We start from the raw sequence: 143,063 nt of genomic DNA, 5'->3' as shown, positions 1-143,063 counted from the left end.
AAAAAAAAAAAAAAAAAAAAAAAAAAAGAAAAGATCATTATCTTTCCAGTCATCCAGGTTAAAAAAGTCATCCTTGACCGTTCTTACCTCTGTATATCCCTTCAATTCCCAACTCTTGTCCATTCTACCTCCATGATAATTCCTTGCATCCAAATCCAAAACCTTCTCTTCCCTGACTAATTTGGTTCAGGTACTAATCATCACTTCATAGAATTACTGAAATAGCCTCCTAATTGTTTACTCTGTGTTACCAGTCTCTCCATTCAGTCAATAAATATTTATCAAGTACTTACTATATACCAGGCACTACACTGGAGATTCAAATAGGGATAAAAGATAAATCCTGCCCTCGAAGAGCTCAAAATCTATGGGGGGAGACAATAAGCAAATACATATGTACAAAGAAGTGATAATCCAGATAAATGGGAAAAAATTAAGGGTAAGGTTCTAGAATTAACAAGGGCTGGGAAAGGCCTCCTTTACATCAAAATCAAATTGACGTTCCTAAAGCATAGAACATAGGTGGCTTAGTGGATAAATACAGGACCTGGAGTCAGGAATTCAAATCCATACTTACTTGCTATATGATGTTAACCTCTTCCGACCTCAGTTTTCTCATCTGGAAAATAGAGATAACACCTCCCAGATCTGTTGTGAGGATCAAATTAGATAATATTCATAAAGTGCTTAATATAGTGCCTGGAAGAGAGTGAGTGTGTGATAAATAGTTATTGATTCAATTTAATGTTAATTCAACTTAATGTCTCGAATGTACTACCTCCTTACCTCTTCCTCATAGAATCCCTAACTTCCTCCAGCCCAGTTCAGATGCCATTCCTTTCTTCATGCTTCCTTGTTTTCAGTCATTTCCATCTCTTGAAATTCCTTTGTATTTATTTCTCTCTATGTAGCACCTGGAGTCACTCTCCAATAAGGAACTCCCAGGTTTGAAGTTTTTGATGAATCTATATGACTCAAAGTTCTTTATGAGTCCATATGATTCAAACAGCTTACCAGGGCCCCATCAATATATTTACCTTTATTACTCAAGGGATATAAATATTTCAAAACAAAGATAGTGAATGAAATAGCATAGAAAGAAAAGTAGCCATATATATTTCCCAAATAAACCCTTCCACAAATATCATCATGAGTAGGAAGTATGGGCCTACCAAGGGAAAATTTTTAGAGCGGCACATGTGTAGGGAAATTTGTGACAAAGGTACACATAAAGAAGAGAAACTTAAAAAAAATTAATGAACAAAAATCCATCTTCTCTCCTCCTACCCACTGTCCTCTCATTGAAAAAGAAAAATGAAAGCTTTGTAGTAGTTAGGCACAATTAAATAATTCACATTTTCTCATTGGTCATGTCCCCAAAATAGCAAGAACATACATGAAAGGAACATGTGTGCCTGGGACACACATCTGAAGGGACAACTCTTATGATTATACTACTGAACCCAATGGCTTCTAGTGATAAATTGTACTGACACTGTTGGTTCTTGTCCTACCTTCCCTCAACTTGGGTCTCACAAGGTGTAGCCTCTCTGTTGAGTATTGCTCCCTACTGGTCTTGTGTAGCTATTGCTCAATATTGGTCCTAGTAAATCTTGTGATAACAGCTAGCTAGGCTCAGTTCATTCCTTAGTTCCCAGTTTTTATCTCTAGCCAGAATCCTTAGCTGAGGTGCTATCCTTTCTTTGTTTAACAAAAAAAAAAGAGTGGGAATCTGCCATGCTCTTTTAATTTAAATCCCTGAGGCTTTCTATAGAGGTTTTTTTCCCCCTAAAATAAAGCAGAAACTTTAATGGATCTACTTAAACTAGGTGTCAAATCTATCTAGGGAGTATAATTCTATCTCTGGGGTACTCCCCAGTTTTATTTACATCTGGTCTCCAGGAAGTAAACTAAAATTGACTGTCTAATTATAGGCAAGAGAAGAAAAAGAAATGATAATTTTTCTTCAGTAGATTCCTACAGAGTAGGGCATCCAAAAATAAGAATGGTTTTTAGATCCTTTCTTTGGTAGGATCTAAGAAGTGCACAGGGAATCCAATATATCCTGAATGAAGCACTGCAATAAAATGCAGGATATTTTGGTGCAGAATAATGCATCTTCTGGTATACTTCCCCAATTTGAAATCATACTCTCTGGTTGGGTCCCCAGAGGGGTGGCTACTCTTAGATCCTAGGGACTTACCCTATGAGTGTCTTATATTTTATTTTTTTCTTTTGAGGCAATGAAGTAGCGCAGTAGATGGAGAGTTGGACCTGAAGTCGAGAAAACCCAAGTTCAAATTTAGCCTCAGATATTTACTAATTATGGGATTCTATGCAAGTCACCTAATTTTTGTCTGCTTCAGTTTCCTCAACTATAAAATGCCACCTACCTCCCAGGATTATTGTGAGGATCAAATGAGATAATATTTGCAGTGTTTAGTAGTAGGTAATTAATAAATATTTGTTTCTTTCTTACTCCATTTTCCACTAGAGTAGCTCACAAGCCTTAATTAGTTTGCTTCCTACTCATATTCAGCTAAATTCACTATTAGCAGAAATCTTCCGGAGGTAATATAAGAACCTTTGGTACACAACATTTCCTCCAAAGCCTATGGCACACTATCCCACAAATGCACATAGTATTCATTGGTGAGATCAAACCTAAAAAGCATTGGTAGTGAAGCAAAATACCCATGTGGCAAAGGGTACCTCATCTCATCTCCAAGAACTTCATGACCCAAAAGGAAGTTCTTTCTCTCTTCATAGATCTCTCAAGTAGATCCCTCTGAGTGAAGCTTCTTTGCTTGGTTAGCCACTCAGCTGAGGTCTTTTCTTAAGCCCACTGATACCATCCTTCTCTGTTGTTAGCTAATAAGCATTTAGATTTAGAGCAAGCAATTTAGATTGCCATTGGATTTAAGTGAGAATTGTACAAAGTCTCCACTCTCTCTCCTCCAGAGTCAACTGAGTCCAGCGACAAGACATAGGTCTGGACAACTAGAAATGCAGTGGGAGATCTTGGTCTTTTTAAGCTAAGGTCTTTCCCGGGTCTCAGTTTGTCTGAGGCAATACTGTTCCCTAATTAAAGGTTAGGTAAAAACAGAGGCAATGGCCTAGTTTGCCTTCACAAAAGAATCAGTCTGAGAAAGGAAGTTTCTCCATAAAGGGTTGGAGATATAAAGGAAGGCAAAAGGTAGTGTTGCAAAAATTTCTCCACCGAAAAGGGTCTCCAATGGAAAAAGTTTAAGAAGTCCTGGCTCACCTTTGATTGAGCAGTGTATCCCAAAGAAATCATAAAAGAGGGGAAAGGACCCACATGTAACAGCTCTTTTTGTGGTAGTAAAGAATTAGAAACTGAGTAGATGCTTATCAACTGGGGAATGACTGAATAAACTGTGGTGAGGATTTGGCACATTATTGTTCTACAAAAATGATGAACAGGCTGATTTTAGAAAGGTCTAGAAATATTTATATGAACTGATGCTGGGGGAAGCAAATAGAACCAGAAAAACATTGTACACAGCAACAGCAGGATTGTGTAATGATCAACTATGATAGACTTGGCTCTTTTCAATGGTTCAGTGATTCAAGGCAATCCCAATCAACTTTGGATGGAAAATGCCATCTGCATCCAGAGGGAAAACTATTGAGACTGAATGTAGATCAACACATACTATTTTCACTTTTTTTTCTTCTCTTGTTTTTTTACCCTCGTGTTTTTTTCCCTGTTGTTCTGATTTTTCTCTCTTAATGTGATCTATTCAGAAATATGTAAAAAATGAACCTACAACCAAAAAAACCTTTTTTACATGTAACTGGGGAAAATTAAAATAATTCAAAGTGGAAAAAACAAAAGAAGCCCCTAGAAGATGGGATTTTAACTGGGAGTTATAGAAAGAGATGAAGAAAGAATTTTATACATTATTGAACAGCCAAGTCTGGAGATAGAGTGTGATGGTGAGGAAGGGCAAGGGAGCCAGTATCATTGGCTCCCAGATTACATGGAATTAGAGGAGAAAAATAATATGTAAAAAACCAGAGTGGGGGGGGGGGGGCAGGTTATGGTGAGTAGTTGACATTCCTTGAACCAATCTTTTCCTCAGGTGAGTGTCTCTTCACATCCCTGCCTAACCTTAGTTCTCTGCTCCTAGCTAGATACATGGTCTCCTATCGAGCTAAGATTTCTGATGACATGATTTATGTGTCTCTTTCCCTAGTCTCCCCAACAAAGTGCTCCTGAACCTGGACTCTTCAACTTAGTAACTGGAATTACTGGAGTCCAAGCCCCAACAGGTGTGATTAACTTGTTTATGTCTAGGTTGTTTGTTCAGCCAATAGATCTGCTCTCTGCTTGACTCAATTAAAAATGTTTACACCTCATAAAGGGGTCACTAAGTTTAGGTCCATCTTCTTTTATTCATTAAAACCTCATTCCAAGTGACTACATTCAGAGATTACACCAGCCCAGTTTGGGGAGGGGAAAAATCCTCCCTTGCTTTTTTTTTTTCCATGAGGAATAGGGTATTTGTTTCTCTCAAAGCCTTAGAAGAGGCCCACTTTCTGAGAGAGACCTGGCCCCAGGTGGCAAGTTCTCTGAAACTGGAGAGACACTCCCATCTAGCTGAAGCCCCAAAGCTTAACTCTACTTTTTTTTTTTTTTTTTTTTTTTTTTTTAAACTGTTTTTCCTGGACACTGATACTTAGAACTTTCTTGCCTAGAGCTACTCTCTGAGAGCTTACTTAATGCTGGTAAATCTATGTGGCTACATTTAATTTCCATTAGCTAAAACTACTAACTATATAGGTTACTCTTCCCACAAACTGACTAGACCGTTGGAATTCAGGAGCTCCAAATTTCTTAATTCAACAATTCTTTTTCTCTCTTAAACAAATGATTGGGAAGAAACTCACATGCTTTTTACCTAGTTTTTACATATGAACTTTTTTTTTTCCCCCAGTAGAATATAAAGCTCTATGAGGGAACAGGGTGTTTTTTCCTTTTTTGTTGTTACATGAAATTTATTTTTGTTGTGTTGTTTCAGTCATTTTCTTGATAAAGGATACTGGAGTGGTTTGCCATTTCCTTCTCTAGCTTGTTTTGCAGATGAGAAACTGAAGCAAATAGAGTTAAATGGCATGCCCTGGTTATAGCTAGTAAATGTCTGAGACTAGATTTGAACTCATGAAGATGTCTTCCTGATTCTAAACCCAATGTTCTATCTACTGTACCATCTATACACAAAGCATTTTAACAAATAGTCAGGAGTGAATCATGAGATCATAGGATCTTAGGGATCCTCAGAGATGTGAGGGACCTTAAAGATTCATCTGACTCAACCCCCTCATTTCATAGATAAGGAACCTGAAAATCCAGAGAGGTACTTATTTACCCAAGATTATACAGATTGCACATTGCCTTCTCCATTTTCTTTCTCATGATATAATGGCTGTATTTTCAAAATTTTATTTTTTAGAGCCATTATTTCCTTTTGGAATTTTTGGCCATGAGATCATATAATTTTATATTGTTTTAAAGTTTACAAAGTGTTTTCCTTACAACCCTGTCAGGTGGATGGATTGTAGAAGAATTCTCTTATATTCCCCTTGTAAGAGTTCTAGAAATGAGGGACAGGTGGGTTGCATAGTAGATAGAGTACTGGATGGAGTGGATAAAGAGTTAGGGGGCCCTGAGTTCAGATCTATCCTTCATTACTTGATACTTACTAGCTGTGTGAACCTGGGCAAGTCACTTAACCCTGATTGCCTCGAAATAAACAAATACATTTTAAAAAATAAGAAATGAAAGGCTCACAAGAAATTATTTGACTTTGGTCATAGCACTGTTAGTTTCAGAATGAGGGCTATCTTTCAAGGAATTCTATGATTTCTTTTCTCTGAATTGTTTGAAATATACTTTCGCAAAGTCAATGTCACACCTAACTAAGTCTTTTCTACCTTCACAATTATAAATTCTTAGATAACAGCATCACTTTTTCCCTGTTTTTTTCTCTTCTTTTCCAATCAGTTTCTTTCTGTATAGATTTAAATTTAAAATAGAAAGTTCTCTTCATTATTTCTTGCATCTTCTGAGAGATTAAATTACTAACAAAGCAAATATCTTAAATATGACATATATTGAATTTCTATTGGGAGAGGGTTCTAAAGTTGCGTTTCATTGGTTAAAGGACTTTTTGTTAAGGGTACTTTTTTCACTAGTAAAGATTGCAATTCTGGGATTTATGGTTTTAGAGAGATGATGGGGACAGTAAGAAATTATGTCAATAAAATGTATTAAGCACTTACTATGTGCTAATAAGCACATTGCTAAGTGACTGAGGATACAGAGGATGTCCCCAAGGAGTTTATAATCTATTGGGGGAGACAATGTGCAAACGCCTACATACAAACTATATAATGGATAAATTGAAATAATCAACAGAGGAAATGGCATTAAAATTAAAGAGGATAAGGAAAGGCTTGTTGTAGAAGATGGGCTTTTACCTGAGACATGAATGAAACCAGGGAAATCAGGAGGCAGAGATGAAGAGAGAGCATTTCATGCATGAGGAAAAAACAGTCAATGAACAGACTTGTGACTTGTTTGTGTTCCCATGGCTAGTGTGTCAGCACTTCAATAGGTCTTTTTGACTAGATGGTCCTCAATTATCTTACCTGCTGTTTCTTGTTAAACATTTTAGATAATGAAATTAAGATTACTTGGAATCACTTGGAATCACTAAGGGTATGTTAACAGGAAGTTTTTATATATACATATATATAAAAGTTGGTATGAAATTAAGAATGACTGAGAAAATCAGGAATATTTTCCTTCGAGTAGAGCACTGTTTTAAGACTGAAGAAACTGAGGACTTTTATCTGGAATTTGCTCTCTTGGGTAACATGATAATATAGCACATACTGAAGAACTTAAGTTTCCAGTGACTAGCCAAGAATTTCAAACTTGCCCCTGGTAAGAAATAGTGCCAGATACCTTTTCACAATTTACAAATTTATGTTAATAAAGCTACCATTGCTCCCGAGAGAAAGAAGTCTTTTGGGAATATGATTATCAGGGAGCATAGGGCCTCTGCTTCAACTGTCCCCCAAGGGGTAGAAGGACTCTCTGTGAGGAAGAGGAAGCTCAGAGCAGAAGCACTAACATTACAGGTGTATTCCCCCTGGGTGTATGAATGCCCCGGATCTCTGCACTGAAGACTCCTGTGGCCTTGGATAGCTACAATCTGTGACAATCACAGATGTCATCCTCCTTGGGGAAAACAGACTCAGACCCCCTGGCTATCCCTTGAAGTTGACCAAACTCTCCAGGGAGGCACAATAAGTACCCCCATGAGAATCAGGAAACTCAGACTTTCCAAAGATACTGTGGTGGCTTTTAATAACTAAAAAAAGAGAAAAGTGAAAAAAGGATTCTGCTCATTTTCTTACTCCACTCTTTCTAATGTACTAAGCTTATTTTCTTAACAGTAGATGACTATTGTCTGGTTCTCTGTTATATGCCCAAATCCTGATCTAAGACCTCTTCTGTCTCTGCCTCTATGAACCCCTTTCTGGGAGGCTACAAACAAATTATGCTTCTTTGGGCCACTGACCCATCCATAATGAGAGTATGTTAAGATAAATTTGTTGCAGTTTGATTCATCAATAAAAAATAAATAAAAGTCATATTCACTGATTTGCATTTCTGTTTTTTGTTATCAATTATCAATGGCATCTGAATTAAATTTAAAAGTAGCTAACTTCAATAAGTTAGTTGTCACAATGGACAAAACACTGGGCTTGGAGTGGGAAAGATACACCTAATAGCTGTGTGACTCTGGGCAAGTCACTTAAGCTTTGTTTTCCTTAATTCCTCATCTGTAAAATGGAAAAGGAAATGGCAATCCAAGAAAAACCTGTGGATAAAGTCCATAGGGTCACATAGAGTCATATGTAATTCAACAAAAATAACAGCTTCAATGAACAAATTGTCTCACACAGGAAAAACAGTCACTGCCCAGCAGAGAGATGTTTCTTAGATTACAGTCATACTTCAAGGGCCCCAAAAATTTCAAGTGGCTGAAGTATGAAGACCACACTCTTATGCTTTAAAAGTCTGTTGTTTAAATAGTGTGTATGGGGAATATAGTATTTGGAGTCTGAATGACCCCAGATTCCAATCCCAGTTCAGCTACTTCTTGATACTTGTGTGACTCATGGCAAGATTTTTTTCATTTCTTATTCAGATCCTGCATTTCCTCAATTACAAAATAAAAGTGTTGATAATCTCTAAAGCTATGTCCAGCTCTAAGTGTATGATTTTTGTCTGGATGACCCTCTGAGGTCTCTTTAGCCTTAAATCAACATTTCTGGTTATAATTTCATGCTGGTAGAGATCCTGCAAGGCAGCTAGGTGGCACCATATGGCACAGAGCACCAGGTCTTGACTCAGGAAAACATGTTCCTGAGTTCAAATCTGACCTCTGACACTTATTAGCTGTGTGATTCTGTACAAGTTCCTTAAGCCTGTTTACTTCAGTTATCTCCCTGAAATCCTACCTATCATTTGAGATGCAGTTCTAATGCTGCCTTCTTTGAGACTATCAAACTGTGCTACTCTTTGATCCAGCAATGTCCCTACTAGAGCTGTATCCCAGAGATCATAAAAAAGGGAAAAGGACCCACATTTGCAAAAGTGTTTGTGGCAGCCCTTTTTTGTAATGGCAAGGAATTAGAGTGGATGCCCATCAGCTGGAGAATGGCTGAATAGGTTATGGTATATGAATGTTATGGAATATTATTGTTCTGTAAGAAATGATTAGCAGAATGATTTCAGAGAGGCCTGGAGAGACTTACGTGAACTAATGCTAAGTAAAGTGAGAAGAACTGAGAGAACATTGTACACAACAACAAGATTATATGATGATCAATTCGGATGGACATGGCTCTTTTCAACAGTGAGGTGATTCAAGCCAATTCCAAGACTTGTGATGGAGAGAACCATCTACATCCAGAAAGAGAACTGTCAGAATTCAATATGGATCCCAACATATTTTTTTTTAAATCGTATTTGTTGTTGTTTGCTTGCTTTTTTGTTTTCTTTCTCACTTTTTTCTTTTTGATCTGATTTTTGTTGTGCAGCATGTTAGTTGTGGACATATGTATAAAAGAATTGCACATGTTTAACATATATTGGATTACTTGCCATCTAAGGGAGAGGAGGAAGTGGGGGAGGGAGGGAGAAAAAATTTGGAACACAAGGTTTTTCAAGCATGAATGATGAAAACTATGCATATGTTTTAAAAATAAAAAAGCTAAAAAAAAGAAGAAAAAAGCATTCCTTGAACCCATAGTTGCAAATAAGTTCTCCCTCTTCTTAGCTTTCATAATGTAATCTATACTTATAATGCATTTGTAATATTAATATTTTTAGTATTTTTGGATATGACTTAGTTCACTTGCTATCATTTATGTAGCCCCTTATGTTCAGGGACCTGACCTCAAACATCTCTGCACTTTCTTTCAGAATTTAGATCTGATACATATGTGTCTTGTAATTTTTTATTGAGTTACTTTAGTTGTGTCCAACTTTCCAGAATTCCACATGGGGTTTTCTTGGCAGAGATAATGGAGTGATTTGCCATCTCCTTCTCTAGTTCATTTTATAGATGAGGAAACTGAGGCAAACAGTTAAGTGATTTGCCCGGGGTCACATAGCTAGCAAGTTATCTGAGATTAGGTTTGAACTCAGGAAGATAAATCTTCCTGCTTCCAACTCAGTGCTTTTATCCACCATACCACCTAGTTGCACTTATCATATGATTTATAAAGGTTAAATGAGTTTTTGAGTTCTGGACCCTAGTTTCTGGTTTGCAACAAAACATTAGCAAATACATGAAGTCAAAAGAATTGGTACAGAGTAACCTATGGAAATAGAGGGAGAAGAATTAATATGTAGCAGGATTTGAGTGATGATTAGAACAGATGCAATGCAGAATCCTGATGAGGATTAAAGACAACTAACCAGTGAGCTTAGTAAATGTGACCTTGCCTTAGGAATGGAGAGAAGTTAGCTATTGAAGGGAACAGAACCTCTGCAAACTAGATCCTAACAGTTGAGAGGAATGTTATGACATTCTTACTTTGTTACTTCATTTCCCTACTTTTCGTCATGACTTGGCTGTGGAAAATAACACATTTAACTGAGATATAAAATGTGCCTGGCAAAATCTTTGAGTTCTGAAAGAAGCCTGTTTACCTACTGATTTAATTGGAACATTTTCCTTTGAGATGTTTCCCTTCGTTATTTTTTAAAGCAGTGTCAAATGATTTTTGCCAATGTCCTTCTGCCTCCAAAAAACATAGCCAGAGTAGTCTCTTTGCCCTTTTGGTTTAGTCTTGGTGCAACAAGGCTCCTCAAGAAAATGTGGAAGAGGGTCATACATGATGAACTTAATGCAAATCAGGACATTTTGTTGCAAATCACTGTGTGAAAGCATTACCAAAATGGGACACTATCCCTATATTTGGAAAACATGTAGCAATGGAAGACTACTGGCTGTAAAGCTCAGGCCCTGATTCCATATCCAAGGCTCTAGTATTTATGACCTGCACTACCTAGGGGAAAACATTTAATCTTTGTAGGCTTCTCTTTTCTTATCTATAAGAGGGTTAGACTAGACCTCAGTTTCTTAAACTGTGGTTCATAGTCCATCATGGAGACTTAAAATTGAATGTGGTGGAAGTTATGAAATTGATTTATTATCAGTAAATTTTTGGTTTTTATACCTATTTTATATATCTGTACATTCAGAGTCATGTAAAAATTTCTCAGGCAAAAAGAGGTCACGCGTGGGAAAAGTTTAACAGATCCTGGACTAGATAGACTCTAAGGTTCTATGAAATTCATCATTAGATGTCATACTTTTTTTTTTCATTTATTTATCTCCTTCCTCTATCAGTTTTTCTCCCTATTCTAAATGCAAAATTCATTGTTTTTTTTAAAAGAAGTTTAAACATTCCTACCTTAAGTTAAGAATAAATTTGAAAGACTCATTTTGAGACTTTTCAAAAATAAATCTATAACAATAAAATTAAAGGCTATATAATTATAATAACCAAACCTGATCCTAGAAGAGATAATAAAATGTATCCCTTTCCATTTGTTAGAAAAATGGAGGCCTATGGGTGTAGAATATAGCATATGCTGTCAGATTCTGTTGATTGGTTTTACTGAATTATTTAAAAGATTTTTTCTTATTTAAGGAATTACTTTCCTTAAGGAAAAAGACCTTAACTTTTCTTAGGGAAAAAAACTCCATAGGTAAGGGTGAAGGGAAATGTGATGTAAAAACCAAAAGGAATCAATAAACAAAGACAAAACCAAATCCATATAGTCATCATTTTTCTAGTAGAAGAATATATTCCATAAAATTTTATTGAAAATATTTCTATTTTTAAAAATAAAAATATTGTTTTGATATATCTGTTTAATATAGAAATATAAGGCCTGGATAGTTCAAAACAGAATACAAATGTTAATTTAAACATATTAAAAGAAGATTTTAAATATATTTAAAATACCTTGTTTTATTTCCTTGTGGTTATTTTGGGCAAATAAATGAGGACAGAATATGAGTTTGGCAAACAGCATTTGCTGAGAAGATCTGATTCTGAATGAATTTCCAGGCAGCATGTTTTAGTCATGCCTCATTCTTGTAGAAAAGGATTCTGCAAGGTTCTTAACAAACATGATGAATACTTCACTTCTATTTGTGGATTTATTTTCTTCTTTTAAAAAATTCCTTTCTATAGATAGATTTATTCAGTAGCAAGTCAACAATTAGGGTCCCAAATCTCAAAATCCAAAAACACCTCAAAAAAGGTTTAAAAATATAGAACAAAAAGGTAAATACTTATGAATTCTTCAGTTCAATTTAACAAATGTCAGTGCCAATTATATTCAAGACATTGTATTGACACACTAAGTGCATAAAGTGACCTACTTCCTAACCTTTAGGAATTTACAATCTAATCTTGCCTCCTACTAATAAAATAAAGCAAAATATACCTCACCAAAATCACAAATTCCAGGAGTGAAAGATCTATCTTGTCTCACTTTTATGTTTCCACATACCTTCTAGCACATTGATCTATATGAAGTAGACAAAAGAAATATTTAAGATCATAAGCATTTATTAAGTACTTACTACACACATGCCAGACACTATGTTGAGAACTAGTTAAGCAAAATAAATACATCAAGTTCAACTATATGTGCTGTATTAGAACTTCACAGTCCCTCACTTCTGCAAAGAAAAGGGACTCCAGTCCCTTCTTCAAGGTTAAGCAATAATGCAGGATCCGTTTCAATTTTTGTTATCCTTTCCATTTATGTTTTTGTAGTTTTAGTGAATATCATTTCCTGCTTTTGTTTACTTTGTATTAGTTTATGTAAGTCTTCATATACTTCCCTACAATATTCATTTTCATGTTTCATGATACAATATCCCATTTCATTAATTTTGCTCAACAGATTTTTTTTTTTTCTCTTCCTTCTTTTTTATTTGTTATGATATTCTCTAAAGGAAAACAGGGGAAGGGAGATACATTGGGAAATGAAGGTAATGTAAAACCCGAAAGATAAAACTAAAAATACTAATTGAATGAGGGAAAAGAATTTTAAAACCCTCTATCCAAAAAGGGAAAATAGCACATCTTTCCAAACATAATGTTTTTATACTTTGACTACTAACTAATGCAAAGATTTCCTCTTAGACCTAGATACACTATATTTGTAGGTAATTTTTTTTTTAGCATTGTAGGAAGACCACCTGAGAATTTAGCACAGCCTTCTGGGAGCTAACTTTGCACCCAGAAACAGATAAGAACTAAATGAGGCCTACAAATGGTTCACAGCTGAATTCTAAATTGGCTGGGCTGTCTAGATAAGAGGTTAAAAGATCTCTGCTGCCTCTGAACTATGAAGGTTCTATTAAAATCTACATTGGATTGATTAATGAATGGATAAACAAACTGTAGGATATAAATGTAAAGGGAAGTATTACTTTTCTATAAGAGATGAGGAATATGATGAATATGAGGAACATAGGAAAATTTACACAAAGTGAAGCAGAGCCAAGAAAACAACATACACAATAACTACAACATTAATAGATTTAAATACAAAATAATTGAAAATGAATGTTGAAAAACTTTAAAGCAAGTTTAGCTTAAAGAAGAAAAGTAGTATCTTTTCACTAATGGAGGCTCCATATCTTTGAAAGATTGCACAAAATATTATCTATTTTTCCCATTTATTGATCAATTTTGCTAAATTTTTTCATTTTGCTTTAAAAAATCTTTGATTCACTTTCTTCCTTTTTTTCCCTCGTGGTTTTTCCCTTTTGTTTTGATTTTTCTCTCCCAACATGATTCATAAGGAAATGTATATTTAAAAAGTCAATCATGTATAACCAGAAAAAAAAAATAGAAAAAAATCTTTGTTACAGAAGATTTCTTTCTAGGAGGGGGAAAGGTGAGATATACAAGAGGGAAATCTAGGTGAGATTAAAAAAAAGATATTGATAAATATTTTTTATAAAATATATTAAAAATAAAATAATAAATCCGAATGGAAGTTTGCTATGAAAACCATTCATTGTCAGAATACCTTTTTCAAATTTTCTATCGAGATGAAAGCTTAGTTTTGACTTTCCAAACCCTAATTTTCACCTTTGGAATGTGGAACAAAAATCTATTCTCATTTCTCCTTAAATAGAGGGGAGGGGAGGCAGCAAGGTGTGGTCCATAGAGTCCCAGCTTTAGAATCAGGAGGACCTGAATTCTAATGTGACCTCAGACACTTGACACTAGCTGTATGACCAGGGGCAAGTCACCCCCCAAAAAAAGAACCACATAAACAGGGGCAGAAGGTCAATGAGGTTAATAAGCGATTAAGTTTTGCTTATTTGAGTATATAAATGGCTTCCTTTGAGGGGCAGCCATGAGCATTTATTAAGTGCCTACTATATACCAGACTTTGTGGTAGGCTGATATACAATGAAAGTCAAAAACTTGTCCCTGCTGATGGAATAATACGTAGTAGAATGAAGTTCATTATTGGAGGCGACCAGAGTAAGAATTTGTTCTGCTGGATTTTACTTGCTCCTTAATTTTTTTTTTCTTCCTTGCCTCATCTTCCTCCCCAGTGGGAGGAGGGGGTTAAGAATCAGGATAAAAATATCTGACTCAAGAAAAATTATGTATTTTTAAAGTAAAATAGATAACCTCTAAATTCCCTTCCAGCGGTAAAAGTATCACTTTACGGATCCTACCATGGGAAAGGGGAGGTGATTGGGGGAGAAATAGATTTTTAACTTAAAAAAAAATAAAATTTTTAAAGTAAAGAGCTGAACACAACCTCTAAATTCCTCTGCAGCCCAAAACTATGAATGTACGGATCATCCCGTGAGATTCCTGCGAGAGGGCTCTCCTAGAAACTGACTGCTTTATTTGGGGGGAAAGGAGACGACCCCCCCCCTTTGCTTCATCCTTTCAGCATTTAGCAAAGCCTAGATCTACCTGTAGATTAAATCGAGCGTAGAAACATTTGTTTATTAAACTATTAATTACTATGTCACGGGCCCGGAGCTCGGTGCCTGACCCACAATCGCGAAGCCTCCGGTTCGAATCCCGACTCCGACTCGAGTGAAGGCTTCCTTCCCCCTCCCCCCGCGCCCTTCCTTCTCCTCAGACTCTCTCCGGGAAAATGAAGTCACTAAATGCTAGTCTCCGTTTCCCAGTCCGGGAAACAGGGGAGCTTCTCCGTGGAAGCTGCGAAGGGATTATGTAAGGCGCCGGCGAGCCGCGGTGAGCTTTTATTGTTTATTGTTACTCGGGCACAATCCAAAGGCGAGCTTGGATCGCCGCTCGGACGCCGGCGGCGGGCATTTAATGGCTGGGGGAGGGGTGCGCGGCCGCGGCCCCCCCAGCCCGCCGGACGCCGCCCGCAGGACGCGCCCCTCGCTTGGCCCGCTCGCCTCGCAGGCAGCCAGTCGCCCCGGGGTGCGCGGGTGGGGGATGGGGAGCGGGCACCTCCGGGCTGGAAGCAGCGAGGGCAGCAGCTCGGCCGCCCAAACACGGGGGTGCCTTCCTCCGGCCACAAGCAGGCGGCCCCGCTACCAGGAAGCATCAGGTCGGTGGTCGCCCCAATTTTCAGCCCCCACCGGGGAGGGGGGCGAGCGAACTCCCGCGCCCCCGCCTTGCCTAGATCAGCGCCCCTTTTGGGGGGCGCGCCCCGTCCCCCCCATGCGTCTCAGCGAGGGGCTCCGAGCCCGCCGTGCCTGCCCGGCAGCCCCACGTCCCGGCTCCAGAGCTCCGGTACCCACTGTCGCCGGTCCGGCCCCCGGTCCCGCTGAGTTAGGGGCTCCTGCCCCCCAGTTTTCCTTCAGCGAGGACTCGGGCCCTGGTAGATGGGGTGGCGGCGGCGCAGGAGCCGGCCCCGGCCCCGGCCCGAGCTCTCGCCATCTTGAGGGGAGGAGGAGCCGCGGCCGCCGCCATGCGGGGAGGCAGGGAAAGAGGGAGGGCGGCAGCGAGCGAGCGAGGGAGGGGGCGCGGCGGCGGAGTTGGCTCGGCCCGGTCGGCGGCTTCGGCGGCGCCATGAGAGCGGGGAGCGGCGGAGGTAGGCCGGGCGCAGCCGGGGCGCCGGGCGGGAGGGCTGGCGAGCGCGCCGGGGCGGAGCGTGGGGCCGCGGCCCTAGGGGACGCAGCTGAGGGGGCCCTAGGGACCCCGGGGCTGGACTGGGCCGGGCCGAGTCGGGCCGGGGAGGGCAGGGCCGGGGGGCGGGCGGGCGGAGGGTTTCGGGGAGGAAGGAGCCGCCGCCATCTTGGGAGCTTCGAGTCAACAATAAAGGAGCCGGGAAGCCGGGCGGCGGCGGCCTCGACGCCGTGACACAGGCCCCTGCCGCGGCTATTGGGGTGAGGCGCCGGGCTCGGCCGCTGGCGATACGCCGGGGCTGCGGGAAGCGGGCCGGGCCCGTGAGGGGGAGGGGGCGCTCTGGGGCGGAGGCCTGAAGCCGGGCCGGGGCCTCGGGGGCAGCCTAGGAGGCGCTGGGGGCTCTGAGGAGCAGAATACGGGGCCTAGAGAGGGTCCCGGGACAGGGGGCCGAGGAGGTCGACGAGCGGGCCCGCGCCGGTGACAGCTTTATAGACACTGGGGGATGTGGGGGCCGCAGGGCCAGGGACGTGGCGCCCCCCCTACTGGGGTGGCGGGGTGGGGGGGGAGCGGACTGCGGCTCACTGTGGACAGCCCCATCACCCTCTCCCAGTGCGCGGACAGCCGGGGGGGCTGGAGTGCCCCCCGTAGGTTATTGGGGGGGAAGGGGCTTGTTCGAACGGGGGGGGGGGAGACTCTTTGGGGCCCCGAGGGGGAGGGGGAATCCCCATTGTTTCCCGCTGGCTGAGCTGGCGGGGCCGCGGCTGCTCCGCCTGTGTTGCGCAGATCCCATTGCAGGGCCCCAGCCTCTTTTGTTTTTAAGGCCAAAGGAAGCGGCTTTGGGATGGAAAATAACCGAGAAATTACCGACATACGGGTGGAGGGGTGTCCCCAAGTCGTTGTGCACTTTTCCCTTCGACTTGTCCTCCTATTTCTTCTGTCTATCCTCCCTCAGAATTAAAGCCCCCTCCCCAAATCTTCCCCCTGAGCTTTAGGGGGAACTGCGCTGCACTTGCAAACAAAAGCTCGTGGTGGTGAGGAGTTTTGGGGTGTGAAACTGTCATTTGCGAGCTCTAATCTAGGAAATGCTGTAATTAACTCAGCCTGGGGAGCCTCCTTACTTGTCTGAATTTCGATCTTATTTTTGAAAATGCAGGCAGCCATAAAACTTTAAGACGGAAATGGGGTTGCTGAGGAAAAGGTGGGAGGAATATTTTCTCCTGTGAAACTGCCGTGTAGGTTCTTTCTCTTAAGTGTGGTAGTGGTTCCAAGGTCTCAAATGGGTGGCACAGTTTGGCTATAGGGAAAAATGTGGTGCAAGTGTGAGCTGGAGTGTCACATTATTAACAGCAACAACTCTTTAACCATATAGGTTGCCCTTTTCATCCTCTCAGCACTTTGCTAACATTAATTAATCCTCACTGTCTACTTGTGTGAAGGAGGCGGTAATGTTGCTCATCATAGTATAAACCTGTCAAAACAGGAAGCTGTTTATTGCAAAAATGGTATCAAAATTGAGTGGCTCTGAACCATGGTCTGCTTAGGTGACTGGAGCCAGAAAAGGGTTTAACATTTTCTTTTCAGCTTATTTAGCAAAATTCTGACTTTTTAATGAGCAAACCAGGGTTCAATGAAAACGAAACAGCATTCCCTTTCTAAACGATGAGTTTGAGAGTTAAGGAACATTTTTCTAATAAATTTCATTGTACCATCCAAATTTCAGAAACTGCCTTGAATATATAAATCATCTTTGTTTTTCATTACACATTTCCTTTTGTTTGCAAGAAATGTAGCAGAGTAAAGCTATATGAGCCTTTGCATTGTTTGGTGAACCAATGACTTAGCCTTTTTAATAGAAACCTTGGTTTTAGGAAGATAGCATGGTTTGGATTTTTTTTCCTGACACATTTTTAAAGTTTACATGCTTAGTATTTCATAGAACCACAATTTGGAGTTGTTGGTTTTTTTGTTTTGTTTTGTTTTGTTTTGGGTTTTTTGGTAAATGGGAAGTAATTTTCTATGTACTTTTTGTTTACTGTAATATGTGCAATGTTAACTTGAAAATGGCACTTTTAAATAAATGTTAAGCTTTCTTTGCATTAAAATTTAAATTATTTTGAGATTTTTCATTTTCTGATCAGTTTCCTAGCAAGTCTGCGTTTTAAATTTTCAAAGACATTCCAATTGACATTTGGCTTCTAGTGCTACTTAAAAGGACAACTCCCTGCAAAAGAAATTCCTTTTCATAAAATAGGAATCCTAAGTAGTAAAGTTCATATGGTCATGAAGTGGTTTTTTTTTTTGTTTGTTTGTTTGTTTTTTGCCAGATATTGTTGAATTGAAATCTGAAGCTAATTTAACTTTTCAATACTCAGTTTAGTTTATCTGAAATAGAACACAAAATGAGTTGTCCAGCCATGTTGGTAGATGAGTTTCTGTCATGTAACTTGTTAAAATATATTTTGGAGATGTAAAACAGTTTTTAGATAAAAATAATACTGATTCAATGACTGATTTGCTTTTCTTTTTTTCCTTTTTTTTTTTTTTTTTTTTTTGTTGTTGTTGTTGTTGAGGCAATTGGGGTTAAGTGACTTGCCCAGGGTCACACAGCTAGACCGTGTTTAGTGAAGTCAAATTTGAACTGAAGTCCTCTTGACTTCAGGGCTGGGTACTCTATCGACTGCGCCACCTAGCTGCCTCCAATCGCTGATTTTCTAACAAACACTATTAATAGCTAGCATTTATACAGCTTGAAACCTTAAGGTTTTCGAAGTACTTTGCAAGTATTCTCTTTTTATCTTACCAAAAGTTGGGAGAGGTGCTTTTATTATCTCCATTTTACAAATGAAGAAATTGAGACGGGTTAAATGACTTGCCCAGGATCACACAGTAAGATTTGAACTCATTCTCAGTTTCAGCAATAATACTCTATTCCTATGAGTTTAATTTGTACTTAAGAGACTTGAATTCAACATTTACCTGTTTTGCCTGAGTGTTAACTTTGGTTTGTGGACACTATGTTGTCTTCACAATTGTTTTCTTTGCCTTGGATGAAGATTAGAGCTAAATTTAAGTTTATATTTGCTTTTTAAATGTTAAAAACTGGAAATCATGGTTTAGGGAGTCCCTTAAGAGGATTTGATTTAAAAGAAAAATCTTACTGCTGTTCGATTCCAAATAATTGATTTTTTTTTTCTTCATTTCAGATTGAAGTGATTAAATTCAAATATAACTAAACTTTGTTAGAGGGCTTTTTTAAAAAAAAAAAAAAAGTTGTTTCAGTGCATCAGAGCAAGTTACTACTGCTTTACCGTTCAGAGACTTACAGGTGCTTGCCTGCATTGCAATAAAGGACTCATATATTGAGCAAGACTTATATTTATCTCTTCGTTTTGGAGAGTCTAATAAACTGTTATTACAGTTTCTCTACTGACTTTCAAAAGTTTTGAAGTCTAAAAGAGACACCTTTACAAATAACAAAGCATGAGCACGGCCAGAACAGAAAACCCTGTTATAATGGGTCTATCCAGTCAAAATGGGCAGCTGAGGGGCCCTGTGAAGCCCAGTGGTGGCCCTGGAGGAGGGGGCACACAAACGCAGCAACAGATGAACCAGCTGAAAAATACCAACACAATCAATAATGGCACTCAACAGCAAGCACAGAGTATGACCACCACTATTAAGTAAGTATTAATAATAAAACTTTAAGGATCATAGATATTCTATTATTTTAATGTTGACTTGTTTTGTATATGTTGGGTTTTCTTTTTTATGATTAATACTTTGAGCTACAAATGGAGGACACAGGAAAGATATGTCACCCCAAATACTTCCCTCCCCCACAACATATGTATACATTTTTTTCCCCCCTCTGGTTAATGTAGATTTAGTAAGTAATGAAGCCAGTCAGAGATACCAAACTTGTTTGCTATGGTATCAATATATTTAAAACAACCAAAATGTACTACTTCTGACTTTCATAAATAGTACAAATTGGAACAGAAGGTCAGTAATAGGACAGTGAGTTCCTTTACTAAATATCCTTGAAACTACCATGGTCTCATCTTGGTTTTTCTAGTGTAACATTTTGTTTAGCCTTGTAACTCTATTTTAGTTTATGCATCAAAACTTAATATTTCAAGTTTTTGATTTTAAAGTCAGTTGTGTCTAATTTCCTATGACATATTGACATCACCCATTGAAGTATTAAGTTCCATAATTTCAGCAGCTCTTTCAAAAAAACTAATTTTTGTCAATAGGTTACTTTTACATTGCTTAAATCTTTCTTTGTATCTCATCCCTCCCTCTCAGCTATCCCTTATAACAAAGATCCTTTTTTTAAAAATTTTAATAAAAATGAAAAATCAGCAATTCCAATCATGTGACAAAATTAGCAGTGTTTTAAACCCAAGGAGTCCCCTTTTTCTCATCCTTATTTTTCCCTCTCCAATTCTCCTCTTCTTTACAAAAGAACAAAAAGGAGGTATTTTCTCATATCTTTTCTTTGGGGCCAAACTCATTCTTTGTACCTTTGCAACATTAACTTTTGATTGTTTTGTGATAATTGTTCGTTCCTTTTATAGTAATCATTGTATATATTGTTTTCTTGGCTTTTGGGGGGCATCAGTTCATGTAAATCCCTGCTTCTTGTCAACATTCCTTCTTGCAATATGAATAAATAAGGACAAAAAAAATGTCATGAATAGTTTAGTTTTCTGAATTCTTAAGGGAAAAAATGGATTTCAAACATTACTAATTTTCTGTTGGCAGGTTAGATGGTACAGTGGATAGAGCCTAGGATAGATCCTAAGAGTCAGGAAGACCTTAGTTCAAATCCAATTGGAGATACTCATTAGCTGTTTTACTCTGACAAGTCATGCCTGTCTCCGTTTACTTATCTGCAAAATGGGGATAATAGCACTTGCCTTCCAGAGTTGTGAATATAAATGAGCGATTTGTAATAGGCTTTTCTGCTCTTAAAGTACTGTATAAATGCTATCAAGTTCCAAATTCTAGAAATTTGACTTACAGAAAGACTCTTAAAAAAAAGTTTCTTAAAGATGGTGGTGATATTTGCCATTTAAAGGCCTATACTTAGTGAAAGTATTTCAGATCATGAACTCTGATGTCTCTTCATCTAAGTGACCCTTATTTTTTGGAGAAGCAATGTGGTATAGTGAATAGAGTACTGGATTTGGTGTCAGAAAAGCCTGAGTTTAAATCCCCACCTCTGACGCTCAGCTTTGTGCAATAGACAAATTACATCACTTCTCTGAACCTTAGTTTCTTCATCTGTAAAATGGAAATAATATTATCTGTAATAGCTACTTCATGGGATTATTGTAAAGATCAAATGAGCTAATGTATTTTAAAGTACTTTAGTTTCAATTTTTATTATCATCATTGTTTGAAGGTTACAGCAACAGAATTTGAGCTATGGCTTATCCTGCCAACCTTAACAGGTGGCCAAGAATAGACCCGGCCTAAATAGTAAATGTGAAAAGGCCCATCATTCTGAGCCTGACCATTTACATTGTCTACATGGATTTAGGGGAGGACCACACCAGTCAGATCACAAGTTCTTAAAAGTATTAAAATGGTGACTCTCGGTCTGATGAAGACTGTGATATGACTATTAAATAAAAATCAAAAGCCTCTTAAACCCAATGTTGGTTTCTACTGTTGTAATTGGATTCATCTGACAGAAGTTCCCCCCCCCCCCCCCCCCCCCCCCCCCCCCCCAAGATAAGGCTTTGGTATACATTGCTTGATATTTGTTCTGTAGGGTCCAGTTCTTTTTGTTTCAGAAGCACTGTCAGAGATATGGTGACCCTTTAGAAAGTTAACATTACCAGGTCTTATATGATGAACTTTACAACCTATAAAAAATTGGAAGTTTCTTCCAAAGTCAAGTCACTCATGGAGAGTCATCTAGTCAAAAGGAAATTTTAGGTGAATTTATACTCTTTGACTTTTCCCAAATATAAATTTATTTTGCTCCCAGTATGCTTCTTGGGAGTATGATAGATTACCAAAAGCAAAGACTAATAAGTTTTTAATGCTTTTTTCAAAAATTTTAGAAATATCCTTGTGTGTATACACCATACATTTTAGGCATATAAGGTCTTTGAAGATGTGTAAATAATAACTTATATTACTGTAGTACTTTACAAAATGTTTTCCCAACAATAGCTTTGTAAGGTAGATAGTATAAGTAGTAACAACCTTGTCTTATAGATGAGGAAATTCATTCTCCCACTTAGAACTTGACACTTACTACCTGTTAGCATTAGCTAAGTAGGGTCTAGAACTCAGGTCTACTGATTCCAAGTTCACTGTTCTTTTTATTCTGCTGTTCTGACTAAACGTTGACCAAGTTTTCTAAAAGAAATTAGATTATGTGAATGAAACAAATAATTAATAAAGTTGAGTATTATAACTTCTGTAAGTCCCATTTGTTCCATGAAGTCTTTCCAGATGACAAGGACAAATTTGTCCTTCTGAATTCATTTTGTACTTACTGCTACTTTTTTGACACTGTGATCTTATTTAATGGCTTATGTGTTTTGCTTTTTCCCAGATTGTGAACTCCTTATGAAGATAAATTGTCTTTTGTTTCTTTTCTTTTCTTTTCTTTTCAATCATGACCACAATGCCTTACCTGGTGCTATGTAATCAGTAGATGTTTGAGGATTTTTTAAATTTGAATATATGGTCCTGGTGTCCTGCTATATTATTTACATTGGGATTTTTTCTCAGAATCTATGGGGTTACTGGATGAAGTGAACATTTTGTGGACCACTTGAAATTAGTATGGAAAAAAATAGAGATTGAGTTGTATGTGTTAACAATAGTTTTGGTTATTCAGTATTAAGATGTGTGGAGCCTTTTTTTATAAAGAATATCAGAGAGATCATAAGTGCAGTGGATTGAAGTAAGCAAAACATCATTTCTCATAAATAGAATTTGGAATTATAATATTCTTGGTCTTTTTTCCTCTTTACTATACATTTGTATTACTCTTTTTTTTTTTTCCCCTTAGTTGTAAGCAAGTTGAGGTAATTAAAGGGAATGTTAATGTTATCTTCCTCTGACTGTTGGGTTGTAGTACTTTCATTAGGGGAACATTTTTATCAATTCACTTAGCTCTTTGACACTGCTGAACAATCAGGTAGCAATCTATTCCTAAAACCTACCTAAGAGAATGGAAAAGAGGGATTGGGATAATTGTTTAAAGTTTATTTATGTAATAAACTTTTGCTCTTTGATATGCTGCTGAATAGTATTGTTACAAAAGCATTTCTAGCTCTTAAATTTCTTTTGTTTTCTCTTTAGACCTGGTGATGACTGGAAAAAGACTTTAAAACTCCCTCCAAAGGATCTAAGAATCAAAACTTCGGTGAGTTTCTTTTAAACACAAATAGAAAAATGGTAAGAAACTAATAGCGGAGGTATTATAAATTTATGTTAATGAAGTAAAAGAGCTAGTTTTTTGTGTTTGTTTTGCTAAGGCAGTTGGGGTTAAGTGACTTGCCCAGGGTCACACAGCTAGGAAGTGAGATTTGGGTTGGAGGCAAGGATGACTTGATAAAATCAAAATTGATTGGTGGGCTTATAGATTTAGATTTAGAACTGGAAGAGATGCTAAAGATCATTTAATCCATATCCTCTCATTTTACAGATGATGTAATAATTGACACTCAAAAAGAGTATGATGTGCCTTTGATTGCAAGAATTATTTAATTTCATAACACTAGTATCTGAAGTAATGTATTTTGGGTATTAGATACAATGCCATTAGATGGTAAATTCATATGTAAACTTCAAGGACCATTGGGCTGATAAGTTGGTATAGAGGTAGGCTGTTTGGATTTATGTTTGAAATGTAGAAAACTAAGGGTTTTTGGTAGTTTAGTGGTTATGACTCTGAGCTTGCATAAACTTGGCTTATTCTTCTTCACTAGGATGTGACCTCCACAAAAGGAAATGAGTTTGAAGATTACTGTTTGAAAAGGGAGTTACTGATGGGAATTTTTGAAATGGGCTGGGAAAAACCATCTCCTATTCAGGTATGTTTGAAAACATGAATATTCTGTCTTTTTCTTCACTCTTTGTATGTTTTTTAGAGTTGAGTTCTTAGACTTATCTATTAGAAGGTCATATAAAGATTTTTTTTAATTCTGGTGATAAAAGTTAGGGAATAGAGTTTCCTTCTGTTAATTCTGTAATAGAGAGTCAGTCAGATGTTTTAGAATTGTTCTTCCAAATTTGAGCAGGCCTTGAATACCTAAGTTCCTAGCCTTAAAAATCATATTAATATATGAGAAATTATAAGAGGGTATATGATAGCACAAAACTAGATATAGAAAAGGTAACTAGAAGCCATCTAGTCCATCCCACATCTAATGAATAATCTCAACTCCAGCATCCTAATTAGTGGTTGTTTAACCCTCTGCTGGAAGGTGTCCAATGAGAGAAATTACTATCTTCTGAGGGTACCCCATTGTTGTTAAGTTTTTCCTTATATTAAGCCTAAATCTTAGCCTATTTATGATTTCTGTTCATTGCTTTTAGTTCCACCTTCAAGGGACAAGCAAAATAAATCTAATCCCTCTTTCATATGACAACATTTCAAATCCTTGAAGATAATAATCTTGTCCTACTAATTCTTCTATTCTCTAGGTAAACCACTCAGGTTCCTTCAATTGACTCTCATGTGACATGATCTTGAGGCTCTTCAGCCATCCTGATTGCCCTTCTTTAGACACATTCTAGTTTGTCATTCTTAAAGTGTTGCGTCTAGAACTGAATATTATACTCCAAATGTAATCTGACCATGGGCAAAGTATAGCAGTACTATTTTAGTCTTTGATATTATGTTTTAGATACTATGTCTCATATCTTAAATATTCCATTCCATTCACTTTTTTGATTGCCAAATCACTGTGGTGAGTATTATTAAGCTTATAGTACATTCATCCATGCTTCCTCACATTTGTCTCTGCAGTTAATTTCTTGAACCCCAATATAAGAGTTTGCATTCGTCCTTATTGAATTTCATCTTAATAAATTTAGGCCAATATCCTAGTTTGTTGAGATTTTTTTTTAGATATTGCTTCTTTCAGCCTGTTTCCTGTTCTTCTTACCTTTGTGTCGCTTGTAAATTGCATATGTATCCCTTCTATATCTTTATCCAAGTCATTGGAGGGGAAAATTAAATAACACAAGGCGAAGAACAGTTTCTTAGGGCCATTCAATGATCAATATTAGATATATTCTCTCCAAGTTAATATCTAACCATTAATGATAACTCTTTGAATCCAGTCATTCAATCAGTTTTGAATCCATTTAACTGCATACTTAGTTCATTAGTCCATACCCTTCCATCTTGTCCACCAGGGATAACACAAAAGAAATACTTTTCTCATATCTGCAGTATTCCTCTGGGCTACCAAACCCTTTCCAAAAAAGAAAGAAAGAAAGGTTAGTATAGCATGACCTGTTCTTGATGAACTTGTACTTGTTTTACATACCCCTTTTCCTTTCCTAAATATACAAACCATCCCATTAATCATGTGTTTTAGAGTATTGCCAAGAGCCTACATTAAGCTCACTGGTTTTTAGTTTTTAGACTACATTTTCTTCTCTTTTTTTGAAAATTGGACAAGGTTTGCCTTTTTCCAGATCTGTAGCACCTTTCTTATTCTCAACAGTATTTCAGTTACTAACAATCGCTTAGTAATTATATTTGCTTAATTTTTTATACCATAATTTGGAATTGTTCTAGGCTTATTGACTGAAACTACATGCCTATTTTGGATTTTAGCTCATCAATCACTTCTGTTTTGCCTTTTCTAAACATTTTTTTCAGTAGAGATAACAAGCAAAATAAGAGTTGAGGAATTTTCCTTCCTTTCTGTTGTCTGTTATATCGCTCTATTTCCTCAGTTCTCCTTTCCCCAAGTGGTGTTCCTTTTCTTTTTGTGATTTCTTTTTCCCAGTATTAACTTTTTTTGAAAAAACTATTTTGTTTTTCTTAGCAGTCTGAGTTTAAATACTCCTTACACTATTCTTACAAGACTGTTTCACTTCTTTATTCACCTCCCATTATTTACCTTTTAAAAATACTGAGATTAGTGAATTTCTAAGATTTTGGGAGTTCTAGACTGCCGTTAAGTCAAATACCAATATGTTGAATATCAAGGAATGGAAGGCCACTGAACTAAAGAGAAGTGAACCAACTCAGGTGAAAAAACTGAAGCATGTTAGAGCTTCTCTGCTAATTGAAATCAGGGCAGGGAATCAGGCCCAGGAGTGGTCTCTGTTCTTTTAGTTTAGGTAAGATAGGAAGACACTCAATTCTATCTAAATTATCTAGTTTTAGATGGGGGAGGGGGGGTAAGGGAAGTGAGTATGTGTGCACATATGTCTATATGAGACCTTGTCTCATCTGTGTATCTAGATGTAGATTTTTGTTGATGGTGTGATATATTTAGATGTAAATCTAAGTAATATAGCTCTATCCATGTATATTAAAGTTATATAAAGCAAAACTTTTTAAACTGGGTTGTGACCCCATATGGGATCTCATAACTGAATAAGGGGGTCACACAATTATGATTTATTATTATGATTGTGATTGTGATTTGATTTGAATACCTTTTAAATATATCTATATACCTGAGGTCGCATAAAAATTTCTCAAGCGAAAAGGAGTCAAAAGGGGAAAACGTTTAAGAAGCCCTAATAATGAAGTATATAGATATCTTAATATGTTGATTAGAGATGTCATAGATACAGATACGTGAGCTTTATTGTTGTTTTCAGTGATGTCCTACTCTTTATGACCCTATTTGGGGTTTTCTTGGCAAAGATATTGGAGTGGTTTGATAATTCCTTTTCTAACAAATTTTACAGATGAAGAAACTGAGGCAAACAGAGTTGTCCAGGCTCACATAGTTAGATTCGAAATCAGGTCTTCCTAGTGGCAGATCTGGTGATCTGCTTCATGATACCTAGGGTAGGTGGGTGTATATCTTTGCTTGTTGTATATGTTTGGAGAGAGATCTGAGTACTCTTTGTAGCCATATCAATTTCTTTAGGCATTTTCCTCTCTTCTTTTTCCCCCTGAATTTCCAGAATGCTCTATTTTTGCCCTGCAAGTGGAGCCAGTAACCCCTCTTTCAGCTCCCTTTACACTCCATTAGAGTGTAAGTTCCTCTGCCAAGACTTTGTTTTTGCTTGTATTTGTATTCCCAGTTCTTAGCATAGTGCTTGGTACACAATAAGTGCTTAATAAATGTCTTATTTGTTTTTTAATTTTCTTCAAAACTGGGTTGTTGGAAAGTGGGTTTGATTCTTCAGGATTTCATTCTTCTCCTAGGTTGAAGTCAGTTGATTCTAACTTTCATTTATCTGATATAAGGCAGTTTATGATCAGGTGCTAAAATGTATTGAGACAGGAAATGGGAATTTTAAAAAGGAGAGATTCCTTGGAACTTGGAACCCTTAGAGAAGGGTTGATAATAACTCAACCTTGAAGGATTTAGGTAGTTCTGGAGGAAGGCTGAGTCTTCTCAATTGAATGCACAGAAGAGTGAGTGTTGGGTACAAAAAATAGTGAAGACTCAGCCTATCTAGAATAGAATAGAATAGAGGCTATTTATTGGGAATCAACAGGTGACTGTGTCACTCTTTGCTCTACTCTTAATAGTTTCCAGTTGCCTCAAGGAACAAATACAAAATGCTTTGTTTGGCCTTCAAAGCCCTTTGTAACCTTCTACCACCCTACCTTTCCAGTCTTCTTATACTTTACTCTCTAGTATATATTCTTCCATCCAGTAACTTTGGCCTCTTGCCTTTTTCTCTGAACAAGACACTCCAGCTCTTGGTTTCCCAGGCTTTTTCTTGGGTCATGCTGCATGACCGGAATGCTTTCCCTCCTCTATTCTAACCACTGACCTTCTTGGCTTCCTTTGAGTACCAGTTAAAATCCTACCTTCTACAAGAAGCTTTCCCTGACCCCCTCTTAATTCAAGTGCCTTCCCTCTATTAATTTTTTCCTACTTATTTTATATATAGCTCACTTTGTATATCTATTTGATTGCATGTTGTCTCCTTTGTTAGAGTGTAAGCTCCCTAAGGGCCAGAACTGTTTTTTGCCTCTTTGTATTCCCAGAACTTAGCACGATGCCTGGCACATATTAGGTGCTTAATAAAATGTTTATTAATTATTAATATCAGTCCATTAATCACCACTTTTTGATTTGGGCATAGTTTTTGTACATACTATGGATATACTTAACCATGGGTGTTCCTTAAGGGGTAGTCCTAGGCTTTTTTCTCTTTCTTCTTTGTCCTCTCAAACTTGATATCAATGAACTCAATGAATTCAGTATCATCTTTATCCAGACTCTCCTGAGCTCTAAGGTATGCACTATTGGACATTTCAAACTGAATGACATCTGAAACTAAGTGTGTCTATGTAGAGAGCTAGAACTTTGGAGAAGTATACTTGAAACAAGGATACTTAACAACAAGGTGTTAACTCGGTGGAATTGATGAGATAATGGTTCTGTGGTATACATATACTTCATACTTAGCATGGTGATGTAATGGTTCTCTAGTTCATACATAATCAATATGCTGTAATGATGTAATAGGGTATTTAAGGGCTGAGAAAAACTGGAAATGAGTCATTCCATTTTTGACCATACTCCTGGTGGCTATCCTGTCTTCTGCACTCCTTCATATTAAGATCAAGTCTTGGCCAGAATAAAGACTCTAAACTCTATTCCTGACCATAGTCATGGTGTCTATCCTGCTGAGACCAAGGCCAGTCTGAAGGACCTCCAGAAAACTAGCCCGAACATGTCCATAGCTGAACTCAATAGCTTTCTTTCTTCCCAAATCTACCTCTTCTCAGGGCTAAGGTTTTACAACCTCACTGCCATCTTTGATTCCTTATTTGTATTCACTCCATATATCCACTCAGTTGCTAAATATCGTCATTTCTTTTTCTACAACATTTCTTCTCATACTCTACCTTCTGTCCATTCACGTCATTTATTAATTTCAGCCCTTATTACTTTTCACCTGAACTATTAGACTAGATTTCTATTAATTCAGGTGAAAAGTAATAAGGGATCTTATGCCCAAATCTATTTGATCTCTCTGTCCAAGTCTTTCCTCCTTCTAAATCATCCTCCACACAGCTGCCAAAATGATTTTCCTTGAATGCAGGATTGATCATGTCATATGTCTCTCCTGCTTTTTGCTTTTGAGATCAGATATAAACTTAATTTATATCTTACATATCACTCTTTTTCTATATATCCTCCATGGTTTTGTTATGCCAGCCTTTACACTCCATCTCCTTTCTCAGAGTCTTAGCACTGGTGTTTTCCATGGTAAGAATGTATTCATTTCTTATATCGATCTTTTGGAATCTTTGCTTTCTTAATACCACCTTTTGAAGGAGGCCTTCTCTGTTCCTGTTAGCTATTAGTACCTTTACCTCTGAGGTTACATTTGCATTCTTCCCTGTAAGTATCTTACATATGCTTATGTAGATGATATGTTATTCTATATTCCAGTGTAAGTCCCTTAAGGGCAAGGACTAGTTGTTTGTATCTCTTAGTACCACACCTAGCAAATACTGAGTCCTTTATAAATGTTTGTTTATTGATTAATTGGACTGTTCTGTTAACCAGTGTATTAGATAAAAAGTTTCTCAGATATTTTAAGTTGATGTCTATAACATGTTTCATTTGTTGGTGATTTCTTTTTAAATGTTCACAAACTCTTTAATAATATAATCTAAACTTGTATTTTAATCTTAAATTTATTAATTTATCATTTCCAGGAGCTTTTTTTTTTTTTTTTTTTTTTTTTTGGGTCTTTCTTGAGAATCAGGCATTAGCCTGACAATCATTTGCCATTTTTTTATCACCTGTTTTTGTTCTTCATCAGTTTTCCTAAAATTCTTATAATAGTTCTGATATTTGTATACTTTTTAAGTGTCCTAGGATAAAATTCTCCTGGTTTTAGAGATGTCAACTTTATTGAAAAGCAACTATATGATTTTTTTTCTTAACTCTCTCCTTAATGGAAGAGGGGAAAAAAAGCAAAATAGCATTTGGATAGTTCTGTTCGGTCATCTCTTGATAGAATTTAATGGTTTGTTAACTTTTATGGATGTTTTTCCCTGTGCTAGAAACTAGGGGGAAAGAAAAATAAGTAAAACTAAGTCCCTGACTACTTGGCCTTTACCATTCTATCATTGTGGTTACACAAGAGTAGAAAGTAGAAAGAAAGTGCTTAGGAAAAGTGCTTTGCTCATATTAAATACTTATTAAACAGTTCAGTAAATAGTTGTTGAACATGTACAGATCAGATCCAAGGAAGGAAAAATGTTTACCTTTAGGGGAAAGCATCAGAGATGACATAATAAAGGGACATAATGAGCAGGCTTAACCCTTTTCTTTATATCAGTCCCCTTGGGATTGGGCAATATAACCCATTTCCTAAAAGATGTTGGATATCTACTTTCAGTAAGATACTGACACCTTCCTCTCATCCATACGGTTTCCTTCTATGTGAAATAATAATATTTGTATTACCGAGCTAAAGAGACTATTTTAGGGAAAGTGTTAGTTTTAATAAATAGAAATAAATGATTTAGCATTATTATGACAAAGTTCAGTGTAGGCACAATTATCCCCTTTTTATTGCTGAGAAAACTGAACCTCAAAGAGATTAAATGAATTGATTACACTAGTCACATAAATAGTAAGTAGCACATGTGGAACACGAACCTAGATTTTCTAACTCCCAAGTACAACATTTTTTCTTCGTTGTATATTGCCTACCTATAGGAATTGAATATAGAGCTTTTAAAGGGTTTGAGACAGATACATTTCAAGATCAAAACTATAAGGATTTTTGGGTTATTGGATTATTGACTAAGTGTAGTTTTCATATCTTGTTTTGAGGAGGAAGAAATTCACTTTGAATTCTTTAAGTTATTTATCACAAAGAAAGGGGAAGAATAGCTGAGCTTCAAGACAGTTGAGATGAACTGTATGTTGGCATCAAGGAAAAAGATCTCTTAATCTTATCTCATTCCTCTTGAGATTTTGTCTTCAATAAATCTATTCTACCCAAGCAGTAAAGATTTAGTAGTTTTCACTATTGTCTATTCTGTCTTGCCCCGCAGTTTTGACAGAATAGCATGTAAGAACCTAATAAAAACAGGAGGCAGACCAGACTGCAACTACATGCTCACCACCATACTGCCACCTCCATTTCTCTGTACTAAATACTCAGAACAAAACTGAGACTTTTACAATAGATAACTCTTTAGATAGAACTACTCTCAAGTCTGACAGTGTAATAAAAAGAATGGAATTTTATTGGTCTTTTGTCATTGTCAGAAAGATACTTGTGGCTTTATACTTTAATGAAGAGCAAGCAAGAACACAACTATTCTTGAATTTTGAGTTAGCTTAGTAGAGAAAGACCTTTGTAAAACTGTGGGCTCTAATTCATGCTCAGGAAACCTTTTCTGTTTTCCTTAGGTTGACATGATCTCCCTTTCTTCCCCCAACCCCCACACACATTGGAAGAGCTTGTGGCACATTTAAATGGAACTGAATCATGTAAAGTGCTATACTTGATATTAAATAGGTATTATAGTACTAATCCATCATCACCATCAAGACATTTTTTAAGGTTATTTTGTAAAAGTTGCTAGAAAAAAATTAAGAGATTTTTCCATTTTTATCAAGAGGAAAAAGATGTGAAATTTTAAAAATGTTACAAATCTAAAGTCACTTTGTTTAGGAACATTAAAAATGTATTTAACATTTTGGTTTGCTCATGACATAAGTAAACAAAGGCATGCATTTAGTTCTTAAGAATACAAATTTCTGCTTTTTTACTTTTCCATGAGTCTTTATTAATCCCAGTGCTAGAAGATTCTTGTTTCTAATCCTTTACATAACAAATGTATGCTACTTTGAATGTATATTACATTCCTAGACCTTTTTTGAGGCACAACATAGTAGGGCAGGAATATATTTACCAAAGTCTAGATTTAAAACTCCAACAAAATGCCTGCAAGCAAACCACTGATCCTGTCTTTTCTTGTGAAAATAGCAGTGCCCCCTGGAGGCAGAATTGAATTTTGCTTGTTCATTGAAGAATTGTACTACTGCTTGAGATTGCCTAGAGATTTTTATGATCTGTAAGATCATGAAATTAACAATAGCTTTGTATAAAGAAATTCCTATGACATATTTTTAAATAAATAATTTGGAGGGATTAGAATCTGGGCAACAATATATAAAATAACTGCTTTGTTCATATTTTGTTAAAAACTACTTTTTTTTTTTTTTTTTTTTTTTTAAGTCACTTTTTAAGGATGGAAATATACTTAGAAGAACTTGTGCCCCACCTTCCCACCCCTAAACTTTTAATGTTCCACACCTCCTTTCCTTTTTACTTGTTTTTGTAATGGTAATGGGTTACACTGAATTTTTAACTTGGAGGTCTACTCGAGGCCTGAATATCTAAAATATTCAGACCTCGAGTAGACCTGAGTATCTAAAATGCCAGTTTACATTGATTGACATGTATTTGGCCATAAAATGGCTCTTCTCGGTTCAAAGCTAAAAAGTTCACGTAGCTATCTAGAGTTTCATTAATACTATTCTCTAATGGTCTGAATTATTTAACTTTACTCTGTAAAGTATGAAAATTGTTCTTTCAATCCCAGTAATGTGATCATTTTAGAGGTGTGCTATAGCAACTGTGGAGTAGCTGCACAGTTTTGAATAGGAAATAAACAAACTGAGACTGAATATAGGAAGGTAGGGTGTAATTTTTGGACTCCAGAACTAGCCTAGTAATCTCAGAATTGGAAAAGGATCTTTTGTAGTCCCTATAATCCAATTTATATATGTGCAATGATATCCTCTATAACTTTCTCCAATGAGTGGTTGTCTAGGTTTTATTTGAAGATCTGTAATGAGGGCTGTTACTTCTAAATCTACCCTGCAACTTCCAATGCATTGCCCTTTGGGGTCAAGCAGAACCACAGGGCCGGGTTTTACCTCTGTTTTTTTTCTGCTGCTCATTTGCCAAGTAGTTGTATCTCTTTGAATCTTTAATTTCTTCTCTTATAAAATAAAGGGATTGAACTGGATGATCTTTTTGGTCTCTTCCAAATCGAACGTTCTAAATCTATTTTAACATTCAATCAAGGTATCAGATATTACACAAAGGAACTTTATTGACTGAAGTTTGATTGCTACCTAGGCTTTTTTTTTTTTTTTTAAGCTCTGCATTGCAAAAAAAACCTATTTTCTGGCCAAATACAAGATGCTTATTTAGATAATCATCTTATTTCCTCATGCCTTTGGCGGGGAATCCTGTGATAACTTTTTGAAGTTTTGTTGGGTTGGGGTCTTGTCTAATATTTTTCAGGATAACCATTATAATGTTGCTGAAGACCTTGTTAGGATTTAGACTAATAAAACTATGATGATTCTTGGTCACCAGAGCACCTGCCCCATGAGTATTTCCTCAATATAAGAGTTGCTGTTTTGATCTAAAATAATTTATTCAGCTCTGTCAGTTGAATGGATATCCTCTTTATCCTTTGTACTTTATCTTCCTTTAATTATTTAATAAGTGGATCTAATTCTATATAACCTGTTATGAATCTTGCTTTTTCTAAGAGAATTATTCCCATCACCTATCTTCTGAAAAGCCTGACCAGTAGAATGTCAGTTAGCTGTAATCTGGAAAAGAGAATTAGTTTTAATAGTGTGACTACATCAATCAAGTTGTAATGGACTTAGAACTGATAAAAAAGGGGGGGAGGGGTAGTTTAATATACACAAGCATATTGTTTGTGGTGGATTTGATTTAATGTGGAAAGTAGGGAGAGAATTTATATACTAATCTCAGGTGGACAAGTCCAACCTACCATCTCGTCTGTTAATATGTGATACAAAAATAAACTTGTCCTCCACTAAGGTTCTATTTTGTTGCCTCATTTTGGCATAGAAGGAACTTTACTGATATTCTCTTTACAATCTGAAAAGGCTTTGAGAATGACCTGGTGATGGACTGATCTGTCACCCATGACCAGTGTGATTCATTTTGGTTAGATCCGTCACTAGATCATTTGCCAGAAGGCGATAAACTGGTACCTTATGAAACCTGCTGTGGAGTGGAAGTAGTTGTGAAAGGTGTCGTGTGCACACAGATGAAAATACAGATTATTGAAATATTGAAGATCATGGATGCAAAATCTAGGTACTTCTGGCTTTACTTTAGCCAATTTGATTTAGCTGTCTCAGTGATTGTGCAGCATGCATTACTCCCCTTACACCTTTTCTCTATAATTCCCTTTTTTGGAACTTCTTTCATCATCTTTTCTACTTCCCTAAATTCTATACAATTCACTTCAATCCCATCTTTTCTGAACGTGTTAGCAGACAGTGCTCTTCTTCCTCACCTGCTGTAGTATCTTTACTGTCTTTAGCCAAATGAATTTGGCATTTGGCATATGCTGCCTTGTATTTGTTTTATGTTTTGATGTATACAATCTATTTCTTCAACTAGTTTGTAAGTTTCATTAAATAAAGAAATCCAAACTTTTATAATTTTGTATCTTCAGTACATGTTATAAGGACTCACTGAATTCCTATTTGGTGATCTGTTTTGTCTTTTACACTGGATTTTAAGCTACTATAATGTCATGTAGTTCTGTGGCAACCAGGAAAATAATGGTCAGTGATGATACTTTAAGTGTGTCCTATTGATGTATCTGATCTTCACATATTTATGTGTGGTGTCAGACACTTGAAAGGGTACTACATTTATCCATGTCAAAAATGAATCAGGTTGTCAATATACTAGAGTGAAATAGGCTCATATGCTGTTTTAACATAATTTTGCATTGTCTTGTCTATTTTTTAGGAGGAGAGCATTCCCATTGCTTTATCTGGTAGGGATATCTTAGCTAGGGCTAAAAATGGAACTGGCAAGAGTGGTGCCTACCTCATTCCCTTACTTGAACGGCTAGACCTGAAGAAGGACAATATACAAGGTCAGTTGGAAAGAGTTTCCCATGGGAACATCAGAAAGCCCTACTATAGAAATTATGTAGATTTTTTTTCCTTCCTAAACTATCTTGGTAATCTGAAAAGCAATGGTGATTTGTATAGAGTTTGGTTTAAAAAAAAAAAAAAAATGAGTATATAAAATATTTTAGAAAATTAACCTTAAACTTGTCATTCTAATCTAGCTTTGCAAATAGACATGTCTGTTTGCTCACCTGGATATAGGATATTTCGTATGTTTATAAAATGCCAGAATTTACTTTATTTGTGTTTCGAAGATGCTAATAGTTATAGTATCTTTATGCTCAAGGAAGCCACTAGTCTAGAATTGAGGAGTAAGAGATTAATTCCTTCACTGTAAAAAGTACATAAGAGAAACTTTTAAAAAATCTAAGAGAAACCTTGCTCAGGGAGTTTTCTAAGTATTCTTAATCTACAAAGGAATTTATTTTTCTTTCCTTAACCTATAGGTAAGTAGTTTGAAAACCTCATAACTTTAAGTCCCCAAGCAATGTTAGGTACCATTATGAGGCCACATGATGATATAAGAGAAAAAAGTATTGGACTAATAACCACTCATGATTTATTACCTTAAGTAAGTCACTTAATCTCAGTTTCCATATCTATAAATTCAGAGTATTGATACTTGCTCCTCCTACCTGTCTGCCTTAAAGAATTGGTATGAAGATCAAATAAGATAATAAAACATTTAAATTGTGAAATGTTATATGCTGATGAGGATGTTATATTATGATTATAATGTCAAGTAGATATAGAATAAGTGGAAGGTATTAATTCCTGAACCATAGTATTAATTTAGGAAGTACAAAGTAAATATATGGTAGTAATACTTGGGAAAAACTGAGTCCTGAATACTTGTTTCTTTCTTTGGGGCAGATTTTGAGGACTCATTTGAGGAGTCATAAAGACTCATTATATAATGACTATATTTCCATTAGTATATTGAAGGTACTCAGTTTCTGAAGTGTTCATGCTAAGAGTTAATTCAATCTTATGTTAGGTCTAAGAACTTGAGTTCAGAAGGACAATTTTCTTACAGCTTTTTTTAATCCTTTTGAGGTAGTAATTTATCATAGGAGGTAATGTACTCTTTTTTTTTTTTCTTTCTTTCTTTTTTTTGAATTTCTCCAGCAATGGTGATTGTTCCTACTAGAGAACTAGCCCTACAGGTCAGTCAAATTTGCATCCAGGTCAGCAAACACATGGGAGGGGCCAAAGTGATGGCAACCACAGGAGGAACCAACTTACGTGATGACATAATGAGGCTTGATGACACAGGTAGGAAATTAAAATAGAATAAATTACTAATATCTTTTTACTTTCAGTGAAAACTGCTCTCCCTTTTAGAATTTTTCTTGCTTTCTTTCAAAAGAAGAATTTATAGGTTAAGCTAAAGGAATCAAATCATATTTTATGTGATGTTATCTAGCATTATTGTAATGATAGATTCCTCAGTGAACAAATTTCCTGGAAATAAATTTTCTATTAACAGACTTTGGGCTTAGAATTAGGGGAAATCCTAAGAAATACCTTAGAGCTGAATTAGAAGCAATAGTGGTGCTTCCACAGGTGTAAACTTTTTGAGGATAGACCAAGGCCTAGTTAAGGGGAGGGTTCCAATGCCTTGGTTATTCAGTATTAGGGAAAATATTACATAATCTGTGGCTATATTTGATCTCCATTACCTTTCAGAGATCTCTCTGAAGGAATTGCCTATCTTCCTTCATTCACCCTCTGAAGGAAATTAGAAGGTTTATTCTCTGAGAAAGTTAGGGAAGAAATTGTTCCAGTAAGTTGAGAGAAACCAATACTTAAGTGACCTTTTCATTAATAGAATTATTTTACTCTGCTTACACAAGAGTTGATATAAGTAATATATGTATTTGGTGTTTTAAATTTTTATTTGTTTTAAATTTAAATATAAAATAGTAAAAGGAAAAACTCCCAGCAAAACATGATAGTTTTCAAAATATAAAGCAAATCTTCATTTCAAGAAATTCTGTGTATTAAATACTATACATTTTTCTCAGAGCAGTCCATCTTTTCTTTGCTTCTCTATAGATTTTCTTTTGTTCTCTTCTGCACTTTATTCTTTTTTTTTTTTTTTTTTTCTTCTTCCTCCATCTCCTCCAAGGCTACAATTAATTGTGTGTGCGCTCATGTAAGCATTGGTTCATACATATACTTATCCTCATACACATAGATGTATATATTCATATGCATCCATGCAAGAGCGTTTCATTTGTTTGTCCTCTGTTTCTCCTAAGGTGGATAAGGTCTTCCTTTATAAATCCAAGTCTTTTCATATTTTTCTAATTCCACCAACTCATCTATTTCCTACACTATAGCAAAATTTCAAGTTTATTCTTTCTAGTTATTTTAAATATTCTAAAACTGCATTGATTAGTGTGACTGATATATAGTGTAGTTTCCTTATTTTTCTGATAAGTATTTTTAAATTTGTATGCAGTACATGTGGTGATCGCTACCCCTGGAAGAATTCTGGATCTCATCAAGAAAGGCGTAGCAAAGGTTGATCATGTCCAGATGATAGTATTGGATGAGGTAATGTTTCTTATTTGGGGAAAAATACTATTTCAACAACAGTAATAATAGGTGACTTTTATATAGCTCCTTAAGGTTTATAAAAACATCTCATTTGATCCATTCACTGCTAATGAATGGAACAACAGTTACCCATATTTCTCTGTGCTATCATACACCCTCCCCTGGTGTAAATCAGGACCTTATTTGCTTGTAAAACTTACTTACTCTTAGAGAGCAGTGGTTGGTAAAATTTAAGCTTTGTTTATTTTTCAGGAGTGCTAGTAGTTTAGTATTGTTATTTTCCTAGCAATACAACAAGGTTGAAAGGAATCCTTGTCTTATAGGGTAACCTCTTCATTAAAAAAAGTATTTATTACTATGTTAACACCAAGCAATTGTTGATCACTTTTATCACCTTTTCCAATGAAGTATTTGTGAAAAAATTCAAGACATGGTTATCTTTCTCAAAAGGATAAACTTGAAGTTCAGGAATTTTTTCCTATTGTATTTGATGCCATTGGATATTAGTTGTGATATGTATTTGTACTCTAGAAGTAGGGGAATTGTAAAGATGTTCCATATCAACTAAGTCTAGAAATTGCTATGGGTTTATTACTATTTTTTTAATTGTCCATTTCTATTACAGGCAGATAAGTTGCTGTCACAGGATTTTGTGCAGATAATGGAAGACATTATTCTCACGTTACCTAAAAACAGGCAGATTTTATTATATTCAGCCACTTTCCCTCTTAGTGTTCAGAAGTTCATGGTAAGTATAAGTTAGTTTAATTGGAAACACGGCCATGTCTAATATCCTTTTGCCTATGTGGGGAGACTTTTTTCTTTCTCCCTCTCAGGGAGACATTTCTTTTGTCATTTTCTCTGTGTGTTATGTCAGTACACAGTATTCATTATTTTTCACATCTAAGACTTTGACATCTTTGTTAATCTAGTATGTTCAGTGAATAAGATTGTTTGCTTTAACATTAGATAGGCAAAACAAATAATTGACAAAAATTTCTAGGTTTTATTTTGTCCTTTGGCTTCTTGTAGACATAACTTTAAGTGTAGGATTTACATAATAAGTGGCACATTTGTGTCTACATCTTTAAAATGTTTGTAACTTTTTTTCCCCTGAAACAATTGGGGTAGTGACTTGCCCAGGTTCACACAGCCAGGAAGTGTTAAGTGTCTGAGACCAGATTTGAACTCAGGTCCTTCTGACTTCAGGGCTGGTGCTCTATCCACTGCGCGGCCTAGCTGCCCCATGTTTATAACTTTTTGGCATATACTCTTGAGGTGATGGAAGTGAGTGACTTGCCCAGGGTCACACAATTGGTTTTCATGCTACACTATCTTATTGCTCTAAAGACTGTCTTTAGTTTATAAACTGGAACATTTTTGTTTTGTTGATAAATAATATCCCTGTTATAAAGATCATGGTAATTTCTAATGAAGGTTTTTTTTTTTTTAAATCTCATAATATATAGTTTTATGTTTATTGTTTATGCTCTGCTTTTATTCATTCCACTGAGTCTTCTCATTTTCTTCTCAGAATTCCCATTTGCAAAAACCCTATGAGATTAACCTAATGGAGGAGCTAACTCTGAAGGGAGTAACCCAGTACTACGCATATGTAACTGAGCGCCAGAAAGTACACTGCCTCAACACGCTTTTCTCAAGGGTAAGGAATATGCTTTAACTGCTAGATGTGAAGGGCTGAAACTCTTGAATTCATGCGCTGAGGTCAGACAACCGACTAAGACACTTAAGGCTAACTACCAATTGGACAATACTCTATGAACATATGCTTGGAAAATGGCCCTTCCCACTATTCTGTGCTGGTTTGATCTGTTGGTGTATACAGAGAATTGGAGGAGGGTGGAGTAAGACAAGCCAGAATTACTTTTGGGTGGGAGACAAAGAAGAGAGGTGTGGAGATTCCTGTGTCCATTCCTCTCATTTCGACCAAGAATAAAGACCAAGGACTTTTGCTTATCCTGACTCTGGCTGATTCTAAAGTATCCAGGGTGTTAACTCTGCCTTCACAACTAAATACCATAATTCACTAAATTCCAACAATATAATGTAGATGGTTTGTATCAATTGGCAATCATTTTTACATACCTTCACTGTATCAAGTTTCTTTGCTTTCCTGGGTTCTGGTGTTTATAAAGGTGTAGTCTGGGTTACTGATTTGAACTTGATACAATGTTATTTAATGATTCTAAACACTTGATTCAAAAACAAAATGGCCTTATTTTGCCTCAGGCCCAGTAGATCATTTGTGGCAGTTATAAAAATTAATCAGATACTAAAATAAAATTCTGAAAGGAAATGTGAATTTTTCTTTGATTTAAATTCTTTTCTGCCCACTATAAAATAAAGAAAAAAACACCTATGTAATTGTTTAGAATTATTGGACTTTTGTGCATTTTGTGGAGGCAAGTTTCAGATAATGTGCAATGGAAAGATTTCCTGTTTTCTAGTCAAGAACTCAAAGCTCTAGCAAGTTGAATAAAGATCTTTGCCTTTCTTGCTAATGTTTCTTTCCTGTGCTTAGCTCCAGATAAACCAGTCTATAATTTTCTGCAACTCCTCTCAACGTGTTGAACTATTAGCTAAGAAGATTTCTCAACTGGGCTATTCTTGCTTCTATATCCATGCTAAGATGAGGCAGGTGAGTGTGAAGCTATGACATTGAAGCTCACAGTAGTTATTTCTTAATTATGTGATTTTTATTGTAACTTTGTAAGTTATTATTTTGGGATTCCCTTCTAATGGACTCACAAGGGTTTTTTTTTCCCCTCTCTATATTTCCTCCCAGGTCAGTTGGTAATGTGTTTTCCCAGTTTTTCTTTCTAGAACTCATTACCAAAAGGATCCAATCTGGACTTCCTTAAGTTCTTCCTTATAACAGAAAATTACATCTAAAACTTTTTATATTGCAATTCCTTTGCTTACTACACCATTCCCAAAGTTCATATGGTACAATTTTTATTCCACTTTGTTGCAGTTCTTGCATACGAACTGGGATTGAGTACTCAAGAGATTTAAACCCCTTTGGGCATTTGGAAAAATGTCCACATCACCTGTCACATTTCATTTTACCATGAGACAAACATTAGAAATTCTCACTGGAAATATATATATCTTAATTTGGACACATGTATTTCCTAATGGGAAGCAAGATGGTCCAGAAGCAGTTCATAAGGATAACATTGTTTTTGAATGTTATTTGTCCTTTAAGAATTAAAAGTGTCATGAAAATACACTGTCTTAGAGTGTTCTCCAGAGGGTCATAGGTTTCAAGTTGATAGAGAACATAAAGTTCATCTGCTCCTCATGAGAGATGAGAAGACATTATTTGCCTAAATACTATCCATTTAGTGAATAGCAAAGCTCAAATTTTTGAGCCAACTCTAAATCTAGCACTCTTTGTTGCACCACACTTTCTCACATTTATAAGCTTACTTACATTCACTGAATGCAAGTGAGAACTTAAAACATTTAAAACTGAAAATTCAGAATATGAGATTTTAATGATAACATTGGTTCTTTCACATACTCTACCTTCATATTAAGGGATTATACCAAAACTTGAGTAACCAACAAGAATAGTGTAGTAGGTGTTTAACAAATACTTGTTTATTATACATGTAAAATGATTATAAATTATTAGCTTAACTACATTGAGAATTGCATTATGGAGTAGTGGATAGACAATTGGCTTTGAAGCAGAAAAACTTGAATTCCAATTTCAGCTTCTGACAATACTGGTTCTCTCGTCTGGGCAAGTCACTTTACCTCTCACTTGTATGGGCCAGTAGGTTGGGAAGAAGATGGCAGCCCGGATTCATAGAGGGAGTTTTCTTATTTTGGAATTATTTATACAAATTAGTTCCTACCTTCTTTCTGGTGGATTAAATGGCAAAGGTTATCAAGCTGCATTTAGAATTTTAGCCTGTAGATTAAAAAAAAAAAAAAAAAAAAAGTAAATTATAAGAAATTCAAGGTTTGAACAAAATTTAAAATGTAAGAAACTTTGTGTGAAAACCAAAGTTTTCAGAGTTGGGGAGAAAAAAATCTCAAGTTTTGTTTAAAATGCTTAGTTATATAACTAAAGTAAAATACTCTGAATCTACTTTCTTGGCCTTTTATTATTTCTTTCTTTTTGCTTTCATATTTGTAATGTTGCTTATGATTCTCTTACGTACAGAAGAGGTATGAGTTGGTAGTAATTATTTGGGGAGAATTCTGTATCTTGTGTTGCTTAATTTAATTTTTTAAAACAAATTGACTCTTATTTGTGTTTCTAGGAACACCGAAATCGTGTATTCCATGATTTCCGAAATGGCTTATGCCGTAATCTTGTTTGCACTGGTAAGAATTTTATATCCTCCTTGTTCTTTATTTGTCCTGTTCTACTTTGATTCATTTTGACTGTCCTTGTCCCTTCCATCACCACCAGAAAAATAACATTGAGGTCAAATACCATCAACTCTTTAAAATTGTGTTGTTACCTGAAATTGCAGGAATATTGTTCTAGCATATTCAAACCTAATTTGTTAGAAAAATTGTGTGGCTGAGTTTTGGGGGGAGTTGGGGGTGGTTTGTTTTTGTTTGTCTTTCCTAAATTGAATTAGCATAAGGAAAGATGCCAACAAATTGAATTGTATTAGTGATCCACCTGTATTTTTGAAATTTTGTTGTTGATTTCTTTTTCTTACAAAACCACATCAGACTATTTTATTTCTTAGATTTTGTACAAAAATCTCAGAGGGGAAAGTATAGTATTTCTTTATTTCTATAAGATTAATGATCAGAACTAGATTTGTCAGGTAGAGAAGAAAATTTAGGTTTTTAAAAAAATGCTGATTTGTATATTAGTGTGGTACAATAGAAAAAGCACTGATTTTGGAGAGACAGAAGCTGGATTCAAAATCTAAACCTGCTTCTAATCTTTGTTAATTATGTGACCTTAATCAGGGCACTAAGAGATCCTGGTCTTCATTTTCCTGATTTCTAAAGTGCTGGCTTGAATTAGATCAGTTCTTCACAAGGGGATCCTCTTTTTTTTTTTTTTTTTTTTTTTTTTTTTTTTTTTCTAATTTAAATTTTGATATCTAGTTCAATATAAATGGTTTATGTATTTTAAAACCTTATTTTGTGTAAGGATCCATAGGTAGGCTTACTACACTGCCCAAGGAGGTCCATGACACTCAAAAAGTTAAAAAACTCCTGGACTAGATGGACTCCTGAGAAGTTTCTTCCAGCTTTCAAATCGGTGATTCTATAATTTCAGAAACTACTCTTCATAATTCTAGTAGAGTACTTAAATCAATTCACTTGTAGGAGTCATCTGTCAATAAGGCTATTAAATGCTTATTGTTAAACGTTTTGTGTCTTTCATCTTGCTTCCTAATGTAATTTTATTTTAGTTCTGAGTTACCAGCTTTGATTTACTTGTTTAAGTAGCTTTCACTTTTAAATATCAAAGAAGAGAAGACTGAAATATAAAATATAACTTGATGCCTGTTATGGGTTAATCCTTACCTTTTTCTCTGTTTGGGGACAGCAAATGCAAAAAAAAAAAAAAAAAAGACTTTCTCATTCTTCATATTTCTTGGTTTTTATACCATTTGGCAGTTAATAACCCTCTCCTGTGTACTGTGTCTTATGGATTTTTTGTTACTGTTTTTTTCTTGGTTCTTTTATGTTTCTGAATCTCCTTTGCTAGATCATCATCCATGTCCTGCCACCTTACTTACACTACAAAGTTTTGTGCTTGGCCCATATTGTTTCACTTGATACACTCTTATTTGGTGTCCTCATCAATTTTCATGAATTTAATTTCTATAAATTATATATGATGATATATAAATGATTCCCAGATCTGTAGATCAAGTTCTTGCCTTTTCTGAGCTTCAGTTAATTTTTCATTAGCTGCCTGTTGGACATCTTAAATTGGATCTTCCTGAAGGCATCTCAATCTGATCAGCTCCAAAATCGGACTAGTGATCTTTTCCTCCAAATCTTGTCTTCTTAATTTCCCTAATATTATTAAACATCACCATTCCTCTAATCTCTCAGGTTCACAATCTCAGTGTCATTTTTATTGCCTTCCTCTCAGTGTATATGGTCAGTTGACTAATTTTATCAATCTTGTAGCCATATCCAGTACATACATCCCACTCTCTCTACTCTTATGATCACCCTTAGCACTTGACCTCATATTTGTTTCCCTGCTTTGACTTTATTCACTTAAATCTGTTCTCCACATGGAGATTTTCCTAAATGTTATTTAGGATTAAATGTGAATTGTTTCACTTTTAAAGCTCTTGGCAGTTTTACTCTTCCCTTCCAACCTTATTATACATTAATATTTTCTCTACATTCTATAATTCTGCTTCAGTGGCTCACTTGCTGTCACATAGAGTACTCCATCATGAGGAGATGATCCAAACCAGTTTCAATTGTTCAGTGATGAGAGTCAGCTACACCCAGAGAGAACTGTGGGAAATGAGGGTGGATCTCAGCATAGCGTTTCCACTCTTTTATCGTTTGCTTGCATATTTGTTTTCCTTTTCAGGTTTTTTCCCTTTCTTTCTAAATCTGATTTTTCTTGTGCAGCAAGATAACTGTATAAATGTGTGTGTATGTAGGATTTAACATTTTAACATGTATAGGATTACCTGCCATCTAAGAGAGATGGTGGGGGGGAAGGAGGGGAAAAGTTGGAACAGAAGGTTTTGCAAGGGTCGGTGGTGAAAAATTACCCATGCATATGTTTTGTAAATAAAATATTAAAAAAAAAAAATCTCCCCCCCCCAAAAAAAAAAAAAAAAAAAAACCAGTATTCTATCTCCTAGATCTGTACTTTTGCATTGGTGAAGAGGATTTGGAATGCCCTCCTTTTTTACTTCTGCTTCTGGAAATCCCTAGTTTCCTTCATGACTCAAGTTTAAATGCCAGCTTCATTATTGGTCTTTCGGTGATCTCCTTGGCTGCTAGAGCCTTCCTCTCCAAGATTATTCTGTATCTTCTTTGTTTTTATCATATATCTATCTGTACATGGCATGTTGTCTCATCAGAATATAAGTTCTTTGAGAGCAAGAATTATTCACTTCTTTATTTGTATTTTTAACATCCAAGCAGGACAACCTGTTGAGGGCCCTTAGCAAATTGTTATTGGTTAGTTGAATTCAATTTAATTAACATTTGCTCAGTGCCTGCTATGCATATGACTGTGCTAGAAGCTGGTGATAAAAAAGAAAAACAGATTAAGGAATATAAAGTACTTCTAATTGAAAGGGGAGAGGGGGGGGGGGGGGGGGGGGTGGAAGGTGGTACATGAATTGAGCATTGAAAGGAACTAGGGATTCTAAGAATTAGAATTAAGGAGAGATTGTATTCTAGGCTTAGATACAGGTTGTACAAAGCCACAAAAGCAGAGTATGAAATGTCACAGAGTATAGCAGAGTGTAGCTGGAGTAATTTCGAGCACGACAAAAAATAAAGTGAAATAATTCTACAAAGGCAGCTAGAAATTCTAAAAACTTCTAGTTAGAAACCTAACTAGGCTGTACTAAGTATCTCTGATACTTTGGTATTAGAGATATCAAAGGGTTTGACTTTCAGTATATAGACAACAAATAGGCAGCTAGATGTGCAGTGGATAGATCACTGGTTTTGAAGTCAGGAGGTACTTAGTACAGTCTAGTTAGTCATAATCTCGTGAAAAGCTGACTCATGATATAAGGAAGTAATTAAGAGTCAAATGAATGAATGGTACAGAGAATTCCTAGTATTATTCCATAGGTATAACAACTCATAGGTATCAAACCTATGAGTTGTGGTCTGGAGAGGTTTCACCGAGAATGGAACTTGAAGTCTTTAACAGATGGATAGAATTTGAATATGTGTTGAGAAGAAAAAATGTTTCGGGCAATAGGAACAAAACAACAAGCAAAGGATTTAAAGGTTGTCCTGTAAAGGCAGATGTGTTTGGGTGAGAGACTGGTGTTGTAGAGCAAAAGGTTTATGTGAGAAAACTGTAAGCTGTAAGATAGAGAAAGGTAATTTGAGATCAAGCTTTAGAGCACCTTGAATGCCTAGCTATGAAATTGGACCTTTTATCTAATAGGCAGTAAAAAATAATTAAAGCTTTTTTTTTTTTTTTTTTTTTTTTTTTCCCCCTTAGTAGGAGAGGAACAAAATTTTAGGAAGCTTGGTCTGATGGTGATGTACATAATGTGATATTTAGAGGAAAGTATGAGAAGAGTGATGTAGAATTCAGTTAGGAAGTACTGCATTGGACCGTATATGAGGTATTAACATTTTTCACACAGAGATAGATTTAAACAATTGGAGAAATATTAATTGCTCATGAATAGACTGAGCTAATATAATAAAAATGATACTTTTGCCTAATTTATTTATTTCCATACCAGACTACCAAAGAATTATTTTATTCAGCTAGAAAAAGTTGTGGATCAGATGAATAGATTCGGTACCTAGTACATAGTAGTAAAGTAATCATACTAATCTTTAATATTTGATAAATGTAAGAGATCTAAGCTTTTGGCATAAAAGTTTGCCGTTTGACCAGAATTCCTAGGAAAACTGGAAAGACATAAACCAACATCTTACACCATACACACACACCCCAGGATAAGGTGGAATGGATAAATAATTTAAACATAAAGGGTGATATTGTAAGTAAATTAGGGGAACATGAAAAATTTTGCCTGTCAGATATGATAAGAAAAAGTATGGAAGTAAAATGACTAATTTACTTAAAGTTAAAAAACTTTTGCACCAACAACTAAATTTGTAAAGTACAAGCTATTCCTCACTTGACAAATGGTCAGGAGAATTATGAACAAGCAATTTTCAGAAGGAAGAAATCAAAGCCATTAATAAATCACATGAAAAATACTCTGAATAAATTAAAACATTCCTGACCATTCTCTCACTTATCAGATTGATTAACATGATATAAAAGGAAAATGATGAATGTTAGAGGGAATGTGGAAAAATAGGGACACTAATGCTCTATTGATAGAGTTGTGAAGTGATTCACAGTTCTCTACAATAATTTGGAACTGTGTATATGAACTGCAAAATTGTGCTTATTTGGCCCAGCATTATCACTGATCTTTTAAATCAAGGAAGCATGTGGCTAATTGTGAGACAGTGGGAAACTTAATTAAGATTCAGAAAAATCTGTAATTGATTCAATTCCTGGCATTTTATACCAAACAGGATTAAGTTATAGCCAATTATTTTTGAACACTTTTCCCTCCCACTTTTCAGGTCACCTTTATATGTTCAAAAGAATCAGAAATTAAAGAAAAGGGAAAGTGGACCTATTTGTATAAAAATATTTATAGCAGCTCTTTTGGAGTATCAAAAAATTGGAAATAAGAGCAAATAGGATGATTTCAGAAAAACTGGGAAGACATAGATTTACATTAGTAAATACAAAGTGAAGTGAACAGAAACAGAATCACAGTAATGGCAGTATTGTAAAGATGATCAGTTTGTGAAAGACTTAGCTATATTGATCAAGATAATCATTTAAGAAAATCCCAGAGAATCCATGATCAAAAATGCTATCCACCTCCAAAGAAAATTGATAAACTTATCAAAGTTGAGTGCATATTGAAGCATGCTTTTTAAACTTTGTGTGTGTGTGTCTTCTTTTGCAACATGAGTGATTAATTATGTTTTATGACATAACATGTAAATTTGATATGTTGCCTACTTTCTCAAGGGGTGTGGGATGAGGAGAAAGGAAAGAGAAAATTTTGGGGAAAAGATTAATGTTAAAATTTTCACACATAATTGGAAAATATTTCATGAAATAAAATATTGAAAAAAGGAATGTATAGATGACAGATTGTGAAGGAAAAAAAAATAGGACATAATGGTTAATATATTTTGGAGGAAGCAGCAGAAGTCAGAAATAATGCAAATTTTAAACCCTTTTGTGTCTGGGAGAGTGCTGATATTATTCCTATGAGAAATAGAGCAGTCTTTCAGGGAGAGTGTTTTGAGAGAAAGCAGTGGACCAAAAATTGAAGGAACATTCAGATTTAGGGATCAAGAAGAGAAGAAGCCAGCAAAGGAGAAAGAGGAGAACCTATGAGGTAGAGGGGAAACCAGGATAGTACAATATCAAGAAGGGAAAGTAGGAGGTAATTTTAAGAAGATGGAGGTGATCACCAGTATCTACTGTCCCAGAATAGAAATATAAGAATGACTGAGGGGGAAAAAGTAAATGTTATAATGAGGCATCTTTAATAATAGCATTGTATATATATAGTTACAATTATAAATTTAATCACTTTTCATTTTTTTGCTCACATTCGCCAATCCTTATATTGCTCATATTTTTACAGTTATCTTAAACCATTATCTTTCTGCTTGTTTTCAAAGGGCTGGAAAGTGAAATAATGTATAAACAGTAGATTATTCCTGTTAGATACATGCTAGCCTTGAGCAATGTTATTTTTGTTCAGGTGTATTCGAGTAAATTTAAAAGAGATATGATCACATAAAGATATTAGAGTGGTGGTACAAAAAGTCATACTTGAATTAGATAGCTTAAGAAAACTATCTTTATTTTCAGATCTGTTTACCCGAGGTATTGATATACAAGCTGTGAATGTGGTGATAAATTTCGACTTTCCAAAGTTGGCAGAGACCTATCTCCATCGTATTGGCAGATCAGGTAAGGAAATGTAAGAAGGATATTTCAGTGAAGTTGAATTTATCTCTGTAAGTGTATGTGAATTTCTGGTTCTTTTGAACATTTAAAGGTGACCTGAGGAATGGGAGGGGAAAATGTTAAACTTTTAACTTTGGAAAAAATAATTGGATATAACTTAATACTGTTTGGATTTCAATCAAGTTTTTAACTGCTGTCTTAAATTGATAAAAATTTTAACTATGAGAAACATGAATTCTGAGCAGATTATCTCTCTGGTTGTACCAAATAAAGCTATGTATTTGGTATTTTTACTTGAGCATCTGTCTTGTCATATCAAGTATTTAAAACAGAATTTAGTTTAAGATATGAAACCTGAAATTTTAGAAGGACATCCTTTAAGAAAGCCAACAAGAAGTAGTTTCACACACTGAAAATGTTGTTTCATATTCATATTGCTGATCTTGTTGTTTGAGACTTGAAGTTGTAATTTAATACCTTTATATTAGTTTTTAATTTCTTTTTTCTCTTGATAGGTCGCTTTGGTCATCTTGGTTTGGCCATCAATTTGATCACATATGATGATCGATTCAATCTAAAAAGTATTGAGGAGCAACTGGGAACTGAAATTAAACCCATCCCAAGCAACATTGACAAAAGCCTATATGTGGCAGAATACCACAGTGAGCCTGTAGAAGATGAGAAACCTTAACAAGCATGTGCGTATTTGACTTGACTTCTGAATCAGAATAGTTGTAGAAATAGAAAGAAGACAACATTACCCTTTCATTTTTATCCCCTGGGAAAGTCTTTTGTCCCATTCATGATGTATAATAAAGCAAAGAAATGAACCTCCAGTAGTAAACTTCCTGAGTGGTAAAGGTTCATTCAGCAAGACACATATATTTCTAATGATTGATACTGATCTCGTTAGCGATTGGTGAACTCAAGGCTAAATGCAGCTTGCTCAGTGCAGCAACAGTTTGTATCAAAATGAAGTTGTGCATTGGGTGGGACAGGTATTTTAAAATAATACCCAATAAACATAATCATATGAAATATCTTTAGAGTTTGTCATGACAGAACTAAATTTATACTTTTCTAAATATGTACTTGTGAGAAGATGCATTTTTAAAATATGTATTCCCTAATAATGAAGGAAAAATACAGTGCTTACATTCTACAATCTCCTTTTTTACTTCATTGTTGCTACTAGCATTTACTTTCTGGCTGTTGGTGTTTGCATTAACAAAGGATACAATAATATCACAAGAAAATTAAATTGAGTAATCAGGAGCTTACCTGTTGCTTCTTTCATGTTCTCTCTTTGAATTTTAAATAGCTTAATTGTTTAAAAAAAAAAAAAAAACTTTTTCCTAAATTAACTGTCATAATTTTAAAATTTTATCCTTCCTACTGTATAATTGTAAGTAGGCCCAATTCAGATTTACAAGATATCTTTTTCCTGGTTCAATTGCTATCAGTTGCCCTTCATATTAAGAAAGATCTTTGGAAAATGTTGCCAAATAGGATAAGTACAATATTCAAGTTTCTTTTTGGGGTGCCTAGTAGAAACTCCTTATTCTAAAAAAAAAAAACAGATTGCTCTAAAGGAACAAAAATTCATTGAGAGATGCTAGAGAAAGCATATTGCGTGGATCATAAATCATTAGAACCTGAGGCTGTTCTATTTAAAAGGATAGATTTTTTTTTTTTAATAGTCCTAGTTTATATTTCTTTTGGGAGTATTAATTTCCTGTTTCTTCCCATTCCTTAGGCTTTGACAAACTACAGAAGCCCATCTGGATCTGTGACACATCGTTTCTTTGGGAATGCTCTTCTCTTTGTGGGTTTTTCGTCTTCTTTTCGTTTTGGAACTATGAAGACTTAAAAAGAGCTCAGACTTTTTTTTTCTTTTTAATCTGGCGGAGAGGAGAAAAAAGCTGAAAAGAAGGAATATACCTTTTTTTTGTTCCACTTGTTTGCACTGTGTGCTGACTGAACATTAGTTGCACTAACTGCTGGTTTTAAAAAATTTCTTCTGGGAGGCAGGGGAAGGAGGGGGAAAAAAAGGAAGAGGAGGGGAGAAACCCTGAAAAGAGAAGAATCTTGATAAACACAAGCTTGTCTACTATTTCAAAATTCTCCAACAGTTGACTAGGAGTGCATTTCAACTTCTCCCTGGTTCTCATCCGTTTTTAAGCCTAAAGAGCTTGTTACTTATTTGTGCGAAGTGCCTTATGCTATGAGACCATTCAGAATATCATCTTTCAGACACAGCCCAAGGAATCAACAATGGCAATTCTTTCTTTTTTTTTCCCTCTTCCCATCCCTTTTTGGTTTCAGGTCAGTCTCCTTCCCTTCCCCTCCTCATTCACCCAAATACTCAAGCCCAGGGCTGGGAAATGAAACATATTGGTAATGTTAAACACTTGTTTTTTGTTTGATTTTTCATCGGAGGAGTTGATATGCAACAGCAGTTCACCCGCACTGTAAATACATGTATTTAAAAAAAACCCAAGTAAAAAATTCTGGGCTGAGTAGGTGCAACATCATCGCTCCCGAAGGAAAGAGCAGTCTATCATTGCAGGAGCCATATGACAAGCCTTTGTGCTCTTTAGCAGAACACTAAAGACTGATTTACATAAGCCTCCATTAGTAGTTATGGCACTTGATGTGTAGACATGTCAGAGCCTTGACCCTCTTTCCTCTGTGGCAAAGCGTATCCCATAGAAAATTGGATGTGTATACTTGTATAAACTTTGTAAATATGTTTTTTTCTGGGTTCATATATAACTTTTTTTTTATGAAGGTTGCTGGGATTAAGGGGATTAGATTGATTATGGGAGCAGCTATAGATGAGAGGGGCTCAGTTTTTCGCAACACTAAACTCTAAAAAGTGCTCCAGCCTCTTACTGTAGAAAGCAGGCCTCTATGGGGGAATCCCAGAGTTGAGAAAGGGGGACCCTAGGATGGGTGATGAGGGGTATTCACTGATACTTGTTGCCACACTGCTCTACCTAATACTATGGAGGAGTCCTACAGAGAGAACAAGGAAGCTTCAAAAATGTATAGCTCAAGATGTTTTTGAGATGCTTTCTGACATTCCTCCCTCCCCCTCTTTAAAAAAAAAAAAAAACCTAAAAACAAAAAATCTCATAAACTACATTTTCTGAAAAAGGGGGGGTAAAGACAAATCTACCTTGCAGTGTAACTATTCTAGCAGGTGGTAGTATTTTTGAGCAGTATATATAAAGCACAGATTTGAGTTTCAGAATATTAGAAAATACCAGTTTATATAAACTGACAATTCTGGAGCTTTTTTCTGTGGATCATTTCTTGTAGTATACACATTTGTTGCCCCAAAACACCTTGATACACAAATTTTGCGCAGGGATGGGCAGACCCTGAGACCTGTTAACTTCAAAGCTACAGAAAGCTGCTTGCCATCCTTTATGTTTTGGCATGAGTTGCTATCTGTCATTCTGCATTGTATATTGCTGGCAAACGCTTTATGGTCAATAGTGTTGCTTTAAATTGTGCCCCTCCCAACATGCTTGATGTTTGGCCTGATCTCCAGGCAAAAGGAGTGAGATGAATCAAAACCAGTAAACTTTTTCTTTTGTTTTTTTTGTTGTTGTTGGGGGGGGGGGGGGGGGGTTTTTTTTTTTTTTGTTTTTGGGTGTCTTTTTTTTTTGTTTGTTTTTGTTTTTTTTGTTTTTGTTTTTAATTCCCTTTTTAACCCAATGTACTGTAGTCTGTCAGGAGGCATTTTCAAACCACCTCACGCTTTCCCCACACCTAAGGCAGTTTTTCTGAATCCATTGTTTTTCCAAAACTTTAATGTTACAATCAGATCCTATATACTCTTCCATGTTTATCACCAGAACAAAATAATTGGTCTTATGGGGTTATGGTTTTGTTTTTTTGGTTGTTTTGTTTTTGTTTTTTTACTCTGCCCTTATTTACTTTATTCTAAACAAAGTTGTTTATAATCCTATCAGAAACCTGACCCATGCCTCCTGCAGACTTAACAATGATTCTTTTCCAACTGTAGCAAGAGCTGCATTGCACAGTACAAACTCAGACAATAATTAGAGCTGTATGAGCCACATGCTGTCTATCCAACCATTGTTAGGTACTAAATGTAAACGATAATTTAGGAAATAACTTTTTTGGGGGGGAGGGAGTTTATAGGTAACAGATTTTGACCAAATTTGAAATTCTTGCCCTTGTACTGAAGCAGCTCATTTTTTTTTTTCTTCTGGCGAGACAAGAGGGATCATTTAAAACAACAAAGATGGAGAACCAAATGTAAATATAATTTTGTATCTCGCAACAGTTTGTGGTTGAGTGAACAAGCAGGACAGTCCCAGTGCCAGCCATGGACTGCTCTGTCTAGTCCAGGATAGGTAAGCCTGATGCCATGCTCCATGGGATCCCTCTTGAAGCACAGACTTAAAATTGAAAGTATTACTAAAGCTCAGCCTCTGATGAGGAGTGGCACTTAAAATATCTGGAGCGCCATTATTGGACAGCTTTCTGTCAAGGCTGTTGTCCAATTCTGGTTCTTGATTCTTGAATAGGAATTGCAAATGGAAAGATGCTCTAAAGAGCTAGGTAAAAACCTGGTCTTTTGTTTTGTTTTTTGTTTTTATTTTAATCCCCTTGCAATAAGGACCATTGTAACTTTTGGGGGATGTTCTCAGATTCCAATTTTGGGGTATTTTGTTTTGGAGGTTTTAATTAATGTCAGCATTTTCCATTGGTTCATTTGGGTTAGAACAAATCCTTATTTTTAATAGTCAAACCACAGGTCCGGCATGTGGTTTGGCCTTAGGTGGTGCAGTTGGTGTAACAAAATATAACACTTAAAACACTGTGCTGCCTCTCAGCCCATATTTTCCCCTCACTCCCTTCCAAATCCCCATTTAAAAAAAAAAAAAAAAAAAAGTAATCTTTTGAAATGGAATAAATTTTGTCTAAATTGATCTTCCTGGGGAGGGAGAAGAAAGGGACAGAGAAACCTAGACTTGTTTCTCAATTACTTCCAATTTGGTTCCAAGTTCAATATGGGTTGGCCCCAATGGGTTAGTGGGTGGGTTGGTCATCAATATTTGTGTTCAGAATGAGATGAGAGCATCTTTCCTTTGCTGTATGCTTTGTGCATGTTACCATCAAGCTTGGGTAAGAACCAGATTGCTCAGCACAAAGCTCTTGGTATAACTGTTGGTATCAAAACATCTCATTCTGGTCACTTTTTTTTTTGTTTGGTTTTTGTTTGTTTTAATAGGGGTTGGGAGGGAGGGTGTCTGCATTAAGGATTTAGAAACACTTCAGATGCTTGTAGCCTCATCAACTTTCTCAACCACACTGTTGACCTCACAGATGAGTAGTAGCACAAAGGTGAAATGATTAAATTTTTCTTGTGATTTGAATCTTGTTAGTTTAATTTGCCATTTTTCATCATCATTAATGTCTCTTCCTTTCTTTATTGTTGCATATTAACTTTCTGGCAGTCTCTGGCCAGCAGTGAATTCAACCAGCAACCAACCAGCTCCACAGGCCAGTTCATGGGAGCTAAACCAACTTTGTTTAGTAAAATTAGAATTAAAGGCTCATCTGTTAGATTGAGTGTGTGTGTATGAAGAAGTGATTCATGAGGTTAGAACATGTCTGTCACCTGAAGTCCACTTCATCTGTAGCTAGCAGATCCTAGAAGAAGTGTATCTAAATCCATTTGTGGACAATATGGGGGGGGAAGGTGGGAGGGGAGGGCTAGGGTTATTAAGATACAGGCTACTGTATTTTAACCAATGATTGTGGGGGAGGGGTATCTGGAGAAAACAGTCACTATTCCCTTTATTAAAAACAAAACTGGAACATAATTTTTTTTTCTAAAAAAATTAAAAAGCAATTTTTTTTGTTCACTTCAAATGGGAAACAAATCCAGTGTCCCTAGTCACAAGGGACCAGTTCCACTGAAAAATAAACAGTGGGGACTCAAATTTGAAAACATTTGGGTGAGGGGAGAATTGGCTTTCTGTTAATTGGCTAATAGTCCAGTGGGGCTGTGTTTTTGTTGGGATGTGTGATGTATTGTATGTACATGAATGTGGAGCTGAGAGTCTCCACTCAGTTCAGAAAGTTCAGAAAAGATGGTTGGCAAAATCTTGATTTTGTTCATTTATCTCAATAAAAGCCCACTGGAACTCCAGCCTTGTATGTAGTATTCATTCAGTGTTGAGCTTTGATACTTAACCAAGATAGACCATGTTTTTACAGAAATCTTATAACTTCCTAAAAATGAATGCAGTACTTAAGACACCATGTCTTCATTTCTCTGAAGGAAAAAAATTGTGTTTCTCCCATTGACTCCCTTCCTACTCAATTTTATTCTGCTTCAGTCTTCACAACCAAAGGGAAGAATCAAAATAATGATTTAAGGTAAGGGAACCCAAATCCAAATTACAAACAAGGAACTTTGCAGTCTTCCATTTCATCTGTTGAATGATTGCCCTCAAACCTTCCAATAAAGTCTTTTTGAAACAAGCTTTCAAAGATTTGTCAGTAAGCATTTGTTGAACATTTATTATATAAAGGTCTTATACTGTGCATAAGTAGAATCTTAGAAAAATGATCATCCTCAAAATTCTCACTTTACAGGCAAAGAAATGGGACCCTAGAGGTTGAAATGGATTATATATACTCCATAGCTTTTTAGCAACAAGAGTCTTAGGAGAAGTTATAGATCATAGATTTAGAACTGATAGGTACTTTAAAGTTAATCCAGTCTAGCTTTTAGGAGGTTTTCTATAATCTGCCTGAAAGATTAACCTTTATCTTTACACAAGGTTAACATCGAGTGATCTTGTTAATTGCATTGGTTAAAATTAAGTCCTACCAAGTCTTTAGCATTTCCCTGATGTACCCATCTAACAATCCCATCAAAATTAAATTTCTGCATGGTTCTTGGTGAATCCATGCTGGTCTTTGAGATAGCTCTCTCCCAAGATATGTGCAAATTATTTAACAAAAATTTCACAAGTTATAAGCAATGTAAGAGGGAAGGCACTAGCATTTATTGATTTACTTATCATTCAGGAAAGTAAAGTGCACTCCCAGTTTAGACATGGTTTTATCGGGTTGTTGTTTGTTCCTTAGTCTTGAAAAGGATCATGACTTCAGGTAGGTGATGCCATGACATAAAAGGGAGTTGGATTTGAGTGAGGGAGAACTGTGAAAGGTCACCAACATCACTTTCTCCTCCAGTGTCTTCTGGGTCCAGTGGTCAGATATATGTCAGAGCTACAGGAGATGGGCTAGGTTTGAGCCAAAAGAGGTCAAGAATAACAAATCAAAGATGCTATTTCAACACTGTTGAGAATTTTTTTTTTTTTTTAAACAAGACAGTGAAGACACTAATGCTATAGGTTCCCACAACATTTCCTATTAGGTATACTGCTTTGAGAGACTCCTTTTCCATCGTGCTTTTCTTCAGGAAACTCATCATTGGGAAATCTCATCATAAAAGACTGCATCTAATGATACTTGTACATCATTAGTATCCTCTGGTCCTTTGATTAAATTCTCTAAAGGAAGAGTCATGGGATACAGGATGGGGCTCAGCCTCTCTTCTCCACAGTTACACCAGTTACACAGCCTTTGGACTATTTTGGACTTTTCCATCAACTCTCCACCCACTATCTCTTCCTTCCTCCTCTCCCCCACTGCTTTTCAGTTTCTTTTTGTGTGTGTTGTCTTCTCATTAGATTGTAAGCTCCTTGAAGTCAGGGACTGTCAGGTTGTTGTTGCCTTTTTTTTTCACCTATATTTGTATCCCCAGAACTTAGCACAGTGCCTAATACATAGTAAATGATTAATAAATGTGGGGGAGGGGGAGAAGGGGAGAGAAGTCTACTGACTGGCAGCACCAACTGTTTCCTAGTACCACATTTGAAATTGCAGTATAGTATGGTAAGGTCCCACATGTTACATAGGTTTTCTCTCCATACATTTTATGGAGGTGTGATTGTGTGGCTTGAACAGTCAGAACAATTAACCTCTTCTTTCTCCATTCTTCTCCAAAAGAGACTTTAATTGCTTACAAGAAGGGAAGCAGGACACTGGGGAGGCCACTATACTCTGAGAGACACAGGGTATGAGACTAGAATTTTACCTATCTGCTTCCTTAAATCTTATCTAGGGGATGTGAATTTAATATCCAAGCTAATTTCTGATCACTTTTTGATTGTTGGAGGAGTCAGGAGGATGCCAAACTTTATATGCAACACTTGTCAGCCTTCCTACTAAATACTAGTTACATGATGAGCACATTTAGAGCAGTTAGGCAAGATACTCATTTGTCCAAATGGGTAGCATAAGAGAAAATATATATAGGAAGATACATACCCAACAATACAGAATGAAGGTCTCCCAATGGAAGCAAGGTAATTAGGTTCAACTTAGAAAGTTCTCCCCAAAGTCTCTACTGTAGCAAGTTGGGAACAGGAACATGAGAGACTGCCGGACCCTTTCATGTCTTCCCAGATCTTTTCCTTCACTACAGCCCTCTTTCTTAAAACTAGAAGCCAGAAGTGCCCACAGTGACTCCTGGCTTAAAAAAGCTTTTCTTTCTCTTACCACTGCCTAATCCTTCACACGGGAGCAGCGCATTGATCTCTACCACTAAGGAGAGAGTCCCACGCAATGGGCTTTGGGTTACACAAGTAATGGACTCTATGAGATCACCCCAGCCTCTGCCATTCTCCTCTGCCTCAGCACGCCACCTGCAAGTACCACATTCTCCCCCAGTCTCATTGCCCTTCACCCAGTAGTTGTTCCTCCCACCCATCACGGAGGAGGGCTGGCTCAGGACTCATTAGCTGCCATCCGCTGGCAGAAGTCCCAGGCTCTCTGCCACCCTGTGTCCCCATCACTCCCACTTTGGGCTCCGCTGCTTCCACGTTGGTGGCTCCGGCTGCAGACGACGATAAATGCACAACTGGCTGCTCTTCCACCTCTCTGCAAAGCAACAGCTCACTAGCCAGTAGTTAGTGTGTCAGCAGGTAACTGCAAGGATAACGGTCTGCCAGCGGGACCCCTTCAGCTCCATCAGGGCCACTCAGCACTGCAACTGGAACTATCGCTTCCCGAGTTCAAGGGCTTTCAACTAGTAAATAATTAGTACTCACTTTGGTTTTTCATTTGGGGCATCTCCCCACCCCCACTAATTATGTGGCCATTTTGTGTCTGACCTGGGAAGGGGAAGAGGGAGAGGAGACCCATGAATGAGACATTTGCCAAAAGGGGTTTGTTAAAGGATGTTCTTTATACCAGCTGGAGACGGGAGTGAAACATAACTGGCCTCCATATTTGTGTCCATACAGGGCCAGAGTTAGGGCAGCATCCCAGACCAGGATGGGGATGTGGCAGCTCTGAGGATGCCTTCTCAGCTTTCCCTTTATAAACAGGAGAGGTCCCATCTGAAACATGTGCTTCAGATGCTACCTTTTTTTCCAGGAATTTTAGGATGACAATTGGTGGGGAACAGGGTGTCATTTCCTATCTCTGCTTCCAGTTGTAGGCTTTGAATAAAATAATTAGCTGAGGGGAATGAAAGTATGAAAATGGGACTTTTTTGGTTTGTTTTACTCATGGATAGCTAATGAGGAGATGAAGGATTAGGTGGGAGGCAGGACAATATGAGGGCAGGTATCCTTGAGCTATTCCCTCAAGTCAGGAATCAAAGGTCTTATAGATGTGTTTAAGGCTTTCTTCTGGATATCGCAAATAAGGGAAAAACTAAATCTGTGATTTCATCTGTACAAGGAACTCCCAGATGAATAAACTCTCTCAGCCTCTTCAAGATGATACCTTCTCTCCCAGTGAGTTTTAGTATTAATTATAATTCTTTGGGATTTAGCTCAGGATTACATAGCCAATGTATGTCAAATATGAGACTTCTTGGATCCAAAACTAATTCTTTAGCCACTATACCACCTGCTTCTTAGGATTCTAAATACAAATGTGAGGGGAATACAAATTCCCCCTCTTTATAGGAGAGGGGGAATAAACTTATAGTATGCTTCCAGTAAAGATCTGAATGGGGAGACTAGCCCTTAAGTTACAGCCAAGCTACAGATGCATAAAATAACAGTCTGCCTAAGCAGGATGGGGAAGGGCAGCTAGGTGATAAACTTCCTATGGAGGGAGGTGACCCTTGATTAGTGGGGAGAATGCTGAGATCTCTTTTGCTTAAGGACACAAGAGACTTACTGAGTTGATTCCAGATAGTCTTCAAAGAGAGACATGTGCATCAAGTACGTTCCAGGGAAAAGAGAAACACTCTTGAAACAGAGGAAGCTAGCTTCAATTTGTCTCTCACTGATTTTCAATTTATTTCCCTAGAGACATCTGGGAAGATCTTTCCCTTAGCTGAGATTTTACTCTCTCTCATGGTTTGAGTTGAGAAAACTCAACTCAAGAAATAACATCTCTTATTCCCAAATGAAGAATTCAATCAATCTTTCTGATATATTCCTAATCTGCATGTTTCCAATTTCTATTTACTTCTTTGCTTGATATTTGGTTTTGTGACAGTCTTTGGGTAGCTAGATGGCATAGTGGGTTATCATAAAGATGAGCTCAAATCTGGCTTCAGAGACTTCCTTGCTGTGTAACCCTGGGCAACTAATTTAATCTCAGTTTCCTTAACTGTAAAATGATCATAATAGCACCTTCCTCACAGGGTTGTTATGAGGATCACATAAAATAATGTTTGTCCAGTGACTGGCACATAGTAGGTACCATATAAATGCTAGCTGTTTCATTATCCTGAACTTTACAGTGGACAGATGTGTGTCAGATAGATACAACTCTGATGCCCCTCTCAGAAACCCACCCCATCCTTCACTGTGTTCTAATGATTCAGGTACTTCCTTTGGCTCAGCTCTCCTCCAAAAGGCAATGCAGTCTCAAATCATAACTATCCTTGCCTTGTACCTTTAAGAAATCCATTAATACATACCTCTTACACCAGCATTTATATTCATTAGCTTGAGGAAGTAAAAATCTCTGAAATAGACCAATTAACTAGTATTTATAAAAGCACGTACTATGTACCAGATACTGTGGGCGTGAATCCTGAAACTGTCCTCCTTGACTTTTGGGGTGAGCTCTGAAACTCTCCTCTGACAGAGACCCACCCTTGGGGCAGGAAAATGGTTTCATTAAGATTAGCCCAGGACCACTTCCTACTTAGCTGGAACTTAAGTGGTCTCATTCAGCTGGAGATCTGGGCCTGGGGGCAGTGACAATATTGAAGGAATCTCATTCAATCGAAGCCCCAGCCTCGGATTTCTTATAAAAAGACAATTTTAAATTCCAAATCTTTACAAAAGTCCAAAGTAGGAGGATGCTTTGCCAAGGGACCTCTCCTCTTGGCACAGCTGCCTGCCAGGACTCCTGCCCGCTAAGAAGACATTCTCTTCTCAGTGATAATTTCTATTTCTCTGCTAGGACCTCTTGCCACTAAGGATATGTCTTTCTAACAAAGTTGCCTTCTCAGCTAATAATAAACTTCCCTTTTGTCATTCAGACTTTTCGGATTCGTGAATTCTTTTCATGTTGGACCTTCATTGACCAGAAGGAATTCCCACAACTTTCTGCACTGCTTCAATTTTATGTAAACTATGTATCAATTGAGGAATGGTTCTTATTCTTTTGTATATTTGAATCTGTTTCTTACATATCTTAAATCTTTATCAGAGAAAGTTGCTGGAAGATTTTTTTCCCCCAGTCATTTCCCTTTTAAAGTTAGTTTTACTGCGTTTGTTTGTGCAAAATTTTTGTAATCAAAATTAACAATTTTATCTTCTATAATCCTATCTAATCCTGGTTTGATCGTGATCTTTTCTTCTATCCTTAGATCTGATGGACATTTTTCCACATTTTCTAAATTGTTTGTGATGTTTGTTTATATATGTTATATATTCACTTAGAATTTATTTTGATATGAATCTATTATCTTCCATACTGCTATCCAACTTTCCTGGCAGTTTTTGTCCAATAATGAATCATTATCCCAGTAGTAGCTGGGATGTTTATGTTAAATGAATGCCAAAGTTCTAAATACATTTGCTTCTTTATGCTGTGCATCTAAACTGTTCCACTGATTGTTTCTTGATTTTTTTAACCAGTAACAAGTTGTTTTGAGAAATGATGCTTAATCCTGCCATCTAGGGGAGGGGGTGGGGGGTAAGAGGTGAAAAATTGGAACAAGAGGTTTGGCAATTATTAATGCTGTAAAGTTACCCATGCATATAACCTGTAAATAAAAGGTTATTAAATTAAAAAAAAAAAAAGAGAAATGATGCTTAGTAGTATAGTTTAAGATTTGGTGCTATGAGGCTCTCTTAGTTTTCACTTCATTATGTCCCTTGAGAGTCTTGATCTTTTTTTTGCCTCCAAATAAAAATTTTTTATTATTTTTTCTATGAAACAATTCTTTTTTTTTTAATAGCTTTTTATTTAGAAGTTATATGCATGGGTAATTTTATAGCATTGACAATTGAGAAACCTTTTGTTCCAATTTTTCCCCTCCTACCCCTCACCCCGTCCCCCAGATGGCAGGTTGACCAATACATGTTAAATATGTTAAAGTATAAATTAAATACAAAATAAATATACATGTCCAACAGTTATTTTGCTGTACAAAAAGAATCAGATTCTGAAATAGTGTACAATTAGCCTGTGAAGGAAATCAAAAATGCAGGCGGACAAAAATAGAGGGATTGGGAATTCTATGTCATCTCCCAGAGTTCTTTCTCTGGGCGTAGCTGGTTCAATTCATTCCTGCTTTATTGGAACTGATTTGGTTCATCTGATTGTTGAAGAGAGCCACATCCATCAGAATTGATCATCATATAGTATTGTTGTTGAAGTATATAATGATCTCCTGGTCCTACTCATTTCACTCAGCATCAGTTCGTGTAAGTCTCTCCAGGCCTTTCTGAAATCCTCCTGCTGGTAATTTCTTACCAAACAATAATATTCCATAATATTCATATTCCACAATTGACTCAACCATTCTCCAATTGATGGGCATCCACTCAGTTTCCAGTTTCCAGCCACAACAAAGAGACCTGCCACAAACATTTGTGCACATACTGGTCCCTTTCCCTTCTTTATGATCTCTTTGGGGTATAAGCGCAGTAGTAACACTGCTGGATCAAAGGGTATGCACAGTTTGATAACTTTTTGAGCATAGTTCCAAACTATTCTCCAGAATGTCTGGATGTGTTCACAATTCCACCAACAATGTATCAGTGTCCCTGTTTTCCCACATCCCCTCCAACATTCTGCATTATCTTTCCCTATCATTCTAACTAGTCTGACAGGTGTGTAGTGGTATCTCAGAGTTGTCTTAATTTACATTTCTCTGATTAATAGTGACTTGGAGTATCTTTTCATATGGCTAGAAATAGTTTCAATTTCTTCAGCTGAGAATTGTCCATATCCTTTGAGCATTTATTGATTGGAGAATGGCTTGATTTATTATAAAGTAGAGTCAATTCTCTACATATTTTGGAAATGAGGCCTTTATCAGAACCTTTGACTGTAAAAATGTTTTCCCAACTTATTGCTTCCCTTCTAATCTTGTCTGCATTAGTTTTGTTTGTACAAAAACTTCAATTTTATATAATCAAAATTTTCTATTTTGTGATCAGTAATGATCTCTAGTTCTTCTTTGGTCATAAATTCCTTCCTCTTCTACAGGTCTGAGAGGTAAACTATCCTGTGTTCCTCTAATTTATTTATAATCTCATTCTTTATATTTAAGTCATGAACCCATTTTGACCTTATCTTGTAGGGTGTTAAGTGTGGGTCAAGGTGTAGTTTCTCTAATGCAGACAAGATTAGAAGGGAAGCAATAAACTGGGAAAATATTTTTACAGTCAAAGGTTCTGATAAAGGCCTCATTTCCAAAATATATAGAGAATTAACTCTAATTTATAAAAAATCAAGCCATTCTCCAATTGAAAAATGGTCAAAGGATATGAACAGACAATTCTCAGATGAAGAAATTGAAACTATTTCTAGTCATATGAAAAGATGCTCCAAGTCATTATTAATCAGAGAAATGCAAATTAAGACAACTCTAAGATACCACTACACACCTGTCAGATTGGCTAAGATGACAGGAAAAAATAATGATGATTGTTGGAGGGGATGTGGGAAAACTGGGACATTGATTCATTGTTGGTGGAGTTGTGAACAAATCCAACCATTTTGGAGAGTAGTTTGGAACTATGCTCAAAAAGTTATCAAACTGTGCATACCCTTTGATCCAGCAGTGTTACTACTGGGATTATATCCCAAAGAGATTATAAAGAAGGAAAGGGACCTGTATGTGCACGAATGTTTGTGGCAGCCCTTTTGTAGTGGCTAGAAACTGGCAAACTGAATGGATGTCCATCAGTTGGAGAATGGCTGAATAAATGGTGGTATATGAAAATTATGGAATATTACTGTTCTGTAAGAAATGACCAACAGGATGATTTCAGAAAGGCCTGGAGAGACTTACACGAACTGATGCTGAGTGAAATGAGCAGGACCAGGAGATCATTATATACTTCAACAACAATACTAGATGATGACCAGTCCTGATGGATCAGGCCATCCTCAGCAAATTGAGATCAACCAAATTCATTTCTAATGGAGCAGTAATGAACTGAACTAGCTATACCCGAAAAAGAACTCTGGGAGATGACTAAAAACCATTACATTGAATTCCCAATCCCTATATTTATGCACACCTGCATTTTTGATTTCCTTCACAAGCTAATTGTACAATAATTCAGAGTCTGATTCTTTTTGTACAGCAAAATAATGTTTTGGTCATGTATACTTATTATGTATCTAAGTTATATTTTAATATATTTAACTTCTACTGGTCATCCTGCCATTTAGGGGGGGGTGGGGGGGTAAGAGGTGAAAAATTGGAACAAGAGGTTTGGCAATTGTTAATGCTGTAAAGTTACCCATGTATATATCCTGTAAATAAAAGGCTATTAAATTAAAAAAAAAAAAAAAAAAAGGTGTAGTTTCTGTCATACTAGTTTCCAATTTTCCTAGCAATCTTTGTCAAACAATGAGTTATGAAACAATTCTTTGACAGTTTGGTATGGCATTGTATAAGTAAATTAAGTTGGGTAATACTGTCACTATCATTATATTGATTTATTCTACCCATGAGCAATTAACATTTTTACAATTATTTATGTTTATCTTTATTTTTGTAAAGAATGATTTACTGTATTTATTTAGTTCTTATATATATATATATATATATATATATATATCTTGATAGACTCTCAAATATTTTATACAATCTGTAGTTATTTTAAATGGAATTTTTTTCTATCTTTTCCTGTTAGGTATTCATTAGTATTATGTAAATATATTTATATTTGTGTATAGTTACTTTATATCTTTCAAATTCGCCAAAATTATTGTTTCAATTCATTTTTAGTTGACTCTAGAATTTTTAAAGTACTATTGGAATACATGGGAGCCACCTGACAGTGACTGCTGAAGATACAACCCAGACCTGCAGAATGGATCTCCTCTTGTGAGAGGATGATACAAGGAGACTGAGAGGCAATTGCTGTTCTCTGACCTCTCTGATTGAGAGACTGTTGTGTTATCTGACCTCTCTCCTCTTTCCTCTGCCTCCAATTTATCTCATTCCTAGTCCGCAACACCTATGTTGGCAAAGGGTGCCCTGCAATCCCTTCAGATGCAATGATTCACAGCTATGGAGGCTCTCAGAGAATTGACCTGTCCCTTAACAAAGTATACCATCATATTATCTTGAAAAAGTGAAAATCTTGCTTCCCCTTCATTTATATTTATTCCCTCAATTTCTTTTTTTTGTCTTATTACTAAAGCCAGCATTTCTTGTATCTTGCCAAATAGAAGTGACATCCTTGTTTTATTTTTGATTTTCTTGGAAAGAATTCTCATTTAGCTTTATTACCTATAATGCTGTCCTTTAAATTTAGATATATATTATAGCTCTGAGTATAGATATGGATACGGATATAAATATCATTTTGATGATTTGGTTTTTGATCTACCAATTTTTTAGGAGTAAGTTTTTTAGTCTTCAGTTGATTTTTAATACTTTTTTTTAGTAGCTCTATAATTTTTATTGTCTCATAGTTGGTTAGGGGTGTGCATAATATTTCTACTTTTCTACATTTGTTTTTGACATGTTTATATCCTATGACATGATCAGTTTTTGTAAAGGCATTATATATATATGTGTGTGTGTGTGTATGTGTATATATATATGTAGATGTGTGTGTGTTCCTATTCAATAATCGTCAGAGATCTATCATATCTAATTTTTTTTTTCCAAATTCTATTTGAGTCTTTAACTTGTTTTCTATTTCTTTTTTTGTTTGAATTTATCTATGGACAATAGAGATAAATTGAGGTTCGCCCACCATTATGGTTTTAAATCCTGTTTCTCCCCTATAATTATTTAGTTTTCTCTTAAGTATTTAGAAGATATGCTATTCAGAGCTAGCTGTTGCTTCCAGACAACTATCTGACTTGGTGTGAGAAAATTTAATTTAATGCCTATTAAACCTCTGGTCCTGAGTCTTTGTCCTTGAAATTCATTTCAGGGACTGCACCTAAAAGAAATGATCATTAACAGTCAATGATTTGAGGATGTTCAAATTTCCCTCTTTTTTCTTTTATCCTTATTTCAAGACCTCAGTCTCTGAAGATTGAGCTAACCTCTTTTGCCCAAACCCCACCTAGATGGTACAGCCTTTGTACTCTGCAGGTTTGGAGGGACATAAATTCTTTGAATAGATTGCCCAAGGTTGGGGGTAACTTAGAATTAAATGACTTAATCAAAGTTCAGGTCCAGCCCCTCACTGTAATATTAATTCTCTCATTAATTGTTAGTCAATCAGACTTCATTGGGGGGAAGGAAACACCCCTCTTTCAATGGGCACATAAGCCTGAGTGTGCTTCCATGATTGTCTTTGATCTACAAGAGAGATAGACAGATCATCATCCTTTTATCAAAATACTGACATTATTAGTAATAAAATAACTAAGTCACCCAGAATTATATATCTCAAACCTTTTTAAATTCTACATGCCCCCCCAAAAACCACAGGTACTAGGAAACAAGGCCTCCTCCTTTCCACTCTCTTCTTGGATTTACATGCAAAATTAAGGAGGGAAAGGAACAAAAATTGGCCGGGCCATGACTCTCTACTCCTGCTCCTTATTTCTATCTTATTATGAATATCTATCAGCAATAGAAGTACTAACCCCGCTGATCTCTCTCTAAGTGGAAAGCACCCTTTCCTCATCTTCAAGTCTTGAAATCCTCAGCTTCCTCCAATTTCTGCTCTGTGGGCCTCCAAACTAGGGTTTAACCTCTTCAGACTGATGGGAATGAATCCTGACACTGTCCTCTGACAGAGACCCACCCTTCAGGGCAGTTAAGTGGTCTCATTCAGAGATCTGGCCAGAGATGTGGTCACACCCTCTATTGAGTTGAAGATTAGCCTGGGACCACTCCCAGTAACTCAAACTTCTAAGATAAGTGATCTCTTTTCTATTAGAGATCTAAGCCTGGAGATTGTCAATAATTGAAGAATTCTCATTCAATTTTGAATGGAAGCCCGAGCCTCAGAGGGCTAATAAAAGACAACTCTGAACCCCCATATCTTTGCATAAATCCTAGACAGGATTATGTTTGCCAAGGAAGCTCTCTTCTTGGCAAAGCTGCCTGCCAGGACTCTTGCCCACTGTGAAGAGATTCTCTTCTCAGTGTTAACCTTTGTCATTTCCCTAACAGGACCTTAGCCCCTGAGAAGTCTGTCTTCCTAGCAAAGCTGGCTTCTCAGTGCTGATAAAAATCTCTTTTGTCATTCAGACTTTTTAGGTTTTCGAATTCTTTTACGTTGGACCTGGAGGGGATTCCCCACCCCAATTCTCAAACTACCATTTACCTGTCAGGACCACCTTGTATCTCCCTACTTATCTGTATATATCTGTATACAAGTCAAACACTACCCACCACTCCTCTCCAGAAGAATGTAAGCTTCTTGAAAGCAAGCTTCTTTGAGTCATTAATGCCTAGTACAGAGACTGGCTTAGAGGAGGTGATTAATAAATGCTTATTGAAATCGAATTATATTGGATTGAATTAAAAAGTCTGGTCACCTGAACTACCTCACTAACTAAACCTTGATGAAGGGAAGGGGAGAGAAGAGAAGAGAGGACAGGAAAAGTAACAGAGAATAATTATAGTACTTTTCTGTTTAACAGTGTTCTTCTTTCTCATAATAACCTTTAATAAGCAACCTACTGCTCTCAGTATAAAAACTGATATTTGCATTTTGCAGGTGTAGAAATGAGGGTTAGAAAATTTAACAACTTGCCTAACTCAACCCATGTGACTAGTAAATAAAAGAGCTGAGTCTCTGAAATTAGTGTTTTCCCCCCAGCATTCCTGTTGCCTCTTAGACGCCCCTGATTTGATCTGAATTTTCCTGAATAATCCAGAGGACCTTAAAAACGCTCTCTCTCAAGTGCTCAGCTTCAGCAGTGTTAAAAGGAATGATGAGGCTGGGATGGTCATCCCACAGTGCTGCTCTTTGTTGGCCTTTGGGGCTGGACAGGTAGTGGGGTGGGCAGCTGACAGGCAGATTCTGGAGAAGGCAGCAGAACAGACAGATGCTCCTGCTCTCAGAAGCCCTCTCTCGATCCACCCACAGCCCAGTGGCAGGTGGCAACTGCTGATAAATGTTTATTAAACTTGCAAACTTCTAAGAGGCCGGAGGTATAAGCCTGTATCTCTGAGTTCACACAGGCCGAGCTTGGCCCCCTCAGCTTTCAATTCTCTCTGTAAGGAGCTACAAAAGAGGCGTGGGAGGGCAGAAGGAAGGCAAGATGCTATAGATAAACACCTGTCAGGTGAGTATGAGGTTTAGAGGACAACAGACATATGTAATAAAAGAAGAAGGGGCAGAAAACTGAATTCCGAGTCACCAGGTAATATTTTCTGCTCAATAAATGATGATCTTCATTCATGGAAAGCTTTACTTCCAAACATTTCAGTATCACATTCCACTCCCCAATCTTCAATACAGACTGATTCCCCAATGATTGGGAGAAAAACAAAACAAAACAAAACAAAAAAACAACAGGGCTAGAGTATGAGGCCAGGTGATAGGGAGCTAAGATGAAGAGAGACCTCAATGAAATTCCACATCTACCTCTCAGAATGATTCACAAGAACAAAGACAGTGCTCCTCCCCCCAAATGCTAACCTCTTCCTGTCATCGCCTTCCCCCCTCCCAAAGTTTCCTGTCCTTTACTTCAATTGCTACTGAGCTCTACCTACCTGAGCTCAGTAGATTGGTAGAGTGGACCAGTGGAACTAGTAGAAAGGACTTTGACAAGCTGGAGCATATCCAGAAAAGGGCAAGCAAAATGGTGGGGGACTTTACCATACAAGTGTAGTACAGTAGTAGCAAGGCACTTCACCCATGGCCATAAAAGCTGGCAACCTGTGTCAACTGTGCTTCTTACCTTGGCTTTGTTGCACTTGGGTTTCAGAACTTTTCACCAGGAGAGAGAGAGAGAGAGACAGAGAGACAGAGGGAGGGAGAAAGGAAGGGAGGAAAGAAAAAGAGAGGAGAAGCAGACTCTAATTCTCATATTCATTGACCCTTCATCCCTCATCCTGGCTACTCCGAGGAACTTTGCTGCTTGCAGAGTTGCTAATTATGGAAAAGATTTGTGGGTTCTAAGTCTAAAGATTCTCTCCAACAAAGATGAAAGAAATGAAGGGAGCCCAGTATAGAAATATGAATCATGTATGAGACGGGTAATTTATTCCCACACAGAAAAGGAAATCCAAAGCAACGCAGATTATGAATTAAAACACCATCCAGTAACTTATTTTTACTAGTACAATCAACTGGGAGATGAACATTCAAGCCTCATTGAGATAGTCGCCATCTTTTTGGTAAGGCTGCATGTTCTAAAGGGAAGAGTAATAGGAGAACACGTAATAAAGAACCTGAGGGTGTGTAACTTGGGGAGAAGACTTTTGGGAGAGTAAGGAACTACCTGCAGGCTTTTTCTGAAGGGCTGTCATACAGGAGAGAATCCAGGATCTTTTTTACTTGGTCCCAGAGGGCAAGGATAAGGAACAATAGATGGAAATTACCAAGAGGCAGGTTTTGGTTCCATCTAAGGAAAAACCTCCCAACAATTAGAGATGTCCCTGAGTAGCCTGGGCCAGTTCTGGAGATCGCTGGTGGAAGTCTCCTCACAAGTAGCTTTCAAGGCAAGACTGGAAAACCCCTTGTCGGGGCAGCGAGGCGGTACAGGGGCTAGGGCATGGGCCCTGCCTTGGGAGACTTCAAGTCTGTCTCAGATACTTGGTAGTCACTTAGCTGTAGGTAACCCTGATTGCCTCACCAAAAAAAGTAAAGAAAATCACTTCTCCAGGATGGTCTAAGGGAGTTCCTGTTCAGGTACCAGTTGTCCTCTAGTACCCGAGCTCTACAAGGGGGCACTGAGTCCTGAGACTGATAGGGAGGGGTCTAGCCTCTTCCCAGGACATCCTTCTTTGTTCTGCCCTGGCTGCTCCAAGCTTTTTTCTTTTACATCTTCTGCCCTTCGAGTCAGTTTCCCTGACCGTAGAGCTGTTGGGGATGCTCAGACCAGCTTTATGTCCAAGATAGCCATAGATGTCCGCAGGCAGAGAAAGGCACGGGAAGAGTCTGCCAGGGACAGACCAAGTAATGCGGTGGTAGAAGGTAGAAATAGTGAGGAAAGAGAGCCACCAAGGACCACTTAGGAGAGCGTTTGTTTGGAGCAGAGACGAGGCTGGAGGAGCCATTGCATGGAACATGGTCAGAGGTGACTTTCTTGGCTCTAGCTGACTTTGTAGGAGCTTGGGGATTCATGTGTGATCCCCTCTTTTCCTGCCCCTCATGTACACACATGAAGCATCCTCTGAATGAGATGGGGGACTAAATGCATCTCCTCTACTTATTTTTTCCTTTCCTGAATAGGTACTTTGAATATGGTTCTGACAGTGAATTGGAGGTGACTTTGGGAGTTCTGGAGATATAAAGGTCCTGAGTCCCATCAACTCAGAGATGACTGAGGAGCAAGGAGTACCCAGCAGCTACTTCAGGATTCTCCAAGATGAAAACTCCCAACAAGAGACCTGGCCCAAGCCTGGCGGTTTTCCAGGACATGACCTAAGAGTTATTTGGACAGTGTAAAACCAAGGTGAAATTTGAAATATCTAATTAGCAGTATTGACAACTGCTTTATATTTTGATAAAGTTTAAGCCTCTCATCAGATTGTTGAGATTTTATGTGCTCCTGTAGAGTTGATGATTTACTAACAATAGTTATTAGTTGTTATTGAATCATATTTTAATTTGTTTTATTAATGCATGAGTCTTTCATGTGTGTATATATATATGTCCCTATAAAAGATTATATGGGACCATGGAAAGGAAGAATAAAAGGTTAGGGTGAGTCAGGTTTTCAGGTCCAACTCTACTAGTAGGGACTTGCTAGAAATAGATGTCCTGACTCACCCAATTCCTGTGATATCCTTTTTATCTGGACTTTGACAGCAGATTAAGGAGCAGGGAGGGACTCTGTCCTTACCAATACTTGGCACTGAAAATCTGCCAGTTCAGTGCCCAACCATGCAGGGAATAAACAGGTTGTTTCAACTGGGCCTCCTGCTGGGACTGGAGCTGGGGCTGGAGGGGGCCTTGCCTCCACCCTGTGACAGGTACTGGGCCTGGGTTCCAGGCTTTGGGGTTGGGGAGGAGAGCGGAAGGAAGGGAGGAAGGAAACCCAAGAACCTAAAGGCCTGTGAACCCGGGCAGTTAGAAGGAGGCCGAAGTCTTTCTTCTCTGTGCCTCCTCCTAGAACACCTTTTGTAGTCCTTTGCATGCCTTTTGTACATGTTTAAAAATATTTTAATGCCCGCTTGAGAGAAGGAGGAATCTGTCAGCTTACTAGTCCTGTGTGAAACCAGGACTGTTGTTTCCTGGAGACGCAAGAAGAAAGCTCTCCTTGAGTCGTGGCAGCTCTGAGCATCTTGCCCCACTCTTAATGGGAACCCACATTACTGGGGATGAGAAGGTGAATGGTTGAAGTTAGGGTGAAAAAGAAACACAGTTCATAAGTTACCACACACACCCCATTTCTCCAACCCCCCTTTGTGACTTCCTTTTCCCTTGATTTTATCTTTCACCTAAGCTCACCTTGATCCAAACTATGGGGGCGGGTGGGGGCTGCTGGTGGGGACCACTATTTGCTGATGTCTCTCCCCCCAGTCAGATTTACTGTACAGGGGAGCTCCTCCGGCAGGTGCAGATGGCCAAGCTCTACGAGGATGATAAGCACTTTGTCGACATGCCTCTGACCAAAGCTCCAGGTGAGCCCAGCGTACTGTGATTGGGGAAGGGGTGACGCCAGCCCACTCTCTCAGCCTCCCAGTGGTCCTGGCTAAGAGTCAGTTTCTTAAATGAGCTCGGGAGGCTGGTCACCGGGTCCTAGAACCATGGGCCCCTTAGGCTTAAGGGTGAAAGCAGGGATGGGCTCCAGTCCAAATTTCTGAATGGTTGCCCGAAAAGAGGGATTAAATTTGTTCTGTTGACTCTAAAGGGCAAATCTGGGACCCAACGATGGGTGTTGCAGGGAGACAGACTCTGAAATCTGTGTGAGGAACTACTTTGTAGAAGAGGCAGCAGCTTACAAGAGAAAGAGTACAGGATTTGCCACCGGATCCCCTGGGTTTTCATCTCAGCTACTGTGGAGACTCCCTGGGTGATTACAGACTTTAGGTCCCTTAAAGTTTTGGAACACTGGCTTTTGGGATGAGAAAAACCCACACTCTTACATGACATGACATGCTGAGAACCGCAAGGGCTTCTAGAAATCTTTAAGGACCTTTCTCTTGGTCTGTGACCTCCTTAGCATGTATCTGGTGCTCCCAGTCGAGCAGATTTTACCAATCTGGAAAGACTTTGAGTATATGACAAGTTAGCTTGCATGCTAACCCTGGGTTAGCCTTGCTAAGCTCTGAGAGGCTCATTAGCAGATGAGGCACAGCAGGACACATAATTCAGACCAAGATCATCTACTAAATTACTCATCAATTAACACGCACTTACTAAACACCTGCTGTGTACAATGGGCGAGTCCCCAGAGATGTAAGGACAATGATTGAAACAACAGTGACCTGTATTGGTGGGTAGAGGCTTGAAGCCAGATGATCAATCTGTTGCAACCATTTCTTAAGCATCTTCTGGGTGTCACGTACTGGGGAGACAAAGTCCAAAAACGAGAGTCCCCTGCTCTCAGGAAGCTTAGTTCCTCATAGTGTTGAAGGAATAGTTTCCCAAATAGAAAGAATTTCTTTATTTTTTTTTAAAATTCTGAATCTAGCAAATACCAAAAAACAGAACAAATAAACAAACAAAAAAAACCCCTTTACATAAGCATTTTCATTTGTAGAGCAAAGCAAGAAGAATATATATGAAAATGAGGATCTCAATTACATATCACTTGCTTTTTTTTAAATAAAAAGATAAAATAAATTCAACCCATCACTTTTAAATTTGCCTTTCTTCTCTGTGCCTCCTTCTGGATCACCTTTTATAGTCCTTTGCACTCCTTTTGTACATGTTTAAAAATATTTTGATACCCCTCTTCTTTGTGTGTGTGAGGCATTTTCGGTTAAGTGATTTGCCTAGCTTTATACAGCTAGTAAGCGTTTGAGGCTGGATTTGAATTCAGGTCTTCCTAATTCCAGGGTCGTGTTTTATCCACGTCCCACCTAGCTGCCCCATCCCTCTTTTTTTTTTTTTTTTTTTTTTTTCTTTACACCACCCACCATCTACCTTCTCAATCTAAAAATAAACTTAAATTTTTTTTTGGATAACAAGTTAGCACAGTCAAGCAAAATAAATTCATACTGTGGCCATGTCCAAAACCTAAAATACAAAGTTATAAGGAAACTTTGCTATTTACCTCTATTTAGGCAACCATTTTGACTGGCAATTGGATGAGTTTCTTCATAAGGTGGGAGTTCTTCATTGAAGGTCTTTAAATAGAGGCCACGTGACCAGTCTTTAGGGATTCGCGTTTCAGGTGGAGGTTGGACTGGTCAGATCCCTTGCGTTCTAAAATTGTGTTGTTTTAGATGGCAGAAGCCATTCAGCAGGGTTCAGGTTGCTTACTCCCCTTTTCCATTACCCCCCAGACCAAGTTCTAAAAGCTTTTGATGAGCTGCAGAAATCCAGTGGAGGCAACCTTTCTCGGGACCAGCTGAAAACCTTTGTTAGTGAACACTTCACAGACCCGGGGCAGGAAATGCAGACCTGGATTCCGGAGGACTGGAAGGACAGGTACACTGTGTCTGGGGTGATGCTCCAGGTGAAGGCCGGGCAGTCCAGACTGAGGTCACAAGTCACTAACACTGGGATTGTTGTTTTCTAGTCCCAAATTCTTACAGAACATTTCAGACACCAGACTCCGGGCCTGGGCAGCAGATCTGCACAATCTTTGGAAGAAGCTGGGAAGGAAGGTACTGGATGAAATACTTGGGATGGGATGAGGAAGCAGGCTAAAGAGAGGGACTTTTCTAATGGACAAGGTACTCTCTCCTTTGATGGTGAGGATATTGAAATTACAGGCAATTGACTTGTTCTGTGCCTTTGACTAGACACAGAGTCCTTACCTAAAGACAGCTTGGAACTTGCCACAAACCATCTTGACTGGCACACATCCCTAGCTCCCTTCTCTTCAGGGGTATGATCAAAGTCTCTACCCTTCAGTGACTTTTTCTTACTCTACAATCTAGTCTGGACTCTGACTATGGTTTCTCTCATGTCTATGGGGCTTTACTTGCCATTGCTAATGTCCCTAGAGTTTGTGGACCTCAGACACATACTCTCTGAGGGATGAAGAAAGATCTTCATTTCTTTCTGGTTTGAAGACTTACCTCTCTACCCCCTAGTCCCTATTTTCTGTCTGAGGAAATTCTTTCAAGCTGTCATTTTCAGAGCAGAGATGATAGATATGGGTTTGGGGGGCTGGGGAAAATTATTTATTATTTATTTTTATTTTCTCCAGTTACTATAAAACTTTTTATTATATATATATATATATATATATACACACACATTCATTTTTATATAAATTTTTCTATGAACTATGTTGGGAGAGAAAAATCAGAACAAAAGGAAAAAAAAACACTAGGAAAAAAAGAGAAAGTAAAAAAAAAGTGAACATAGCATGTATTGATTCACATTCAGTCCTTATAATTCTCTCTATGTACATGGCGTTTTGTATCCAAAGTTTATTGGGATTGTCTTGGATCACTGAACCACTGAGAAGAACCAAACCTATCACAGTTGATCATCACGCAATCTTATTGCAATATACAATGTTTTCCTGGTTCTGCTTGTTTCACTCAGCATCAGTTCGTGTAAATATTTCCAGGTGTTTCTAAAATCAGTCTGTTAATCATTTTTATAAAACAATAATATTCCATTACTTCATATATTTATATAAGTAAGTATATTATATACTTATATATAAATATATTTTCATATACTTATTCAGCCATTCTCCAATTGATGGACATCTACTCATTTTCCAATTCTTTGCTCTCACAATTGGATCCTTTTCCCCAGCAGATAGGTTCTAAATCCAACTGCTGGTCAACTCATTCCTGGGTTAGGTTATATACATATAGAAACTATAAGAGCATTTCCTTCACCTCCCCTACTACCACCCTCAAAGAGGTTCATTCTCTCCCAGGGAGGTCCAGGGATGCTCTTCTCTTCCTCCCTACAGATAAAACCTGAGGTCTTGAAACAGCCTGACCAATACTCTCTAATCTATTCAGCCCACCCCTTCATTGTGCCTGGTGGACGCTTTATTGAATTCTACTATTGGTGAGAGACTAGAAACACACTTCCTTGGGAAGGAAGGGAAGGACCCCTGGGTCCTGGGAGCATCTAGGGAACCCTAAAAGGGTGGCGGGTGGTAGAGAGTGGATGTCCCCGGATTACACAGCACTCTTGGGTAAGGGGAGATTTGGCATCTCAATATGCCCCTACTCCAACATAATCTCTTTGTGGCACAAGATGGCATGAAATAGGAAAAGGGGAAGGGCAGAGCTGGGGCTCAGAGAGCAGCATGGATGCTGCTCCTTTTTCTCCATTCTGAGGGAGATAATGCGGTTTAATGAAAAATGAAATAACAAAACAAAACCCTGGACCAGGGGAACACAACGTAGCTGAGCCACTGCCATGTTCTGTGACCCCGAGGAAATCATTTCAGCAGTTCTGATCTCTTGTCCCTCATTTATGGAATGAAGAGGTTGGACCAAATGGTACTAAGGTCCTTTCCATCTCAGACTTCTTTCTCTCCCTCATGTTCATAGGGATTCCTACTGGGTGATGGAGGGGCTGCTTTTGTCAGAGATGTCTAAAACAGTTAAGGGCATGCTGCAGAACTTCCTGGACATGGTGAAACAGTAAGAATATGAGTGGGGGACACAGAGGAAAAACTGTGGAAGGACTTATAGCCGAGGATGGACTTAGCTCCTTTGCCCCAGGAGCCAGGCTGGACTCGGGGAGGAGGGGAAGCTTCCTTCCTTGAGGGCAGCAAATATCTCAGCAGGAATTCTCCCCATCAGCTACGGGCACATCCCCAATGGCGGTCGGGTATACTACCAGCAACGGAGCCAGCCCCCGCTCTTGACCCTCATGATGGACCGGTACTTGAAGTATACCAATGACTTGGACTTCCTCAGGTGGGTACCACCTGCTCGTACAGCCCATGGAGAATCCCAGATCACGTCTGTCCAGGATTGTCAGCCAGGCAGCCTTCTCTCCTCACAACACCCTGTGAGCTGGTAGGAAAAGTATCGCTGTTCCCATTTTATAAATGAGGAAACTGAGCTTCGGAGAGATCAAAAGAATTGGTCAAAGTTACAAAGCTGGAGAGAATCAGAGTGAAATCTTGAACCCTCATCTGTCAATTCAGCCTGTTACAGTCACTGTGCTGTACATCCCATCAGTGTAATTACTAACAACCATTTCTTAGCTTTCCTCACAATGACCTCGTGGAGTGCCACCGTGCCTTTAATCCCTAATTTTAAAACAAGGAAATTGAGCCCCTAAAAGGTGCTTTCAGTTTTGAAGCTAGTAAGCCCCGGAGCTTGGATCTGAGTCCAGATTTCATGGGAGGGAGTGTGCATCGGTAGCTAGAGAGCTGGCTTTGGCTCTAGGAAGAGCTGCCTTGAGTTCCAATCCTGCCTCTGACACATAATGGCTTTGCAATCCTAGGTGAGATATATAGGACCTCTCAGTGCTCTGAGCAGCTCACTGCCTTAGTGAGGGAGCTTCCCCATCGGGGAATTCTCTGTATGAGGGTAATCACAGGAGATATACACAGAGATGCAGAGAGAGGGAGGGAGGAAAAGAAGAGAAAGACAGAGAGAGACACACAGAAACAGAGACACAGAAAGAAAGGGAAGGGAGGGGAGGGAAGAGGGAGGGAAAGAGGAAAGAAGGGAGAGAATGAGCCAATGCCTGGTTCTTCAACTAGAGAGAACATTAACATCCTGGACCAGGAACTGAACTTCTGGAGGCATAACAGAAGTGTCAGCATCAGCCACAACAAGAAGAACTACACCCTGAATCGCTACCACGTGCCCTATGGGGGGCCCAGGTGAGGCAAGGTTCCTTCTCTCTAACGTTAGTAATCACTGGGGTTTTCCCGAAGCCCTTGCACAGGAGTCTTGCAGTCCCCTTGCACTAGGACCCAAGGGAGGGAGGGGGAGAGTCCTGGCAGCTTGAAGTTGAATGCACCTGGAGATAGCAGCTCCTCCATGTGAAACTTAGCAAGAATCCCTCCCCTCTCCCCCAAGCAAGGGGGCTTGGGTGTGAAGACTCATAAGAGAAGCCCACTTCCCCTGGGCAGCTCATTCCATTCAGGATAGCTCTAATATTTAGGGCATTTCCCCTTGGCTTTTAAAAAATTAATTAAATGATGCAGCTTCCACTCATTGCTTTTAGTTCCATCAAAGAGAACAAATATTGGCTTTTCTACAGGCTTTTCCTCTACGCCTGCCTCAAGTTCTCTCTTATTCAACTCAAATAATCTCTGCTCCTTCAACTAAGGAGTTACCTAGCATGGTTTCAAGTGCCCTCTCTAGCCTGGTCCTCCTTCTCTGTGTACGTGCCTGTTGTCAAGGTCTTTGCTAAAATTTGCAGAGTTAAAAATGGTTCTCTAGATTCTTAATTTTTTTTCCACTCGTGAAACCTTTTTGCCAGACAAATTTTTACATGACCCCAGGGTAGACAGATATATAAAATACATATACAAATCAAACATTTACTGATAATTCTTAATGTTGCAACCTCCACATATGGGGTCACTAACCATAGGTAAAGAAACTGGGCTCTAGATGGGGGACTGAGCAGGGTAGAGTATAATCTCCTACTATTGTTACTTCCCTTATTCTGGACACTCTAGTGAAAGACTAAGTTCTTGTCCACTGTGCCATTACAAGTTAATGGTGAACTCAAGACAGGGCTGTGATGGAGCCGGCTCTATGAGAGCCGTCTTGTGAGAGGTAATTGTTAAATGTTCAGTATGAGTGCTGAAACCTCAGAAATTACTGCAATTAGAGCTTGTTTACTATTCTGCTGATTGTTTAAACTCTGGAAACTTAATATTGTAGACTAAATTTAAAAGTTTGTGTTGTATGCTTTTTTCTCCTGAAAAGCACACCTGTTTTCATCTATGAACAGCACGGAGTACAGTGGCAAGCTCAGGGGAAGAAGCCATCACTAGCCTGGTGGCTAATAACAGCAGCTGTCATTTGTATATCATTTTTAAGGTTTACAAAGTGCTTGACAACCATTGTTTTATTTAAACTTCACAATACCCCTGACCCAGTTCCACCCCTAATTTCAGGCCCCACCCTGGTGGGCCACTAGTTAATGACCCTCCTACCCAAGATGTTTTCCCCTCCCTCTGACCCCCAACGTCCCTTCCTTCAGGCTGCCCTTTTCTTTTCCCACAGACCAGAATCCTACAGCAAAGACGCAGAACTGGCAGAGCTCCTACCGATGGGTAAATAACTACAGCCCTAAGCATGGAGGGGACATAATCATTCTGACCCTTCTTTGGGTGAAGTTTTCTTCCATCTGGCCCTGCATGGTGGCCCATCAATATAGCTTCCATTTTCATGCTGTCTTTATAACCCTTTACTCTGGCTCATCCCTGGTTCTGTTACATCCCAGAATTCTGGTACCCGCTTCCATTATCCTCCTCTGCCCACATAGGTGCCAGGGAGTCCCTGTGGACAGAACTGAAGGGTGGGGCTGAATCAGGCTGGGATTTCTCTTCCCGCTGGTTTATCGGCAGCAACTACCTGCTTGACATCAAGACTAGCCAGATCGTGCCGGTTGATCTAAATGCCATCCTGTGCCAGGCTGAGAATTTAATGAGCACCTTCTATTCCCAGCTGGGTAAGGAGCCCTAGCCATCTTATTTGGGGGCACAGACTCTGCCCAGAATTAGAACCCTTTACCTGGGATTAAGCTCTTCTATCTTACTGAGACATGTGCACCCAACCATCCTCAGACCCTTTCCCACACTCAACTGACCCTGCTCTTTATCCTTCCTTTTTTTTCTTTCTTGCTCTTTTTCCTTCTTTTTCCTTCTCTTCTCTTCTTTCTCTCTGTTTCTTTTTTTCTTTCAACAATAATAATCCTGCTCTTTCTTAAAGGGAACCTGCAAATGTCCGAGAACTACCTCAGAGAACAGACTCAGCGAAAAGAAGCCATGAAGGCTCTGCTGTGGAATGAGACCTTGGGCAGCTGGTTTGATTATAACTTAGAGAATGGGCAACAAAACCACGCCTTCTACCCTTCCAACCTCAGTCCCCTCTGGGCAGGTTGTTTTTCTGATCTTGACACAGTCAAAAAGAATATAAAGTACCTTGAGGTGAGGATGAAGGGTCTGGAGACAGGGAGACCCCCAAAGGACTATCCCAGAGAGACCCTGGATTTGGAGCTGGCAGGGCCCTTAAAGGGTACCTCGTCCCTCCCCCTTATTTGACAAATCAGGAAACCAAGGCCCAGGGGGCTGTGACTTGCCTAACATCCTCCAGGATCTCTGCCTCTGGCAACGCTGGCTCTTCCCCTCTTTGGGCCTCAGTTCCCTTATTTTCTGTAAAGGATGGAAGGGGTCAGGAGGCCTCTCGGCATCCCACAGTTGCTAAGTCCCAGCATCCTTAGAGGGCCGATGGCTGCTTCTTGGCCGGCATCTCCCAGCCTGAGGGGACGCCCGTGTCCACCAGGGGGCAGCTTTGAGCCAAGCTGGTCCCGGCGCTGGGATGCTTGGCCGGCTTTCTGGGGGTCTGCTCCCTGTCCCCGTAAAGCCGCCTCTTCTCCTGCCCCCTGCGCTTCTCCTCAGGACAACAAGATACTGGCCTACAAGCACGGGGTTCCGACGTCCCTCCAGATAAGTGGCCAGCAATGGGACTTTCCCAATGCCTGGGCCCCTCTCCAGGACCTGGTTGTGAAAGGTAACGGACTTTCCAGTAGTGGGTGGGCGGGACGGGGGACCACTGGCTGCCAGTAGGTGGGGAGACTGGCCTTCTGCAGGGCAAACCCAGCTCCCTCCGGGGCCAGCGGGGCGGGGGCCGAGGCCCAGGTCACTGCGATGGCAACTTGTGTTCCTTGGGCTGTGGAACCTGCAAGCTCTTCCCAGCCCTAAACCTAGCAGGGCGGCCACAGCTTTGTGTTTTGGGGTCAGGGAGTCCTGGCTTAAATCCTGCCTCAGACACTTCTGGGTAAATCACTTCCTAACCCCAGCTCAGGACAATAGCCCCCTTCTTCACAGGGCTGATATAAGGACAAAATGGAGAGGGCAGACCAAGTCCATAAGGGCAAGCTTGGATGACCTGATCCTTCTTCATCCTTGGAGATCCCAGGGTCAGATCTCATGGCCCACCGGCCTTCAGGAACGGGGATGCTTTGAGCCTTATTCAAGCCGGGGCTGCCTTTTTCCCTTTCTCCAACATCCTTTTCAGCCCCATTTTTTAGCCTTCCCATCGCTATGGCTCTGGCCCTGGCCCTGGGGATGAGGGAGGGGTTCTGGGAGCCAATCAGACCGCTGGGATTGTGGGGACAGGTCTGGCAGAGTCCGCCTCGGCCCAAGCTCAGGAGGCGGCCTTTCAGCTGGCCCAGAAGTGGATCCAGACCAACTTTGACGTTTATCAGAAGAACAAAGCCATGTATGAGAAGGTGAGGTGGTCTTCCTCGGTCTCCTCCCGAGGGTCCTTGCAAAGGTGCTTCTTTGGGGGGAGGGGGGTGGCTGCAAGTGCCACACCCCAGTGTCACTCAGGCCACCCCCCCTGCCCCTGCCCCACAGAAGCAGCAGCGTCCAGGGCAAGGAGGTGTGGGCAGCCCGTGACCCTGGTCCCACCTTCCTCTCTCTCTAGTACGACATCAGCACTGACTCCGGGGAGCCTGGTGGTGGAGGAGAATACAGAGTGCAGGTAAGGGGCCAGCCCCTCCGAGGCAGGGTCTGTGCCAGGGTGGCCGTGACAGGCCAGCCAGCCTTCCATCTGACCCGCTGTGTCCCGTCCCCAGGAGGGCTTCGGCTGGACCAATGGCGTCGCCCTGCAGTTCCTGACTCGCTACGGGGACCGGCTGACTTGCGGGTCAGGGCCTGTGCTGCTCCCCACTAGCTGGCTGCCCCTGACCCTCCTGCTTCTGGGCTTGCTCTGCTGAGACAGGAGGGCTCGGCCTGGTCTCTGGGAGTGCGTGGATTCTCCCCGGGCAGGGCCGTCCCTTTGTCCTTGTGTTCAATAAACCGGTTATTACATCATCCCAGCCCCATCATTAGCCAGCTGTTTCTGAAGGCCGGGGGTGCGTGAGAGAGGCCCCGGACTGGGGGCATCGGCACCCGAGAGCCCACAAAGGGGCCCTAAGCTATTCCTAAGTGACCTCCGTAGTCGCTGTTCTCCCCTCTCCCCAAAGCAGGCCCTCCAAGCCCATTATTTCAAATGCTTTATTGTTTTTGTTGAACTGCTTACAAATACTGGAAAAAAAACAACAACAATCAACCCCAGCCGGGGCCTAACTCGGGCCTCTGGCCGAAGGGGAGGGAAGGCAGGGAGGGAAGGAAGTCTGGACAGGAGAGGAGGGATTAGTGTTAAGGCCTAAAGGGCTGGAACCAGCGTGGCTGGGAGCCTGGTCTTCCCTGCCACAGTCCTGAGCCGAGGGGGGTAGGACGCGGGCGGCTGGCAGGGGGCACATTTCGTTCCCCTCGATGGTTCTTCCCACCGCGACAGCACTACCTTCTTCCCGGAAGTGGGGCTGAGCTCCTCTCTTCCCTGGAAAACAATCTAAAGAAACCCTTCCTGGGCCAAGGTGTGCCTCAGGACGTGCTCCGTCACCACCCCAGACCCCGCGGCTCCTGTTGGGTCTCCATACCCCCGGGACCCTGGCAACCTCTGGCTCCAGTCAAGGCACGAGTGGAGGGGAAGGGGCCCACACCTAGGGCCAGGTAGGGCTAGTGCATTGGGGCCTGGTGGTAAGAGGATGGGGTGGGAGGAATGGGTGGTCAGGTCCCCTCTCCCCAGTGTAAGATGTTCTAGGGCCTTAAAGAAATCTTGAGCAAGTAACCGTGGGAAGGGTGGGGGAGGCAGGGCCCACAAGAGGTGCCTAGAGCCACGGGAGGATGAGGATAGATCAATGGTGGGATGAGGTGGGGGGACATAACTATGGCATGGGCCTGGCTCTAGAGTGCTGGAGATGGCTGTGACCACAGCAATGGTACCACTTCCTCTGTCATGAGCAAAAATCATTAAAAATAAAATAACTGGGGAAGGAGGAGGAGGAGAGAGATCAAGGGGTTTTGAGAGGTAGAGCTCCCCTTGCCCCTTTTACTGCCTCCAAGATGTGGCCTGTGCTCAGCCCTCAGGGCCCCGGGAAGGGGGCTGAGATGAAGAGGGGATCTTTGGCAGATTATGGTACCTTAAGTGTGCCCTTTTCAAGAGAAAAGGGGCCAGGGAGACACAGAAGGCTGAGCTGAGCGCCTCCTCGGCCGGACGCTCGCCGGCACAGGCACGTTTCCACGGCCCTCAGCCCCAATCAATGCCTCCGAGGGCTCCTGAGGGGCTGTGGCAGGGCCAGGGAGAACACGTGCCCACATCCCCGCTTCCCCTTCTGGCAAGCTCTGGGGAGGCCCAGAGCCTGGCACCTCACAGGAGTGAGAAGCTTGCCGGATGCTAGCAAAGTGTCTGACAAAAGTCATCCTAATCCGGCTCTCCCCTCCCAGGGAATTCCTAGGAAATGTCCCGGCAGAGTAAATTCCAAGCCTCAGGAAACAGTGCTCCCGAAGGAACACCCCCAGGAGTCGTGGGGGGCAGGGGAAGGGGCAGGCGGCCGGGTGTGACTCCTCCCCCACCGAGAGGAACACGAGGGGTGCCCCCATCACCTCGGGTCAGTTCATGAACTGGGTGTAGCCCTCAGCCCCAGTGACAATGACGTCCATCCAGATGCGCATGGCCTCCGGGGAGGGTGCCACCATATAGTACAAGCGGTCGTGGGTCTTGACACAGAAGGTTAGGGCCGGGTTGGGACTCTGCGGAGGAAAAGGCCGGCACTGAGCCCAGGCCACTCAGCTGCCCCCCAGCCTGGTGACCCTTCTGCAGGGGCCCTTGGGTTCGAGGGCTGAGCCCCGCGGGCATCCAGGTGGGTCTGGCCAGGTGGGTGGCATGCAGGCCCAGCACCCCTCCCCGCTCTCCTGAGCTCGCTCTCATCCGTCCTCAGAGCCTCTTTCTGGGCCATCCTCCACAGGGCAGCTCTGGGAGTCCCCTCCCAGCCCCAGAGAAGCTTTGAGACTCAGAGAGGGAGCAGTCTCAGAGGAGGCGTGTCCCTGGGAAAGGGGCCACCGGTGAGAAAAGGCAGCGCCCAATCACCCCTCCGCCCCGCCACGGGCCCCCACTCAGAAACCAGGCAGAGCCGGGGTTAGACACAGTTAGGTCAGAAAACCAAGGCCTCGGAGTTAGAGCTGGGAGCCGGGGCCGGTTAGCAGGGGGCCGGGGTCAGACTTGGGGTGAGTGCTCCCGCTCTCCGGACGGCCGGCTCCAGATTTCAGGCGCGGCCCTGCCCCTCCACTTGCAGGCCTCCGTTTAAAGAGGCTAAATCCATCTCCTTCCCCAGGCTTTGGCTTCGGGCCCACCCTCCCAAATTTAGCCTCAAGAAATGGCCTCCATCCCCTTCCTCCAACCCATCCACTTCCGCTCCTGGCAGGGCAGAGGCTGTCGTTCACAGGCCCAGGCCTCGGGCAGAGCCTTCTGCTCCTCCCCTGCCAGCTTGCTGCCCTCTCCTCCTTCCCCTGTCTCTGACACCCGCTGCAAGGCCGAGGGGGCAGGGCTCTGGGAGGGGGTCAGGCCAGTCAGGAGGAGGCAGCACTGATTAAAGGGCTTTAGGAAGGAAGGCGGGGGTACCTCAGTCACCAGGCTGAAGTTGAAAAATCTCCTCTGGGGAAGGGGGGGAGGTGTGGGGGAAAGAAAGGAAGAAATGTCAAAGGAGGATGGAAGAAGTCGGAGCTCGGAATCCCTGACCCAGCCCTCCCTCCTGGGAGCCGCCGTCTCCCCCCTCACCTTGGCGGCACTTCGAAGGTGGTCATAGTAAACTTCCTCAATGGCCTGGAAATAGATGACGCCCTTGAGCTTAGTTTCATGTTTGTCTGTAAAGAGAGAAGACGGGGCTGAAAAGCGGGGCCCACTGGGCTGGGAGATGGGAGCCCCAGGGCCTCGCCTCGCAGGGCAGGACAATCCTGCCCCTCCTCCACAGTGCCTCCGCAGAGCTGCCTGTCCCAGGACTGAGATGCACAATTTCAGTCTTTAGAAATAATTATAGCCTCTGAGCTCAGCAGGCAACATGCTGGAGGGAGGCGGTCACGGAATTTCAGCAAAAGAAGGGGACCCCCATACCCAGGCAGCTCAGTGGATGACACTGACTAGCTGTGTGACCCCCAAAAAGTCACTTTCCTTCTGCCTACACTAAACTGGAGCTCATAATAGCACCCCTCTCCCAACAAGTTTCGGTAAGGATCCAATGAGAATAATTGGAAAGCACTTAGCACAGCTCCTGGCACATAATAAGCGCGATGTAAATGTTAACTGTTATTATTATTGTTCCAGAGGCCAACCAGCACCAGAAGCCCCTCAGAGGCATGGGGTTATTCAGCCTTTGTTTGATGATATCCACAGCAGGGACAAACTACCCATCACCTCCCAAGAAAACGCATTCTGCTTGGAGAAAGCTGTTAAGTTTTTGTTTGTTTTAGAAAACCTAAATCTGCCTCATCCTAAATTGCTTCTGACTCTGCCCATTTGAGCCAAACAGGACAAATAGAGTCCGTGTTCCCCCTGGGAGCCCCTTAACAACTGCCCCAGGAGGAATCTCCACCCTTCCCACATCCACCAACAAAATTTTGTCATCTCCAGACTATTGGCTCACCCCCAGAGAGAGCTGGGAAAAAAAAAGAAGACACCATGGGCTGAAAAGAGAGAGGCGCCCTGGAAATGCTATGCCAGATTATCTTCATTAATAATAGATTATGTTTCTGTATCACATTATTGAATGCTTTCCTCAATAAACCTGTGAAGTAAGTAACATAAGATGACAGTTGGCAGAACAGATAATGTCACACAAAGAGTAATCTCAGGACACCTGGGCTTGGATCTTGCTTCACAAATTTATTCCCTGTGTAACCCTTGGCAAATTACTTTGCCACGTAGTCTCAGTTTTCCTCATCTGTAAAATGGGATTAATAATAGTTCCTACCGGGGCAACTAAATGGTGCAGTGGATAGAGTACCAACCCTGGAGTGGAGAAGACGTGAGTTCAAATGTAGTCTCAAATACTTAACATTAGCTGTGTGACCCTGGGCAAGTCACTTAACCTCACTTGCCTCACAAAATTAATACTTACCTTATAGAGCAGTTGTGAGGATCAAATGAGATAATTTATGCAAAGTGTTTTTCAAGTCTTAAATTCACATGTAGATATTATCTGTCATCATTCCCCATTTTACAAATGGGGGAAAGTGAAGACCAGAAAAGTTACCATCGACACACAGGAAATAAGTAGTGGAACTGGAGTGAACATATAGAACTTCAGACTTCAAGTTCTTTCTGCTGCACTTACTGAGTTAATTTATAATGTTCTGGGTTTTTTCCATGAAATTAATTTAAAATGTTTTTATTTATTTATTTTAATTAAATGAAGAAACACTTGTTTTTTACCTGAAGTTGTTAAAATGCCAGTAACTCAGTCAAGAACTCAAATTTGGATTTAAAACAAACAAACAGCCCCACAAACTTTGTGTAGTCAAAATCGCTTTTAAAGCATGGAGGAACCTGGAAAGATCATTTGGTTCGATCTCATTTTACAGACAAAGAAATTGGAAACTCAAGAGAGTAGATTGGTTACTACAGAAGGTTCAAGTCTCCACCTAATAGCCAATAATAGGTTGAAGTGTGTTCTGATAAGAAGGCAGGAATAAATGTTAGCGGTTATCACTACTAATAATAACTTGGTTTCTAGTCGGACAGAGGAGTAGGCATACCAAGGAAACTGCAGTCCTTATCTTTCCAGGGTCACAAGGGGCATGGGGGCCTGAGCCCTATGGTCTAGCTTCCCAGGTGGAGGTGGAGAAGGAGAGCTTGTGGATATAAGGGGCACAACTTACCAGCATAATAGGAAAGGGTGCGCTTGAGCCGGTCAAAAACAAACCAACGCTTCTTCCACGATTTTATCTTGCCACCCATCTTGACCAGATAACCCCGACAGACCTGAGTAACAAATGGTGAGACAAGGAGATCTCAAACTAGCAGACACCCCCTGCTTCCTTCCTTGGCTTCTTTTAAAAGTAGAGTAACAGCAAAATGAAGGGGAGGGGAGGGAATTGGAATGGTGGAACCTTAACGGGCGATGGATACCTAAATCTTATCCTCCCACTCCCTTCCTCACAGGGAAAATCCTTGGGGAGAGGATTAGAGGGGGATTTGAAATAAGGAGGGGGGTTTGAAATAAGAAAGGGAAAATACAATTCTTCTCAAGGTTCCCATCTGTGTCCAAGATGGCAGAGGGGGGTGTTCCTGCCCTCCCAGCCTTATCCCCTACCCTCCTACACCCACACACCTACCTTACTGCTCAGCACAACATGTAAGCAGGTATCCACACCATGGCCTGATGATTCAATGTGCGTCTTCAAATCAAAATCCTCCTTCCGGATGGGCAGGTATCGGGTTAGGGGCCGAGCCTGTGGGAGGAGAGAAGAGGGTAAGGGGTGGTGGGACCTCAAGGCTATCTTGTAGCTCCTTGCTGTGACCTGTCTTGGAGAATTAACTCTTCCTTCACAGGCCACAACTGTCGAGGGGCTTCCACATCCTCACCTACTCCGTCTCAACAGTACCATTCCGTTCTTCACAAGCTTGTCAGTTGAGAATTTAGAATACTTGGATTTTTGTCCTGGTTCTATCCCTCACCTGTTATGTGATCTTAGACAAACTACTGACCCTCCCTGAGCCTCCACTTCTCCACTGGAGATGAGGAGACAATCATATCTATCCCCTCTTTCCTTCTTTCCTTCTGCCTATTGCTAAAGGGAAGGATAAAAGGAGAGAAGAGTTATAAACTACTTTGGAACAATAGGCTGAACACAGAAACCCATAGTTTTTCTAACGTGATTACTGTACTTATCTACTCTAAAATGTTCCTCACTATAAGTAGTGCAGAAAAACCTTGATTAATAGAACCCAGATAACCACTTAACTTCTGTTTCCTCATCTGTGCAATAAATGTCAGGGGCTAGATAATTTACAAGGTCCTTTTCATCACTAACATTATAAAATTCATATCCCTGGATGGATTTTTCCTTTTTTAATAATCTCCTCTTAGGAGAGATACAAACAATAATGACAAATTAACTGAGATCAGTCTTCTATTTTATGAAAACCATTTTCTAAGGTTTACTCTGAAGTCAGCAATGATTCATCACTAACTCCTATGGGGTTACCAGCTCTAACACAGCCAGCACTGACATTCACAACAGGGACCTTTGAGTCCTGCAAGGACCTCCATTTGGCACACTCTGCTTATTAAGGCAGAAAAAGAAGATACATATTTCAGTGTATACAAATTAAATTCTAAAACAAACAGGATTTTCTGGTTAGTCTTCAAACTTGACTAGAGAAACTTACTAGCCACTTCCTAAATAAAGTCCTCAAGATAATCAAAGAAAAGAAGAATCTCAAAGTAGGAGTTATCTGACTCAGTCTCCTGCGCCACTGATGAATCTCCACTCTCCCACCCCTGAAAGGTGACTAACTCCACTCTATCTGAATACTTCCAATGACAAGGAATTCATTACTATAATTCTTGATTCTTAGGAAATTCTTTTTTTCTCTGTTTATTGATTTCATCCATCTTGGGAGTTCCTGTGAGGAGGTTCCCCCATCATGCAAACCAGTATTTTCTCTGTAACTTAGAGACTTACAGATTTCCCTAGAATACTAAGGAATTAAGTGATTTGCCAGTATATGTTAGAGATAGAACTTGAATGCAAATTTTCTTTCTCTAGGGCCTGCTCTCTACCACACTCCTCTCGCTCCCTGTTCTCCCATATGGAGCCCACACAGAACAAGTCTAATTTCTTTTCTCTATGACAGCTTTTCAAATACATGGGAAAATCTAACTATCACACAAGCCCTCAGTCCTTTCTTCACAAAGCTAAATACCCCCAGTTTCTCAAATAGAACAATATTTCACAGGATGTAGTACTAGATGGGCTCAATCTTGTCAGCAGCCCTTTAAAATATGGTACCTCTTACTCAGGTTAGTCTGTCCTGTACCTGAGTTTCAAAGCTCCATTCCTTAGGAAAGATCATTTGGCTCAATCTCATTTTACAGACAAAGAAACTGGAAACTGAAGAGAGTAGATTGGATTTCTATCTCCAACTTGACCTTGGCAGATGCTCACTTCCTATTCCTCCCAATAGACATGAAATACCACTAGTGAGATGTGGAAAAACTGAACGGCAATTTCTCCTAAAGAAGAGCACTTTTTGAGGTCTGAAATATACAAGTATAAAGAGATGGCAAGGAATAATAGCTAGAAATGTGGATGAGAATCAAGGAAAAACTGGATTGAAGTCTACTGTAGACATTTAAGGACTGTGTGACCCTAAACAAGTCATTTGATTTCTCAATGCTGTCAAAAGACTGAGACTGGAAGCTATAGAAAAAGCACCGGCCTATAATGGTCAAAGAAGTTTCCTTCCCTATATCTCTGAAATCATAGGTACAATTTTCAGCTCTTACACAGAGTTATGGACACACAGCCGTAACGTGTGTATCCACAGAAATTCACAAACTGAAATTCTGAGCAGATGCACTTTGACAACCGGGCACTTAAGGCTAATTACTTATTGGACAATACTCTATGGGCATATGCTTGGAAAATGGTCCTTCCCACTACCCTGTGCTGGCTCAATAATTGTTGTATACAGAGAATTGTAGGAGGGAATAGAGGGTGAAGTAAGACAAGCCAGAGTGACTTCTGGCGGGGAGATGAAGAGCAGAGGTGTGGAGATTCCTGTGTCCATTCCTCTCACTTTGACAAAGAATAAAGACCAGAGACTTTTGCTTATCCTGACTCCGGCTGATTCTAAAGTATCCAGGGTGCTAACTTGATCCTCACAAAGGTCCAATTCTTATCCCTTACATACAGTCATAGACACACAGCCGTAATATGTGTGTATCCATGGAAATGCACATAGGTGCAATCTTATCCCTTACATGGAGTTATGGACACACAGTCATAACATGTGTGTATCCACAGAAACGAACATAGGTCCAATTCTTATCCCTTACATAGAGTGATGGCTGTATATCCTCATGCATGCACATGTGTGTGTACCGTGTAATTGTGGGCCTGCGTGCACACACCTGGGAGAAGTGCTTTTCCCGCAGCTTGACCTCCTTCTCCACCAACTGCTGCCTCCGGGCACTCTCACTCTGGAGCCGCCTCTCCACCTGCTCCCGTCTCCTGCGCTCCTCCTCCAGCGCCTGCCGCCGCAGCTCCATCTCCCTTTCCTGTGACCTCAGCCAGGAGAAGGAGGGACGTGAGGTCCCCCATTGCCACCTGTCTCGGGCTTACAGCAGCAATATCACACAACCTTCCTGACAAATCCCATTCCTGGTAGACGTCTTTTAGGATACGTCACTACAGGAGACCCAGTTCAAGTTCTGGTACCAGTGCTTATTGATTCTATGACCCTATAAGTTCTGTAACCTGGTTTCACTCATCTGTAAAATGGGATAATGTTGCTAATACTTGACAGGACTCATAAGAAAGATATTTTGCAAAATTGCAAATGGAAACGTGACCACTGATCACTAACATAAGTCACCCAAGATAGCCCCAGGATGCAGACATCAGGGTTTGAGGGAAGGAAAAGGACACATTTCCTCCCCAGAGACTGCCGCCCCACATCTCACCCTAGGCATGGGTGACTGAGCCAGGCCACACTATTTCTAGGATTCCATCCCTCCCTCTCTTGGGACCCTCCCCCCAAACTCAGAGGAAGACAGGTGCAAGATGCTGAAGGATGGTCGACCCTTTCCCAGCATGCCTGCCCCTGAATTCATGCCTGCCCCTGCTCTTCCTTCAAATGAATTTGCCCTGGGTACAAAAATTCTCTCTAATAGATGTAAGCCCCAGGAGAAGAGAGCTCTTGATCTTTTCATCTCTGTGTTCTTGACAGCCTTTTCATATTTTTAATCTCATAAATCTTAAGTTTAATATTTTGTTTTTATAATATCTTCAATTTTGAATATAGCCTTCTTCCACTTCCCAGAGAGCAAAGATAAAAAAAAGGGGGGGGGGAAACAGTTGGCAAAAGTAACAACCAGTCACTTTTTATGGTGTACATGATATTCTGTGGCCATAATCTCCCACCTCTCCAAAGCAGGGAGGAAGGTTTTGCCTTCTTTTTCATGCACAGCGTAGGGTTCCTGTCCAATCGCTTGCCAGCTTACCAGCTCCATTCAAGAAGCAAGGGTACAAAGGGAACAGGAGAGCAGGTGACAAGCATTTTTTAAGCACCTACTATGTATCAGGCACTACATTATGCCCTTTACAAATATTATCTCATCCAGTCCTCACAAAGACCCTGGGGAGTAGGTGCTACTATTATACCCATTTTACAGATGAGGAAACTGAGGCACTAGGTGACCTGCCCAGGGTCACAGAGCTAGCGAGCATCCAAGGCAGGACTCGAAGCCAGGATTTCCTGACTCCAGGCCTAGCCACAACTTGGTTCTCTTGCCCACCCCCTCCCAGTCCACTTCCCCCACCAGGCTCACCCTGGATTCTATGAGTCGACTCTTTTCAGCATGGGCTTCCTTCAGCATCTTCTCCATCTCCTCAATCTTCCCCATGTCCATTCCGCTGGCACTGAGGTGGGGGGGAAGGAGAGGTGGGCACCCCCAGGAGTGGCCAAACGGGCCACCCTGGGGGGCTGGGGGCGGGCGGCCGTTACCTGGACATGTTGTCGGGGGAGCAGGCGGAGTTGCCCCCCGTGGAGATGCTGGTCTCCATGCTGTCTGAGCTCTCCAGGCTCAGGGTGTCGTAGGCGTGCTCCCCCTCCTCGGCGCGGTCCCGGCTGGCCGGCAGGTGATGCAGGATGGAGTGGTGCATGAGCGGGGGGAAGCCTGCGGGGGATGGGGGGTAGAGGGCTGCCCCGTGCAGGGCCTCCCACTGGCACTGGGCCTCCACCGCCGCCTTCTGCTTGAGCTCGGCCAGCCGTCGCCTTTGCTCCTCGATCACCTGCTGCCCTGCACGGGGGAGGGGATGTCAGGGAGGGCCCAGTGCCCGGGGGAGCGTCCTGTCAGCTCCCTGGATAAACGAGGGGGGATCGCCGGGGACGGAGCGCAAGGCTGGCAGCAGCTGGCCCTGGCAGCCCCCCGCCCCGGGGGCCTCCCCAGATGGCTCCAGATATCCAGCAGCTCCCCCAGCCACAACCAGCCTGGGAGTGCTCTACCCCCCCAAACCTCCCGCCCGCATTGTGCCTCCACACTGATCGATGTCCATCCCACTGCCCCTCCCGGTAGTCTACAGTTGGCCAGCCTCTTCCATCTTGCAGCCAGGAGCAAGGGAGGCTGGGCAGAGCACATGCATCAGACCCTCTTTGGGGGGAGGGATAGGAAAAGCAATGCCAGTCACAGGCGGGCTCCCTGCTTTGCCAGGCCCTGCCCTGGGGATTCAGCAGCAGCCAGGCTGGAAGAGGAAGGAAAGGGGTAACGGACAGGGGACAGACACAGGGCCAGACTTGCGGAGGGGCATGATGCCCCCCGAGATTTTAGGGCAAAGGCACCTTCCACTGCCCTCTAGGACCAGAGCCCTCAACACCCCAAACAGCTCAGCATGAGAGCCATCAGCCCTAGGAGCCAAGGACCCCGGCAGGGAGGAAGACCTGCTGTCATGCAGCTGCCAGGAGGAAATCCTGGGCCAGAAGCAGGGCCCACAGTGCCCACCGCTCTACCTGCTGTGTCGTCCAGAGGCAGGGGCTCTGCAGGCAGGGCCTGGCCTGGCACGGGGCAGCCGGACAGAGGATGGGGGCGGCAGGAAAAGGAGACACAGAGGGGGGAGGAGAGAAAGGCACAGACGTGGGCTTTCAGAACACTCGTGGGCTTGAGAACACGGGGTGGGAGACGAGGGGGGGAACAGAAACCGGGCTCCTGCCATCCCCAGGGCTCCCCAGACTCTGTTCGTTGGTTAGGCTCCTGGGGGTCTCCCCCGTGCACTGGAGCTTCTAGAGCAGAAGCCATGGCCCTGGCCAGTAAGTACTTACTGGGTGCAGTGTTCCCCGGCCCACCATCCCCCCCACGTGCTGTGAATGCATATGTGTGTGCACTGCGCACATGTATACTCTCCATATACATGCAGACACACACTTAGATGCTAAATCCCTCCTGCTGTTGGCTCGGGTCCTCGTTCAAATGAAAATACCCTGCGGAAGGAACGAGCTAAGTGCTGCCTTGGGGGAGGGTGAAGGCGGGAGGCACTCACCCTTCTGCTGCAGGGCCAGCTGCCTCTTGGTCTCGATGTCCTGCAGGGTGGCTGCCAGGTTACGGGGCAGGCTCCCGGTGCCGTTCTGCGGAAGGGCACTCTGTGGGCAAAGGGGAACACGTGAGATCCTGGCGGGGGAAACCCCTGCCCCTCCTCCCCTCACCGGCCCTAAGCCCCAGCCCCAGACCTTGGGAGAGGGGCTTCGGCCCAGGGTGGCAACACTCAGCTGAGAGGAAGAGGATGAAGAAGTGGAGGAGGAGGGGATGGGCCCACTGCGGGTGCGAGGCAGGGGGCTGCCAGCCTCAGGCTCCATCTTGGAACGGTAAACCTGCCAAAGAGGAGCAGAGGTCCCTCAGCACGACTTGAGCCCCCTCTCCTTCCCCACTGGGAAATTCTGATCCCAGAGGGCTGGTCTCCCACCACGGAGTCGGCAGAGCCAGGAGGGGTTGAGCCCTAACGGAGCTTCAGAACACAGAAAGTCTGCCTTCCTCCCCATTGGGCTTCCCCAATAGCGCCTCTGAGGGCCTGGGATCCCAAGGGCACCCCCTAATCTGGGCGGGTATTGTACGGGCTGCTTTTACTCCTGATCCCTGTCCAGACCTATTCTGATCTGATGAACTAATCCAAGCCAAGTTATTAATGGATCACAAAGTTCCAAGGGGGATTAGACTGCTCCCTTCTTGTCCCCCTGTGGCAGAATTAGCAAGGATGGGGGAGGCAGCTGAAGAGGCAAGTTCGGATCCCTCAGAGATGCCCCATAAGTGGAATGGGAGGTAGGGAGCTCCCGGCTATCGTGTAGCTTTAAGCAGAGGCTGGATGTTCGTTACTTGGAGATACTATGGCAGTGGTTCCTGTCCACATAGGAGCTAGACTCAGTGTCCCCCTTCAACCAACTTACATCATAAATTCTGTGTTTCCATTTTACAACTCATAGAAGTGGAACAATCTCCACTACACCTGTTGCAAACCTTTTTTCCCCCCAAGAACCCAATGTCACCTTCCTATCTCTGAGCAGAAGACTTCAACTTTCAATCAGAAAACTAATATCCCCTACCAAGAACTCCCTCATTCCTCCTAGTCCCCACCTCAAATCCTGCTTATACCTTCACTGGTCCTCACCTCCTTGCTGCTGACTCTGGGGTGTCTCTTCTCTTGGCCAAGGCTATCTTGCACCCTCTACCTCATTCCCTTCCCTATGTTCTCTGGGAATTTGACGTCGATCACCCATTTTTCCCACCACATCTCTCACCAGCTTTTACCCCATTGTTTCTGAAATGCCTCAGTTTTTATCATCCTTCAAAAGTCATCACTTGGTCCTGTTAACCTCTCAAACTAGCATCCTATTTTTCTTTCCCTTTATTGCCAAAATCCTAGTCACCTACAATCACCACATTCCCTCTCGTCCGTCCTGTCCCACTACTGAAAATGCTCTTCTCAATTGTGAGCTCAACCACGACATCAGATGGCCATTTAAATCCAATCTTCATCCTCTTGATCTCTCAGAAGCCAAAGGGATGACTCTTCAGTGGTGGGATTTCAGGGAACACTGAAGTGACTGATAGAAGACTGATGGCTAAGAGGGTCGGGGAGTCAAGAAGCCTTTTGAATACTCCTCAAATTATAGAGACCTTGTAGGCAGCTGCTCCTTTGCCCAACACGGTGCCATCCATGGTTTTTAGGAGAATTTAATTCTCTACCTCAATTTTCAAGGACCCCAAACCATTTAACCTTTAACAGCTTTCTCTAAGTTTCATATGATAAATACATTTCACATGTACATGTGCTGAATATAAGCTCCTTGAGGGTGGGGACTGTTTTGATTTTGCCTTTTTTAGTCCTAGCATCGACCACACAGTCTCAGGCACATAGAAGAGCTCAACAAATTTAACAATTAGTTTGATTAGTCTGATAACTGATCATTCAATAACCGACTGTCTTGATCTTGTGTGTATCACCTTTCTCTTGGACACCACGGGACAATAACACGTAGCCAATCTGATCCAGGAAACCCTGGTCCTATAGGACTTAACCTCATACTCTGACCAGGCAAATTCTCCTAACCCCAGTCCCAATCATAAATGTAAGTGAAAATCATCTGGTATTTGGAATTCAGGACTCAGGAAAGTGCCAGAATCACATAGACAGCATGATACTGGGAATATGGTGAACGATCAATAGTTGTCTACTAATTAACTCATCCACATCCTTCTTCCCGCACTAGTGGGTTCCAATCCAATGCCAACTTGTCCTTTCCCTGGGGCCCTTTCACTTCTTGGAACCAATTCATCCCGGCTTTTGAATGCAAGACAGCCCCCTTCCCCGGGGGAGGAAGAACTCATGGCCCCTGGAGCCCCATTCCCAAGCCCCACCTCCGTTGTTCTCAGCCAGGGATGCTCAGTCTAGTCCCGGGTGAGAGCTGGCTGGGGGTGAGAGAGCAGGAGGAACAGGCCGCGGTCGGGGTTGGACGGGGGTGAGGGGAGGTGTTACCTGCAGCTGCCGGGAAGCTTTGGCGGGCAGAGGTGGAGGGGAGGAGCGGGGGGAGGCAGATGGGCCAGCCCCGGGCCCTGTCATGAGCTCCTGGTACCACTGCTCTAAGTCTAGGGCAGGAAGTAACAGCTTCTCCATCTGGAGAAAAAGGGGAAAGAGGGAGGAGGGAAGAAGGGGGTGTGGAGGAGGAGGAGGGAGGAGGGCAAGGAAAAAACAAAAAAGGGAGGAAGGAGAGAAGAAAAAGCGGGGAAAAGGGAGAAAAGGGGAGGGGAAGAGAAAGGGGGGGAAGAAAGAAGGGGAAACGGTGAAAGATAAAAAAAAGTAGAAATAAGAAAATAAGGAAAGAAAAGGGTGGGAAATGAAGGAATATAAAGAGAAACACGTGAGAAAGCCATCACCGGGAAGACTCGGAGCAAGGCGGAGCGGGGCCTGGGGAGCACAACCCAGGGCCGCAGAGATGCCCCCGAGCTGGGGCGGCCCCCACCAGGGGGCCCTGCGGCCAGCGCCAGGAGGGGGCCGAGCGCCGCCCAGCCCCGCCCCCGGCGCCCGGCGCGGGGGAGGAGCAGCCGGGAGGAGCCACCCACCTCGGGCAGGACGGAGGAGGAGGCGGAGGACGGCGGCGGAGCAGGAAGGCGGCTGACCGGAGGCGCAGCTCGGGAGGCGGAGCCCGCGAGGGGGGGGCCCAGTGTGGGGGCCGGGGGCGCGGGCCCCGGGCCGGTTTGGCCACCGCCCACATTTGAGCCCTGCCGCCACATTGGGGCGGAGGCGGGAGGGAAGCGAGAGGTTAGCGGGGAGGCCTGGCCCGCGGAAGCCCCCAGCAGCTCGGGAGAACGGGAGGGGGGCTGGGAATCCCGCGCCCCCGGCGCTCCCGCCGTGCCAGCGGCACCAGCGCCAATTGCTGAGGGGCATTAAGATGCCCGGGGGACAGGGAAAATGGCTACTTCCGGCCCGTGCCAGCCCCGCCCCCCGCCCCCCGGGCACAGGCCCTCGCCCCCTCGGGAAGCGCTGTCCGTAAGCACGGCTCCGGGGCGCGAGGCCCGGCCGGCTCCGGGGAGCCCCAGCGGGCACACTCGCGGCGGCGGGTACCTCGCTGGCGGGCAGGGAGAGCGGGAGGGCCAGGGGGGGAGGAGCGAAGCCCGGGGTCCGGGGGCCGCCCCAGCGCAGGATCCGGCCCCATACCCTAGACCCGGGGGCAAGAACAAGGGGGGGGGCGGGGCCCGGCGCCGGGCCCCGACACGCCACGCCACGCCATGCCAAGCGTCCCACGAGCCCGCCGGGGGCAAACCCGCCGAGGGGCCGCCAGCCCCGGCCGCCACCGGCCGGGAGGCCGCCTCCCGCCCGGTCCTGTGTCACCCACCCGGAGCCAAGGCCCTGGCCCAGGGAGCGCCCAGAGGCCGCGCGGAGCCGTCTCCGAGGCCCACGCGCCTGACAACAGGGGCACCCCAAGCCAAGAACACACATGCAGCCTCGGCCGGGAGCACCGGCCCGGCAGGGAGCACCGCGCCCGGCAGGGAGCACCGGGCCCGGGAGGGAGCACCGAGCCCGGCAGGGAGCACCGGGCCCGGGAGGGAGCACCGCGCCCGGCAGGGAGCACCGGGCCCGGGAGGGAGCACCGCGCCCGGCAGGGAGCACCGCGGCCCTCAGCAAGACCGGGCCCCAGGCCCTGCAGGAGAGAGGCGCCGGCGCGGCCCGCGCCCAACAATCACAGGAGGGGAGAACCGGGAGGGGTTTGTGCTTAGAGAGAAGAACGGAATGCAACCGCGAGCACACAGACACCGCAACGCGGCACCGGCCAACCAGACACGCGTGTTAGGAAAAGAGCCCCTTCCCAAACGCCAAACCCAACAGAGGATGCCCGACCCGAAAAGGCCCCGGCCCTCCGGCCAGGCCCGAGGGCCGAGCGGGCGCCAGCCGCATGCAGGGGGAGTTCCCTTGCGCCAAAGGGCCGCCCCGGGAGGGGGCGGGGGGTGGGGGCGGGCCCTGGGCGGGGGAGCCCGGGCCTCGGAGATGGCAGCCCCCTACAGAGAGGGGGGCGGGAGGGGGGCCCCGGTTCTGTCACCGGCCCGGGAAGCCCCCGACACGGGCCCCTGTTTTGCCCACGCCCTGGGGGGTCAGAAACGGCCGGTTTCGAAGCCCCCTGGGGACGCTTATCGGGGACAAATAGTTTAACTTTTCTTGTCTTCACTACAATGGAGATAAATGAGACTGGGCCTCCCTGCCCCAGAGGGATCCTCGGGACCTTGGAAAACCTTAAAAGCACTAGAGCGGTGCGAGCGTTTCTGAAGTTTGGTTTGTTTTGTTTTAGAAAAGGTCCCGGGCTGACTGGGGAGCCCCTGGCCTGGATTTTAAAAGTTTTTCTTTTCTCCTCCTGCAGTTCAGAGGGGGAGTCTGTGAATGAGGAACACTGCATGTGTCAGGTTTTATATATACATGTCAGTGTTGCTGCACCCCCCCTCTTTTAACTATTTATTATGGGAGATAGTTCTCTCTCTATAGGTAATGTCAGTGATACAAAAGCAAAAGACATTAATGAGAATTTTAAAAATAAAACCCTGACCTTAAGTCCAGCGCTCAAAGGAAGGGTGGCTAAACTTCCTGCACGACTTGGGCACGCAATTATGGGGCCCCTCCTGCCAGCCACCCCACACCCCGAGTCTCTTAATTGCCTCTTTCCTTCCTTCTTCTTCATTGCCTCTTGTGGCAAAAATCTCCTCTTCAGCCCTTCAAGACCTTGATAGTTCTTCAACAATGTTACCCACTGGGGCAACGGGCTCCCTCGGGATAACCGAAAGGAAGCAGTGGGAGCCCAAATGCTAAATCCCCTGCTCGCTAACACAGAATAGGTGATATATCCCCGTGCTAATGCAGAACCCACCTCATGCCCCCCACTCATCCACACTGAGACACCAGAGGGGCCTTCAGAGGAACCCCTTTGGCCCTGGGCTTCCCCCACCCTCTCGAGCCCCAGAACGCAGTTACCTCTTTGAGCGCGGACGTTGTCTTGGGGAAAGGCCTCCCCCCGGTGAGCGCATGGTACCGTCTCTCCAGGGCGGCCAGTTTCTCCTTCTCCTAGAGCCCAGGTAGCCCGGGCAGAACAGGGAGGGACCTCCAGGTCAGGCTCATTCCAAGCCGGTCCCCGCGGTCCCGACCCCTCTCCCAAGCAGCCTCCGCCTCCCCTCTGGCCCCGGCCCCGTACCTTCTGCAGCAGCTGCAGGGAGGAGTTCTTGTCCCGGGCCAGCCGCTCCGAGTCCTGCACAGCCTGGGCCCGGATCTGAGCCGCCTGGTTTTCCAGCACCGCGAGGCGCTCCTGCGGACAGAGAACCCGGAGTCAGCGTGCAGAGCCAGAGGGCCCAGGACGGGCGCCGCTCAACAAGTGCTTGCCGTGTTTGAGGCTCTGGGGAACACAGAGTCCCTGCCCTCAAAAGCACATGTTCTACTGAGGAAGAGAACATGTCAACGGAGGGTCGTTTCAGCCGGGTCCACTCTTTGTGACCACATTCTTGGCGAAGATGTTGGAAGGGTCTGCCACTTCTTTCTGCAGCTTATTTTACAGAGGAGGAAACTGAGGCAAACAGGATTTGGCCAGCTAAGTCTCTTCCTGCCTGCAAGCCTGTGCTCTATTCCCTCGCCGCCCAGATAAGTAACACAGGCTAATTTAAGGAGGATAGCACAAATAATTAAATCAATAAAAAAGGTTTCTCAGGAACTGAGCCAACGATTTTAAGAGGTGGAAAGGAAAGAACCATTTCAGGCATAGGGGACAGTCTGCAGAAAACCATGAAGGCCACAGAGAGATGTTGAATTCTGGAAGCAGCAAGTTTAGCAGAATATAGAGTTCAGAACAGGGAGTAGTTGTTTAAATAAATTTGGAAAGAAGGTTGGATCTTTTCAACAATGAACTGATTCAAGGCAATTTCAATAGACTTGTGATGGAAAGTGCCATGCACATCCAGAGAGAGAACCATGGACGCTGAATGTGGATCAAAGCATAGTATTTCATCTTTTTGTTTTTGTTGTTTACTTGGATTTTTTTCCCCCTTTTTGATCAGATTTTTCTTGCACAGCATGATGACAATAGAAATATGTTTAGAAGAACTTCAAATATTTAACCTATATTGGATTGCTCTTTGTCTAGGGGAGAGAGGGAGAAAATTTTGGAACACAAGGTTTTGCAAAAGAGAATGTTGAAAACTATATTTGCATGTATTTGGAAAAATGAAATATTATTTAAAGGGAAGGAAGGAAAGAAAAAAGGAAGGAAGGACAAAGGAAGGAAAGAAAAGGAAGGAAGCTAGAGTCAGATTATGGGGAGATTGAAATGTCCAGCAAAGGAGTTTGTATTTCATCCTAGAGATCATGAGAAAGTTCCTGAAGATTCTTGAGTAAGAATGACATGGTCAGGCTTGTGCTTTAGGAAGATCCAATGCTTGCTGAACAAGATACAATAGGCTCCCAAGGTGCACAGTTCTAAACTAATTGTTTCCTACACAAAGTAAGAATTATTTATAGCCTCTCCCTTCAGGGAGCTTTTAGTCTATAATAGGAAGTATGTGGGGGGCGGGGGGCTCTCCAGGCTTAAGAATAGACTAGATGAATTTATATGGGGTGAGGATTTCTTAGAACAGATAATCTTAAACTTCTTCCCAAAAATAAGCATTGAGAAAGTACATCTGTCAAAAGAATGAAGGAAAAGCAGTTGTCTCCAGCTCATGGGCCATCCTAAGCAGAGACAAAGGCAGGAGGCAAAAGGAAACTGAAACTGGAGTAGGCCAGGAGGGGAGTAAGAGACATAACTGGAAAAGAAGGGGCCAGGAAATATAATGGCAGATGAAGAAGTCAGGCAATGTGGAGAAATAATGGGAGGGGAAGCTTGGACAACTGAGGCCCTTAAAGCCAGTGAGGAATAGGTCAACATTAGAAATAAACCAGATTTTAGATAGAATTATTCCTCTTAACAGATGACTAGGACAAGTATAACGCTGTCTTTTACAAGTCCTTTCCCTTACCACTTTTCCCCCTTTGGGCAACCCCTGTTATATCCTCCTAATGCTCCTTTGAGCATCCCCTCTCTCCTACAAGCATACCCAGATCTCTACTGTCCTTTGAAAATAAGGAAAAATTTCATTTTATTCTTCTCGAGTTGGGATATTCCCTCTCTTTCCCTTGGTAACCAAGTTCCTAGGAAAAAAAAAAAACTACCTACCTTCATTGCTTCTATAGGCTGAGCTCCTGCTCCATTTTCAACTTTGTGCAATCTAGTTTCTGACCTTATTCAAATGAAACTGACTTTTCCAAGATCATCCCATGGCAGATTCTTAGACTTTGTTCTTGTTGACCTCCCCATGGCAGATACCCTCTTCTTCCTGGGTTTTAGTGACATTGTTCCTTCCAGGTTTCCCTCTTATCTATCTGACTATACTCCTCAGTCTCTTGTACAGGATTCTCATCCATGTCCTAGCCCCTATGTGGCTGTGTCCCCAAGATTCTGTCCTGGTACCTTTTCTCATCTCTATAGTCTAGTTTGTTGAGCTTATCAACTCCCATATTATCATCTATAATTATAATATAATATACATATGTATATATAATTATAACTCTCAAAGATAACTACCCAGCCCAAAATTCTCTTGAGTTTGGTGCACATCATCACATGTTTCTGTTGGATATAATAATAATAACAATAAAAATTTTTAGAAGACTTCAGATTTATAAATCAGTTTACATAAGATGTTCCATAATAATTTAATGTTTACTGTTATTTAATATATTTAAAATAAAACTCATATTTCTCTCTAAAAATAAAACCCTACTCAAAACTTTGTTATTTCTGTTAGAGACACCATCATATATTTCTATTAAACCAGTCACAATTTCAGTCATCCTCCACTTTTTATTTTCCTTCAACTAGCGCATCTAATAGACCTACATCTCTTGAATCTTATGTGACCAGAACCAAGTTCATGAGGCCTCTCATCACTTCTGGACTATAACAAGAGTTTCCTAATTGTTTGTGCTGCTTTCAGTCTCCTTTCCCCAGTTCAACTTCCATATAGCTGCCATACTGACATTCATAAAGCCCAAGTCTGATCATTACATCACAACCTCTTCAGAAACAGGACTGGTTTTTTTTTTTAAATATATTTTTGTATCCTCTGTACTTAGCACAGTGCCTGACACTCAGTAGGCATTTAATAAATGTTTATTGACAGGCTGATTGATCGTGTTACTTATCTTGCTTAAGAAGCCCTATTACCTCCTAAGAAAAAATACAAATTATTTTGTTCAATATTTAAAGAGCTTCATAATATAGTTCCAAGTTAATCAAATTTGATCATTAGTCTCCCTCATGCAATCAGTCTATATTCCAATCAGATTAGTTTACTTTTAAAGCCAAGAGTGTATATTTTACATTTACTCAATGTGTTCATGCTGTTTTCTCCTAGCAGAATGTAAGTTCCTTGAGATCAGAGATTTTTTTCAATATTTTTATATCTTCAGGGCCTCATACTGCCTAGCACATAGCAGGTAATTAATAAATGCCAGTGAAATTGAACTGAATTGAACTGAAGAAAAGGAGGTATCTAATCAGCCAATGGTTAAAAAAGGAATATAACTCTACATATGAGAATAAGAAAAGACATTGATTCTTCATATAACTATTTGTTAGAGAAATTTAACCAATATAAAAATAGTTAACAAAAGAGAGCCAAAAAAGCCTAGAAAAATTTCTTAGCCAACAAACTTAGCAAGCAGAAAAACAGAGCAGCCAACATTGATACAAATTTAGAATACTAACTCATTTGCAAAACATTACAGAAGCAGGTGACAGAAGATTAAAAACAGCATCACTTCAAAAACAAACAAATAACACAAGATAATGGAAAGGGAAATGATCCTATAGAAAAAAAAATGGCACATGACTCAGTCACATCAAATTATCTCTGAGATTAAATGGGAGGAAGAGCAACAACTTTATGTACAATGGGTTAAGCATCTAGTGTTTCTAGAAATCTACTCTTATCATCCCATGCCTAGGACAACAACAGCAGGTAATATCTGAGGAAGCAAAAATGAGTCCTAAGAAGATGACCTCAGAAAGAGAGATTATCCCTGACTAAATTACATACTGGAGGGGCTACCACTGCAAGGATACTCAAAGAGCCATTTTAAAAAATATCTCCAAAAAGGGAAGATTCCAGAAGCATGGAAAAGATTATAGAATTTGGTTTTCAGTTTTTAAAAATGGTAACTGAGAAGGCATCAACAACTACCATCCCAATGAGCACTTTGTCACTGCTTGAGCATCTTTATGAAAATGATCCATACATGGACTGAGGGCATCCTCGGGTGAAAACATGAGAAGAGACAGTCAGGCTTTCATAGCTGATTGTCCACAGCAGAGCACATCTTCACAGTAATACAGCTGGCTGAGAGGAGAGCAAGCAAGATCCTCTTGTGTCTATTGTGTGATGACTACCAAAAAACATTTGACTCAGTGAAGCAAAACACAGCCTTGCAGACTCTCCAACAAGGTCTCCCATATATATGATTATAATTGATTTCATGATAGATGCAACTACAGAAATAACCTCATTCAACAACTTTTTTTTAGCCAATATCAAGTGAAGAATAAAATAATCAGATAGATACTTGTCTAATACAATATTGAATAGTAACGGTGATAGTGGGCAACCTTGTTTCACTCCTGATCTTATTGGGAATGGTTGCAGTTTGTCCCCATTACATATGATGCTTACTGATGGTTTTAAATAGATGCTACTGATTTGATAGATACTTGTCAAAGGTATTCATTAATGTCAGGGAGGATGCTTGCTATGTCATCCAAATAAAAGATTAATTTCCTTAATGATAGTGAAGTTCTGCAAACACTCCTGGTTGCAGACAACATTAAAGTGATTGCATCAAGTGCCAGATCACTCTCTAACTTCCTTGAAAAGATTCAGTCACTTAAAAGAGTGACTCCACAGAGGAAAAACCAATTGGATGAAGAATGCTTAATGCCTGAACTATGACAAATGGTTGGATGGAAAGCCCGTTGAGTCTTATGCGTGTGTGTGTGTGTGTGTGTGTGTGTGCATGCGTGCACAATGAAGAGAGCCCAGAATTGAAAAAGAGTAGGAAAGAAAGGTAAATAACATTTTTCAGTCATGTCTGACTCTTGTGACACCATTTGGGGTTTTGGGGGGTAGGGATACTGGAGCAGTTTGCCATTTCCTTTTCCAACTCATTTTACAGTTGAAGAAACTGAGTCAAACAGGGTTAAGTGACTTGCCCAGAATCACACAGCTAGTAAGTGTCTGAGAACATATTTGAACTCAGGAAGAGGAGTCTTTCTGACTCCAGGCTCAGCAAAGTATCCACTGCACCACCTAGCTGACAGTTAGGAAAGTGCAATCCTCTCACTAATTCCAAACTGCTCCAAGCAACAAAAGCCCATCTTTTTAAACATTATTATTCTCCAGATGGTGACTCTATTCATCACTAGGAGAATAGAATTTTAAAAGATGTATTTTTGATGTCACCATGTAGCACTGCAAGGATAACACCTTGATGTCAGAATAATCAAAATTAAAATAACCAACTCAAATAAGGGTGATTGGTGGGGGCACGAAGGTTAGGTTGGCTGTGGAGTAGAACCAGACATGGCTCACAAGCAAAAAATAATGTGAAAGATATAACTAAGGACAAAAAAGTAGAGAAGACTGGATGCTGCACTAATATCTACAAAATATTTTGAAAAGAGGAGGAAAATCTCCTTCACGTTAGTATAGATCCTTTTTGAAAAGATGTGGCTGTGCATCCATAAGAATGAAAATCTGTTTCTAGCCAGAAGAGGTGCCCTTTATTTTTTTTTCTGGTTTTTTAAAAAAAAACAATAGCTTTTTATTTTCAAAATACATGCAAAAATGGTTTTCAACATTTATCCTTACAAAACCTTGTGTTCCAAATTTTTCTCCCTCCCTTCTCCTTACTTTTCTCCCCTAGACATCAAGTAATCCAATAGATTAAATATGTTCAACTCTTCCTAACATATTTCCACACTTAACATGCTGCACAAGAAAAATCAGATCAAAAAGGGAAAAATTGAGAAAGAAAAAAAAGCAAGCAAACAACAACAAAAGGTGAGAAAATTATGTTGTGATTCATATTCAGTCCCCACAATTCTTTCTCTGGATGTGGATAACTCTCTCCATCACAAATCTATGGGAACTGGCCTGAAGCACCTCATTGTTGAAAAGAGCCAAGTAGGAATGCCCTTTCATAATGGGATAATGGAGCTAATGGAAAAATGGTTCCAGACATAAAGCTTTCCAACTGGTTTGAGACTAAAAATATATATCACCTAGGTACATACCATGCACCTAAACCTCACTCACAAGATTTACCCGAGTTTGTGGCTCTTCTCATAGGACATCAGAATTGTGAAATGACAAGACAAGATTGGAGGACTGGCTAAAAAGAATAACAATGATGATGATAATATTTATATGATATTTTAATATTTGGAAAGTTCTCTATGCATAAAATTCCACTCTAAATAACAATCCTGTATCGTGCTGTTGTTCAGTCATTTTTAGATTGTGTCTTACTCTTTGTGACCCCCTTTGGAGTTTTCTTGGCAAAGATATTGATATGGTTTGACATGTCCTCCAGCTTATCTTACCAATGAGCAAATTGAAACAAACAGGTTTAAGTGACTTGTCCAGGATCATACAGAAAGTAAATAGATGGGGCAGGATTTGAACTCACACACTCCAGACACTAGCCAATGACTGCTTAACTGCCTGAGTTTATCTGTCTACCTCCAACCTTCCTTCTCTGAGCAAGTATTGAAGATAAGAAGATGAAGTGAAATCAGGTAGGTTCATCAGGAAGAAAACAGAGAAAATGGGATAGCTAGATAGCTCCTAGTCCTTCCCAAACTTGTGTGTTGAATTTTGAGGTCCTTCTTGCCTTCTTCCTCTTCTATGTCATTATTCTCCTTTCTCATAACTCTTTTTAACATACTGCTCTTTTTCTCCTGTCTCAAAGTCACTCACTCAGTCCAGGTTTTGCTCCTACTGCTTCTCCAATAAGTCATAACTCTTACCTCCTGAAAAAGTCTTGTTTAGCCTTCATCTCTTCTTGGAGGGGCAGCTAAATGGTGCAATGGATAGAGCTTGAAGCCAGAAAGATTTGAGTTCAAATCCGCCCTCAGAAACATCCTAGGTATATGACTCTAGTTAGACAAGTCACTTAACCCTTATTTGTCTTAGTTCCTCATCTTTAAAATAGGGATACATAGAATAAAGAAATGGCACATCACTCTAGCATCTTTGCCAAGAACACCTCAAGGACTTTATCCGTGGGGTCATGAAGAGCCGGAAACAACTAAACCGAAACTACTCTTCTAGGAAGCCTGCTCTAAATTAACCTCCTGCCAAGGGCAAGGCAAGAATTGAGACAGAATTTTTGGTCCTCTTTGAAAATGAAGAACAAACAGTAACAACAACCTCCTTTCCTATTACTTTGCCCTTAGGTCTTTCTCAGCTGCCTTAGAAATTTGTGCATCTTGTCTCCCACTGGATTGAGAGAGAAAAACCAGATTTTTCCCAGCCCTAGTCTCTCTGCTGAACTCCAGCCATACATCACCAATCACCTCTTGGACATCTTGAACTGGATGTCCCATAGGCACTTCAAAGCTGAAATGTTCAAAATGGAATTCATTTCCCCCTAAACTTTTCTTCCAGATTCATTATTACTATGAAAGGACACCACAATCTTCCCAGGAATCCAGGCTCAAAGCTACCCTCTCATCCCACACATATAATCTAATGCCAAGTTCATTATTCTTACCCTCACAATTGTTGTTGTTTGTTGAATACATGGCCCCTTGGCCCTCCTTACATAGTCACCTACTAGCTTGACCTTCGTCCTCTCTTTTCCCTGGCTTATGGCAAATAGCCTCCTAACCAGCCTTCTTACCATCAATTTTTTCCCCACTTTAATCCATCTTTCTTTTCTTTTTTTATTGCAAATTAATTTTTAAAAGTTTTTTTTTTTAGTTTTTTGGCTTTTTTACATCACAATAATTTTCTTTTGAAAAATTTAATAGTATTTTATTTTTCCAAATACATGCAAAGATAATTTTCAATATTCACCTTTGCAAAACCTTATGTTCCAAATTTTTCTCCCCTTCTTCCCCTCTCCCCAAGCTCCAATAAACATATGCAATTCTTTTTAACATTTCCATATTCATCATGCTGCACAAGAAAAATCAGTTCAAAAGCAAAAAAAAAAAAAAAACAAGCAAACAAACAACAACAAAAAGATGGAAATACTATGCTTTGATTAAGATGACTTTTCTAAGTGGTAGAATTAACTTCTCAGTGAGTTCCTCTGGCTCTCCATTACCTCCAGAATCAAATAAAATTTTGGCATTTAAAAAAAATGCCTTCACAATAAACTGAGAAAACAGTTTTACAGTCAAAGGTTCTGATAAAGGCCTTATTTCCAAAATACATAGAGAATTGACTCTAATGTATAAGAAATCAAGCCATTCTCCAATTGATAAATGGTCAAAGGATATGAAGAGACATTTCTCAGACGAAGAAATTGAAACTATTTCTAGCCATATGAAAAGATGCTCCAAGTCATTATTAATCAGAGAAATGCAAAGTAAGACACTCTAAGATACCACTACACACCTGTCAGATTGGCAAAGATGACAGGAAAAAATAATGATGAATGTTGGAGGAGATGCGGGAAAACTGGGACACTGATACATTGTTGGTGGAATTGTGAATACAGCCATTCTGGAGAGCGATTTGGAACTATGCTCAAAAAGTTATCAAACTGTGATACCCTTTGATCCAGCAGTGTTTCTACTGGGCTTATATCCCAAAGAGATACTAAAGAAGAGAAAGGGACCCACATGTACAGGAATGTTTGTGTCAGGTCTCTTTGTAGTGGCCAGAAACTGGAAACTGAGTGGATGCCCATCAATTGGAGAATGGCTGAATAAATTGTGGTATATGAATATTATGGAATATTATTGTTCTGTAATTCTATAATGAATGATAAATGTGGAAATACACTTACAAGAATTGCACATATTTAACCTTATATTGGATTATTTGCTGTCTAGGGAAGGGGGTAGATGGAAAGGGAGGGAGAAAATTTTGGAGCACAAGGTTTTGTAAGAGTGAATGCTGAAAACTATCTTTGCACATATTTTGAAAAATAAAAAGCTATCAAAAAAAGAATTTGCTTAAGCAAAGAACTATAAGACTGAACAAATGTCCCAAAATCAATAAATAATTAAACGCTCATTGACTGGCTCTCTTCTGCCAGTCACTGCCAACATCCACTTGCCACATGCCAACTCCACATCCATAAATAGCTCAGGGCAAAGTATAGGCTGACTTGATTGCTCCCTGAGAAGGTAAGGTCCGGGGAAAAGGATTTCAAGTGGGGGGAGAGGGGTCCCACCTTTCTCTTAGCAATGCTCCGATGCAGCTCTGCCCTGTTGTGGAGCAGCCCCTGGGTAGCCAGCTCCCGCTCCTCCTCCAGACGGCTTTCCTTCTCCAGCTGTTGGAATTCCAAGTCTTCAAAGAGTTTTGTCTCTGTCTCCAGAGCTTCAGCCTCCTTTGATAACAATGGTTGGGGAAGAGGTTGGGACTCAGTTGTAGTTCACGTGCCACGGGGCCTGGTGGGCCAGACTACCAGGGTAGTGGCGAGTATAAGGGCCACAAAGAGGTGGTTTCTGGGATTAGGAGGGAAAAAGACTCCACCCACCCTCCCCCTGGGCACGGCTGCACCCTTACGCCACTTTGCCTGGCACCAAAAGGACATTGTGGAGCCCAGGCCAAAGGGAACAGGAAATACAAAAAACATAACTGAATGGGGGGGGGGGGGAGAGGGAGGAAGATGGAAAGGGCCATGAAGTTCCTTGAACCCTCCTCTGCAGAGCCCTCATCCAGTGTAGTGCCATCCTGCCTGATGGCACGGTCCAAGCTGCTTTCTTCTCTGCGGGAGGAAGGGCCCTTGAGGGCATCTCCAAGATCATGGCAGGGGAGTCAGGATAGGGGCTGATGGTTTGGGAAACTGACCCTTCTCAGCTGCTCCTGTAACTGTTCCCGAACAGACTCGGGGCAGTTATCGAGCTGTGTCTTGAGCTCATCATACAGCGCCTGGCGGGCCTCCAGCTCACTCCGTCCCACGGCCAGCTCCACCCTCTCCTGGAGGGAGGTGGGGGGGGGAAGGGGTACACAACACAAAAAGGGGAAAAACAGAACACACACTTCTAACTCCATGCCATGCGGCTGAGGATGGGGAAGGGGGGAGGGCAGAAGGAGAGGAATAGGATAGGAGGGAAGAAAGGAGATGGGATGAGAGAGAAAGAAAAAGATAAAAGGAGGGGAGAAAGGATGAAAAGAGGAGAGAGGAAGATAGAAAAATAAAAGGAAATAAAGAAGGAGACGAAAGGAGAAAAAAATCTGAGTGGGGAATAGAATAGAGAAAAAGGGCAATGGAGAAGGGAAAAGGTGGGGGATTATGGATCAAGGCAGAAAAAGGAATGTGGAGGAAAAGGAGAGAGGAATAACAGCAGAGGAGAAAGGAGGTTGGAGGGGCTTTGGTCTCAAGAGCTTCCTAGAATTGGAATGTTTTAAGTGGGTGCTGATGCCAACAGGTTGGTTTTCTTGCCAAACCAGCTGTGGTCATGATTTGTTCCATATCACAAACAGGGAGAATTTGGCTCCTTCCCGCCTTCCCACCCACCAGCACCCAGAGACCAAAGTCTAACCTGGGAAAGGGGATTAAATTAGTGGATATATATGGAGGGGGAGGGGAAGCTGAGGATATTAATGCAGCAGCTGACACAGAGGAGGGGACCCCAGCACCCTCTCCTCTATCCACCCTCCCACCCCCACCCCTCACTCAGCCTTCTTTTCCCTCCCACCCGGGATGTACAGAGATGCTGGCATCTGAGGTCTGAACCATGGGCTGGGCTGAGGACTGCAATTAATGTGGCCGTTGCCATGGTAATCAGAGCCCCAGGAATGGGTAAGGGGAGGAGGGTAAGTGGCTCAGCCTAGGGAGAGATGACACCTTTCGGGATGGGGGTGGGAAAGGAGGGGAGGAGTTGGTGAGTCACCCCACAGGAAAAGATGGGCAGAGGAGAAGCCATTATTACTGACTCCCAAGCCTGGGAGTCTGGGCTGGAAGAAGAGAGTTCATTAAGGCTAATCCACCAGCCCCTTCATAGCTGGGAAGACCCTCTAAATAATCCCGGGTGGAAGGCAAATCGGGTGCAGAGCCATCAGAACCCTCCTAAGAGATTGGACATTAAATCCTAGGGACTCTGAAACACCAAATAAAGCAAAGCTTCAAGAGTAGGCTCAGGCTGCCAAGGAGGTCTAGGGCACATATCTCCTCCTCCCTCACCATCCTCCTCCTCCTCCTCCTCCTCCCTGCAGGCACTGTCCTCCCCTGCCTGCAAGCTTTCCTTTCTCTATGACTCAACCGGGGCGCCAGCTCTTAATGTCTGTCTGTCCGGCTCCATCCTCAGGGGCTTTCTCTGCCCCAGGAGCTGAAGTGCCCAGTTCTGAACATCCCCCCAGACAGGGTCTGATGCTGGGACTCTCAACCTGGAGTCTGTGAGCTCGTGCTTTAATATTTTGATAATGAATCTCTAGTTTTCCTCCAAAAGCTTATGTGTTTCATTTTATGCATTAAAACCCTAGTTCTGGGAAGTTCACCCAAGGGATCCATGACAGAAAAGGATCGGGAGCTCTGGATTAGGGAGCTATCAGGCTTCCTCTGCCCAATAAAGAAGCCATGGCAAGGGCCCTAACATGGCTGTGCCATCTCTGCCAGGCTTTTTGCCCCGGATAAATGGTCAAGTGGTTTGGGATAGGGCTGCTTCCCCTTCCTCCGGAACACAATTCCCCCTACTTCTGACTGCTACAGTCACAGCTAATCCCCTGATTTTCCTGATCCCCCCGGCCCCCACTTTGTTTTATGCATCCCCAATTCACATATCATGTAATGATAAATACCTTCTGCTTGCTCCTCATTCCCCATCAACCCTCATTAGACAGTAAGCTCTGTGAGGGCAGGGACTAGGTCTTAGCTAAATGTCACATGTCCCTCACATGTACAGTGCTCTGTAGAACAAGCCCCTGGGTACCTTAAGGCTCCTGATTGGGATTACACGAAGGGATGGGGCCCTTCTATGGGCACAACCCCTCTATGCCCCTCAGAAGAGCGTTGGACTTGTTTCCACCCCTAGTTCCCTTCCCCCATTCTTTTCTAATTAGGGGCTCCGGGGTCCCACACCAAGAAGAGAAGGAAACAGAATGAGAGGGGAGAGCTCAAGGGCACTCAGGTGCCCATGGAGTTAGTGCAGAAGTGGGCAAAGCCGGAGAGCTGCCCTATGGGCAGCGGGCACAACTCCTACCTTGGGCAGCACTGGCAGTTAGGACGGCATGCGGAGTGCCCACGACAATTATTAGAGAGGGTGTTAGTGCAGGCCTGGCTGGCAAGCATGGGATTAATCTGGCACAGACTTTGGGAGTGTGGTTTGGGGGACCCAGAGCCCGATGCTCCAAAAAGAAAAAAAATCTTCAAGAAAAAAAAAAAAAGTTCCTCAAAAAAAGGAGAGGGAAAAAAAACTTGCAAAAGTTCCAGGAGGAAAGACCCTCAGAAAAATAATATCAGATCCAGAAACAAATGCCTCCCTCTTCACTTCAGACCCCTTGGCTCGATGTTGGGCTCTTCAGGCTCAGGCATGGCAACTGTGGGACGGAGCGGCCCTGCAGGCTGGCACAAGATCTGAAAGGTTTAGGGGCAGAAAGCTGGTTCCATCTGGGATGGGGAAAACTGCATGTTCCGGAGGACAGGCACTGGGGGCAGGGTGGGGGACACAGGCCGGAGCCAAGAGGGCCACACTGGGGGGGTGGTTTTTTGAACCTGGGTCCATATTACAAGGGTCTGGGCATTAATAGGGCTTTGCCTGCCAGGGCACCAGGGACCAGGGCTCAGCAAACCCGGGCGGGCATTGAAAACCGATGGTGTTTCTCCTACCAAAAAGGGGGTTCTAGACCTTGCAAAGGGTAAGTCCAGGGGCCCGGGGGAGGCCAGCATCGGCAAAGTCCCTGACACCCAAAGGCAGCAGAGAGAGACCTAGAGAGAGGAGCGGCCCGGACACCAGCCCAGCACCGACAGTGCCCCTGCCCAAGCTGGCGCCCTTCCCAGGGGACGGGCTCTGCGGCCCCGCAGGCGGCGGTCCCCACACCGAGACCCCTTCTCGGGGCAGCGAGCGCCTCAGATGGGCCGAGGGGCCCGCTCCCAGTTACCTTGTCCCTCTCCTTCTGCATGCCCGTCTCCAGCACCAGCAGCTTCTCCTGCACCTGGTCCACGGCCTTCTGCTCCTTCAGCAGCAGGGCCCGCTCTGCCTCCCGCTCCCCCTGCAGCAGCGCCCGTTCCATCTCGGCCTGTGGGCATAGCCCCGGGTCGTGTCACAACGGGGGGGGGGGGGAGTAAGCCCTCAGTCCGCCAGGGGGGGGGGAGAGTAAGCCCTCAGTCCGCCAGCCTGCCGCCAGGAGCCCTCACCTCTCTCGCCGACTCCTGCAGCTGGTGCTCCAGCTCCTTCACTCTGCCCTTGAGCTGCTCCACACGCCCGAGCGCCTTCGCCCGCTCCTCCTCCAGGGCCAGCAGCTCGCTCTGGAGCTTGGGGCTCGGGGCATCTTCGTGCTACAGTACAGAGAAGCTGCAAGACTTAGGGGCCTAGGGCAAACCTCGGGCCTCCTTGGGGTCTCACATGGGAAAAACGGTCTGCACCGCCCTCCCCCCACTTCCCCGCCCAAGGGACCCTGCAGAAAAAGCTGACTCATTCAAAGTGAGTAATGATTTATAGTCAGAATGCCAAATCTAGGTGGGGCCCCAAGGCCAAAGTTGGGGGTCATAAAAATTTATAGTCTACGAAACCTAGAAAACCGTTCCCCATCCCCATCTCCCTTCCACACGGGATACCCCCCTCTTGCCTCATCCGTCTCCTCTTTCCTTCATCTCTTCCCTCCAAGACACTCTATCCCTTATTCTCAGCCTCCTTTTCCCCTCTAATAAATCATCCCCAGGCCCACTTCTCAACTCTATCGCATTATGTCATCCCCAACTCCCTCCTCCCATCTCCAGGCCCTTCCCCTTGTCCCCAGTCTTGGTAACCACCCGCCACGCCAATCTCCACTCCCCAAATCTCCTCCCTTCCTGGATTCCTTCCCACTCCCTCACATGCTATTTCTCCTCTGAACTTTTTTTCTATTCCTCCCCTGCCTTCCTTCTCATCCCTAGAATCCTTCCATCCCCAGAATCCCTCTCAGCCCCAGAATCCCTCCATCCCCAGAATCCCTCCATCCCCAGAATCCTTCTCATCTCCAGAATCCCTCCATCCCCAGAATCCCTCTCAGCCCCAGAATCTCTCTCAGCCCCAGATTCCCTCCAGCCCCAGATTCCCTCCATCCCCAGAATCCCTTCATCCCCAGAATCCCTCTCAGCCCCAGAATCCCTCCATCCCCAGAATCCCTCTCAGCCCCAGAATCCCTTCATCCCCAGAATCCTTCTCAGCCCCAGAATCCCTCTCAGCCCCAGAATCCCTTCATCCCCAGAATCCCTCCATCCCCAGAATCCCTCAGCCCCAGAATCTCTCTCATCCCCAGATTCCCTCCATCCCCAGAATCCCTCTCAGCCCCAGAATCCCTCCATCCCCAGAATCCCTCCATCCCCAGAATTCCTCCATCCCCAGAATCCCTCTCAGCCCCAGATTCCCTCTCAGCCCAAGAATCCCTCCATCCCCAGAATCCCTCTCAGCCCCAGAATCTCTCTCATCCCCAGATTCCCTCCAGCCCCAGAATCCCTTCATCCCCAGAATCCCTCTCAGCCCCAGAATCCCTCCATCCCCAGAATCCCTCCATCCCCAGAATTCCTCCATCCCCAGAATCCCTCTCAGCCCCAGATTCCCTCCAGCCCCAGAATCCCTTCATCCCCAGAATCTCTCTCAGCCCCAGAATCCCTCCATCCCCAGAATCCCTCCATCCCCAGAATCCCTTCATCCCCAGAATCCCTCCATCCCCAGAATCCCTCTCAGCCCCAGAATCTCTCTCATCCCCAGATTCCCTCCATCCCCAGAATCCCTTCATCCCCAGAATCCCTCCATCCCCAGAATCCCTTCATCCCCAGAATCTCTCTCAGCCCCAGATTCCCTCCAGCCCCAGAATCCCTTCATCCCCAGAATCTCTCTCAGCCCCAGAATCCCTCCATCCCCAGAATCCCTCCATCCCCAGATTCCCTCTCATCCCCAGAATCCCTCCATCCCCAGATTCCCTCTCATCCCCAGAATCCCTCCATCCCCAGAATCCCTTCATCCCCAGAATCCCTCTCAGCCCCAGAATCTCTCTCATCCCCAGATTCCCTCCATCCCCCAGAATCCCTTCATCCCCAGAATCCCTCTCAGCCCCAGAATCTCTCTCATCCCCAGATTCCCTCCATCCCCAGAATCCCTTCATCCCCAGAATCTCTCTCAGCCCCAGATTCCCTCCAGCCCCAGAATCACTCCATCCCCAGAATCCCTCTCAGCCCCAGAATCCCTCCATCCCCAGAATCCCTCTCACCCCAGAATCCCTCCATCCCCAGAATCCCTTCATCCCCAGAATCCCTCTCATCCCCAGATTCCCTCTCATCCCCAGAATCCCTCCATCCCCAGAATCCCTTCATCCCCAGAATCCCTCTCAGCCCCAGAATCTCTCTCATCCCCAGATTCCCTCCATCCCCAGAATCCCTTCATCCCCAGAATCCCTCTCAGCCCCAGAATCTCTCTCATCCCCAGATTCCCTCCATCCCCAGAATCCCTTCATCCCCAGAATCTCTCTCAGCCCCAGATTCCCTCCAGCCCCAGAATCACTCCATCCCCAGAATCCCTCTCAGCCCCAGAATCCCTCCATCCCCAGAATCCTTCTCAGCCCCAGATTCCCTCTCATCCCCAGAATCCCTCCATCCCCAGAATCCCTTCATCCCCAGAATCCCTCTCAGCCCCAGATTCCCTCTCATCCCCAGAATCCCTCCATCCCCAGAATCCCTTCATCCCCAGAATCCCTCTCAGCCCCAGATTCCCTCTCATCCCCAGAATCCCTCCATCCCCAGAATCCCTCCATCCCCAGAATCCCTCTCAGCCCCAGAATCCCTTCATCCCCAGAATCCCTCTCAGCCCCAGAATCCCTCCATCCCCAGAATCCCTTCATCCCCAGAATCCCTCTCAGCCCCAGAATCCCTCCATCCCCAGAATCCCTTCATCCCCAGAATCCCTCTCAGCCCCAGAATCCCTCCATCCCCAGATTCCCTCTGTCCCCAGCCTGGTTCTCGCCCTCTCACTAACCCGGTTCCTCCCAACCCCTGCTCCCACCGTGGCCTCTGCCGCCTGCCCCAGACAGTGGCCCTCGCACCTCTTGCTGCGTGCTTTCAGTACTGCTACACTCCTCCTTCAGGTTCTCCTCGTCAGAGCGCTCCACGCTCTCCCAGAGCCTCTGCGCGGCCCCTCCGGGCTCCTCAGGGCCTCGTCCGGGGCCCCCGGCTGCCCCAGGCAGGCTCCTGGAGGGCCTTCTGCCGGCCAGAGCCAAAGCCATGGCCGCTTCGCCGATGCTGGGCAGCTCCCCTCCCTCGGAGCCCCCATCGGCCCGGCTGTACTCAGCACATAAGTTGAGGATGGTCTCCAGACGCTGGCGTTCCTAGGGGAGAGAGCAAGAAAGACTGAGGGCCCGGCCCTCCCCATCCCCAGGCCTGAGCGCGGCTCCCGCCTGCCAGCCGGGGAGAAAGCTTGGGTCACAGAATCTGGACCTGGATGAGACCTCAGGCACTCTCTGCTCCCCCCCGCTGCCTGCTGATCGCAGCAAGCTGGCACGACGCTCTGAGACTCAGTTTCCCCATCTGAAAACGGAGGAGGTTGCACCAGATGGCCCTGCTCCCCTCCGGCTCTCCTCCAGGGGAACGCCTGTGTTCCTCCCTGGGACTCACACTCTAGGCATAGGGCGGGGGTTTTAGCAGGCAGCAGCTAACTCCTTGGAGTCTTCCAACCTAACCTAGAACTCCATGCGCTGTGATTGCCCTCTCAGTGAGGGCGAGAGAGCGGGGCACTACCCCGGGTACTGTGGCTTGGGGCTCCTACTCCTTCCCCCTCCACAAGCCCCAGGAGAATGGGAAGGAGAGGAGAAATAAGGGACGGAATTCTCAAAGGGGCTGAGCTGCCCTTCTCCCCCACTCTTCCCCCAGCCCTCTTTCACTTTTCATTCTGCACCCAGTGGGCCCTTGCAAAAAGAGCACACAGACATTCAGACGTGCTGACCGCCACATAGGGGAAAACACAGAGACATAGGGACAGGTACCTGTGCACAGACCAAGAAGCAGACACACCCCATAAGGACGGGGATAGAGCTTAAATCTTTTCCTTCCTACCTTAGTCCCAAATCAACGCGAGCCTTGGGCACATGCCAGTGGAAAGGGCTCATTCCCAGTCCTACTGAAGGACTGACAGCTTTCCTGAGCCTGGCGCCCAGGCCTGGCCTTGTATGTCCCATTGTACGGCGGCCTGACCCTTAATCCTTGGTTCCGTGGCCCGCCCCAGTCACCAGGACACAGACACCATCGCTCCTCAGCCCCCTGAGGGAGGAGGGCCCACTCATGCCCCTCGGATGCCCATGGACACCGTGGCATCTCCCCAAGCAAGAGGAGCTCCACCCCTACCCCCCACAGAAACTGTGGCCCTAGCAAAGAGCTCTTCTTTCTCCAGACTCCCTCCTCCCCACGGCCCCTTTCCCCCTTCCCCTCCCACCAGCTCAGACCAATATCTCACCTGGCTTCCCTCCTGTTCTTTGCCCAGTTCCATGGCCAAAAAGACCCGGAACCCAGTCCCTCCACCCCAGGAGGCTGGGCCCTCTTTCCTCCTCCCCCTGCCTCAGGACACAGATAAGCAGCTGCTACAGAGATGGGAGGGGCAGGCAGTTTCCAAGCCTTAAAGTGGCAGGTTGGGACAGGTCAGGGCCTTGTGGATGTGTGAAGCTGGGGAAGAGAGACGGGACCCACTCCTCAGATCCATAACCCACGCTGGCTGTCCTCCTGGGACGGGGTCATCCCAGGATCTGCCCTAGGCTAGCAAGAAAAGCTCAGGGGAGCCCCTCCTCAGGAGCGGGGAATTCTTCCCCAGATCTGAACAGAAATAGTGAGGGGGAAGGATGATGACACAGGCGAGTCTGCTCTTCTCCTTCACGTTCTCCCCACTTTCCCTGGGCCCTCCCTTTCCCTGAGCTATCCTGGGAATCCCAAGCCCCCACCCAGCTCAGTTGCCAGCTCAGAGACAGCTGCCCAGAGGCCTTCCCATCCCCCAGACCCTCCCCACAGGGGAGTCTCAGACTCAGAAAGTCTCAGAGATCTGACCTTAGGGGCCCCCTAGCCAAGAGCTCCTATAGTCTGTGAGCAGGGGCCCTCCTCAGACCCTTTGGCCCCTTTTGGCCAAGTGAGCCCCTTACCAGAGAACAAGAGAACCGAGAAGTATCTGAGCCCAGCCTGGTCCTGGGCAAGGGGCTGGGTTATGGGGCCAGAGAGAGGAGCCTGACAGAGTCAGCCCTCCGTAAATCCCTCCTGTGCAAAGTCTGCCCTAAACCCAGCCCTTTATCACTAGGGCAGAGCCTTCTAGGCCTAATCACCTAAGCCTACTCCTTTGTGGGAAAGAGAGGGGAATCCTAGGGGAGGAGGGGGGTGCAAAGATCCTCCCTGACTACAATCTTCAAGGATGATGTTAACAATGAAAATACTAATGTCTAACTTCAATAGCTTTAAGGTTTAAAGCCCTTTCCTCATGACAACCGTCATGGTGGGTGTTATATTTTATTATTATACTGTCTCCCCCTTTTAAAAATAAGAAAATTGAGACTTTGAAGGCTGAATATCTTGTTTACGGTCGCACAGCCACTAATATTTGTAAATCATTAAGTTCTTTATAAATGTGAGTGCTCGATAGATTTGTGACTCAAGTGTCACACATGGCAACACTCCTGAGTGGACCCAGACCAGAATAAAATGTAACTGGAAAATATTTAACAAAATACATGAAAACACTATGTAGATGAGATTACATTTGGGGGAAAATAATTGGGGTTAAGTGAAATCACTTAGTGATTCACTAAGTAAAAGCCCAAGGTCACAAAGCTAGGATTTTGTATTTGAGGCCCTCTTTGAACTCAGGTCCTCTCGACATCCGAGTCAGTGCTCTATTCAGTGCACCGTCTAGCTGCCACAAAGATATTGCATTTTAAAACTAAATCAATATTCAGCCCAAATGGATCACTTAGTTTCCTCATTTGTAAATGTGGATAAAAACGGAACCTACTTGACAAAGAATCAGAAAATTGAGTAGCTGCCCATTAACTGGGGAATAGTTGAATAAGTTATGGTATAAGAAAGTAATTTAATATTATTGTTCTATAAAAAATGATGAATACGCTGATTTTAGAAAAGCCTGAAAAGATTTACATGAACTGATGCTAAGTGAAGCAAGCAGAACCAGAAAACCATATACACTGCAACAGCAAAATTGTGTGATGATCAACTATGAGAGAATTGGCTCTTCTCAGCAATTCAATGATCCAAGGCAATTCCAATAAACTTTGGATAAAAAATCCCATCTGTATCAGAGAGAATTATGAAGACTGCCAGAGTGAAGTATACTATTTTCACTTTTTGTTTTCTTCTGTTTTTTGTGTGTGTGTGTGTGTGTGTGTGTGTGTGTGTGGTTTTTCCCTTTTGTTCTGATTTTTCTCTCCCACCATGGATCATATGGAAATATTAAAAAATGAATGTACATGTATAACCTAAAATTTTTTTTAAAAATAGAACCTACTTCACAGGGATATTATGAGGCTCAAATGAAGTAATATATAGAAAGTGCTTTGCAAACCTTAAAGTACTAATTAAATGTATTTAAGTGTTAGGTATTATTTGTAGTAGTCATCACTATGTCATATCAGATATCAAAGGAAAGAGTATGAGGCACCAGGTTTCTAAAGGTTTCAGTTCTGTAACCAACCGTAACCATACAACCATACACCAAAAAATGAAAAGTGAATCAACAAAATTATAAAGATGAAGCACGACTTCACTAAAGAGAAAGGAGCTTCTGAGTCTGCTTTGACACCTGGGTCTAAATCTGATTAGTGTCTTAGGACCCCCATTCTTTCCCCATTACGTGTTTTTGGACTCTCAGTGTATCAGTTGCGCTGATTTTTTTTCCTCTTTAAAATACTCATTCTTGTATGGGATGGTTTCCTGACAGGGGACAAGGGAAGTATAATGGAAATAACTGTGATGAAGTTAGAAACAGAAGATATTAGTAAAAACTTTAGAAAAGCATTTGGGGTCTCTTCCGGCCCGACATTCAGGGGCTTTGGGTCGGGGATCCCAGAGCACCCCCCCGCCCCAGCCCACTCACCAGCCGCTCCATCTCCTGCTCCCGCAGCCGCTCCTGCCTCTGGCGCCGGTGGTACTCCAGCAGGTCATCTTCGTTGTCGCTGATTTCAGTGATGCTGTTCTTTCTCTCCCGGGGCGCTGGTACCCGGAGCTCCCCACTCGAGAGCTTCCTCTGGGCCCGAGGACTCTGCCGGGGCGAGGCTCCAGTTAAGGAGCCAAGGCTGTAGGCCGGGCTCAGTCCTCCACTGAAGCTGCCCTTTCGGGGCGCCAGGGACTCTCCGAGTGTGGGCGAGGGGCTCCTTGTCCGGCGGCCCCTCCCGCCCAAGGGGAGCGTGAAGTCTTCCGAGGAGGAGGTGTGTGCTGCCCAGCGGCGGGTCCTGGGACTCTCGGCCGTTTCCCTGGCTAGCTTCGTGTCTGGCGCAGCACGAGCGGGCATAGGAGACAGTGGGGAGGCCCTCCGGGACAGGGATGGACTCAGGGGCGGGAGCTCGCGCATGCTCTCCGGACCGCCCCGACGGCCCAGGCGAGGACTCTCTGGTGGCTGCAGGGAGCGGGGGGCCATCCCGTCCGAGAAGGTCCTTCCCACCAGCTGGCGCGAGGGACTGGCCGTCAGTGCTCGCTCAGGGCCGGGCAGCTCCCGGAAAGGGCTGGGGGGCCGCTCCTGGAGCGCGCCAGCCTTGCTCCGGGGGGCGGGGATGGGAGGCTGGTACTTGGGACTGCCAGGAAGGCCGGGGGACTGGCTCCGCACACTGCCGTCGGGGTATTCGCTCAGGCTGATGGCCACGACGGGGAGCGACACCCCCATCCGCGGGCTCTCCGTGGCCTTGCGAGCCTCTGCCAGCACGGTCGCAGCGGGACTGTCGGTCAGCAGACCTCGCCGCCCTGGGCTGGGGGGCCCCTCGTGCAGCCCCTTCCTGCCCAGCCGCGGGCTGTCTGATGGGCGAGCAGCACTGGGCCGCATCTGTGGGGGCTGTAAGGCCAGATGGTAGCTGGAGGAGCGGGCAGGGACCAGGGGGGGCACGGCCAGGCTCGGCTCCTGTCCTCCAGGTGAGTGGCTGGCGCAGCTGCCACTACTGGCAGGCGAGGAGAGGGGAGAAAAGGGGGGAGACGTGTTCTCATAGCTGGAGCCCACAGACATGGCCCCTGGGCTAATGGGTGGCGAGAGTGTGTAGCGCCCACCATTGGAGAGGGGGGAGCTCGCAGGGACCTTCTTGCCAGGGGCCCCCGGCTCCTCCAGCACCAGAGAGTCCATGATGTCCTGCAGGTCCTTCTCAATGGAGCTCACCAGGGAGCTGTGGCTGGCGCAAGCAGCATGACTCCGGGTGGGGGGCTGCGGGGGGTGGTTCCCATTCACCAGGCTCTCTGACTCAGCTGGGACAGAGCAGAGCGAGGTCACGGGTAAGGCAGGGCTCATCTCTCACTGCGCCCAGTACCTGGTCCCTGCCACCCAGCCCACTTCCCCTTCCCCTCCCAGTGTACACAGGAGACCCAGCTAACGGGACAGACTCTAAGCCTAGCTATTTGTAAGACTACAAATGACTTACCCTCCCCAAGCCTCAGTTTCCTCCCGTGTAGAGAGAGAACACCAGTTCTACCCTAATTCCCGGAGGACGGCGGGGAGGAGGGTTGTGGAGAACGGAGCGCCGGACATTCCAGGGGCCTAAGCCCTGAGCGCTCAGCTTTGGTTCCCCCTGCCTCATCTCCCCCACCTCCTCTCCCCCAGCTCATCCCCCTTACCTCATCTCTCCTCCCTGCAAGAAGGGCAGGTTCTGACAGAATGAGAGAAGCAGGCAAGGAAAGGAGGCCGGGAGCTGAAAAGGGCATAATCTGGCAGGACCCAGGCTAGGAAGCAGGGAGCACTCCCCCCATCCAATTCAGGGGAGTACAAAGGGAGAGGTGAACCACCTGCCTCCCTCCTCCCACAAAGGAGGAGGGAGGCTGGAGCCGGCACCATCTGCAACCAATCAGGAGCCCTCAGAAGCCAGAGGGGCGGGGTCTGGTACTAATGGCCAGTTCCTGGAAGCTAAAGCAGACATCTAGGTACAGCTCTGTGGCTCCAATTATCCCCATTAAGCTGCTAGCCACAGGGGCTCTCCATCCCGCCCTGCCCTGCCCTGCTCTCCTCCCACTGCCACCCTGGCAGCTCCAGAACCGCTGCGTGCCTCGGTCAGGCCTGCGGGAAAGCTGAAGCGGGGTTGAAGGGAGAAGAGGAATGAGGGAGGGGACCAGGCAAAAGGCAGCCCGGAACTCAGCCATATAAATTCCCAGGGAAGTAGAAAACCTGTGCTAACGAAGGCCAGAAAGGGAAGGAAGCCATTCCCATCAAAAGTTTGGGAACCTCTATCATGGAAACCCAAAGGCAGAGTTAAGGGGCTGGGGGCAGAACAGCAGGCAAGGGGGAGCACAAGCGGCGTTGGCCTGGGCCCCCTCCCCAGATTATTCTCCTGTACCCACCTCCCTTATATCTCCTACCTAGGGAAATCTTAGTGGCCGGGGAAGCCATTCTCTCTTACTCTTGGCTCCCCATTAAGGCTTCTCCTAAAGGTAATGGCCATGGAAGGGCTGTGCCAGAGAAAGCCGAGTCTCTTTCCAAACCTCAGTATTGGCTGGATGGGGATAGAAAAGCAGACCCTGGCCCCATGACCAGGGCCCCCTCCCACAAAAATCACTAATTCACACACCAGTTCCAGGTGCGGGACTGAGTCACCGGCTGGCAGAGGTGGGGCACGAGGTAGAAAAGTCAAGGCTTGCCAGTTGAGGAACCAATCTAGCCAGTTTATGGGCATCTGCCTGGCATAATCCTTCATCTTTTGCCTCCCCTCAGGCTACCAGAGAGGGTAAAGGCAAGGGATTTACTTCAGCAGTGACAGAACTAGAGGTTCAAGCCTCAGACCCCGCCTGGCACCACACCGTGGGGAGTGAAGCTGGAGAAGCTTTTTTTTCTCCTACGCACATGATCCCCAGGAAAACCTGAGCCCAGCCAATTGGCACTGCCCTGACCGTGTCCCTGTGCTGCCTGGCATCCCCTCCGCCGCTGGGCACTCAGCAGATGACAGGGAGCCAAACCCACCACATCGTCCCATGCCCTTACTCCAAGTATGCTCAGGGTGGGAGGGGGCAGCTCTCTTGGGGACCAACGGCGGATCCCAGGAGTCACTCACTCTGGCTCTTTGTCAGCTCAGGCAGATGTCATGATTCCACCTGGTACCTACCTAGGGCAGGGGCATAGGGTGCTCCCGGACCCCGACCTCCAGACGGGATCATGCTTTTCATCCACTTGGCTTCTGCTGGGTGGTTAAATCGGAGGAAGGTGGATTGGCCCAGACACAACATGCAGCCTGTAGGAGAGGAGGAAGCCAGAGTTCAGAACTAGGGATGCTCCTTATTATTTGGCCTTTCCCTGACATGAACCTTGGGGCTGAGAGGCAGCCCTGGGACCCCAGAACACATACAGGCACTGACACATTTGCTGCACCCTTCCTGACTTTCCTAGGATCAGTTAGCTACTAAGTGTTGGAGGCCAGACGAATTTCCTGACTCTGGAGTACCATTCCCACTGAGCTCCCTCGCTGTCCCTCATTTATATGCCCTCAGCTGTTAACAGATCCATAAATAAAGCTCCACATGTGTCCCACAGGTAAAGTCACCCCCTGCCCCACAAGCACACATCCATGTCTACCATGTTGTGTACTGGGTGGAAGCAGTGTTGGGTTAAGGGCAGAAGAACTGAGTTCTAAACTACCATTTCAAAAACATGTGGCTTGGAGAAGTCATTCAGGCACTATAAACCTTAGTTTCTTCTCTGTAAAGTAAGGAAATGAGCTCAGCCTTATAACATCGCCCTTATAAGGATCACACAAGATGCCATGAAAGGTTTCCTGTAAAATCATAAAGGAGGGGAAATGACCCACATGTGCAAAACTGTTTGTAGCAGCCCTTTTTGTGGTAGCAAAGGATTGGTTGTGGTACATGAAAGCAATGGAATATTATTGTTCTATAAAAAATGATGAATAAGCTGATTTTAGAAAGGCCTGGAAAGATTTACATGAACTGATGCTGAGAAAAACAGGCAAAACAAGGGATACACTATACATAATAACAGCTAGAATATGCGATGCTCAACTATGAAACATTTGGTTCTTCTCAGTGGTTCAGTGATCCAAGGCAATCCCCATAGACTTTGGACAGAAAATGCCATCTGCATCCAGAAAAAGCACTATGGAGATAGAATGTAAATCAGCCCATGCTACATTCACTTCTTTTTTCTGTTTTTTTTTTTTCTTTCCCATGGTTTTATTCCTTCTGTTCTGATTTTTCTCTCCCAATATGATTCATAAAGCAATGTGTATTAAAAACTCTTTAATGTGTATTAAAAACTCTTCACCTTTTACGAGTGAACGGATCCCTCTGGGAGTGTTGGGAAGCCTGTAGCCCCCTTCTCAGAATAACTTTGTTAAATGCATAAAATAAAATGGAATTACAAAAGAATCAATCATATTGAACTCAAAATATTAAGTAAGATTATCAACATATTAAAAACATAAGTTCACAAACTCTGTTAAAAATCTCTTGGGACTGATACAACTGACTCCGGATGGAGTACTCTCTCCCCTGAGTCCCCTCGCTGCCCCTCATTTATATGCCCTCAGCTATTAACAGATTCATAAATAAAGCTCCATATGTGTCCTACCCCCGGGATATGTGTCCACATACACAAGCTGATATGTATTCATATGCCACTTTCTAGATGTCTCAGTTTGAAAATGGACCATTTGGGAATAGGGGCCAGGAAAGAACAATTGTAGAGACAGAAGACCCTCCTACTAAAAACTATAGGTTCTATTTCTGGTTCTGCCTTTGACTGACAATGTGGCCAGGGTGCGTTGCTACCCCTCTATGAAACTTACTTTCTTTCTGAACTAGAGGATCCTAATACCCAAAGAGATAGAAAGGAAGTGGGGTGGTCTGGAATAAGGCTATTTATTGTTTACATGACTTTTTAACCTCAAAGGTCCAGCTATAAAACAATGCGTTTAAGAGCTTTTTCAGCCCTAACCTTCTGAGCTTTGGTCCAAAAGATGCTTTGTCAGGAGGAGGGTGGCAAGGGCCAGAAGACCCAGAGGATGCCCAGAGTGGGGACCCCTGGACTCTGTCCTTACTAAGCCAGTCCTTAGCTTCAGAGCCTAATACATTCCTAGGTAGAAGCACAAGCCTGGTCCTGCCCACACAGTCAAGGGAGTTGGAGCAGGAGCCAGAGAATGTAGCCTGGAGCACCAAGGAGTGTGCACAGAAGCAGGTGTGCCTGCAGGCACCTCAGGCACGAGCTAGCAAATCTTCTTCCACCTCCATCACTCCCACTGTGCCAGCTGCCTCACAGGCTCCCATTCACATGGGTTCCTGAGGGAGGTTCCCTACTGCGGGGAGACAGAGAGGACAGGTGGTTCAGGGGATACCCTCCATGGTTTGTGTAGCTGTCACTACCCACCCTTTCCTCTGCCCGCATACTCCCTCCATCCCCCACCAGCCTCCAGTCTGCCTAACCTGGTACCACCTGGCACCCAAGCTCTATGCCAACATGCAGTTGAGGCTGGCAAGGAAGACTGCATTCTTGGACGCTGAGACAGTTTTGCTCAAGCAGGCAGCAAGGGTAGGGGGCATCTCAGGCCACGTGTCTGCCCTGGCAATTCCTTCTGCCCTGCAGGGGAGGGAACTGGTGGCTGCTGATGTGTCTGGATGCCGGGCCATGGGCAAAGCTGTGGAAAGTTTCTGGTTCTATCTGAAGATCCCAGGGTGGTTGGTGTTCAGTACCACCGGCCTCAGACACAAAAGTGCTTTCCTGTCCTCCTCCCCGGGGGACAGAGTATCAGAATGTAGCACCCTAGCACGCCCCCCCAACTCTCCTGGTCGCCTAAGACATGCTCAGATCAAGAACCCTAAAGGATGACAGTTAGCCAAGAGCTATCTGTGCCCTGCCCCTGGTCCCGTGGGGCCGGCATGAGAATAATCATAACTTTACTAATCAGGACTAATAACAAGCCTCGCTATTTTGAGTTACCCAGTCCTTGCCCCACCCTCTGCCCCCCGCCACAGACATACTTCACAGCTATTTTACAAGCTAACTAATGAGCACCTCTTAGTAACTGGCCCAGTCTCCAAATGGACCGCTTAACCCCAGGAAAGGAAGGGAAAGGGGTGCTTAGCAAACCATACAGGGCCCTGGGGGAAACAAAGGGGGTAAGAAAGGGGAGATGCTGATGACTCCTTGGCCCCCCAATCCCCCCAAGGAGTATTTAGACAGGGTGGGAGGCCCCCTGGATCCCACCCCCTTTATTCCTCCCTCCTCCCTCCAGCAGAGGGGGTGTGACCACATTTCCTCCAGGGCTATAAATAGGGGATGCCAGGCAGCGGGGTGAGGGCTGTATTAATAGAGTGGGAAGGAGGCTAGAAGGACAGACTAGGGCTCCCGACCAAATTAACTTTCTATTTGCACTTGGTGAGAGGAAAGATGTGGAGCCCCGGTGGCTGCCTCAGCTCTGGCCCCAGCCTAACCCAGGGTCCAAGTGAACTTTGACTCTCACTCTCTAGTCCTAAGCCACTTCCATTTTCCCCAGAGCCGGCTTCCCTCCTCAGCCGGGAGCCCGGGGCCAGCGGCCGGCCCATCCGCCCGAATCAGAATCCCGCAGCCCCACATGCTAGGGAACCTAGGGAAGGAGGGAGCCGCACGTTCGGGACGGCAGGAGGGCGCAGAGGTGAGGAGAACGAATCTGACTAGGAAAAGCACACAATACAGACCGCCGCCTCTCTCTCCCCGGCGGGCAGACGGGAGCCTCCAAAGTGCGGCTGGGGCCGGGCGGGAGGTTGGAGGGGGCTTCGCCTCCCGCCGCAGACTCTCCCCCCCACCCGCGCCCCTCTCCGGTCCAGAACCGGGCGAGGAGTTCAGTAGAGCTGCCCTCTAGCCTCTCGTTCCCAGTCCCAACGTGCCGGCCGGGGCTGCCCTCTGTCCCGGAGGGGCTGAGAATGACTGGGATCCGGTCTCGGATCCCGCAGCGCCGGGGGAGCCCGAGCCCCGACAGCACCATCGCCCGAGGCAGCCTGGCGAGCACCCGCCCCGCGAACAACCGCTGGAAGGGGAGAAGGATCCCCGCCGGCTCCCGCACCCTCCATCACCCCCGCGCAACGTGCCTCCCGGCGCCCGGGCCCCCTCCCCGCCTGCAGCTCCCGGCCTCCGCTGGGCCCCGGGCCAGCAACTCACCAGCCGAGCCCGGACCTCCCTGCGCGCTCGGGCTCCAGCTCCAGCTTTGGCCCGGCCAGGCTCGGCCCGGCTCCCGGGGCTCCGGCTCCGGCTCCCGCTCCGGCTCCACAGCCCGGCCCGGGGCCTATTGAGGGGGCGGGCCCGAGCTCCCGCACAGCCACTGGAGCGGACCGGGGCGGGGCCGGGGCCGGGCCGGGGCTGGGGCCGGGGCCGGGGAGGTGGGGGAAAGGAGGGAGGAGGGACAAAGGAGAAGGGAGGGAGGGGAAGAGGAAGTGATGGAGGACCAGGGAGGGGAGGAGAAGGGGAGAGGACCCAGGGAGGTGGACAAGGAGATGGAGACCAACAGGGGAGAGAGAGAGAGCAAGACCCTGATCCCAAAATCTGAGGACCGGGGAGGCGGTGGCAGGAACGGAGAAGGGAGGCCGGCGGAAAAGGGCTGAGGCGATGGGAACCAGGGAGACGTCCCGAGTGGTGGTGGAAGGAGGAGGCTGAGGGGAGCTCCGAGGTAAGGGTGACAAGAAACTACAAGTGTCTCCACCCTCCACCCACCCTCCTCCCAGAGCTGGAGAGACAGCCCTGGGAGTTAGGAGACCTGGGAGAAGGGCTTCGCTCTGCCTTTAACTTGCCGGGTGTCTTTGGGCAACGGATCCCTGCTTTTCCCCTCACTGCAACCTCCTGAGATAGAGGTCCTGGAAGCACTAGCCCCATTTTACAGATGGAAAACCCAGAAAAGGAAGTGTGGTGCTCTGGAAAAAGCTGAATTTACAGTGTGAGGGCTGGAGCTCAAACCTTCTCTCTGCTACTTACTAAGTGACCAAGAGCAAATCGCTTCTCTGAGGCTTCATTTTCTCATCTTTAAAAGGAGAGGGTTGGTCTAGCTCGCCAGAAGAGCTCCTTGTCACTGACTCCAAAGCCACCATCTTTCTGGATCTCAATCACCAAGCTTCTAAGTACTGGCTGCTCTACAAGGACTATGATATCCAGTCCAGGATTGTTTAATCTATGATAATAGATATAATAATAATAATAACATAGATGATGTAATGATCTATAATAATTACGTGGCACTTTGCATATGTTATTTCATTTGAATCTCACAAGAGGCTCTTGAGAGGTAGGTGCTATTATTATTATCATCCTCATTTTGCAAATAAGGATAAGCCACACACATAGTATGTTTAAGGCAGGATTCAAATTGAGATCTTCTTGACTCCAAACACAGCACTCTCTGCACTCAGCCAACTTGTTGCTTTTAATTTATACTTGTTCCCTTTATAAATATTCTTCTCTGTGACTCAGTTTCCTCCTCTACAAAAAGAGTAGAGTGGATTGAATGATTTTGCAGGCTCCTTACAGCTATCTTTCAGTGGTTCTGTTGGGGAGCAAATCTGAAAGTTCATTAGAAGCCTCACTAGGTAGTCAGATTTGACCTTACTCTTGTCTCCCTAACTATCTATAAGAAATGACTAGAGGCAGGGTTTCCCCTGACTGCCTAAGATTTCTGTACAGAGGAAGATCTGTGAAGATGATGATGATGATGATAGAGAGCATTTATAGGATGTTTTAAGCCTTGCAAAGGGCTTTACATTATTATCTCATTTGATTCTCACAACAACTCTGGGAAATAGATGCGATTATTATCCCCATTGTACAAGTGATGAAACTGAGGGAGACAGATCGGTCCCTCTCATGGCTAATAAGTATCTATGACCAGAATTAAACACATCTTTTTCATGACTCTAGGACTAGAGCTATATCTACCACCAAGCTGCCTAGGAAGCCTATGATATGCAGGCAGCTTGGGATTCCTGCCCCTCTCTCTTCCCTCACTTAATAAATTTTCCCCCTCCCCCCCCCAAAAAAAAATACCACATTCACAGGGCTTGAAGGGATAAGGTCTAGTTCTTTCTAGGGTCTCTCAGGCTCCAAATGTGACTGGATATATAGTTCAAGCCAGCAGCCTATTTCAACAGCTGGGTTCCCAGTGCTCAGCTCCTCCCTATTCCATCCTGGGAATCACTCACAGTTACCTTGTAGCTGGAACCTCCAAGGTCACAGGCAGGGAGGGCCAGCCAGCCAGACACAACACCAACTCAACCACCCTCCCTAAATAGAAGTTCATGATACACAAGGAGCCAAGCCAGGCGTGTGGTGCCCATATAGACAGACACTTTCCCCACAAACAGACTCTTTCTCGCAAATTCTCTTTCAAGAAGAGATTTGCCTTTCTTCCCGTTCCCCCACCTCTCTCACAGTTATAGTGTTGAACACCTTAGAAGTTGTCCCATCCAATTTCCTCATTTACCAGCTCAGAGAGGTTAAATGATTAATTCAGTTGATAACAGTCAGGGTTGGGCCCTGACCCCAAGCTGTCTCTTTCCACTAGATCATTCTGCCTCTTACAGTCGAATATTCTTAGGAACACTCTTTTTTCTCCCATACACACACATCCATTCCGGGCGGGTACCCCTACACAGAGAAATGTGCCCATTTCTTGTACAACTCACTCTTCTCGTTTTTGCATATTACTGTCTTCTCTCACACAACACTGACACCCACACCATACTCACAACTGCTTCTACTCACAGCTCTAGAGGGATTCTGGAAAGTGACTCAGATTTCCAGAGAAATAACCAGGCACACTTCCCAGCCCCAAGGAGCCCCCTCCTTTCAGCCATCTCTCCTCTTCTGACGGGAGGAGAAGAAAACAAATGATTTCAGATGCAAAGGGAGCAAAGCCTCTTTTTTTTTAAATAAAGAAATCTCAGCAGGAAGAATGATTCACCCATCTGGAAACTATGACAGCAAATTGGACAGATACAGACCAACACAAGAAAATGCTTGCCAATGTGACAGAAGGCCACGTAAGGGAGGAAAAGTTTCACCATCTCCTCTTCTCCCTCTGTTATTTTCCAGTTTCACAAGAAAGAGATGGGGCTTCTTTTCTTCTTCCCAGAAGGGCTCTCATAGACTCATAGTATTAGAAGCAATCGGGAATTTAGATGTCATTTAATCCAACTACCTCATTTTACAGATGACAAAGCTGGGGCTCAGATACTTGCCTTAAAGAAAATGGCTGAACTGAGATTTGAAATGAGATTGTTTGAATCTAGGCCCAATATTCTTTTCACTATAATATGTTGTGTCTCAAAGATTACTTAGCAAATAATGGCCGCATTCCACTCATCACTGGGTGATGGACCCAGCATGTTCCTCTGAGTCACGCTAAATTACTGAGGAAATAAAGGGTGTCCTCCTGGATCCCAGAGGTAGACAGCTCTAAAACTCCATAATCCCTTTGCTTGCCCTGGCATAAACCACTGCCCATGTAGGATGGTGTCACCGAGTGGGAAGGAAGTGAGAGGAACCTCTCCTGAAAGAGGGGGATCAGGGACTCTCTATCTAGACATCCTGGGCTTTAGGAATCCGGCTTTTTGATCTCTCCTCCAAAGCCCTCTTGACTTTTCCATGCAGCTCTTACATGTGGTCTGTCCCTGTGGTCTTGGGGGGAATGGCCTGGCCCTAGACAGACACTTAGCCTTCTGGGTTATTCTGCTGGCTCCATCCCTTGCTCTGAGCAAAAGGGTCAAGGCAAGAGTGCTAAGCCTCCAAAAGGGTGGGAGGAGAATGAGGAGCTTCTTGGCTCTTTCACTTATATCTCTTCCCCCATTATGACAGGACAAAGTTGGCATCTCCTTCTATCTCCCTCCTTCTGTAGGACTGTGCCTGCCTGAGGAGCCTGTCACTGCCCTCACTGCTGGGCACGATGCCCAGGATGAGGCATCGAGGGCATTGTCCAGTCAGCGACAGAGAGGTCTCTTCCTTCCAAAAGGGAAGGCTGAGGTACCTGCTGGAGGCGTGGATTAGAAGGCAGTGCCTGGGAAAGGCAGCATGATAAAGAAAAAAAAAGAGATGGACTTAAATCCATCTGGATCTAGATTCAAATCCTCCTTTAGACACTTACTAGCAATGTGACTATAAGTAAACTTATTTATTTTTTTAGAACCTTGGTTTGCTTACATGTAAAATGGGGACAATAAATACGTCTATCTACACCCACAGACTTGTTACAAGCAAAGTGCATTAAATCCTAAAGCACTTAGAAATTTTATTTACTATTATTATTTTCTATATAAACATATGGGCCCTTTATACCATCTACATATACATTCACAGACAAGTAGATGAGCAACTAAGCACGTCAGTAGATTAGGCAATATGCGTAAATCTATTAAAATGCCTACTCTGCTAAAACTGACCGGGAGATGTCCAAATATCACAGACCGTCAGAACTCAAAGAATGTATTAAAGAACGTGCTACTGGCATGTAGGTGGGAGCAGATGGTTCCCAGAGAGGCAGAAGATAGATGTTCAAGCCCTGCCTCTGACACAAACTAGTTATGTGCTCATGGATGAATCGTTTAACTTCTCAGCACTTCTACGCAATTCTCTAAGACGAGAATTTTTGGATGAGTTGCTGATTTGCATCAGTGGATGGAGTTTCCATACAAGAAGTTCCCCACACTGATGAAATATAGCACACACTGGAGCGGAAAAGAAATGTGTATCTACAAATGCTTGCATGTACGCAAGTACATACGTGGGACAGCTGGGTGGTAGAGTGGTTAAAATACTGGGCTTAAAGTCAGCAGTTCAAAGCCAGCCTTTAACACAGTGTGACCCTGCACAAGTCACTTAACCCGTTTGCCTCAGTTCTTCATCTGTAAAATAGGGACAAACTGGAGGAGGAAATGGCAAACCATTCTAGTATCTTTACCAAGAAACCTCATGGAAAAAAGCCCTCCGGGTCGCAGAGAGTCAGGAAGTGACTGAACAACAACAACAACAATGTATATATGTCTGCAGATGTAAATAGACATGTATAATATAGCAAATAAACAGATGCCCTAAAATATGTGCAGACAGACACAGTTATGCGAGCACAGAGATGATGGTCCCCAATCCCACACAGATGCACACATACTGCGATCTGTAAACACGTCCTAAAATACACAAACACACAGAGATACCACATGTACATCTGAGCCACTTAGTCTCCAGGGAGATGAACTCTGAAGAATGTCCGGAGCTGGGCCAGCAATAAGGGGCTGGGGATGGGGGGAGGATGAGGGGGCTGATGCCTTGCTCTAGAGATGAAATAAGGCAAACCCTCAGCTCCCAAGCCCTAGGGAGGGGGAGGAGACAGGATGTAGAACACCGGCTCCTTTGTGTGTCCCTGCACACCCCCAACTTGCTCCCCACACTGCCAAATGCCTTAAGAAATAGTGAGTCCAGACAAGGAGGCTGGGAGGGAAATGGCCTTCAAGGGAAAGGGGACTAGGGGCATGGGACTTGCCCTGGTCCTTCTGTAGGACCCAAGAGGGAGAGGAGTACAGTGGAAAGGATAGTGGAGACATGGTGGCTCTGGAAAAAGAAGGAGCCATTAGGAGCACAGGAAATTCTTAGGGACAGTCCAACTTTGCTCCTACTGCTCAGCAAGTTAATGAGTGCATCCTATAGACTGTGTCCTTGTGGAGAAGCATTTGGAGACCCTCCATGTGCTAAGAGTTTGGCAACACTCTTGGCACATATGTATAAGTATGTTCCCATGCGTGCATGTGACATGAATAGTGGGAAACTAGAGTGGGGCCATCATTAGTGATTTCTTGAATTTCTGCTTCAGCTCCTTATTTTATTGCTACTCCAAACCCTGTTCTGTCACCAGTTTCTTCACTAAGGGTAGAAGAAAAAACCCTGCCTAGAATTAACCAGAGGGAGATATCCAAAAGTCAAAGACTGTCAGGACTGGAAGGGATTTTTTAAAGAACATCTGTTCCAACTCTTCATCTGACAGATGAGGAAGCTGAGGCACAGCAAGGAAATGGTTTGTCCAAAGTCACAGTCAGTAAATGACAGCACTTTAATTAAAAAACATCTTTTCTGATTCTAAACCCAGAGTTATTTCCATTGCACCATATCGCCTGCTTTATTTGAAAACCTTAATGCTCCCCAAAGGTCAAAGCCTTCCCCAAAGTCAGTCAGATAGTCATAAAGCAAGAATAGGTTGATTCATCTTCAGCACAGATAGGGAGAAAAAGACTGGGGAAAAGGCATTAAAGTCACCTGAAGCAACAAATGAGAAAGGAGACTCGAGGGGGTGGGAGGGAAGGAATTACTGAATTCCTTCCTTAGGCCATCTCCAGGGTATCAACTACTGATATCAATGAATCAATCAAAGTGTCAATCACACAACATTTGTTAATTACCTAAAATGTTCCAGGCAAAAGTAAAAGTCTCTGCCTTCAGTAACAATAACCCACATTTACATAAATCTTTCGATAAAGCACTTTGTGGGATGGAGAATGCAAGTATTATGACTTCCTTTTACAGATGGGGAAACTGAGGCCCAGGGAGCTTAACTAGATTTGTCCAAGCTATAGCCCGTAAAGGTCAGAATCAGGATTCAAATACAGAGCTTCTGATTCCAGATAAAGCACATTGACTCCTAATGGAAGAGAAGGATGGACCAAAGGTCCCAAAAGGATCAGAAGGAGGGTCAGAAACCGAAGAAAGGGGAAAGTGGTGAAAAGGGCATGGAAGGATGCCTTCTACATCAGCTCCACTGGACACTAAGAGAACTCAGATGTTTTTGTCATTCCAGCCTTTCCTCTATAGTCTGACTTGGTTTTGAGTCCCTAACCCCACCTACAACTCCCCCTTAACCTGCCCTTTTTCCTTCCATGCTGGCCAAAAGGAAAAAATGAGACTGGATTCCCTGTTCCCACAGCAACCAAAACTGGTTCACAACAACAGAATCAAGAAAAAACCCTTGCCCACTCTGGTAACTATAGAAATCAAGGGCCAGGTTTTCAGGGTTACCAAACATTTTATTCTGCTATGGATACTCTATTACTATAGGAAACAGTGAAAATGGTGCTGGTCCCTAAGGCAACCAGGATGCTACTGTTGGTTCTATGATACTGCTACAGGATCGAAAACCATCTCCTTCCCTTCCCTTGTTGATTTGGTAATGGGTGCCACCAGACCCTACTCCTGCTTCATCAGGAGATCTTTCCCTCTCCTTTCCTACCCACAGAGGGATGCCCAGAAGCCCAGGCTCTGGGAGAACAGCTCCCAGCGGTGCCGAGTTCCTTCTTATTCTCACACAAACACCATTATTGTTCCCATGTCTAGCTGCTCCAGCTGATGCCTTTTGCAGCTGTCACGCCACCTTCTCTAGTGCCCTTTGACAACTAATGATGTAACCTCAACCCTTTGCCAAGGCTGTGGGATGACCAGGAGAAGAGTGGGAATGAGTATTAGACTTGGAGTTAAGAGAATCTGGGTCCTAGTCCTGGTTCTATTTACCAGCTATGTGACCTTATACATATAAATTTTTTTTCTCTCTCAATCTCAGTTTCCTCAGCTGTAAAATAGGGATAATCACAGTGGTACTTTTAGCATGGTATAATGCAGTGGTTCTCAAACTTTTGTCCTCAGTATCTTCATGTTGTTAAAAAACTATCGAGGATCTGTTCAAAGAGTTTTTGTTCACATGAGTTATATTTATAGCTATTTACTATATTAGAAATAAAAAATAATTTTGAATTTGTAGACCCTCTGAAAGGGTTTCAGAGACCCCAACAATTCTTTGAACTACACTTTGAGGACCACTGGTATAGTGGATAGAGTGCTGGACTTGAATTCAGGAAAGATCCTTGAATCCTACCTCCAACAATTACCATGTGACCTGAACTGAAATCTCAGTTTCCTAATGTATGAAAAGGCCTATTTTATAAGGTTGTTGTGAGATTCAAATGAAATAATATATACAGAACACTTTGCAAAATTCAAACTTCTGTACAAATGCCAACTATTATTATTGCTATTATCAGACTTGTTAAGGAATGCACATGAGAGCAATTTGTAACCTCGAAGATGCTGATACAATCCCAGATGTTGTTATCTCTGCTATCACTATTATTATTAGAAGAGAAGGGAGATTAATCATGAGCAGAGAAACTGCGGTCAGAAGTAGGTAGAGGGTTCATCCCCTCCAATCCTGGATATTTCTTCCAGAGTGATAGGGGTTTCGAACACAGACCACCTTTGAATGTTCCCCCAAAAAGCCCCACATAGTTTCCACGACAACACTAAGATTAGGATTTTACTGAGCCTCAATCTTATTAGAATCTACCTTTTAGCCCCCTGCCCTCATCCCTTCTCAATCAATCAATCGATCAGTCAGCAGGTTGGGTTTGTCCAGGGCCTTACCCTGGGTGAGGCGGGTGGGCTGCTGGACGGGGAGCCCATCAATGGTGCACGCATTGCCACAGGGATACAGGGTCAGGGTCCCTCGTCGGTTCTCAATGTAGCAGTGCTCGGGCGCCAGGCCAGGACCCTGGAGCGAGATATCCTTGGCAGCAGAGCCGATCACTGTCCTTCCTAGGGGAGGAGGAAGAGAGTTCGTGGTGTTTGCCCGAGGATAGGCAGGAAATAGCAAAGAGCCGCACAAAATGCCTCTCCCTTGCTTTCTCTAAAAGGGAAGAGAAGCACTGGTGGAGCCACAGACACCTACACCTTCCCTAACCTGCCCCCCATTTTTGTTGGGCCGGGCTGGCCCAGTAGTAAGTATCCTCAGAAGGGGAGAGGATATCCTGGATTAGGGAAAGAGATGGAGTTTTAGACACAAGCACCATAAAAAGCAGCACAGGCTCAATCTGGGGCGTGGGGAAGATGTAGAAATAGACAGTTCTTCCTTTGGGCTCCTCTCCATTCTTCTTCCCCCAACCCCTCAGGAACCTGGGCTATCTCTTCCTAGACCCCTCACCCTTCCCTCCCTCCACAGAGGCCCCAGACCTTCTGTACTTTTTTGAACAATCTCTTCCTTTATTTTGTTCTTCCTTTTTTTACCTAGCTTTCTGTTCTTTTACCTTCCCCTATTCCTCCTGCTCTCTGAGACCCCCCTCCCTCCCTCTCTCTTCATTTGCTAGTTCTTCAGACCCAGAGTCTCCCCCTCACAGCTTCGGCACACCTACACAGCCTCCCCACACCCCACCCCTAGCAGAGCCCCTGGGGCTGGTATTTGGAGAATGCTGGGAATGTAGGATCACCCAGGCAACAAGTACAGCTCAGGAAGGAGAGAGGAGGAGGAAGAGAGAAGGGAAGGACAGAGCTACAAGGCAAGAGATGCTCTGTTAGGGCTTCTTTATACCTTCTCTTTGAAAACTCCTAGAATAGGATCCTTCCTCCCTTCCCCTGCTCTAATCTTCCATCCTTCCAACCCCTACGTCCAAGGTTACTAACCAAGGACCAACGAGTCCTTGATTTTGCTTTATTTCTACATCCTAATTTGATTTTTAATCCTAAACATTGGAGAACTAGATTATCTCTGTCAGAGGACAGGTGGTTGGGGATAAGAGGAGGGGAAAGGGAGAGGGAATCAGGAGAAGAGAAGAGAAGATCTGGGGGTGGGGGGAATGGAATGCATCCTGCCATGTTTCCCCGCTGGGTATGGGAGGGGGAGATGCACCACTACAATATTCTTCATTTCTTGATGGTGGGAAAGGTACCTATTTTCCTACAGAGTCTCTTGGACCTTGAAGCAGTTGTGATTATGAGGTTGGGGGTGGTTTGTGGGATCCCCTGGCACAGATGCTTTCCCCTGACTCACCTTCCTCCAAGGGCAGGAGGGTAATGGCAGTGCTCAGTCTCCCACTGCCCAGGCTCACCAGGTGTGGCTTGTCGGTCTGCACCTTCAGCCCTTTGCCTGTCTCGATTAAATCCAGGGGCCCATTCTGGGAGGAAGGAGCACCATCAGCACAACAAGGAGTTGAGACACCAAACCTCAGCCTAAGTTCTTACTTGCCTTTCCTAGCTACCCTTTAATACCCAAATAACATTCTCCCCAGACTCCTCCCTCCCTTTGTAAAGTTTATCTCTCCTATTGTCTGTTCCATCAGCTTTCTCTTTGTATTAGCTGACCAGTCTCTTTGTTCAGAAAGGTAGTTGGGAGTCAGACAGCAGAGGTGGGAGAGATTAGGAGTAAAAGAAGTCCCAGGGAAGGTTGGAACAGGACTAGTTCTAGACCAATTGTGCCTAACAAGTACACAAAAACTTTGGAATCAAAGGAGGCAAGACCTAAATTTGAGTCCCAGGTTTTTGATATTTATGAACTTTCTTGGGCAAGTGACTTATACTTTAATCCATTTCCATTATGGGGCGGCAAGGTGATCTACTGGAATGCTCTGGAATCAGGAGGACCTGAATTCAAATCCAGCATCAGATACTTGACACTTACTAGTGATCCATTTGACTAAAAAAAGTCTTACGTGACCTCTATATCTCTGGTTCTGTACTGGGCTCACCAAAACAAATGAAGCAGTCTCTGACTGCTCTGAAGATGATTTAGAGAGATGAGACACTATTAAATAACTACCTACCTTATCAAGTTGTGGTGAGAACCAAATGAGATGATTCATGCAAACTTTATAGTGCTATGTCAATTTAGTTATATTGTTTTTTCAGTCATATTTGACATAAATTTAGTTAGCTGTCATTTTTCAGTTGTATGTGACTCCTTGAAGTTTTCTTGGCAAAGCTACTAGTTTGCCATTTCCTTCTCCAGTTTATTTTACAGGTGGGGAACTAAGATAAAGAGTTAAGTGACTTGCCCAACATCACATAGGTACTAAGTGTCTGAAGGTGGATCTGACAACAGGAAGATGAGTCTCCCTGATTCCAGGTTGAACTCTAATCACTGCTCCATAGAAATTTAAGCTTGCATTATATCAGTTTTAGCTGTTCTTTTCTGCCTGTGAGTAAAATGCTTTCTAATGTGCTATATAAAATGAGTTATTAATACTATATTATCAACTTACCATATTATCTTCACTTAAGGTAATGGTAGAGTAGTGAATGAAACACTAGCCTCAGACTCAGGAAAACCTGGGTCCAAGTCAAGCTTCTGAGAAATCCCCTCCGTATTTATATGTGTACCTGTTATCTCTTCCTTCTTCCAAATCAGAGACAGATTCGTCATTGTAATACCTTGTTGTGTCCCAAAGCCTAACAGAGGGCCTGGCACATAGTAGACACTTAATAAATGTTCATTGATACTTGCTGTGAGACTTAAGCATCTTACTTAACCTCTCACGGCCTCTGTCCAATAACACTACAAGATGAAGAACAATGTCTGCATTGGTAAAGAAAGTTCCCCTAGGTGTAGTCTCAGGACACTATAAATTCTTTGAGGACAGGTGCTGTTAGTTTCTTTGTATGTCCAGTGATGTGCATATAGTAGATATTTAATAAATATTTACTGAATTAAATTGGGACCAGACAGGAATATCAGGGTAAATATGGGAAGTGGAGGGAGATGAGAGCAAAAAAAGGTATACATAGCACATGTCTTCCAGCACTTCCAACAACACTTTGGAGGTGAGTTCCAACTCTTTTCTGGGGATATTCTATGGGTGAACCACTTAACCAGATTAGATTGAAGAGCAAGCTCTTAATAGGATTTTGAGGCTTGGGGTAAGAAGGCAGATTCACTATTTATCTCTCTCCCAACTCTAACACCAGTTCTTTCTTTCCAATCCAAAGATCTGGTGGATACAGAAGCAGACCTCAATCCTTGCAAACTGCCAATCTACCTACCAAAGTCCCTACTTCTGCCCCCAAATCCCATCTAGTAACAACTCACCTGGACTCTGGCTTGAATCTTGCGCCCAGAGCCTGCTGTATTTCTGTTGAAAGCATCCATAGCCCTGTGTTTCCAGAATTCCTAGGGGATAAAAAAGGGGAGGTTAGGCTGAATGTGCCAGTGGGCATGGTATGTTCAAGATTTGTGCCCATCACCAGGTAAGGGACTCAGAACATGGAGACACTCCACAAGCTGCTCCTTGTGTCTTTACCCCTATAGAAAAGCAGATGCAAACAAAGAGAAGCCCAGAGGAAAAGAACACAGTTATACTGGCAATTCTTTGAGTTATAGAGCATAGCTACCCCTAGGCTAAGTCTTCTGTGTACCCACATAGGCATAGCAACATCACATTAAAATGTCCTGTTTTCTCCTTAGTATCTTGTCCTTGATCTGTGTACCCCTTACTTGATCCCACGACCAAGAATGAACAGTACCAGGTGCTCATTATACCATGGTTTTTTTGGTCTTGGCAATTTGGAGTGAGCAGATCTTCAAATAGTTGTAACATACCCATGTGTGTTGGGGCAGCTAAAGGTTTAGTGAATAGAATACCAGGTTTGGAGTCAGAAAGACTCATTTTCCCTGAGTTCAAATCTGGCCTCATATATTTACTAGGCTATGTGACTCTGGACAAATCAGTTACACTGTTTGCCTCAATTTCTTCATTAGTAAAATGAGGTGGAGAAGGAAATAGCCAACCACTCTGGTGTTTTTGCCAAGAAAACCCCGAATTGAGTCACAATGAATTAGACACAACTGAACAACAATGGGTATGTAGAAGGCAGCGTCTTTTTGGGAACTGTACCTTTCTGAGAAGAGTAATCTTTAGAAACTCATTCCAAGTACACTGGTAGCTGGAGGACACACAGGTGAGTAGAACTGCTAAGGCTGTGGCAGGAAGGGAAGCTCTCAGCTCCCTCTCCTAGCCCCTCCCTCCTTCTCCCTTTGTCTCCTCTCCCTGGGGTCTCAGGAGGATCTATTTTCTTAAAGGAGACACAACAGCAACAACTAGTTTTCCTTGATAACTCAAATATATTTCTGTCTCAGGTCCTACAATCTATTCTTTCCAAAATACATACATACATATATATATGTATACATATATATATATACATACATATTTTTTAAAAGCTCCCCAATATTACAAACCCAGTCCTTTCAACCTTTCCCCTACCCCCTGCAACAAAACTCAGTGGGGAGATACTGGGATTATCACGATCAAATATATAAACTGTCTGGGTGACAAGAGAGCCACATAGGTGTACTGGAGGGATGAAGGCTAATTTTCCTATGCACAGTCATTCACCATACTCTATCCTCTCCAGGATAAAATATACATGCTTGCCTCTTAAATACACATATTTATCAGGGATCAGAGTTTTGTACAAACACATATATGTGCTGATGGCACACACATACATCTGTGCTTACTTGCATGTTCTGTACACAATCTAATAATGAAAAAAAAAGTTTGATAGTAGAGGAAAGTTAAGAGGTAGAAGAAAGAGGAAGGGGAAGTTGGGGAACCCAGATCAGTGCCTCTAGCTGCCTTTCTTCTCTAGTCAACAATCAGCCAACTTGGAGAGGAAGCTGCATCGGGAGCCAGGAGGAGCTCAGCCTCAGACTCTGGCATGGGGGCTGAAAGGGCTAAGCCAGGGGTGTTGCTAATTTTACCCTCCTGGCTTCCACCCTTCCGGGCTTGGACTGCAACGTCACCATTTCCACCCAAGCTGGAGAGAGTCTGGAACTGGCCTGAGGACCCACCCCTGGACTAAATAGCAAGAGAAAGCATGTATACAAGGTTCAGGCCGGCTGGGCACAAACCTAGATTGCCAGCCTATTCACCAGTTTCTGGGGACTCAGAGCACTCCCTCCCTCTCAATATTGCTAACAATTCAAAGCATAGCTTCTGTCTGCCTCCAGCCATGGATGATTTTAAATCTTCCATTATTCTCTGTGAGAATCTCTGTTGCGTGTGTAGGTGGAGGGAAGGGGGACCTCTCCCAAAAGACTGGAAAGAATGTGATGGACTGTGCAATTAGGGTAGTAAGGAGAAAAAGGTAAAGAGCGGTGAATGGAAGAGGTTTCATCAAAGAGAGGCTAATGGTGATGGAGAAAGATAAGGGGAGAGGAAAGAGTGATAAAAGTATAATGGAAAGAAAGATAAGATGACAAGGAGAGGGGGGATTTGGGAGATGAGATACCGTGACTTGGAGGCAGATGAGATCCTGAGATAGGTAATTCCCTCGAAGTAGGAAGAGAAACTAGATGAACTGGACCCCTTACTATAACAGAGTTTATCTTTTCATTGCAAAGTAGCCTCACTAGACTTCTCTCTAGTCCCCCTATTTACTCTTTCCGGGGGCTTTAGCCAGAGGAACCCCATGGTGCCACCTGCCGGCTGCCTCCCCTTCAAGCAAGCGACATAGTTTCAGACCCTACCCACTGAGTCCAGCTGGAGCACCAAGAGCTGTAATTACCCGCCCCACCCCTCCTTCTAAGGCCTTTCTGGGAAGTACAGCTAAGTCCCAAAGCCAAAAAAAGGACCTTGCGGTGTAACCCCAGCTCTGTGTGAGTGAGGAGTGAGTATATGTGTATATCAGGGGGAGGCGGGAGGGAGTCCATAGCTGCTTCTCACCCCTAGAGTAGCAAAAGCAGATATCACCTGCAAATCCTGAACCTGTTTCAATGGTCTCAATAATTTAAAAACCCAGCTAACCAGGATTGGGTACCAAAACACAGGCACAATGCTGTATGTAGGTACCAGCTGGCAACTCCAGAGGTGATCTTTGAGGGTTCTGATTAAGAACCCAGGTTTCTCCCCATATAGTAAGCTTGTCTCCCGCCACTCTCAGTCAGTCAGGATACCCAGTCAGGGAAGAAGGAGGTTCTCCCGGAAGGAGAGCAAATCCAGTCTTAACTCCTTGAGTTCCCCAGTTTCTTATTTGGCATTTTTCTCCCCTCTCCAAGAGAAAGTGGAAAGGTTTCTTGGGGGAAGAAAGAACAAAATGGAAGTTGGATTTAAGAAAGTCAAACCTTAAATTTTAAAAAAGGATAGAATCTCAGAGGTCAGTAATATAAATCAAAGACAAAGGTTAATAAAAAAAGAAAAAAAAAAGAAAGAAAGAAAAAATAAAGGAAAGGAAAGGAAAGGAAAGAAACCCATAGCCAGAGAGACCAGGATCAGGGAGAGACTCGGGCACTTTTCCTTCATTGTTTCTTGGGGCCACGGTGGCTGGATTCGGATGTCTGCTTCCTGAGTGACCGCATGGCCTGCCCTGCTCTCCAAACTTCCCAACCTTCCCTTGGTGGCCTTCCCGCCCTTTACCTGTCCCCGAGGCAAGTAACCCCGCTCTGGCCCCGATCGCTTCATGGCAAGCCAAAATGCTGGGCTAATTTGCTCTCCAGCCAGCCCCGGCCTGGCCAACGCCTCCTCTCTGTCCCTGCCGCGCACATCCGCTCCCCAGGCCAAAGACCAGCCCAGGAGGGGGAGGAAGGAGTCTAGAGGGGAAGGAAACTGAGGCCCGGGCTGGGGGTGGAGGAAAGCGAGTATCCGCCAGAAGGACTCTGGACTGGACCAAAGAGGAGAGTCTACAGGGAGAAGATGAGGGCCAGAGGGATAGGATGGGAGACTAGGGGGGAGGGAAGGGCAACAGGAACCGACAAAAAGAGGTTGGGGTTTTGAGAGAGCCAGTGAGGAACAGGGAGGAGAAAACTAAGGTACATGGAAGAGGAGACAGGGAAGGAACTCGGTGTTTGAGAAACTGAGGCTGGAAGAGAGAAGAGATCTGAGAAGCTCAGGCGGAGGAGGTACAAGAGAATCTTGAACTGCGGCCAGTTTAGTGCTTTCTTGGGCTGTTTGGTTGATTCAGGTTGCCTGAAGGGGGAGAGGAGACTGGACGTAAGGCAAAACCTCTACGGCGTCGGCTGCCCAGGCCCGGACACCCGGTTCTGCTTCCCCAGCTCTCCCTCTCTTCGTCCCCCCTCCTTCCTTCCCCCCTCTCTCATTCTGGGTTGGGGGCCGTCCCCCCTCCCCTTCCTAGCTCTTGCCGGGACAAGGCGGCTGTGTTGGGACTTTAGCCGCAGCCGGCCCCGCCCGTCCCGGCTCGTGGACAAGAGTCCTTTCTTCGGCTCGGCCCGGCTGGGCTGGGGAGAAGGCGCCGCTTGTTCGGCTGGGAAGCAGTCTGTACTCTCCCCTGCCCGGGACCTCAGGGGGAGGGGGCCAGGGCTACACGCCGGAGCCAGACTCCCTCCCCTGTAAAGGCAGAACACCGCCTTGGGCTGAGGCTGAAAAGAGGTTAAGGGGGGCGAGCCGTCTGTTTCTGCGGCCCCTGGGGTGCTAGATGTCTGTTGCTGCTTGTGAGTTATGTACGAGAGAGTTCGCGGCTGCCCCTCTCCGCCCCCGCCGGCGATGAGTCAGGGCTAGCTAGCAGCCGGGACAGCTGAGCTAACCCATCCAGAATGCGCGCCGGCCCGCCTCTCTCCAGGTCGCCCACCTGGTACTATCCCACGGGTGGGGATAGAGGAAGTCAACTGAATACCCTCGGCCCAACTTTATCCTGCTTACATCTTCTTGCTGGGAGTTTCATCTAGTCAGGGAAGCCCCTCTAAAAGGCCGAAGACAACTTCTAGTTCCCTCCCCGCCTTCCTCTCCATCCTTCAGAGAAACTCTGACTCACTTAGTCCAGTGCTTCCCCGACCTAGGGAAGGTTCAGGATGGAATCCGGACCCAGGATTCAGCGATCATGCTTGGCTAGAAAAAATCTTGAACCCTAGCTCCCTACAGCTCTGCCTTCCCGACTAATCCTAGTTTTGGTGCCGTCTGCGGGAAAACGTCCAGAAAGTCAGACCCGCTTCCCAAAGGACAGAAAAAATAAAGTGTCCCGGGCCTTTCATTGGAGCTACGATCTGTAGTGAGCAGCCTCCACCCCAGCTCCCCAACTCTTCCCTCTCCTCTTCCTGGACTCCGTCCTGGATAACTTTGACTCAGGCCATCGGGCTCCAGGGGAAAGCCCTGGAGGAGTTTCCCTATTAAGTCTTCTCCCGATCCCATGGGATTCCGGTATCCCCTACAGCCCAGTCATTGGCCGCGTAGGAGGGTGATGAGCCAGCTAGGAAAAAGAAGTGGCTCCCCTCGAATCCCGCCCCCTCTACTGCCTTCCCACACCCCAACTTCCTTTTCTAAGCAGTCCCGGGGACCAAGCCTTAGGTGTCCCATTCCCGCTTCTGTCCCTTTCCTTTACGCCCACCTAGAAGCCAGATTCCCCAGAACAGAAGATACCTCGGGTAAAGTTGGAGGGCGAGAAGGCGGAGCCTTTTAGAGGTCCGAATACCCTCCAGGTGGGCTGGGGGTAGTGGGAGGTGGGAAGCAAAGGCTGCCTCTAACAGGGTTGGCAGCCGTGGGTTTTCCCAACGCCAGGATGGGAGGAATGGGCGCCTCCCTACATACCGATCAGGCAACTTGGTTCTGGGTCAGGGATAGGGGGGTGCAGTAAAAAGGCATGAACTCTTTTATCACCTCCTCTGCCCCTAAGACTCCCTTCTCGAGCTACCTCCTGCATTAACCCAAGCCCCCGCTTTTCGCCACTCCCTTCCAACTTCCCAAGTCTTAGATGGGATAAGATCCAAGGGGGCATCCCTACCTGGGGGAGGGAGGGAGGGATGGCTTCAGTGTCTTCCCTCGTCTTGGTCGCTTCGAGCTCCAGCTCCAGGACGCGGTTGTTTCTCTCCTTGAGCCCAGAGAGGAGGAGAGCATTCCGGGACCGCCTCCCAGGCGAGGACCCGCCCCCCATTTCAATCTCACTCCCCCCCACCTCAGGCCAGAAAAGCCGCCCTTGTTGTAGGCTTGGAGTCTGAAGCACCCCCCTCTTCCTGCAGCTGCACCTCCCTTCTACTGCACAGCGTTCGCTTTGTTCCTTTCTGCAGCTGGGCTCCCCCTTCTGGGTCGGCCTCCCCCCCATTTTCCCAGATCACCCTTTCCTTTAGATTTTAAATAAAGATGCATGAAGGAGTACATTCGAGGGTTCAACCTGTCCCTGTCTCATTCCCGAACTTTTATATATTCTGGCCCTTTATAAATCACTTTATTTCCCCTCAAAACTTTTACTTGTTCCCATTATTTTCCTCAAACCGACTTCCACTTCATCAGTAACCCCAGGACTCAGGTGTCCTTTGTCCCATTCTCACTCATCCAGTTCTGAGCAACCAAACCTGAGGGGTTGAGATGTGTCTCTTGCTGCAGCCCCACACCAAACCTGCTAGATTGCAGTTGTAGCTCTGATTGGGACGGGAAGGACACTGCTTCAAGGTGCGTTGGGGGAGGCTTGGTGAGGAAAGGAAGTAGGGCTGGAAACCCAAGAGCAGTGTAGAAACAGAACCTGGCTGGAAGCTGTTAGCTGGGAAACCCAACGCTAGCCTGAGACAGTAGATACTCAACTTAGAGTTGAGTTTTTGCAAGGTGACTGACATATAGGGGAGGCTCTGGAAAGCTGTTTGTAGTCAGGGAAGACTCCTGAACCGTGGAATTTTGTAAATTCTGTGTTCCAAAATTGAGGACCCACCCCCCAAATGGAGGTAATTTGATTCAGTGAAAGGCAGACTTTGTCCTTTTGTTTAAGAACAGAAGGAAACCAAAATCTCCGAGACTCAGTTGCTGGTCCAACAGTTCACCACTAGCACTACCCCCCTCAGTCCCATCTCTTCAGA

At 43.3% G+C, this 143,063-nt stretch overlaps 3 protein-coding genes across 22 annotated transcripts; 2 read left to right on the top strand and 1 right to left on the bottom strand.

Annotated features, from left to right (window-relative positions):
• Positions 1-14,618: 14,618 nt before the first annotated feature.
• Positions 14,619-54,346, top strand: DDX6 (DEAD-box helicase 6). Of its 4 annotated transcripts, none has more exons than XM_003764146.4 (14): positions 14,619-14,871; positions 18,921-19,397; positions 23,050-23,113; positions 23,679-23,783; positions 34,705-34,834; positions 36,000-36,146; positions 37,339-37,433; positions 38,062-38,184; positions 38,971-39,099; positions 39,979-40,095; positions 41,735-41,798; positions 48,052-48,153; positions 48,666-48,848; positions 49,907-54,346. In XM_003764146.4, exons 2-13 carry the CDS (start codon positions 19,198-19,200, stop codon positions 48,839-48,841), a joined length of 1,452 nt encoding a protein of 483 aa, XP_003764194.1. In that variant the 5' UTR covers positions 14,619-14,871; positions 18,921-19,197; the 3' UTR covers positions 48,842-48,848; positions 49,907-54,346. The 4 variants fall into 4 exon arrangements, with proteins under 4 accessions (XP_003764194.1, XP_031815957.1, XP_031815958.1 ...); XM_031960097.1 differs by lacking the exon at positions 14,619-14,871 and adding an exon at positions 14,935-15,196; XM_031960098.1 differs by lacking the exon at positions 14,619-14,871 and adding an exon at positions 15,633-15,682.
• A 15,499-nt stretch (positions 54,347-69,845) lies between these two features.
• On the top strand, positions 69,846-80,179 carry TREH (trehalase). 2 transcript variants are annotated; one of them, XM_003764171.3, is made up of 15 exons: positions 69,853-70,000; positions 70,551-70,651; positions 72,482-72,626; positions 72,718-72,805; positions 74,080-74,180; positions 74,672-74,764; positions 74,927-75,043; positions 75,841-75,963; positions 77,324-77,373; positions 77,586-77,771; positions 78,032-78,249; positions 78,721-78,832; positions 79,441-79,553; positions 79,751-79,807; positions 79,902-80,179. In XM_003764171.3, the coding sequence occupies exons 1-15, from the start codon at positions 69,912-69,914 to the stop codon at positions 80,040-80,042; spliced, it is 1,734 nt and encodes a 577-aa protein (XP_003764219.1). In that variant the 5' UTR covers positions 69,853-69,911; the 3' UTR covers positions 80,043-80,179. The 2 variants fall into 2 exon arrangements, with proteins under 2 accessions (XP_031815955.1, XP_003764219.1); XM_031960095.1 differs by having other exon boundaries at positions 69,846-70,000; positions 79,751-80,179.
• An 8-nt stretch (positions 80,180-80,187) lies between these two features.
• Positions 80,188-142,165, bottom strand: PHLDB1 (pleckstrin homology like domain family B member 1). 16 transcript variants are annotated; one of them, XM_031960079.1, is made up of 26 exons: positions 142,001-142,165; positions 136,359-136,439; positions 134,328-134,451; positions 132,929-133,099; positions 120,615-120,740; positions 117,425-118,773; positions 113,391-113,672; positions 110,509-110,649; positions 110,253-110,390; positions 107,004-107,132; positions 106,384-106,539; positions 97,088-97,198; positions 96,871-96,960; positions 93,892-94,029; positions 91,592-91,732; positions 91,405-91,504; positions 90,809-90,922; positions 89,876-90,170; positions 89,700-89,790; positions 88,281-88,427; positions 85,477-85,593; positions 85,021-85,123; positions 82,925-83,010; positions 82,769-82,801; positions 81,754-81,900; positions 80,188-80,659 (listed from the first exon to the last, which is right to left on the bottom strand). In XM_031960079.1, exons 1-25 carry the CDS (start codon positions 142,148-142,150, stop codon positions 81,760-81,762), a joined length of 4,554 nt encoding a protein of 1,517 aa, XP_031815939.1. In that variant the 5' UTR covers positions 142,151-142,165; the 3' UTR covers positions 80,188-80,659; positions 81,754-81,759. The 16 variants fall into 16 exon arrangements, with proteins under 16 accessions (XP_031815939.1, XP_031815941.1, XP_031815938.1 ...); XM_031960081.1 differs by lacking the exon at positions 82,769-82,801 and having other exon boundaries at positions 80,193-80,659; XM_031960078.1 differs by lacking the exon at positions 80,188-80,659 and having other exon boundaries at positions 81,708-81,900.
• Positions 142,166-143,063: the final 898 nt, after the last annotated feature.

Source organism: Sarcophilus harrisii, chromosome 3 (genome assembly GCF_902635505.1).
Source record: "Sarcophilus harrisii chromosome 3, mSarHar1.11, whole genome shotgun sequence".
Classification (NCBI taxonomy): domain Eukaryota; kingdom Metazoa; phylum Chordata; class Mammalia; order Dasyuromorphia; family Dasyuridae; genus Sarcophilus; species Sarcophilus harrisii.
The sequence above is the reverse complement of the archived record's forward strand: the minus strand, read 5'-3'. Positions and strand labels throughout refer to the sequence as shown.

What these genes read in the sequence shown, in the direction of transcription:
- DDX6 (XM_003764146.4), top strand. Translation starts at nt 19,198, where the DNA reads ATGAGCACGGCCAGAACAGAAAACCCTGTTATAATGGGTCTATCCAGT. An exon ending in ATCTAAGAATCAAAACTTCG is followed by an intron (nt 23,114 to 23,678) that starts GTGAGTTTCTTT and finishes CTTCTTCACTAG; the next exon opens with GATGTGACCTCCACAAAAGG. An exon ending in GAAGAAGGACAATATACAAG is followed by an intron (nt 34,835 to 35,999) that starts GTCAGTTGGAAA and finishes GAATTTCTCCAG; the next exon opens with CAATGGTGATTGTTCCTACT.
- TREH (XM_031960095.1), top strand. Translation starts at nt 69,912, where the DNA reads ATGCAGGGAATAAACAGGTTGTTTCAACTGGGCCTCCTGCTGGGACTG. An exon ending in GGAAGAAGCTGGGAAGGAAG is followed by an intron (nt 72,806 to 74,079) that starts GTACTGGATGAA and finishes TCCTCCCTACAG; the next exon opens with ATAAAACCTGAGGTCTTGAA. An exon ending in CCAGGACCTGGTTGTGAAAG is followed by an intron (nt 78,833 to 79,440) that starts GTAACGGACTTT and finishes TTGTGGGGACAG; the next exon opens with GTCTGGCAGAGTCCGCCTCG.
- PHLDB1 (XM_031960079.1), bottom strand. Translation starts at nt 142,150, where the DNA reads ATGGGGGGCGGGTCCTCGCCTGGGAGGCGGTCCCGGAATGCTCTCCTC. An exon ending in GCCGAAGCCCCTCTCCCAAG is followed by an intron (nt 91,505 to 91,591) that starts GTCTGGGGCTGG and finishes CTTTGCCCACAG; the next exon opens with AGTGCCCTTCCGCAGAACGG. An exon ending in ACTTCAGCCTGGTGACTGAG is followed by an intron (nt 81,901 to 82,768) that starts GTACCCCCGCCT and finishes TTTCCTCCGCAG; the next exon opens with AGTCCCAACCCGGCCCTAAC.